We start from the raw sequence: 144179 nt of genomic DNA, 5'->3' as shown, positions 1-144179 counted from the left end.
ATGATCTTCTAATTTTCTTTCTTTGGAAAACAGCTGAATGAATTATTCTGAAACTTCTTGTACAGAAGGTAAGGTAACCAAACAACTTGTTAAAGCTATCCCGACAATGATCCATAAAACGGAAGTAGTCGAAAAATTTCGGATATTTTGAGAAAAAAAAAACGTAAAAAAAAAAAAAAATGGAGATCTTGCGAAAAAAGTGATTAACACGCCAGATTTCACCGAATCAAAACAACTAAAGTGTCATTGGATAGTTCGAACAATGGACAATCTTATGAGATCTAAATGGTAAAAATTCGCGGGTTACGCAATTTAATGGAACGCTGAAAATCTATTATTTTCCTTTTTGGAGCTTATTCAGACGCTTTTATTTCGAAAACTTCTCTTATTTCCTTTCTTAAACTTCTGTTACTTAGAGTCCTAACGGTGGTCTATGGTGTGAATCCAAATTTAAAAGCCTCAATATAGAATAAACGGTCCAAAAGGGCCACAATCTTTGAAAAGAAGTCGAAAAATCGTTATATCTGTAAATCTGCTTCTAATGGTATAAGGGAGGTAAAACTGTCAAATGGATCTTTCTGAAACTTCTGGTACCGGAAATTAAGTTCCCTTACCACTTGTTAAATCTATCCCGATAATGATTCGTAAACAGGAAGTAGTCAAATAAATATTCGATATTTAAAAAAAAAAAGACAGTAAAAAAAATCGGTGCTCTTGCAACAATCGGGATTTCACCGTCGGGTGTGACCGAATCAAAACATCTAAAGTATCGTTTGGTAGCTCGATAAATGGGCTATTGTATGACACACTTCCTGTCTGATTCCTGAAAGCCGGTTCAGTGCTGCTTGCAGGTCTAGTTAGCCTATTGAGATTACTAAAATTATTAGGGTTTCACACTGCGTAGCTTGTGTGAAACACTATTGTTTTTGTTAAAATTATTCTTATTATTATTCTTATTATTATTATTATTATTTTTTTTCCAATTTGATTGTATCTCAGAAACTACTGGAAAATTGGGTGTGACTTTAGATTTTTGATTTTCTACGAATCGTCGGAGATATTAGGCGCCAAATTTTGAAAATTTAAATTTTTACAAAAAACTTTTTTATTCATAAATATTTTAATGTGGTATTTTACCCAGGGTTAAAGAGTCATCTGATTTGACCAAAAATGGCACCATTTTTTGTCATCGTAAATTTCCTTGACCCCCATTGGCTAATTCAGTTTTTCAGTCCTGGATTAATTATTTATTGCTCGATTTGTATAAAACAAAGTTCATATGCTCCGTAATCCAAAATGTCATTTTTTTTGTTACCGGTAAAGTTACCTTTCGGCAACGGAAGTGACGTAAATTTAGCAAAAACTACAATTTTGACAGTTCGGTACCACTTTTTGAAAGCAAATATTATTTTTTTCAAATCTGGTATGACTGAAAGTGTGTGCCCTGTAAAGGCGCAAAAAACATCGGGCTCAGTTTTTTTAATTTCGATTTCGTTTTCGGGTCATTTTGATTTAAAGGTGAAAAAAGGTGAAAAAATGAGCTATTTACAACCCATTCAGGCTTTTCATATTTTAAAATATTTCTTCGCAACTTTCATAAACTTGTAGCATTAATCCATACGAAGAGAATCTATCTCAAAATTAGTTTGTAATATGAGCAGTTGCCGAGAAATGGTCAATTTTGCATGAGTCACTCTTTACGCTATTGTGTCTGTAAAAGAGTCAATTATTATTGGATTTTCATAAAAGTGACACCACTTGATGCATAATGTCAATTGTGACTAGTTCAACTCAATTTAACATTTTCCATGTCACCGGAAATGACGAAATTTGGGTAAAACTGTATTTATAGCCTTAGAAACAAATAATTTATTGAAATGAGTCGTATTTGTTGTTTGTTTAATATTTTGATATTTGATTCTAATCAACTAATAGAATGAACCCATACGATCATATAGGTATCACAAAATGGTTTCTAACTTGTTCAGTTGTAGAGAAATAGGTAATTTTCAACAGGTCAATTTTCAAGGTTTTTTGTCCATAAAAGTGTCAATTATTATTCGATTTTCATGAAATTTTCACTATGTGATACCTAATGCCATTTACGATTTCATACATGTAATTTAAGATTTTCATTATCACCGGAAGTAACGTCATTTTGGCAAAAACTGTATTTTTAGCTTTCAAAACAGATATTTTATTCAAATGAGTCTGAGTTGTTATGTTTTTAAAATTATGATATTTGATTCCAATCAACAAATAGAATAAACCCATACAATCATACAGATTCCAGAAAATGGTTTCTAACTTGTATGGTTGCAGAGGAATTGACGGTTTTCTACAAGTCACTTTTTAAGGTTTTTGGTCTATAAAAGTGGCAATTATTATTCGATTTACATAAAATTTTCACCATGTGATGCCTTATGCCATTTCCATTTTCATTATCACCGGAAGTACTGTACACTTACATGTAACAAATATATAAAATGAATTGATATTGCTGGATTTGGTTGATTCGGCGCCCATTTTATTTGATGTGTGCAATGATGAGGTGGAAACCTGTTTAATGGTTTCATTGGTACCGGAAGTGACATATGTTTAGGGTAACGTGGCACCGGTGAAACCCGCCATTACTGCATCGCAGTTCTAGTTATTATTATTATTATTATTATTATTTACCGCGGGAGCCTATTTCTCCATGATCGAAAATAGATATCGATCTAGGGTTCAATTTTCTCTCTGGAAACCATGTGGTGGTTACTCGATAAAGTACTTTTGAAACTTCTGCGCAGACCGGAAGTGGCCGAATTTTGAACGGTAGCAATAAATCAAAATTCGACCGTGGTTTCGCAAATTCTTTACCTACTTTAAAACAATTCACATTTTTGGAAACCCTGAATCTTTTCCGAGACAATGGCTATCTCACATTTTTCAATTTCGAACATTCATCTATGGCTTTTGTCGTTCGAAATTAGAAAATTTAAATTTTTAGAAAAAACTTTTTTATTAATGAATATTTTTTGGTCGTGTTTTACACAAAATTAACGAGTCAAATGACTTTGGCAAAAATGTGATTTTTTTTGTCTCAGTAATTTTCCTTGGCCGCCATTGGCTAATTCAGTTTTTCAGTCCTAGATTAATTATTTATTGCTCGATTTGTATAAAACAAAGTTCACATACTCCATTGTCTCAATTGTCATTTTTTTTGTTACCAATAGAAAGCAAATATTATTTTTTTTAAAAACTGATATAACTAAAAGAGTGTGCCCTTTAAAGGCGCACAAAATGTTTGGAACAGTTTTTTTAATTTCGATTTCATTTTCGAGCAAATTCGATTAAGAGGTGAAAAAAGGTGTAAAATTGACCTATTTACAACCCATTCAGGCTTTTCAGATTTTCAGATATTTCTACGTAACTTTTATAAACCTGTAGCTATAATCTATACGAAGAAAATGTATGTTAAAATTATTTTGTAATATAAGCAGTTACCTAGAAATGGGCAATTTTGCATAAGTCACTATTTTCGTTATTTTGCCTGTAAAATAGTCAATTATTATTGGATTTTCACAAAAGTGACACCATTTGATTCAAAAAGCAAGTATGCGTCGTATCAAATTGATTACAATTTAAAAGTGAAGCCATTTTGTCAAAAAATGCATTTTTAACTTTTAAAATCAATATTTTTTTCAAACAAGAATTATTTAATATGTATTAATAATTTTAATTTTTTGTTTACATTCACATATTAATATAATCCATAAGATCATATAGATTTCACAAAATTGTTTCTAACTTGTTCAGTTGCGGAGAAATAGGCAATTTTCAACAGGTCACTTTTTAAGGTTTTTTGTCAATAAAAGTGTCAATTATTATTCGATTTTCATGAAATTTTCACTGTGTGATACACAATGCCATTTACGATTTCATATAAGTAATTTAAGATTTTCATTATCACCGGAAGTAACGTCATTTTGGCGAAAACTGTATTTTTAGCCTTCAAAACAGATATTTTATTCAAATGAATCAGATTTGTAATGTTTTTAAAATTATGATATTTGATTCCAATCAACAAATAGAATGAACTCATTCGATCATACAGATACCTCAAAATGGTTTCTAACTTGTACGGTTGCAGAGAAATAGGCGATTTTCTACAAGTCATTTTTCAAGGTTTTTGGTCTATAAAGGTGGCAATTATTATAGGATTTACATAAAATTTTCACCATGTGATGATGCTATTTCTGATTTCATAAACCAATTTAAGATTTTCATTATCACCGGAAGTAATGTAATTTTGACAGGATCACTGACATGTAGCAAATGAATTGATTGCTGGATTTGGTTGTTTCTGCGTCCATTTTATTTCATGTGTGCAATGCTTATGTGGAAACCTGTTTAACGGTTTCATTGGTACCGGAAGTGACATAAGTTCAAGGGTAACGTGGCACCGGTGAAACCCGTCATTACTGCTTCGCAGTTCTAGTTATTTATTATTATTTTTTTTTTTTTCGCCATAGCCTATTTCTCAGTGCCTGTAACAGATACCAATATGGGACCTAATTTCCTATCGAAAACCATGCGGTGGCTACTTGATAAACTATTTTTGAAACTTCTGCGTCGACCGGAAGTGGCCGAATTTCGTGCAGTGCATAAAAATTAAAAAACGGCCGATAGCAGTTGAAAATTGTGAAATTTCGAAACTTCGTTGCTGACTTCTAGCAATCGAAAAATGAAAAATTTTGTTTAAAAGACAATTTTTGTTATTTTTCAAAATTTTCAAATTTGACCTACATTTTTGGATACCTGAAGACCATCCGATTCCAGAAATATAAGTTTCATTCCGAGTTATCGCATTTTATTTTTCGATTTTTTTCGAATTTTCTGCCCATTTCCCAACCCTTATATTTTTGGGAAAGGATAAATCGATATTTCTGAAAGTCCTGGAACATAAAGCTATATAGTCAGACCGCTGCATAAAGCAATTTCAACAACGGTCCGGAAACCGGAAGTAGTCGAAATAATGATAGATATTTCGAAAAAAAAGCAAAAAATGGGTGTTTTGGGGAAAAACTCGATTTCTCCGTCCAGTATCAATGGATTAAACAAATTAAGCTTTCGTTGAGTGGCCCGAGGAATGGACTGTCGTATTTTCTGATTTGGAGCGTTTTTGGACGCCTGTATCTCGAAATCTTAACCGCAACTTTTTTTTTAAACTTTCTCTATCGAGAGTCCATTCGACAGTCTTGTGAATTATGCCATCCAATAAGACTTTGAAATGTTTGGACTGAAAATCGAAAAAAGTCGAAAAATCGTGAAATTTTGCAAAATGCTCTATTACTTTATCATTTAAACAAATTTTTACAAAAAGAATACAGATTCGGATAGCTGACCTAATTACGATTCTAACGATGTATAATATGTATTGAGTTATTGAAATTTAATTTTCGATATTTTGACATTTTTGCATTTTTGGCACCTTTGAACATAGGATTTCTCAGGGTCATTTTATCTGATCAGATAATGTAATATATCATTACAGAGCCCTGCCGCTATTTAATTGCCCAAACTGGTTATTAAAACTATTCCGACAATAATCTCCATACCGGAAGTATTCAAAAAATGATAAAAAAGGTTAAAAAATTGTCGCTCTTCCGAAAAGCTGGATTTCTCGGTCAGATATTACAGGACCAAAAGAAGTAAAGTGTCTTTGGATAGCCCCATTAATGGACTATTATATGGCATCTTAATGGTACGATTTCGATGGTTAGAAAATAAATTGTGGTACGCCGAAAATCTAGTATTTTCCGTTTTTGGAGCCTTTTTAGACGTCTTTTTCTCGAAAACGACAACTCCGATTTTTCTGAAACCTTTTTAACGCAGAGTCCTATGGGTGGGCTATGGCGTGAGTCCAACAATAAAAGCATTGAAATGACATAAGTTGTCCAAAAAGAGCCTCAATCTTGGAAAAAAGTTGAAAAATCCTTAGATTACTGAAAATGATCTTCTAATTTTCTTTCTTTGGAAAACAGCTGATTGGATTATTCTGAAACTTCTTGTACAGAAGGTAAGGTAACCAAACAACTTGTTAAAGCTATCCCGACAATGATCAAAAAAACGAAAGTAGTCGAAAAAATTTCGGATATTTTGAGAAAAAAAAAACGTAAAAATTAAAAAAAATGAAGATCTTGCGAAAAAAGTGATTACTACGCCAGATTTCACCAAATCAAAACAATTAAAGTGTCATTGGATAGTTCGAACAATGGACAATCTTATGAGATCTAAATGGTAAAAATTCGCGGGTTACGCAATTTAATGGAACGCTGAAAATCTATTATTTTCCTTTTTGGAGCCTATTCAGACGCTTTTATTTCGCAAACTTCTCTTATTTCCTTTCTTAAATTCTGTTACTTAGATTCCTAACGGTGGTCTATGGTGTAAATCCAAATTTAAAAGCCTCAATATAGTATAAATGGTCCAAAAGGGCCACAATCTTTGAAAAGAAGTCGAAAAATCGTTATATCTGTAAATCTGCTTCTAATGGTATAAGGGAGGTAAAACTGTCCAATGGATCTTTCTGAAACTTCTGGTACAGGAAATTAAGTTAAATCTATCCCGATAATGATCCGTAAACAGGAAGTAGTCAAATTGAAAACACATTGTTTTCGAGACATTTTTTGTTATTTTTCCAAATTTTCAAATTTGACCTACATTTTTGGATACTTGAAGTCCTTCCGATTCCAGAAATATAAGTTTCTTTCCGAGTTATCGACCTTTATTTTTCGATTTTTTTCAAATTTTATGCCCATTTTCCAACCCTTATATTTTTTTGAAAACATCAAACGATCTTTCTGAAACTCCAGGATCGTAAAGCCATATTGTCAGACAGTTGGATAAAGCAATTTCAACAACGATCCGTAAACCGGAAGTAGTCGAAATAATGCTCGATATTTTGAAAAAAAGGCAAAAAATGGGTGCTTTTGGGAAAAACGGGATTTCTCCGTCCAATTTCAACGGATTGAACAAATTAATGTATCGTTTGATAGCACGATGACTGGACTGTCGTATAAGGATACTATGTCCAGGCAGCAAACTATGGCAGGCTGAAAATCAAGTATTTTGTGATTTGGAGCGTTTTTGGACGCCTTTATCTCGAAAACTGCTCCAAGGATTTTTCTTGTGCATGGAACCATTCTGTAAGAATTTGAAACGTCTGGAATAGGATATAAAATGGACTGAAAATTGAAAAAAGTCGAAAAATCGTGAAATTTTGGAAAATTCTCTATTATTCGTTTATTTTAACATATTTTCAAAAAAAAGTTATAAATTGAAAAACCTGACCTAATAGCAATTCTAAACATGTATAATATGTAGTCAGTTATTGAAATTTAATTTTCGATATTTTGACATTTTTGCATTTTTGGCACTTCTGAACATAGGATTTCTCAGGGGGATTTTATCTGATCGGTTAATTTATTATATCATTATAAAGCCCTGTGCCCATTCAAGTTCCAAAACCGGATGTTAAAACTACCCGACAATGATTCGTATACCGGAAGTAGTTTAAAAAACGAAATGAAATGTAAATTTTTTTTTTTTAAAAATGGCGCTCTTGTTAAAAACTAGAATTCTCCGTTAGATATTAGCGGACCAAAACAATTAAAGTGTCGTCGGATAGTCCCATGACTAGACTATCTTATGACATCTAAATGATACGAACTCGATGGTTAGGAAATAAATTATGGTACGCGGAAAATCTAGTATTTTCCGTTTTGGTGCATTCTGAGACGCCTTTTCCTCGAAAACGACGCCAACGATTTTTCTTAAAATTTTCTTAATCAGGGTCCTATCGATGGTCTAGGGTTTGAATCCAAAAATAAAAGCATTGAAATAATATAGGTGGTCCAAAAATGGCCTCAATCTTTGAAAAAAGTTGAAAAATAGTAAAATTATAGAAAATGATCTTTTATTTATCTTTTTTTCAAAAACTACTAAATAGATGTTTCTAACACTTCTGGCACAGGAAGTTAAGTATCTATACAACTTGTTAAAGCTATCCCGACAATGATCCAAAAACCGAAAGTAGTCGAAAACATATCCGATATTTTGAAAAAAATGCAAAAAAATGAAGATTTTTGGCAAAAAACGTGATTTCACCTTTAGATTTCACCGAATCTAAACAAATAAAGTCTCATTGGATAGCCCGAATAATGGACGTTCTTATGACATCCAAATGATACAAATTCGATGCGTAAGGCAATAGATTAATGGGACGCTGAAAATCTAGAATTGTCCTTTTTAGAGCCTATTCAGACGCTTTTATCACGCTTTTGTTTCTTAAACTTCGGTTACTTAGGATCCTAACGGTGGTTTATGGTGTGAATGCAAATCTAAAAGGGTCAATATAGCATAAACGGTCCAAAAAGGGCCCCAAAAGTCGAAAAATCCCTATATGACTGATATTAATGATAGCGCTTGTAACGGTATAAGGGAGGCAACCACTCCTAACAAATTGGACTAGCACCAGCACTTACTTGCTAAATATCGTTACATATCCGATATTTTGAGAGAAAAAACAGTAAAAGATTGGTACTCTGGCGAAAATCGAGATTTCTCCGTCGGGTGTCATTGAATCAAAACAAGTAAATTATCGTTTGGTAGCTGATGTGGCTAGATGGATGCAGAACACTATTAATTTTGCATATCTCGGTAGTGCCGGTTATTTTTAGATATATTTTTCTCCCTCCTTTTATGGCATATTGTTTGCCTATCTGCCTGATTTGGTGTCCGTCTCGTTTCTTTTTTGCCATTTTGATTGCCTATCTGTATTGACATTTGGGTGTAGAATTGATGAAGAGGTATTGAATTTCTATTTTCTGCCTGGTTTGAGACTTTTATGGCGTAATAATACACCAAGTCGAGAGGCGTTTTTTTTTGTTTTTGCACTAACACGGTCATGATATTCTGTCCCCAGTCTGCTATGAATATCAGTGAATTGAAATTTAGGTGGTCAACCCTTATACAAATTCAGTACTCTGATGATCCCATAATGTCATACTAGCTGTGCTGTAAAGGCAAGTTCTCGGCGAAATTTAGGGAATGGGCTACTGCATGTAGAACACCAGTGATTCAACATTGGAGAAATTAATAGTGGTCTGCCTCCAAATATATTCGATAATCAACCATCTAAAAAAAACAACTCCCGGTTAGGCATGGGCAAGGGAACTTTTCGTGAAATATTGACAACCGTCTAAAAACCCTCTTGTACGTTGAAGATTAGGGGGTTGTGGGTGTCGGAGACTTCGCAAATTATTGCAATGACAGACCATTGTTATTTCACGTGTATAATAGCTAATTGTGAAAATCTATTTCGTATACCGACTTGGCTGATGAAGAAATGTGGTTTAACATCTATCGACACAAAATAGGTCATTTTGGGCATAACATATGGTTAAACTTCATTTCAATAATATGCTTGTGCATTGGGGTTTTTACCAGTGGGGGGAAACCAGATGACCCTATGCCCTGGTCACGTACAGCAGGGTTCTGGATTCCACAGCACTTTGACTTTGTGACAGAAACTTTCGCAGTGGGAGGAATACGGTCGTGTTAACCATTTGGTCACCCCACCCCCACCCCTCCTTAAAATATGTGACTGGCACTCCCACAGCTGCTTAGGTAGAAAATGGCATCAAAGTGGTGCACTTTACCAGAAATAGATAATCAATTTAGAAAATTGTGGTATGAAGGATTTTTGCCCGGACAGCAGCGCTATAGGGAACTTATTTAGTATTTCAATTGTTTTGGGTTGTGTTACGTGCAAGCAAGTGCGTACATAGGACCTAGGTTTCTCATCCCCTCTGACTATATGTTGTCCTTTGTCAGGCCATCCATCATCCTTACACTTTTCACAAGGGAAGAACCAAGCTGGAAAATCTGATAATTTCTCGACTAATATGGGGATTGACTATTGGATCTAGAGGTTAGCGACTTGTGGTCTAGGGTGTGCAACCAAATGTAAAAGACTTGAAATGATATAAATGGTCCAAAAAGAGCCTCAAACTTAAAAAAAAATTAAAAATTCGTTAAATTACTGAAAATGCTCTTCTATTTTTCTTTTTATTCAAAATTGCTCAATGGATGTTTCTGAATCTTCTGGTACAGGAAGTTAAAGGCCAACGCCACGTTTTAAAACTATCCCGAAATTGAAACGTAAACCGGAAGTAGTTGATACGATATCCGATATTTTGAAAAAATGCGTAAAAATAAAGATTTATGCCAAAAACGCGATTTCTCCGTTGGATATTACCAGATCAAAAGAGCTAAAGTATCGTTCGATAGCCCAGTGAATGGACTTTCGTATGCTTTCTTCGGGTCTGTTACCTGAAAGCCGATTCAGTACTGCCATGCAGCTCTAGTTATTATTATTTTTTTCCGCGGGAGCCTATTTCTCCATGATCGGAAACATATATTGATCTGGAACCAAGTTTTCTATCGGGAAACCATGTGGTGGCTACTGGATAAACTATTTTTCAAACTTCTGCGCATACCAGAAGTGACCAAACTTTGGACTTTTTCCCGGAATTGAAAATCGGCCGTTGTTTCGTCAATTCTATTTTTAAACAAATGACATTTTCAGAAACCCTGAATCTTTTCCGAGATAATGGCTATCTCACATTTTTCAATTTCGAACATTCGTCTATGACTTTTATCGTTCGAAAATTGAAAACACATTGTTTTCGAGACATTTTTTGTTATTTTTCCAAATTTTCAAATTTGACCTACATTTTTGGATACCGGAAGTCCTTCCGATTCCAGTAATATAAGTTTCATTCCGAGTTATCGCCCTTTATTTTTCGATTTTTTTCGGATTTTCTGCCCATTTTCCAACCCTTATATTTTTTTGAAAGCATCAATCGATCTTTCTGAAACTCCAGGATCGTAAAGCCATATTGTCAGACAGTTGGATAAAGCAATTTCAATAACGATCCGTAAACCGGAAGTAGTCGAAATAATGCTCGATATTTTGAAAAAAAGGCAAAAAATGGGTGCTTTTGGGAAAAACGGGATTTCTCCGTCCAATTTAAACGGATTAAACACATTAATGTATCGTTGGATAGCACGATGATTGGACTGTCGTATGATACCAAATTTATAAGGATACTATGATTTGGAGCGTTTTTGGACGCCTTTATCTCGAAAACTGCTCCAAGGATTTTTCTTAAACTTTCTCTATCGAGAGTCCTTTCGGTAGTCTTGTGCATGGAACCATCCAGTAAGAATTTGAAACGTCTGGAATAGGATATAAAATGGACTGATAATTGAAAAAAGTCGAAAAATCGTGAAATTTTGGAAAATTCTCTATTATTCGTTTATTTTAACATATTTTCAAAAAAAAGTTATAAATTGAAAAACCTGACCTAATATCGATTCTAACCATGTATAATATGTAGTCAGTTATTGAAATTTAATTTTCGATATTTTGACATTTTTGCATGTTTGGCACTTCTGAACATAGGATTTCTCAGGGGGATTTTATCTGATCGGTTAATTTATTATATCATTATAAAGCCCTGTGCCCATTCAAGTTCCAAAACCGGATGTTAAAACTACCCGACAATGATTCGTATACCGGAAGTAGTTTAAAAAACGAAAAGAAATGTAAATTTTTTTTTTTTAAAAATGGCGCTCTTGTTAAAAACTCGAATTCTCCGTTAGATATTAGCGGACCAAAACAATTAAAGTGTCGTCGGATAGTCCCATGACTAGACTATCTTATGACATCTAAATGATACGAATTCGATGGTTAGGAAATGAATTATGGTACGCGGAAAATCTAGTATTTTCCGTTTTGGTGCATTCTGAGACGCCTTTTTCTCGAAAACGACGCCAACGATTTTTCTTAAACTTTTCTTAATCAGAGTCCTATCGATGGTCTAGGGTGTGAATCCAAAAATAAAACCATTGAAATAATATAGGTGGTCCAAAAATGGCCTCAATCTTTGAAAAAAGTTGAAAAATAGTGAAATTATTGAAAATGCTCTTTTATTTATCTTTTTTTCCAAAACTACTAAATGGATGTTTCTAACACTTCTGGCACAGGAAGTTAAGTATCTATACAACTTGTTAAAGCTATCCCGACAATGATCCAAAAACCGAAAGTAGTCGAAAAAATATCCGATATTTTGAAAAAAATGACGATTTTTGGCCAAAAACGTGATTTCACCTTTGGATTTCACCGAATCTAAGCAAATAAAGTCTCATTGGATAGCCCGAATAATGGACGTTCTTATGACATCCAAATGATACAAATTCGATGCGTAAGGCAATAGATTATGGGACGCTAAAAATCTAGAATTTTCCTTTTTAGAGCCTATTCAGACGCTTTTATCACGCTTTTGTTTCTTAAACTTCGGTTACTTAGGGTCCTAACGGTGGTTTATTTTGTGAATGCAAATCTAAAAGGGTCAATATAGCATAAACGGTTCAAAAAGGGCCCCAAAAGTCGAAAAAAAAATCCCTATATGACTGATATTAATGATAGCGCTTGTAACGGTATAAGGGAGGCAACCACTCCTAACAAATTGGACTAGGACTAGCAATTATTTGCTAAATATCGTTTTGAGAAAAAAAAACAGTAAAAGATTGGTACTCTGGCGAAAATCGAGATTTCTCCGTCGGGTGTCATTGAATCAAAACAAGTAAATTATCGTTTGGTAGCTGATGTGGCTAGATGGATGCAGAACACTATTAATTTTGCATATCTCGGTAGTGCCGGTTATTTTTAGATATATTTTTCTCCCTCCTTTTATGGCATATTGTTTGCCTATCTGCCTGATTTGGTGTCCGTCTCGTTTCTTTTTTGCCATTTTGATTGCCTATCTGTATTGACATTTGGGTGTAGAATTGATGAAGAGGTATTGAATTTCTATTTTCTGCCTGGTTTGAGACTTTTATGGCGTAAAAATACACCAAGCCGAGAAGCGTTGTTTTGTTTTTACACTAACACGGTCATGATATTCTGTCCCCAGTCTGCTATGAATATCAGTGAATTGAAATTTTGGTGGTCAACCCTTATACAAATTCAGTACTCTGATGATCCCATAATGTCATACTAGTTGTGCTGTAAAGGCAAGTTCTCGGCGAAATTTAGGGAATAGGCTACTGCATGTAGAACACCAGTGATTCAACATTGGAGAAATTAATAGTGGTCTGCCTCCAAATATACTATTCAAAAAAAGTAGGGGATGATTGATTTTGGGGGCATAATACTAAAATATGCAAATGACTACGAAAAAAGTCACTATAGAACCTAACAGAAGAAACATTTCCAGTTACATGTGACGCCCAAACGCACCAATAGCTACCGCATGGAATGCAGGTGATGCTTGGGATCATCATGGGGGTCCAACCCAAGATTTGCACGACTCTGACTTTGAATGTTACAGTCATTGTGGCATTGAATTCCAGGGTGGAAACATCAGTTTAATTGTTTTAGTGACCAGAAAACAAATTTTGATATGCGTCGGCTTACCCAAAATGAAAGGTTACGTGCCCTTGGCATGCTACAGATCGGCACAACACAGGCGGTTGTGGCGCGGACGATGAATGTTTCTCAGTCTGTCATAAGCAGGCTATGGTCCAGATACCGTGATACACAATCTGTACAGGACAGACCACGCTCAGGTCGACCAAGGGCGACAACTCAAGCCCAGGATCGATTTATCCGTACCTTGGCCTTGAGAAATCGTGTCATCACAGCAAATCAGATCAGCGCTCGTCTTCAAACAGACACTGGTGTGAGAGTGAGTGGCCAGACGATTCGGAATCGACTGCATAGGGGTCACCTTCGCGCCCGACGTCCTCGCGTGATCCCTTGTTTGAGAGATCATCACATTCAGGCAAGACGTCGTTGGTGTAGGGATCGTCAACACTGGGATAATCGACGCTGGAGCAATGTGATGTTTTCAGATGAGTCAAGGTTCACTGTTGATTTTTTGGACAGACGTAGGAGGGTGTGGCTTCGTCGAAACGAGCGCTTCCAAGACGTTAACGTCATCAGACATGATCGATTTGGGGGTGGTTCTGTTATGGTGTGGGGAGGCATCACTGTTGCTGGAAGAACGGCTTTACATGTTGTTGCAGGGCGTGTTACAGGCCAGTACTACCGGGACAACATCTTGGCAGTCCATGTTGTGCCGTTCGCACGACGTCATGGCCGCCGTTTCATCTTCCAGGATGACAACGCAAGATGTCACAGGGCCAGGATCGTTACAGGTTACCTCCAACAACAGAACATCACCACATTACCTTGGCCAGCACTGAGTCCCGACCTCTCCCCCATCGAGCATGTCTGGGACATGCTTGGACAGAGGTTACGTCAACGTCAACAACGTCCTGCCAATGTCCAAGAACTTGCTGCTGCGTTGCAACAGGAATGGGACAATCTGGACCAAAATGACCTTAGACGTCTCATTAGGAGTATGCCACGTCGGATCAATGCTTGTTTGGCAAACAGAGGAGGATTTACCCGTTACTGACTTGGTTGTGATGCTGTGGTAACTTTGCTGTTTGACCCCGGGTATCATTTTACCCTTATAATGGTCAGTCTGTGCCTTACTTAGTCTAACGATCATTTGGAATAAATCGATGAATGTGAACTTCATTTCATTTTGTCATTTGTTTCTTCGTCAGTTTCATTAGGTGACTTTAATAACACTTAAAAATCAAATATCCCCTACTTTTTTTGAATAGTAATAGTATAAATGGTCCAAAAAGGGTCAAAATCTATGAAAAAAGTCGAAAAATCGTTATATTTGTATAAATCTAATGTACGTCTAATGGTATAAGGGAGGTAACACATCGGATTCAGACTACCAATTATTTGCTAATTATCGTTAAATATCTTCTAATTTTCCTTTCTTTTAAAAACTGTCCAACGGATCTTTCTGAAACTTATGGTACAGGAAGTTAAGTTCTCATACCACTTGTTAAATTTATTCCGACAATGATCCGTAAACCGGAAGTAGTCGAAAAAATATTCGATATTTTGAGAAAATATAGTAAAAAATCGCGATTTCTCAGCCGGGTGTCCCTGAATCAAAACAACTAAAGTATTTTGGTAGCAGGTTGAATTGGCTATTGTATGACACACTTCCTGTCTGATTCCTGAAAGCCGGTTCAGTGCTGCTTGCAGGTCTAGTTATTATTATTTTTTTTGTATTTTTCCTGCAAATCTTATATCTCAGAATCTAACCGTAGGATCTTTATGAAACTTTGACCTACCCCCTCAAGAATGGGTGGTGGCTTTGGAGTGAATATATTTTCAAAACGTTTTACTCATCTGAAATCACCGAATTTTACGAACGAATGCATTTGACCTACATTGCTGTAACTTTGTGACTATTTGACCTATTTTACAATTTTTTTTTCTTTGAGTACATTGAAACATTTACTTCAAATCTGCAATTTCGGATTTTCGAATTTCGAAAATTCGTCGCTGTGATTTCGAACCGGAAGTTGAAACCAACTTGACAACTTCTTTAATAGTTGCACGATTTTCATGAAATTTAATATGTAAGTAAATCTTGATGCGACTTGAAAAATGTCATTAGAAATTTTCTAAATTATCTCCCCTTGATGAAATTAAGGATCAAAGTTTTCAAAAAAAATCGACGAAATATAGGTCAGATTGCTTTGAATTTCTTTTTCTGTACTGATGTGTACACAAAATATGGAGTTTGTCGAGCAAACCGGAAGTGCCACCATCTCAAAACGTGAAAATCCATAAGGCTTTTGCAATATTTTACTTACTGACATATTAAATTTTCTGAATCCTTGAAGGAAAACCTAAAAATCTATTTGATTAGAATTTTGATTTAGGTTAACTGATGGACGCCATTTTGAATTGAAAATGAAAATTAGTGAAAAATCCACATTAATGGGCTTGAAAACATATACAATTGGTCGTGGCTTAGAGAATCTGTCTCCTATTACCGAAATTAATACATTTCAGGATAGCCTGGATCATGGTCGAATGTTTGGTATTTGAATATTTCAAAAAATTAGAATTTCACCTTTGACTTTCTCAGTGCCGACAAAGTTGTTTACTTGTGAAAAATTACCATTAACGGCTTGAAAATCTCGGAATAGACCCATCGTTTCGTGAATACGTCTCCTATTTCCGAAATTAATACATTTCTCGATAGTTTCCCTCCGGAATGGGTGGTGGCTTTGGAATTAATATATTTTTAAAATGTTTTAAAATCACGGAATTTTTCTGACAAAAAACATTTATCCATAATAAATAGAGTACATTAGACCATAGGCCGTAGTTAAAAATTGTTACAAGGTGCCTCAAGAAGTTGGTGAAGGGTATATCTCTATTTGATAATTAAATTTGATAAAGTATGACCCTAAAAATGAAATGTTCTCCAGATAGAAATGGTTTGCTAATTAGTAATTAGCATTTAAAATTGCATTCTTTTGTTTAAGTTGGTCATAGAAAAGGCCATTTTTAGCCAATCAGATTTCACCAATTACCTAAGTACCACTAGGATTTCCAGTCAATAAACTCGGTCGAGGGTTGGGTTAAAATTTGGGAATAGTTTGTTTGACAGAAATAAAAAACGCAAATATCATTACATCGTTTTTTGTTTATTTTGTTTATTTTCACCCAAGTTCAAATCTGACAGTTGAAATCAAATCTTTATTGAGATTTTCCTTCAATAGCAATCCTCTAAACAACCTGTTGACCTCTCTTTACGAGTAAGGTCATCATCTCGGGTTAAGGGTCAATGACTCATTGTTTTTAGTGTGTGTCCGTGCATTAAACTGATGACAGCATAGTATCTAGTCGCTTCGGAATAAAAGCAATGACGTGGAGTAGGCTACATGTTGTCATCTTAGTTAATGCCACCACTGCTTAATAAAGTCAAGCTTTCCGTTTTTCCTCGTCATATTGAGCGACTTGATTATTCGACTGAATTATCTGCTGATACTAGTTCAGGTAGGCCTAATTATTCTACTTCTATTATTATTTTGTTGATTTTGAAGCTACAATACCAGCTCTGTCAAAACAGTCCATAGATTTACCTAGAGCTAGAGGTCAATGTTTTCATACAGTTACTGTTGAATTTGTGTTTTTGAAGATTTCAAGAATAAATGAATAAAATTGGATTTAACATCCTACTTTTCTGCACTAATCGGTATGAAGTGTTCTATGAGGGAAAATTTGCCCGGACAGCGGCGCTATGGCCTACTCTTATATCCGTTCCGAACAACTAGACGCTGTTCCTAATTGCCAGGCCCGCGGCCCAGCACCACTGCCACTAAGAAATCACACCGAAGATTTAAAAAAGATCTAGTTGTAATAATCACTAGCTGAAAGTAAAATCAATCAACCAGGGGCGTGCTGGCAGGGAGTTTAGGATGACGGTGTCCTCCCAGGCCCCCATTAAACAATAAGTCCACCCGTATAAGCGGGCCCCCCTGAGAGCTCTAATTTTCACGCAGAATCCCCTCAAAAAATTGAGAGTGCGCACGCGAAAAATCATACATACACAACGATAAGTAAAATATATTATGCTGACGTGCAAATGTCTGTCACCTTAAGGTGAAATGGTCTTTGAATTAGATCTTTATTTAAACAACAAGCCCAAAATCAACTCTGTAGACCCACGGATGGCTCGGCTACTGCTCGGATTTAAATAGGATTTCACTCATTGATAAATTCAAATATGGCGCACCCTGATGAGAATACGTCAGTTAGATCGAGGCTAAATGATAGAGTGTACTTAGCGAGGCCGCTGTAGAGCGTTTCCGCATGCCATTGAAAACTTTACTTGATAATCTAGATATGTAGGTGGAGTTCGCGCCTGTCAATCAAACGATCGCCCAAGGTGAAAGCACATTTCACTACCATTTCTAGTCAAATATTACAACGATGATAACTATGTTCAGAATAAAGTAATTTGACTGAAATTTTCAATATATTCTTCTTTCATCATCTACTTTTGAACTGTTATAGCAAGAATGGCCAACTCTCTATAAAAATCTCCCATAATGTATCTTTAAGTATTCCCAGCAATGATGGCGAATCAGGCTCTGATATTGAATTGGAATATGAATTGCCTTGTCCAATTCCTTACAGTCCTAAACAGGGCATCTTTTCACAGCTATACATGGATGGGAGAATACTAGTAAAAGGTAATTATTCTCTTATTATTTTTATTTGCCCACATTTTCATGTGGACGTATATTGTCGTCGCTCGTTCGCAAATAGTGTAAAAATATGGTATATCGTATCAAGGTTGTGGATCCTCTAGACTAGAGGCCACAGTTTTGATCCGATTTTGATGGAACTTGAAACATATCTTTATGTCCCAAAGATTTTGGTTCCTTTCGCTAATTGATCATATCTTCCTGAATCTTGTTTTTACCTTTTAGACCCTCTAGAGGTCACAACTTTTATCCGATTTAGATGAAACTTGAAATGTGTGTTTATAAGCTAAAGATCTCTGTTCCTTTCGATATTCCCGCATATTGGGATGCAATCTGATAACAAAAAACACAGATCATATTTCGTTTCGTTTTTCATAGTTCAAAATTTTGTTTAACTTGTCTTTACTACACTAGGATCTGGACGAGTTGTTATCATTGACGTGTCTAGGATGGTGTGAGGGATTAGCGAATGAAACGGTCTGTTAATGCGAACTTTAGGCGTGTTTTGCACGGAACTGTGGGTAATCCACTAGAAAGGTCAATGCTGAGTGGCTAATCAAATTTCTGATGTCATAGGGTCAACAGCCGCTTGTATGACCCCTGATGCGACCTCCCAGTACAACTAGTCAGATCTTTATGTAGAGGCCACTGAATATATATAAAAAAAACGAAACGAAATATAGATCTGTATTTTAATAGATTGATCAGGGTGCAACTTCCTTGATTATGACCCCTTCCACGTGGACGTACATATATATTGTCGTCGCCCCTGTCTGTCCACAATTGTTTGTGGACACTCTACAGTTCACAATTTTAATCTGCTTTCAACAAAACTTGAAGTTTCTCTCCCTAAGATCCTGGTTCCTTTCGATATTGGCATGTATCGGACCATAACTTCATGGATTATGACCCCTGATTGTACAAAAAATCATGTTTTTGGCTTGTGTATACTCTAGAGGTCACAATTTTTATCCGATTTTGTTGAAACTTGAAATCTATGTTTTTAACCCACATAACCTCCGGAATTATGGTCGCTGATTGTAAGAAAAATCGTGTTTTTAGCTCGTGGACCCTATATAGAGGTGACAATTTTTATCCGATTTCAAAATCTGTTTGAATATATCACCGTTACACCCTAAGGATGGCTGAGTTCGAATTTCGGAAAAATCGGACCGAAAAATGGCTGCCCCTCGTACGCAAATAGTGTAACAATATGGTATATCAAGGTTGTGGGCCCATGTTTATAACCCAAAGATCTTGGTTCCTTTCGATATTCATACATATTGGATCGTACCTTCCTGAATTATAGCCCCTGATTTTATGAAAAATTATGCTTTTAGCTTGTGGACCCTATAGAGATCACAATTTTTATACGCCCACATTTTCACGTGGACGTATATTGTCGTCGCCCCTGTCCGTCTACAATTGTTTGTGGACACTCTATAGGTCACAATTCTTATCTGATTTTGACGAAACTTGAAATATAGGTTTATCTCCAAAAGATCTTGGCTGCTTTCGATATTGCCATGTATCGGATCAAAACTTCATGGATTATAGGCCCTGATTGTACGAAAAATCACGTTTTTAGCTTGTGGACCCTATAGAGGTCACAATTTTGAACCGATTTTGATTAAACTTGACATGCATGTTTATAACCCAAAGATTTGGTTCCTGTCAATATTTGCCCATATCGGATTGTAACTTCCAGAATTATGGCCCCTGATTATACGAAAACTTGCCTTTTTATACGCCCACATCTTCATGTGGATGTATATTGTCGTCGCCCCTGTCCGTCCGAATGTCTGGACGTCCGGACGTCCGACCACAATTTTTTGTGGACTCTCTACAGGTCACAATTCTTATCCGATTTTGACGAAACTTGAAATATAGGTTTATCCCCAAAAGATCTCGGCTGCTTTTGATATTGGTATGTATCGGATCAAAACTTCATGGATTATGGCCCCTGATTGTACATAAAACCACGTTTTTAACTTGTGGACCCGATAGAGGTCACAAGTTTGAACCGATTTTGATTAAACTTGACATGCATGTTTATAACTCAAAGATCTTGGTTCCTTTCGATATTTGCGCATATCGGAACATAACTTCCTGAATTATGGCCCCTGATTGTACGAAAAATCGCCCTTTTTAGCTTGTGGTCCCTCTGGAGGACGTAATTATTAACCGGTTTAAAAAAAACGTTTGATTATATCACCACCGTTACACCGTAGTGAAGGTTGAGTTCGAATTTCGTGAAAATCGTAACAAAATGGCCGCCGTTTGTACACGAATAGTGTAAAAATATGGTATATCAAGGTTGTGAACCTGTAGAGGTCACAATTTTAATCAGATTTTGAGGAAACTTGAAATGCCTGTTTATAACCTAAAGATCTTGGTTCTTGTCGATATATGCGCATATCAGATCATGACTTCCTGAATTATGGCCCCTGATTGTCCGAAAAATCGCCTTTTCTAGCTTGTGGTCCCTCTGGAGGTCACAATTATTATCCGATTTAAAAAAAAAACCGTTTGATTATATCACCGTTACACCGTAAGGAAGGTTGAGTTCGAATTTCATGAAAATCGGACCAACTGGACAAAATGGCCGCAGCTTGTACGCCAATAGTGTACAAATATGGTATATCAAAGTTGTGGACCCTGTAGAGGTCACAATTTTTAATTCGATTTTGATGCAATCTAATTAAAATATAGATCTATATTTCGTTTTTCATACTTTCGATGGCCTACACTACATGTAGATCTAACAAGTTATAGTGGGAGTTCACGTTCTATGACGTCAGGTACCAAGTAAACGACATTTGACCCGATTATGTCAGTTATTCGATTAACCAATTAGCGACCGCCATGTATTTTGTATCTACTTTTGCTTTGTTTTGATTTCTTTTGCCGCTAATGTCTACCCACAGTTCCGCGCCAAAAAGGTCAAACGCTCGATTCGACAGACCATTTGATTGGCTGACCCCTCATTTCAAGCGGAACACACGAGTTAAATAACAACGCTTCCAGATCCAAGTGTACTAAAGACATGTAAAATCAGATTGATTTTGATGAAACTTGAAATGCATGTTGATAATTCCTGAATTATGACCCCTGATTGTACGAAAAATCGCCTTTTTAAACTCGTGGTCCCTCTGAAGGTCACAGTTATTGTCTGATTTTAAAAACCGTTTGATTATATCACCGCTACACCGTAATAAAGGTTGAGTTCGAATTTCATGAAAATCGGACCAAAACTGCCGGACAAAATGGCCACCGCTTGTACGCAAAAAGTGTAAAAATAGGGTATATAAAGGTTGTGAACCCTGTAGATCACAATTTTAATCCGATTTTGATGAAACTTGAAATGCATGTTTATAACCTTAAAATCTTGGTTCCTGTTGATATTTGCGCGTATCGGATCATAACTTCCTGAATTATGGCCCCTGATTGTACAAAAAATCGCCTTTTTATACGCCCACATTTTCATGTGGACGTATTATGCCGTCGCCCCTGTCCGCCCGTCCGTCCGTCCACAATTTGTTTGTGGACACTCTAGAGATCACAATACTTATCCGATTTTGACGAAACTTGAAATATAGGTTTATCTCCAAAAGATCTCGGCTGCTTTCGAAATTTAGCTTGTGGACCCTATAGAGGTCACAATTTTTATCCGATTGTGTTGAAACTTGGAATGTAAGTTTATAACCCAACGATCTCGGTTCCTTTCGATATTCGCGCATATCGGACCATAACTTCCTGAATTATGGCCCCTGATTGTACGAAAAATCGCATTTTTAAGTTGTGGACACTATAGAAGTCTTAATTGTTATCCGATTTAAAAAAAACCCGTATTATTCTATCACCGTTACACCCTAAGGACGACTGAGTTAGAATTTCGTGAAAATCGGCGCAAAATTGACAGACAGAATGGCCGCCGTTCGTTCTCAAATAGCGTAAGAATATGGCATATCAAGGTTGTGGACCTTATAGAGATCACAATTTTTATCCGATTTTGTTGAAACTTGAAATGTAAGTTTATAACCCAAAGATTTCGGTTCCTGTCGATATTCGCGCACATCGGACCATAACTTCCTGAATTATGGCTCCTAATTGTACGAAAAATCGAGTTTTTAGTTTGTGGACCCTATAGAAGTCATAATATTTATCCGATTTTAACAAAAAGTATTATTATATCACCGTTACACCCTAAGGACGACTGAGTTCGAATTTCGTGAAAATCGGCGCAAAATTGACAGACAAAATGGCCGCCGTTCGTTCTCAAATAGCGTAAAAAATATGGTATATCAAGGTTGTGGACCCTATAGAGGTCACAATTTTTATCCGATTTTGTTGAAACTTGGAATGTAAGTTTATAACCCAATGATCTCGGTTCCTTTCGATATTCGCGCATATCGGACCGTAACTTCCTGAATTATGGCCCCTGATTGTACGAAAAATCGAGTTTTTAGCTTGTGGACCCTATAGAGGTCATAATTTTTATCCAATTTAAAAAACTGTATTATTATATCACTGTTACACCCTAAGGACGACTGAATTCGAATTTCGTGAAAATCATCCCAAAATTGACAGACAAAATGGCCGCCGTTCGTTCTCAAATAGCGTAAAAATACGGTATATCAAGGTTGTGGACCCTATAGACGTCACAATTTTTATCCGATTTTGTTGAAACTTGAAATGTAAGTTTATAACACAAAGATCTCAGTTCCTTTCGATATTCGCGCATATTGAATTGTAATTTCCTGAATTATGGCCCTTGATAGTAGGAAAAATCACTTTCTTGTTAGCTTGTTCTCTATCCATCTCTCGAAAATGTGGGCGTATCCTGCCTGGCAGCCGCTGGTTAAGCTTGTGGTCCCTCTGAAGGTCACAATTATTATCCGATTTAAAAAAAATAACGTTTGATTTTATCACTGTTACACGGTAATGAAGGGTGAGTTTGAATTTCATGAAAATCGGACCAAAACTGCCAGAAAAAAATGGCCGCCCGCATGTACGCGAATAGTGTAAAAATATAGTATATCAAGGTTGTGGAGCCTGTAGAGGTTACAATTTTGATGAAACTTGAAATGCATGTTTATAACCCAACGATGTTGGTTGCTTTCGATATTCATGCATATCGGATCGTAACTTCCTGAATTATGGCCTCTGATTGTACTGAAAATAACGTTTTTAACTTTTGGTCCCTCAAGAGGTCATAATTATTATCCGATTTAAAAAAAAACATTCGAAAATATCACCGTTACACCGTAATGTTGATCAAGTTTTAATTTCGTGAAAATTGAACCAAAACTGCCAGACAAAATGGCTGCCCCTCGTACGCAAATAGTGTAAACTTATCGTATGTTTCGGTTGTGGACCCTCTACTGGTCACAATTTTGATATGATTTTGATGAAACTTGAAATACATGTTTATAATCCAAAGATCCTGATTCTTCTCGATGTTCGCGCATATAGGATTGTAAATTCCTGAATTATGGCCCTTGATTGTACGAAAAATCGCGTTTTTAGCTTGTGGTCCTTCTAGAGGTCACAATTTTTATCCTATTTAAAAAGAATGTGTGAATATATCACCGTTACACCCTGATGATGGTTGAGACCAAATTCCGTGAAAACCAGACCAAAACTGCCAGACACAATGGCCGCCCCTCGTACGCAAATAGTGTAAAAATATGGTATATCAAGGTTGTGCACCCTCTAGAGGCCACAATTTATATCCGATTTTGATGAAACTTTAAATTTATGTTTATATCACATAGATCTTGGTTCTTATCAATAATCGCGCATATCCGAACGTAACTGCCTGGATTATGGCCCCTGATTGTTCGAAAAATCACATTTTGAGCTTGTGGACCCGCTAGAAATCACAAGTTGTATTCAATTTTAAAAAAGGTTTTAAATATATCACTGTTACACATCAATGAAGGTTGAGTTTGAATTTCGTAAAAATCTATGTAATAGGAACTCCGAAGGATGTGGACCCTCTAAAGGTGACAATTTTTATCCATTTTGATGAAATTTAAAATATATGTTTATGTCCCTTCCCATATTTGCGCACTTCAGACTATAACTATCTGGATTATGGCCCCTTATTGTACGCAAAATCACTTTTGATTTAATTTGTTCTCTATCCATCTCTTGGAAAATGTGGGCGTATCCTGCCTGGAAGCCGCTGGTTATCCAATTTTCCAAACCGTTTTAATATATCACCGGTACATTGTAATGAACGTTGAGTTTTGAATTTGTACGAAAAATCGCTCCTTTTTTTAGCTTGTTCTCTGCCCATCTTTTGCAAAATGTGGGCGTATTTTGCATGACAATCGCTTGTTTGAATTTGAAGCTACAACCAGTCCATAGATCTACCTAGAGGTCAATGTTTTCATTCAATTACTGTTGAATTTGGGTTTTTGAAGATTTCAAGAGTGAATGAATAAAATTCTGAACTAACCGGAATAAAGTGTTCTATGAGGGAAATTTTGAACGGACAATGGTGCTGCGACCTACTCTTATTTCCGTTCTGATCGACTAGACACTGTTCCTAACTGCCAGGCCCACCCTCCACTGACACCAAGAAATCACACTAAATAGTTAAAAAAATATCTAGTTCTAATAATCACTAGCTGAGAGTACAACCAATCAACTCGTTACTCTATCCTGGCTGGCTAGGGTTTGAGAATGACTTTAGTATTGTAATCTATACTATGCTTGTATATATGTATCCAGCTTGATATATAAAATGTAAAAGCGAACTGTTGCATTGTTATTCCTGGTAAGACAAACGTCTTAAGAAAACAGTAAGAAGTAAATACACAACGTGAAGGAAAAGCCAAAAGCAACCAGAGATAAAATCTAGACGATCACAAGGCTACTAAGATATGTAGTAAGAAAAGGTGCATGGGTCATACGTAAGATGTGGTGACTGCTTTCCATCGCCCGCTCTCCGCGTCAGATGAAAGACCCATGGTGCTACACTTGATCTCTTTGAAATATCTTTTGGACGCTCTAGAGGCTAAAGTTAATAACCGATTGACTTTAAATTGATACACAGTGTTTAAGGTCACAAGAGAAAAAGCCTAGAGTTATTTTCAATAATTTCCGATAATTACTGTCAAGAGTTATGATCCTTGACCACTTTGAAAATTCTTGTGGATGCTCTTCACAGGCTAAAGTTAATGTTTGATTGACTTTAGATTTATACACAGTGTTTAAGGTCATGAGACGAAGAAGCCTATTGATTTTCAGCGATTTCCGATTGAATCCTTTGAAAATCACACCTGATGCAAGGAACGGGCCTGTTTACATTGAAGCACAACTACTTCCTGGCCAGCGTACTCCGCATATAATATACTGTTTTCTAAATATGCCTTGAGGGTAGCCACAACTCGACAATTTTTGTTTTGTATTTTCCCCATCTTGTTCATAAGGTAAATGTAATTTTTCAGATACCTGATGACATTTATACTTATCGTTTCAATAGATTCTAATAACCCCTTTTGCAGTTAATATGAAAGCTTTGATATCTGCTATGCAGATCCAGATACCTGATGACATTTATACTTATCGTTTCAATAAATTCTAATAACCCCTTTTGCAGTTAATATGAAAGCTTTGATATCTGCTATGCAGATCTAGTTAAGCTTTCATATGTATTATTGTTTCTGTTAAGATTATTATTTTTTTTTGTGTGTATTTTCTGCAAATCTTATATCTCAGAATCTAACCATGGGATCTTTCGGAAACTTTGACCTCCCCTTCCCCCCCCCCCCCAAAAAAAAATGGGGTGCGACTGTGGATTAAATATATTTTCAAAACGTTTTACGAATCCGAAATCACCGAAATTTACGAACGAAGAAATTGACCTAAATACCTATAACTATGAGACTATTAGACCTATTTTACTAATTCTTTTTTCTTTGAGTACCTTGAAAAAAATCATTTTCATCTACAATTTCAGATTTTCGAATTTCGAAAATTCGTCGCTGTGATTTCGAACCGGAAATTGACACCAACTTGACAACTTCTTTGATAGTTGCACGATTTTCATGAAATTTAGTATGTAAGTAAATCTTACCGGTGCGACTTGAAAAATGTCAAAAGGAATTTTCTAAATTATCTCCCCTTGATGAAATTAGGGATCAAAATTTTCAAAAAAATCGACGAAATATAGGTCAGATTGCCTTGAATTTTTTTTTGTACTAGAAACGACACTAATGATTCGTACACAAGAAATGGAGTTTGTAGCCCAATCCGGAAGTGCCACCATCTTGAAACGGGAAAAATTCCTAAGGCTTTTTTGATATTTTACTTACAGACAAGGGAATTATATTTTCCGACTCCTTGAAGGAAAGACTAAACAATGTTCCAGGCAGAATTTTGATTTAGGTCAACTGATGGTCACCATTTTGAATTGAATATGGAAAACGGTGAAAAATCCAGATTAATGGGCTTGAAAACATACACAATTGGTCGTGGCTTAGAGAATCTGTCTCCTATTACCGAAATTAATACAATACATGATAGCCTGGATCATGGTCGAATGTTTGGTATTTGAATATTTCAAAAATTCGAATTTCGCCTTTGATGTTTTCCGTGCCGACAAGGTTGTTTTCGAGTTTCGCTGGTTTTGATTTCGCGCATGCGCTACGCTGGAACCAAAGGTACCATGAGTACCAAATTCCGGCGAAGAACTTTTCACGTTGGTACCTAGGTACCCTGAAAATTTCAAGTCGATACCTGCCGTTCGTCGATTTTTTTTTTCGAAGTCAATTTACGGCTTCCATAAGGGGAAGAAAGTGGAATTTCGCCGCGACACCGGTATCGATGGTCCGAAAACCATGAAATTTGGACACAAAACGCCCATTACCACCCCGGACTCTGTGCTTTACCCCCATTTTGATCTCATTAAAACAAAAAAGAGTGTTAGCAAAAAACCGATTTTCGGAATTTAATATTGGTTTTAATTAATTTTGAAATTGCAAATGCAAACAGATTTTACTTCCGTATGTTATAGGTATTAGTACTATACACATTATCCTTAAAAGACAATTTTTTAAAATGACCGCATCGAAGTATCGACACTAGAAACCGAAATCGCCTTTTTTGACCTTTTTTGACTGCTGAGGCATCCTTCCGGTGGTCCAAATCTCTGGAATTTCTAGCGGTTGGCTGCGCCGCGATGATATTTATCACATATTAAAAGGAGAAAATGCTCAGATATCAAGAACAATAAAATTTCGATAAAATCCGGCAATTTTTTAAGCAAAAAAACTTTGATGGGTGGGGGTGGGTTTCGAATTTATTTTTAACGTTCTCGGAATTCCACACTCTTCTATTTTTAATATGTGATAGCTAGAATCCCAAGGTACATTCCTTGCAAATTTGAAGGCAATCGAACCAACGGAACGTTGCCTGGGCAGAGCAAATCAACCCCGGTCGCGAAAATTTGCTCATTCTTCAACGTTATTATAATAGGCTTTTTTATCGACTTGCCAAATCGATTTGAATTTAGTGGAGATATCATGTGACAGTATAGTCGATTTCAAAGTACTTTGGCGAGTTCGTTAAATGCTCCGATTAGCTGTAAACAATTGTTGTGGCTGGACACAGTTGAAAAAAAACACGTGATCACCCGATCAAATCGTCAAATCGCACCCTGAAGTGATTTGGCGATTTGATGTAATCGCTTCGGAAATCGGTGTCGATAAATTCGTTGAATAGGGTAACCAATTTGAATTAGATGGACGTTAAAGATGAAAATTTGACTGAATGCAAATCACTTTGGCTAATCAGTGGTCGATAAAAACGCCTACTATTGTATTATGACCGCCATCTTAGATACATCTGGGTTTCCCATCCACCGCCACTTAACAAACTACTCCGAAATATACCCAAAATCCCAAAATAGACCGTAGTTTCTTTTGACTTCGCGCATGCGCCACGCTGGAACCAAAGGTACCATGACTACCAAATTCCGGCGAGGCACTTTTCACGTTGGTAACTAGGTGCCCTGAAAAATTCAACGCGATACCTTCATTAATGTGGATTTTTCACCGTTTTCCATATTCAATTCAAAATGGTGACCATCAGTTGACCTAAGATTTTTGAACTTATTTCATCTGCATCTGAAGCTTTTGATGTATCTAGGCTATTTATTATGTCCTTAACTTCTCCAGGGGTCGGTACAATCGAGTTTAAGCGTTTAGTATTCATTTGGAGGAGTGGAAGAGTTTTAACAGTTCAGTTTGTTGAATGAAATAATTATTAAGGGCATTGGCTTTATGAAATTAAGGATCAAATTTTAAAATAAAAATGGACGAAATATAGGTAAGATTGCCTTGATTTTTTTTCTGTACTAGCTAAGAAAGTACTGGTGTGTACACAAAATATGAAGTCTGCCGATTGAACCGGAAGTGCCACCATCTTGAAACGAAGAGAAAGAAATAAATCGAGTTTACTCAAAACTAGGTCATTTCAGGACTAACTTGTCGTTTGTTCTTCACACGGTTCCTGTCATTCGGCTTTTTCCGCCATTTACGGCTTCAGTAAAAGCAAAAAAGGTGGAATTTCGCCACGACACCGGCACCGATTGTCCGAAAACCATGAAATTTGGACACAATACGCCCATTACCACCCCGGACTGTGTGCCTTACTCCCATTTTCATCCGATTAAAAAAAAAGTTTTAGCAACAAAAAAAAAAAGATTTTCGGAATTTAAATTTGGTTTTAATTAATTTTGAAATTGCAAATGCAAATGGATCTTATCACCTCTTCCGTATGTGATTGCTATTAGTACTATAAACATTATCCTTAAAAGACATTTTTTTTTAAAATGACCGCAACACTAAAAACCGAAATCGCCTATTTTGACTGTATCATACATTAAATAGTATATGCATGAGGTTAATTTTTATACGGTCACATTGAAAAAAACACAACACAACTTTATGGATAACAATCACTAGCAACTTTAATAGTGCAACGTTTCAACGTTTGAAATGTGGTCGTATATTGTCGTCGCCCCCGTCAGGCCGGCTAAAGTTAATATCCGATTACTTTAAATTTATACACAGTGTTTAAGGTCATGAGACGAAGAAGTCTATTGATTTTCAGCGATTTCCGATAATTACTGTCAGAGTTATGGCCCTTGATCACTTCAAAAAATCTTGTGTACGCTCTACAGACTAAATTTAGTATCCGATTGACTTTAAATTTATACACAGTGTTTAAGGTCATGAGACAAGGAATCCTATTGATTTTCAGCGATTTCCGATAATTATTGTCAGAGTTATGGCCCGTGATCACTTCAAAAAATCTTGTGGACGCTCTAGAGGTTAAATTTTACGAATTCTTTTCTCTTTGAGTACCTTGAAACATTTACTTCAAATCGCTGTGATTTCGAATCGGAAGTTGAGACCAACTTGACAACTTCTTTAATAGTTGCACGATTTTTATGAAATTTAGTATGTAAGTAGATCTTACTGATGCGACTTGAAAAATGTCATTAGAAATTTTCTAAATTATTTCCCCTTGATGAAATTAAGGATCAAAGTTTTCAAAAAAATCGACGAAATATAGGTCACATTGCCTTGAATTTTTTTTTTCTGTACTAGCTAAGACAGTACTGATGTGTACACAAAATATGGAGTTTGTCGAGCGAACCGGAAGTGCCACCATCTCAAAACGTGAAAAATCCATAAGGCTTTTGCAATATTTTACCTGAATCCTTGAAGGAAAGCCTAAAAATCTATCGGATTAGAATTTTGATTTAGGTCAACTGATGGGCGCCATAAGAGTTAAATTTTCTGAATCCTTGAAGGAAAGCCTAAAAATCTATTTGATTAGAATTTTGATTTAGGTCAACTGATGGACGCCATTTTGAATTGAAAATGAAAATTAGTGAAAAATCCACATTAATGGGCTTGAAAACATACACAATTGGTCGTGGCTTAGAGAATCTGTCTCCTATTACCGAAATTAATACATTTCAGGATAGCCTGAATCATGGTCGAATGTTTGTTATTTGAATATTTCAAAAATTCGAATTTCGTCTTTGATGTTTTCCGTGTTTAGCTGGTTTTGACTTCGCGCATGCGCTACGCTGGAACCAAAGGTACCATGAGTACCAAATTTCAGGATAGTCTGGATCATGGTCGAATGTTTGGTATTTGAATATTTCAAAAATTCGAATTTCGCTTTTGATGTTTTCCGTGCCGACAAGGTTGTTTTCGAGTTAAGCTGGTTTTTACTTCGCGCTTGCGCTACGCTGGAACCAAAGGTACCATGAGTACCAAATTTCAGGATAGCCTGGATCATGGTCGAATGTTTGGTATTTGAATACTTCAAAAATTCGAATTTTGCCTTTGATGTTTTCCGTGCCGACAAGGTTGTTTTCAAGTTTAATTGGTTTTGACTTCGCGCATGCGCTACGATGGAACCAACGGTACCATGAGTACCAAATTCACGTTGGTACCTGCATTTACGGCTTCCATAAGGGGAAAAAAGTGGAATTTCGCCGCGACACCGGCACCGATTGTCTGAAAACCATGAAATTTGTACACAATACGCCCATTACCATCCCGGAATCTGTGCTTTACTAACAAGGGAGGGAGAACCACGCGGGAAGATATCGGTTATATCATAGAAATATATATCTATGAGTTATAGAACATCGTCAGCTAGTATACACACTGGCAAAACTAAGCTTTATAACATTTCTGACATTATAATTTCCGTCCCTGTGATTTGCAGAGGCTGCCGTTATTGTATACAGGGGCAGTGTCTAGTCGTTCGGATTGGACAAAAAGCCTTGGCAGCTGTAATTCGTAATAAAAGTATAATATTTCTGATATTATTAGTTCTATCCCTGTGATTTGCGGAGGCTGCCGTTATTGTAGGCAGGGACAGTGTCTTGTCGTTCGGATCATACGAAAACCCCTGGCAGCGCGTAATTCGTAATAAAAGTAGACCGTCATGGGGGCGCTATCCGGGCTAAATTCACAGGTGGCACACTGTATGGCATAAGTCCGTCTTCATTAGCCCAGTTGGTGTAGAAAAGTAGGACGATAAACCACATTACATTTTGGTTTTATTTCGTCAAGAGCGCCGCTATCTATGAAATTGTGTATCACTTTATGCAACTTATGCAATAGCAACGCACTTCGGGATTAACTTAGAAATGGTTCCACTACTGATGTCTTCCGCCTTACTCCTGCCACAGTAGTGGCTTGTCCTACGGAGTTCCTTTGCGCAAGTTTTTTTTAGTCAAATGACTACAAAAAGGTTACTGGCCTATGTATAGCTCCCTTAATTTACACATAAACTGACCTAAAACTGTACTGCACATAGCTTAACATATAATAAAACAATTCCCATTGAAATAAAGGTGAAGCCGTACCGCATAATTATATGATTTGATGAAACCCAACTGCTACCTGAAGTTTCTCGCCTATCGAAGTTATAATGTCCGCCGGTGTCATGGCGGCTCGCACATTATAAGAAACATCGCTTTGAAAATGTAGAACGCATTAACACAAAGAAAAACTGATCAGTAACTAGTTTAGTGGTCCAGTCTTCACTATAATTTGTGATAGAATTACTTATTTAAAAAAAAAACTGAATGATATAAAAATAAAAATGGTTGAAGTGTCCAAGTTTAGATTTGTCGTTGATTTCATAAAGTTGTTAGGATATAGAACGTTAAATACTGTGTGATTCAACGTGGTGGCCGAGGGGTTTAATATGATATAAGTACGAAATACATGTACATGTAGTACCAAATGGTTTATATGTATGAGAGTCAAGGTTTGGACTATAATGTCTTGGGGAAGTAGGTGGGGACTAGTATGTGCCTCTCTTTAGTGGACCGATGTGAGATTGTCCATTGTATTAACTGGACGGGTAGGCCTATTCACCTTCGGTTATGTATCAATGTCAAATAAGCGGCTTCTTATCAACACGATCGGCTCTGGGCCGGTTTAATTCTACGTATCTCTCGTAGCTGAGAGAAAAAAGATTTTTTAGTCGAAAGAATATCTTCCGTCAGTGGTTGTTGATTCATAGATTCTAATAACCCCTTTTGCAGTTTATATGAAAGCTATGCAGATCTAGTTATTATTATTTTTTTTTTTTGTGTGTTTTTTCTGCAAATCTTATATCTCAGAATCTAACCGTAGGATCTTTCTGAAACTTTGACCTATCCCCCCCCCCCCCCAAGAATGGGTGGTAACTTTAGAATGAATATATTTTCGAAACGTTTTACTCATCCGAAAACGAATGCATTTGACCTACATTGCTGTAACTTTGTGACTATTTGACCTATTTTACTAAAAAAACATTCTTTGAGTACATTGAAACATTTACTTCAAGTCTGCAATTTCGGATTTTCGAATTTCAAAAATTCGTTGCTGTGATTTCGAACCGGAAGTTGAAACCAACTTGACAACTTCTTTAATAATTGCACGATTTTCATGAAATTTAGTATGTAAGTAGATCTTACCGATGCGACTTGAAAGATGTAATTAGAAATTTTCTAAATTATCTCCCCTTGATGAAATTAAGGATCTGTACTAGCTAAGACAGTACTGATGTGTAAACAAAATATGGAGTTTGTCGAGCGAACCGGAAGTGCCACCATCTCAAAACGTGAAAAATCCATAAGGCTTTTGCAATATTTTACTTACAGACATAAGAGTTAAATTTTCTGAATCCTTGAAGGAAAGCCTAAAATCTATCGGATTAGAATTTTAATTTACGTCAACTGATGGGCACCATTTTGAATTGAAAATGAAAATTAGTGAAAAATCCACATTAATGGGCTTGAAAACATACACAATTGGTCGTGGCTTAGAGAATCTGTCTCCTATTACCGAAATTAATACATTTCAGGATAGCCTGGATCATGGTCGAATGTTTGTTATTTGAATATTTCAAAAATTCGAATTTCGCCTTTGATGTTTTCCGTGTCGACAAGCTTGTTTTCGAGTTTAGCTGGTTTTGATTTCGCGCATGCGCTACGCTGGAACCAAAGGTACCATGAGTACCAAATTTCAGGATAGTCTGGATCATGGTCGAATGTTTGGTATTTGAATATTTCAAAAATTCGATTTTCGTCTTTGATGTTTTCTGTGCCGACAAGGTTGTTTTCGAGTATAGCTGGTTTTGACTTCGTGTACCAAATTCCGGCGAGGAACTTTTAACGTTGGTACCTAGGTACCCTACAAATTTCAAGGTGATACCTGCATTCGTTCAAGTCGTTTGTTCTTGGCACGGCTCCAGGTCACCGATTGTCCGAAAACCATACTTCAAATCGCTGTGATTTCGAACTGGAAGTTGAGACCAACTTGACAACTTCTTTAATAGTTACACGATTTTTATGAAATTTAGCATGTAAGTAGATTTTATCGATGCGACTTGAAAGATGTCATTAGAAACGTTCTAAATTATCTCCTCTTAATGAAATTAAGGATCAAATTTTTAAAAAAAATCGACGAAATAACGGCAAATTTTGCCCGGTTGAAATGTTTCTCGTTATAGCCTAGCAAGTTTTTTTGCCGATTTTGATTAAGGGTAACAACTCATTACGTAATTATCAGAAATCATCAAAGTTTGTTTGGCTTCTAGTTTAGTATACAAAACATATAATATCATAGATTTAGCTGTTCAAATTATCAAAAATCATTGAAAATCAATATACTTATTCGTCTCAAAACCTTAAATTTAAAGTCAATCGAATGATAACTGTGGTCTGTAGACCATCCGCAAGATTTTTCAAAGTAATCAAGGACCATATCTGTCAGTAATTATCTGAAATCCTTAAAACTGTATAGGTGTCTTCGTCTTTTTACCTTAAACAAGGTGTATAAATTCAAAGTCAATCGGATGATAACTTTGGCCTGTAGAGCATCCGCAAAATTTTTCGAAGGGCCATAACTGGTAGTGATGATTGAAATTCTTGAAACTGTATAGGCTTCTTTGTCTCATGACCTTAAAAACTGGCTGACGCTTTTTACAGCAGCCCTGCACCGAAGTAGGAGAGAGGAACAGCCTCACGTCGTACTAGTGAGGCCACTGGAAGGCAAGTCCTTTCAAGGAGCCAAACTTACGGCTGTGGGGAAGGAACTAAAGAGTGTGTGGGGTATTACTAACATACCCGACTTAAAGATCATTATTTCAGGCCAACTTAGACTTGCCTTAAAAAGTAGGTCTGAGATGGATCTGGCGCTGGCTCAGAACGTACTTCTCGGTATGACCGTGACGGTGTCCGAACCGATCACCTTGTCTATTGATAAGGTGGTTGTTCATGGGATACCGGCCGAATATACCGGGGAGGAAATTCTGGAAGATCTAACAGAGGTTGTACCAAGCTACCGAGGTATATCGGTTTAATGTGGCCCAGGGGAAGGATCAGGGCAGCGTCGCTCTATCCTTCAAGAAAGGTACCGCACCTGAGGCCCTTAAAATCGTGTACCTCAACCGCCGTACCCACCCCTATGTTCAGAGGGTGAGGCGGTGCGCCAACTGCCAGAAACTAGGACATACGGTAAAGTACACTAAGGGAAAAACCGTATGCGCCCAATGCGGAGGAGAACACGCGGTGGGACAACGAATAACTTATTACGACGAATGTGGTGTTTGGGATTCGGGAAAGGGGAGGTGTCATCCCTAAGACTACCTGGCTGATAATTTTGGGTGTATTTTTAAAAAAGGGGGACAATATTGTAAGAGAAAACGATCAGATGGGAAAACCGTGTTTGTACCACTAGTTCCACAACCCACGGACATTATTACTATGCATCGTTACGAAACTGTAAGTAAGATTAATCCTACATTCAAAAAAACACATGTCATATTACATCCGACAAAGTGACCCTACTCTTTCCGAAGTGACCGTTTACGAATATAGTGGGATTCAAAAAGCGGAAAGTAAAGCCAGAACCAACCCAGAAGTGCTACAAGAGATTATTAAAAATAAACATGTAAAACCCAAACAAATGCTTATAGACATGAATACAAATCCAAAACACATTATATAGACAAAAATAAAACAACAGTGCATGCGCAGCCAACGTAGCGGATGAAATACTGGAAGTCATTGGAATGTTGAATACTCACCCTTTTGTACATAGGAAAGGTGATGAAGTCCCCTCTGTTATGTGTTATACCAAAGATCAAATTGTTGACATGAACCACTGTTTAAAAAACTTAAAGTCTCCAATTTTGGGAATAGACCGTACTTTTAACATGGGGACATATTATATTGAATTTGGCTCGGGTGACGAAAAGCTCTTACTAACGCAATAGAACAATTATTTCCGAACGCAACGAGAAGGTTATGCACCAAGTATATTTAATATTTCACTTAATGCTAGTGAGCGATCCCAAATTGTAGATAAGTTCTTTGGAACTGAAGGACTTGCGTGTGCAAACGACACGATAGACTTTGAAAGAAGAAAGCATGACATCTCAACCGTGTACGAAAAATACCCAGACCTAAAAAAAAGTACCTTGAAACCGTGAAAGATAAGTTCGTTTATATACCAAAGAGAAAAGGTGACGAAGTCAAATTATGGACAAATAACAACACGGAATCCGCAAACCATATTTTTAGATGTGCCATTGACTGGAAACCCCAAAAGGCTCCAGAATTAATCGAGAAGCTGTATATGTGTGTGGATTTTCAATTAATTAATTTAAGATCTACCCTGTATTTTTCTGGAGATTATGAACTTTGTGGTCGCTATAAAGCATATTCTGTTTCTGAACAAAAGTGGCGCTGTTTCAGCGAAGAGCAAAAAGAAAAATGTTTTGCAAATTTTCTTAAAGACTCGAAAAGGAAGCGCGACGAAGAAGAAATTATTTGTTCAACAAACAAAAATTTTGTGTAGTAAAGAAAGCAAAATTACCAGCCAGAAAACCCCATCAAACCAAAAGGTGTAGAAGTGTTCGCACTAATAGAAGATAGGCCTAAAATGTTATTTATTTATAACCAGTAGCTGAAACAATCTTGATATATTTGCCCTTCAATATCTAACTTGTAGTTTTGTCCTTCCATATTCTTTAAAATATATATGAATGTTTTTCGACAGTTGTACGTGAATAAAAAATAACATTCTTGTTGTATTCTTTTTTATAAAAAAAAACAACCGTAAAATAGTCGGCGGTAACAAGGAATCATTAAGCATTTGGTCGGCGGTAACAAGTATTTGGTCGGCGGTAATTATATTACGGTCGAAAGTCATTACAATGCGATCGGCGGTAAAAAGTATTTAGTCGGCGGTAATTACACGACGGTCGGCGGTAATTACACGACGGTCGGCGGTAAAAAGTACCACCGTATAAGGGTCGTATAAATTTGCCGTCAATCGTATATTAACTTTAGCCTCTAGAGCGTCCACAAGATTTTGCAAAGTGATCAAGGGCCACAACTCTGACAGTAATTATCGGAAATTGTTGAAAATCAATATTAATTTCAACCTCTAGAGCATCCACAAGATAACTCTGACAGTAATTATCATATATTGTTGAAAATCAATAATAAAGATTGTGTATAAATTTAAAGGAGCTAAATCGCTAATATTTGGGACCTAGAAATTGACCCAAATTGGTCGAAACGCATATAATAATGTAATCTGATTGTATATAAACTGATTTACATTCAATTGTTTCCTTTTTGACTCTAACTTCAAATCAGTTATGTCCAGCGAAATACAACATGTGTCTCAACCCTATAGCAATTTCTAGCGTCTGGTTTCTCTTGTCTGCGATATCACTTATGTGGAAGCAGACGTTAAACACCAAGAACTCCTACTACTGGTTATTCCAGTCTATTAAGCAGGCTCTCCTGTTGAATATGTCTAGCCTCGTTCTTTCTGGTCACTTGTTGCAAATGACGCTAAAACGCACTATGGTACACGATTCGTGTACCAATGGTAAAATGTTTATTTTGTCTTAAATATTGGATATCAGAAGCCTGCCTTTTCCTGGTAAGATCACAACATCAATGTTGATTTGAATTGACAAATAATTCGTATTTTCAACGTGTAAGATTTTGGATGATATTGAGTTAGAGACTTTAAAGTCAATTTAATTTGAACCTCTAGAACATACAGATTTTTCAAACTCATCAAGGGCCATAACTCTGTTAGCAATTATTGGAAATTGTTGTGAATCAATAGGCTTCTTCATGTCATGACGTTAAACACTGTGTAGACATTTAAAGTTAATTCTTGTAAATTAATAGGCTTCTTCGTCTCATGACCTTAAACACTGCGTATAAATTTAAAGTCAATCGGATATTAACAGCAAAAGGGGGGCGACGACAATATACGACCACATTTCAATGTGGGCCTATAAAAAGTAAATCATTGCCAATAGAAAAGATCCACCCTTCCCCCAACAACCACCATGTAATGCACTAGCTATAATGGTAATTTTTCTGGAACACAAGGAGGGTTTGCTTCTTCTCTATGGGACACTCGATACCACTTCTCAACGACGAATTCAGTCATACAGCTAACATATTTTTATACGCCCACATTTTCATGTGGACGTATTATGCCGTCGCCCCTGTCCGTCCGGACGTCCGTCCGTCCGTCCGTCCGTCCACAATTGTTTGTGGACTCTCTACAGGTCACAATTCTTATCCGATTTCGACGAAACTTGAAATATAGGTTTATCGAAACTTCATGGATTATGGCCCCTGTTTGTACGAAAAATCAAGTTTTTAGCTTGTGGACCCTATAGAGGTCACAATTTTTATCCGATTTTGTTGAAACTTGAAATGTAAGTTTATAACCCAAAGATCGCAGTTCCTTTCGATATTTGCGCATATCGGACAGTAACTTCCTGAATTATGGCCCCTGATTGTACGAAAAATCACGTTTTTAGCTTGTGGACCCTATAGAAGTCCTAATTTTTATCCGATTTAAAAACCGTTCTATTATATCACCGTTACACCCTAAGGATGACTGAGTTCGAATTTCGTGAAAATCGGCCTAAAATTGACAGACAAAATGGCCGCCGTTCGTTCCCAAATAGTGTAAGAATATAGTATATCAAGGTTGTGGACCCTATAGGGGTCACAATTTTTATCCGATTTTGTTGAAACTTGAAATGTAAGTTTATAACCCACAGATCTCGGTTCCTTTCGATATTCGTGCATATCGGACCGTAACTTCCTGAATTATGGCCCCTGATTGTACGAAAAATCACGTTTTTAGCTTGTGGACCCTATAGAAGTCATAATTTTTATCCGATTTAAAAAACCGTTCTATTGTATCACCATTACACCCTAAGGATGACTGAGTTCGAATTTCGTGAAAATCGGCCAAAAATTGACAGACAAAATGGCCGCCATTCGTTCCCAAATAGCGTAAGAATATGGTATATCAAGGTTGTGGACCCTATAGGGGTCACAATTTTTATCCGATTTTGTTGAAACTTGAAATGTAAGTTTATAACCCAAGGATCTCGGTTCCTTTCGATATTCGTGCATATCGGACCGTAACTTCCTGAATTATGACCCCTGATTGTACGAAAAATCACGTTTTTAGCTTGTGGACCCTATAGAAGTCATAATTTTTACCCGATTTAAAAAAAACGTATTATTATATCACCGTTACACCCTAGGGACGACTAAATTCGAATTTCGTGAAAATCGGCCCAAAATTGATATACAAAATGGCTGCCGTTCGTTCTCAAATAGCGTAAGAAAATGGTATATCAAGGTTGTGGACCCTATAGAGGACACAATTTTTATCCGATTTTGTTGAAACTTGAAATGTAAGTCTATAACCCAAAGATCTCGGTTCCTTTCGATATTCGCGCATATCGGACCGTAATTTCCTGAATTATGGCCCCTGATTGTACGAAAAATCGCGTTTTTAGCTTGTGGACCCTATAGAGGTCATAATTTTTATCCGATTTAAAAAAACGTATTATTATATAACCGTTACACCCTCAGGACGACTGAGATTGAATTTCATGAAAATCGGCCCAAAATTGACAGACAAAATGACCGCCGTTCATTCTCAAATAGCGTAAAAATATGGTATATCAAGATTGTGGACCCTATAGAGGTCACAATTTTTATCCGATTTTGTTGAAACTTGAAATATAAGTTTATAACCCAAAGATCTTGGTTCCTTTCAATATTTGCCCATATCGGACCGTAACTTCCTGAATTATGGCCCCTGATTGTACGAAAAATCATGTTTTTAGCTTGTGGACCCATTAGAGGTCATAATTTTTATCCGATTTAAAAAACCGTATTATTATATTACCGTTCCACCCTAAGGACAGTTGAGTTTGAATTTTGTGAAAATCGCCCCAAAATTGACAGACAAAATGGCCGCCGTTCGTTCTCAAATAGCGTAAAAATATGGTATATCAAGGTTGTGGACCCTATAGAGGTCACAATTTTTTTCCGATTTGGTTGAAACTTGAAATGTAAGTTTATAACACAAAGATCGCAGTTCCTTTCGATATATGCGCATATCGAATTGTAATTTTCTGAATTATGGCCCTTGATTGTAGGAAAAATCACTTTCTTGTTAGCTTGTTCTCTATCCATCTCTCGAAAATGTGGGCGTATCCTGCCTGGCAGCAGCTGGTTGTATGTTTGTGTAATCTTTATTCAGTATAAATCAAGTAATACAAATAAAAAAAATACTTGGATTAATGAAAAAATAATTTTTGAGAGTTATTCATACATGTAGCATAATTGTTCTCATTTCAAAAATGTACATGATTACATGTTTGTCATAAACAACATCAAATAAACAATCATGTTTCTTCATCCAAGCAGTAACAGTATAACAATTGTATGAAATATATTTTTCTTTATTTTTAGACAGGCCACTTCCTTGGTTTAAAATATATCATAAATTGTAGTTATCTAACATATACTTCCATGTAGTCTTATCTAACAGATTACAATGTCGTCTTATCTAACAAAGAGTACATGGTATTCAATATCAAATTATAATCTACCAGCATTACTTGTTTCAGTAATTTAACCTTGTGTTATTCCTGTATTTATGTGAGAAGAGTGAATAAACAATCATGGGTTGAAACAAATATCTTGGAGTAGAAATAAATATTGTTTTGTAAATAAATATACTATTCAAAAAAAGTAGGGGATATTTGATTTTTAAGTGTTATTAAAGTCACCTAATGAAACTGACGAAGAAACAAATGACAAAATGAAATGAAGTTCACATTCATCGATTTATTCCAAATGATCGTTAGACTAAGTAAGGCACAGACTGACCATTATAAGGGTAAAATGATACCCGGGGTCAAACAGCAAAGTTACCACAGCATCACAACCAAGTCAGTAACGGGTAAATCCTCCTCTGTTTGCCAAACAAGCATTGATCCGACGTGGCATACTCCTAATGAGACGTCTAAGGTCATTTTGGTCCAGATTGTCCCATTCCTGTTGCAACGCAGCAGCAAGTTCTTGGACATTGGCAGGACGTTGTTGACGTTGACGTAACCTCTGTCCAAGCATGTCCCAGACATGCTCGATGGGGGAGAGGTCGGGACTCAGTGCTGGCCAAGGTAATGTGGTGATGTTCTGTTGTTGGAGGTAACCTGTAACGATCCTGGCCCTGTGACATCTTGCGTTGTCATCCTGGAAGATGAAACGGCGGCCATGACGTCGTGCGAACGGCACAACATGGACTGCCAAGATGTTGTCCCGGTAGTACTGGCCTGTAACACGCCCTGCAACAACATGTAAAGCCGTTCTTCCAGCAACAGTGATGCCTCCCCACACCGAAACAGAACCACCCTCAAATCGATCATGTCTGATGACGTTAACGTCTTGGAAGCGCTCGTTTCGACGACGCCACACCCTCCTACGTCTGTCCAAAAAATCAACAGTGAACCTTGACTCATCTGAAAACATCACATTGCTCCAGCGTCGATTATCCCAGTGTTGACGATCCCTACACCAACGACGTCTTGCCTGAATGTGATGATCTCTCAAACAAGGGATCACGCGAGGACGTCGGGCGCGAAGGTGACCCCTATGCAGTCGATTCCGAGTCGTCTGGCCACTCACTCTCACACCAGTGTCTGTTTGAAGACGAGCGCTGATCTGATTTGCTGTGATGACACGATTTCTCAAGGCCAAGGTACGGATAAATCGATCCTGGGCTTGAGTTGTCGCCCTTGGTCGACCTGAGCGTGGTCTGTCCTGTACAGATTGTGTATCACGGTATCTGGACCATAGCCTGCTTATGACAGACTGAGAAACATTCATCGTCCGCGCCACAACCGCCTGTGTTGTGCCGATCTGTAGCATGCCAAGGGCACGTAACCTTTCATTTTGGGTAAGCCGACGCATATCAAAATTTGTTTTCTGGTCACTAAAACAATTAAACTGATGTTTCCACCCTGGAATTCAATGCCACAATGACTGTAACATTCAAAGTCAGAGTCGTGCAAATCTTGGGTTGGACCCCCATGATGATCCCAAGCATCACCTGCATTCCATGCGGTAGCTATTGGTGCGTTTGGGCGTCACATGTAACTGGAAATGTTTCTTCTGTTAGGTTCTATAGTGACTTTTTTCGTAGTCATTTGCATATTTTAGTATTATGCCCCCAAAATCAAATATCCCCTACTTTTTTTGAATAGTATAATTGGTACAGATAATGCAATGCCATACAACATACTTTTTGCATTCAGTACAATTACAACTTTTTTATCATATATGAAAAAAATGTGACTTCAAAGCAACGATGAATAAAAAACATTGCTTATATAAAGTAAATGTAATTGGGTTAATTTAATTCACTTTGTATCTATAATATACATGTAGTATTAAACAATAAATATATTGATTAATGCCAATTCTACACAAACTCATAGTTGTATTCATGTTTTCTTTATAACAACAAACAGTACAACAGATTTAGTAACACTATATTCCTTTCTACATACAATATATTCCAGGTATTTTCACTTTAGCATGTTAAAAGTTTACATTAGTGCATTTTCTTCAGATGTTTAGTATGTTGTTACTTCATTGATTCAAAGTGTTTCATAAAAATGCGTATGATACCATAACAAGTACCATGTAACATTATACAATTTACTTTTTGCATTTTAATACTATTATATCTAGAGGATTGACAACGCAATGATGGACATTGAATTCAATCACTTTATATTTATATAATGTAGTATCAACAGATTAATTATTGTATATAAACAACATCAATGCTAATTTCATAACAACATTTTATACTATTCTTATTATAGTATTTTCCGTCTTTATTAGCAACATCAGTGCAAAACAGTATGATGTTAAACCCAATTTCATTTATAATATTTTTCATTTAGAATACAATATGACTAATTATATTAGTATGTTACTACAAAGAGATAACATTCATAAATAGTATATTATTTATTAACATTATATTCTGTTCAACACAGAAATCATTTGCTGATAGAGGAACATTGCACATTTCTACTAAATTTCTTATCATAGCTCTGTCTATCTATTGTACATCATCATTATATGGTTGACATTTGAATGAATATACAAAAATATGGTAATAAGATCTACTTTCAAAAAAACTGTAAAAGTATCTGAACAAAAAGTTGTTTAATATTACAAATATTGTAGTTATGGCTCATAAGTTAACATTAATGAAACATGGATGAACGTGTACAAATGTATTAAAACAGTAATATTTAAAATTTATAACAACTATTTATATCAGTGAAAATAAATAAATATTATTAAATCTTTAAAAACATTACAATGTTTTATTATTGAATAAATATTCTAAAAAAAAAAAACTTTTTTAAACAGTTTAAAATACAGTACAAATAATATGAGAATAATTATTATATCATGTATATCAAAACAAATTTATTTAATTTCAATAAATATTACGGCGTATCCACACAAGAACAAAGTTTCCATAAAGGAAAATTGTATGTGTATGAATACAGATATGTATGTATGAATACAAATATATTTGTACAAATGTATAAATACCAGCATTTGTTAAATGAAGAAAAGCTATCCCAATATTATTGCTAACAAAGTTTTCAAATGAAATTTTAATCAACAGGTTATATTTATCATTTTTCAAAAGTAATCTACAATGTGTATCTTGCTGGAGTAAAATTTTCCCTTATAAAAAGCAACAAAAGTAATTTAAGATGTGTGGATATTTGTACATTTGATAAAAATACTTTGCATCCCATCCCATCCCCACCCACCCCACCCACTTCCAATAACAAATCATTAATGCCAGGTTCCTACTATCACAATTTGTGCCATGATTGAACCTATCGTGGTTCTAATCATGGAGTAATTGTGGTGATCCAAACGTATCTGCACGTAGCAGATCAGGGGAATCAAAAGGTACAATCCTATCGTAACGCAATGCATGACAGTGGGATCCCGGCATAAGATATATCGATATGAAAAAAAAAAAACTATTTCACAATACACAATGTTTAAATATTTACACATCTGAAAATCTAAATGTTTAATGTGTAGATAGTGTGTGAATAAATGTCTAATTAATAATTCATATAACATTTACGGCCAAAAGGACCCATCAGATTTAGCTCTTACATAAGCATCTTTAATAAGTATCATCACAGTACTTTCGTCTTCATCAATTTCATTTATTTAACTTTGTCTTAATCGATTTCATTTATTTAACTTATTCCAATGACAATGGCATTATGATAACTGAAATATGTCTGCAATATTTTTAGCCTCAAATTACTGACATTAAAATTCTTCACAAAAATAAGATCTAAAATAGTATTTCCATCAGTTGCAATTTCTGTGGCACACTGCTTATAAAAATTCCTCTCTATACATTGTTGTATTCCAGCTTTACCTTTTAAAATATCTTCATTAAAATCATCCATTATCATGCAACTACCTCCAAAATCATCAAGTTCATCTAATAATTTCTGTAAATATGTAACACATAAATCAGTTTTATAACATGGTGGCCTGTATATGACAACTATAGTCAAATTCGTGGCTGGTAAACCAAATGCAACATGCTCAATATTAAATACACATAAATTATATAAATGACACACTCTATTCTTTCTGTAATATAAGCCAACCCCACCATGGAGTGTGTTTCTTAATTCTGTAAAAATCTGAGAATTATCATAAGATGCTTGCCAACATTTATTGTGTAAACTAAATCATTAATTTCAAAATTTCTGCCTTCAACCTCATTTAGCCAAGCCAAATTAAAAACTTGACACTCGGGATTTTTGGCACTAGATTTTTAATATTTGGTTTAAGGCAACTATTTTAGTGTTATGTTGTGCACAGACGACCTTGACATCAACAGAAAGCAAGAATACGTCTCGCCGAAAGTCCTTGACATTGATAACGTTCGTGATGTCACAGTACCCCCCAAAATGAAATTCACAGACTTGGAGAACAATCGGAATAAAGTGTTTAGTAACGGTAACGGTTGTGCCCTCCTCTAGCGTCTCGTACTGCCACACAACGTCTCCTCATGGATCTCAGAACATTAGTAAACACTAGCCGAGGAAGACGTCGCCACTGCTCAGCAAGAGCATGTTGAAGGTCCTGCAACGTCAGTGGTGGATTCACTTGCTGACGAACACTTCGACCCAGTTCGTCCCAGATGTGTTCAATAGGATTAAGGTCGGGGTTAAGCGACGGCCAATCCAGGACTTGGACACCGGCATTTCTTTAAAAATTCTGGGTAGCAATTGCTGTATGGGGTCGAGCATTGTCTTTTTGAAACGTTAGTCCAGGCCCATGTCTCTGCATAAACGGAAGAAGAACAGGTTGCAAAATCTGATCCCTATACTGGACAGCATTTAAGTTCCCTTGGACAACAACAAGAGGAGAACGTCCACGTGCACAAAAAGAACCCCAAACCATGACGCTGCCGCCACCAAATCGGCCAACTTCTCTGACGCATACTTGAGCGTAACGTTCACCTCGTCTGCGGTACACTCGGGCCCTGCCATCGGCAAATCTCAAAGTGAATCGAGATTCGTCACTAAAGACAACCGATTTCCACTGTCTTTGAGTAAATCTTATGTGTCTTGTGGCCCACACAAGTCGGTTACGGCGATGAAGAGGTGTCAATATTGGTCCATTATAGGGCCTCCGAGCTCGAACACCAGCAGCCTGCAAGCGATTTCGAACAGTTTGTGCAGGTACCCTTCCACCAAACATCTCTCTACTTGTGGAGGTTGCAGTGACAAATCTGTTTCTAAGATGACGTAATCGTATTGCTTGATCTTCCTGGAGTGACGTCACACATGGCGCTCCCGCCCTTGGGCGGTCGGCAATAGTTCCAGTTTGAAGGACTCTCATTCTAAGATTAATTATTGTCTGGCGTGAACAATTAAAGGCTCTTGCAACAGTGACCACAGACTGCCCAGCATAGAGCCTACCTATAGCACGTAGACGTTCTACATTTGAAAGGCGCGACATTTTCTAACAAAGATGAAAATAACAATTTTAATTTGTTTTTCCAGTTCAAGTTACGTGTGCGTGTTCAGTTTAAGCAAACTTGCATCGATTGACCTCACGAATTTGTGTTTGCACATGTTTTTCAGGTTTTTCATCTTTATATGCTCAAAAGTCACGTGATCCACGTGACTTTACAATTTTATGAAATTAAAGGCTTCTTACTACTTACTATCGTTAGAAACACTTTAAAATTTATTTGACTTACCAGAAAAAATTTTTTTGTTGAAATTCATCAGTGTCAAGTTTTTAATTTGGTTGAGTATATATAATCAGACTGAATAAATCTATAATCATTTCTTAAATCTTCTAAATGAGAGTTTAAACCTTGTATATTATGGAGAATTATCTCAGTAGCTGTACGTTCTTCAGTACTTGGTTCAATATAAAGAGGCATTTCATTCAATGAATCTGTTATAGCCTTATCACAATATATAAGCTTTAAATTGAAATCTTTAACAACAAGTCCATTCAATGGTGTAACACGAGATACTGCTACGTAACCTTGGCCCGGTGCAAAAACTTTTTTTAATGAAACAACAGCGTTTGAAAGAGAGAGGCCTTGAGTTTTATGAATTGAACAGCTATATGCCAGTTTCAATGGGAATTGACGCCTTATGTCATTGCGGTAATTTATTTTCTCCTCTTGTCTGCCAATTGGAATGCAATCACTTGGTACATTTTCTGATAAAACTGTGTCTTTTCGAATTTTGGCTCCAACTCTTTTATTATCAAATTCTACATAAATTAGTTTTACATTTTCATCTGTATCAAAGGCAATATGACGAACATAACCAAATACACCATTACATAATCCATCTGATACATCCAGGTTTTTTGTTAGTAAAACTCTTGCACCTTCGGCAATATTTAATACACTACTTAAACAAGTATCTACATCTTTTGATGTTATTGTATTTATCTCAACCATTTTATCTAATCTTTCATCCTTTGAGAAGTCATTTGGGTCAATACGAATCAGGCTGTCACATAGCTTTCCCTGCATCTTTGTGTTATGTTCATCAACAAGAGCATTAGTAGCAAATATATGTAGAACATTTTCATCATAGTCTTCGATCTCTCGACTTTTTAACAGATTAATATCTTTTGTACTGGGAGATTCACCCTACTGCTTTGTTCTTATTCTATTCAAAGTTTGTGCAAAAGTCAAATCGTCTTTTTGTCTCATTATGTCTTGTAATTCAACAATTTTAAAATTATTCTGCCACAAATTAGTAAGTTCATCAGTATTTCTATACAGTGGTTTTGCTTTTACAGGTGGTAATTGATAGAAATCTCCTACGGCTATTATACAAACATTTCCGAAAGGTGTAAAGTCAGCACATTGTTTTATTTGTCGAAGTTTTCCATGGATATAACATAATAACTTTGGGCTCACCATAGAAATCTCATCTATAATAAGTATTTGTAAATGACCCAAATCAGCTCTCAAACTATTTATCTTGTCTAAACCTAGTCCAACATAGGGTAACTTTATATCAGTTCTAATCTTTAAGGAATAATGAATGGTGCTGCAGCCTAAATTCATCGCGGAGACGCCAGTCGGACAAACGATAAGCACTGTCTGTTCATCTGGATTATCTGTTATTTGAGATAATAATCTATTAGCTTCATAGTATATACTCTTAATGACATAACTTTTTCCAGTCCCAGCTCCTCCAGACAAAAATAGCATAAATTGTTCTGGATTTTTCCTATTTATCTTGTTCAAACAAAATTCTCTTACTTTATAAAATATTACCATTAGTAATTTTTTCAGTGATCTTAACATGGGTATAGCTTCTGTTCTACTTACAATACTATTGTAGGATTCCCTTTTGTCATTTTTTTCTTTCCCCTATCAAATCCGGTATTTCAATTTCCTCAACGTCATCGTGTATATCCTCATCTGGTATATCAAGACATTCAAGATTATCAACTTGATTTTCTATATCCTATGATGACCAAGCATCTTTTAAGTTAGTTCCACATTTTTCTATTATGTCAGTAGCAGCATCAATGTTTACTTTATCTTTTTCAAATAAATTACGATTACCATCAACAATATCTTTAACATCTTCAGTTTTTTTACATATTCTAACCGAACCAGATTTGTAAAATGCTTCATGTGTCTCAAACCCTATTGGTTTTAAATGTTTATCTATACGATGTGGTAAAAATAGTTGTAAACTACTAAGACAATATTTTTCTGGTTCTTTTGTTATTGAGAATCTCGCATAGCGAATTACAGCTGGTTTAGATCTTGTTTGTTTAATGATATAACCTAAATCTTTCTGAAGTTTATATGCTGGATTTTTTTTTCAGAATTTTCATTAATTCTTTCAGATTTGGACATTAATCCATATTCTGAGCAAAATGTAGCCAAGCACATATTATTGAACTGTTCTGTCTTAGGTCGAGCTTTGTATCTATCTATAATACTGGTCATAAACATATTTTCATCACTCAAAGCTCCTTCTTTTGATTTTTAATGGTAATGTAAGTCTGACATTATGTTCACCAGTTGGAATAAACTGAACCTTTCGAGATGATTCTCGTAATCTTAAATTACATACTCGATAAGCACTTTCTTGTGCAGAAACTTCTCTACAATGAAGATATATACTTGATATTTTCTTTAAACTTTCTTTTGCTGTTAAATTACCGTCTTTAGCCTCTTCTTGTGCATTTCACGTTCTGATTTCGATATATATGAAACTATATAAACTTTACAAGAATAGGCATCAAATACATACTGTATATCCATGTTTGCATCCCAAGCTCTTAACAAATTTGGATTATAAGGATTTATCCATACATCTTTCAGGTTTCGTTTTAATATAACATTATTCTTCTTTGACAACAGCTCACAAGCTTTCTGAAACAATTCCTGTGTCATACCAAGATCATCATATAATTCATCAATCGAAGTATAATTTTTCTCTTCATCTGATAATGCTTTCCATAATCCTTCAAGAAGGCTTTTTGCTGTATTCTGGGTCATTTTATCATTATTACATGTATTGTCTCCATTTTCATCTTCATTTTGTTCCGGAATGTTTGTATCATAGTTATCTACTGATCGACATATGAAACTTTGTTTTGATGGTGGTCTAGGAAAATTAAATCTGCAAACTGATTTGTTTTTCTTACAACCCTTTGTATGTTTATAACTGTGTCTTTGTACACTATTAAGATTCATCAATCGACAATTTAAATGTCGTGACAAGGTTATTCTCTCTTCATGGTTCTCATGGTATGTAGCAGTGCCTTTAGGAAAAAGTGTTGGAAAACATTTGGCTTCATTAGTTTCATCAGTTAGCATTCTAACAGGACTATTACCTTCAGCAGGGGAAATAGAAAATATAGGCCCTACTATCAAAATGATTATCTAATGTTTCACTTACAATGTCAAGAGGTTGTAAACATGTAGCTAATTCTGGGCCATTTGATTTCTCTGCATCGACATCAATGTCAGGTAAGTCGTCCTCTTTTTCATCTATGTCAGGTAAGTCGTCTGAATGGTTTGAAACCAATTCTTCTAAAACAGAGTTATCTCCCTCTAACACGTCATGTATATCAATCCATTCATCATTAAATTCTATATCTGAATAATATTTATTATTATGTTTTAGATAATGTATAGCATCTTTCATTTTCCTCTTGCTTATGTATTGATATTGATAATAGCCTTTTTGGGTTCTACGCCTTTTAAGTTTTATCCTGATAAGCTGAGTAGGCCTATCATTTTCGATTCTTGGCAAAATACTCGTCGTTTTACTTATATTAGATGGTACCCAAACTGTAGCTCAAGAAACCTTATGTTGTTTGAACTATGATAAATTAACCATTTTCATGAAAGGAATATGTAGTGATACCAAGTGGGTTTCTAATGAATTCAGTGCTTTTAGCTCATCAACTATTGGACCAGGATCTAAATTATTAGTCATCGCTTCTTGTGGTTTCTTTCCTGATTTAATTTTTCTGTCACATGTAAAACATATCCATAAAGATTTAGAACTTTCAGGGTGAGCACAGTCATTTTGGCATGTGATAGAACAGTCATGTAAATATTTCTTAGATATACATTCACTTGCTATCTGTTTAACTTTGGCAGATTTATAAAGTTTTTCATTACAACAAGTTATTTGATTATTAAATAACAATCTATGACACACACAGCAGATATATTCTGGGCTATTCTTTTTTTCTTTTTTGAAATCATTGATTTTTCTTTTTTCTTTCCTTTCTTTGTTTTGTTTTTTGATAATAATAATAATAATATATATTTTTTATAGACCGTTACACACAAATTGTCTCAACCGTCTTTACATGGGCGTACTACAAATTGTATATACATGTACATAATAATAAATAAATAAAAACTATCAATAATTTGTACAAATGTATGCCTATAAAAACATTAGATTGACTAGTAGTATTATTGCCTAATTGAATAAATATGTCTTGAGGTTGGATTTAAACAGGCTGAATTTGGTGAGTGATCTAAGTCTTAGTGGCAGGTAAGTCGTCCTCTTTTTCATCTATGTCAGGTAAGTCGTCTGAATGGTTTGAAACCAATTCTTCTAAAACAGAGTTATCTCCCTCTAACACGTCATGTATATCAATCCATTCATCATTAAATTCTATATCTGAATAATATTTATTATTATGTTTTAGATAATGTATAGCATCTTTCATTTTCCTCTTGCTTATGTATTGATATTGATAATAGCCTTTTTGGGTTCTACGCCTTTTAAGTTTTATCCTGATAAGCTGAGTAGGCCTATCATTTTCGATTCTTGGCAAAATACTCGTCGTTTTACTTATATTAGATGGTACCCAAACTGTAGCTCAAGAAACCTTATGTTGTTTGAACTATGATAAATTAACCATTTTCATGAAAGGAATATGTAGTGATACCAAGTGGGTTTCTAATGAATTCAGTGCTTTTAGCTCATCAACTATTGGACCAGGATCTAAATTATTAGTCATCGCTTCTTGTGGTTTCTTTCCTGTTTAACTTTGGCAGATTTATAAAGTTTTTCATTACAACAAGTTATTTGATTACTAAATAACAATCTATGACACACACAGCAGATATATTCTGGGCTATTCTTTTTTTCTTTTTTGAAATCATTGATTTTTCTTTTTTCTTTCCTTTCTTTGTTTTGTTTTTTGATAATAATAATAATAATATATATTTTTTATAGACCGTTACACACAAATTGTCTCAACCGTCTTTACATGGGCGTACTACACATTGTATATACATAATAATAAATAAATAAAAACTATCAATAATTTGTACAAATGTATGCCTATAAAAACATTAGATTGACTAGTAGTATTATTGCCTAATTGAATAAATATGTCTTGAGGTTGGATTTAAACAGGCTGAATTTGGTGAGTGATCTAAGTCTTAATGGCAGCTCATTCCAGAGAGTAGGCGCGGCACGACTGAAGGCGCGATCGCCATACAACTCACTGGTTTGTTTTCCATGTGTTTTGTGGGAAAAGGGTCGCAACTTCACCTCATCACTGCTTCTAGTCCGATAAGATGGAACTTGAATACTAATGATATTAGTGAGGTAGCAAGGCGCTGACTCACTATGGCGTATTAACTTGAAAATTATACATGACAGTTTAAAATGAATCCGCTTCTCAACTGGGAGCCAGTGTAGTTCCCGAAGAATGGGCGTCATCTCTGCGTGACGCTCCAGCTTCCTTCGGATTACCAGTCGAGCAGCGGAATTCTGAACATGTTGTAATTTCTTTAATTTGTATTTCGGGAGACCATAAAAAAGACTGTTGCAGTAATCCAGTTTTGATGTCACAAAGCCATGCACCAATTTCTCAGTACTGGCCTGGTCTAACAAATGCCGGATTCGCCCTATACGCCACAGCGAGTGAGAAGCCCTGCTACACACACTCTTGATCTGATCATCCATCAGTCCAGCCGAGTCCATCATCACCCCCAAGTCCCGTGCGGAAGCCGATGGCGAAACAAGCACCTCACCAACTCGTACATCACCCGCGACAACCTGCGGACTCGCATTTTTCCTGCACGATGAGAAACGGACAATTTCAGTCTTATCGTCATTGAGTGCAAGTAAGTTTGCACGCATCCAGAGACGAATCTCATCTATACAGGCCTCAATACGACCGGCAGAAATTGAGTCTGTTCGCGAGTCACAAGTGATGTAGAGCTGGGTGTCATCAGCGTATATTACGGCATTTAGACCATGGCGGCTGATAATATCCTCGACTGGAGTCATGTATAATGCAAACAGAACCGGTCCTAGGACCGAACCCTGGGGAAACTCCAAATTTTAGGGGATGGTCCTACGACACCGCCGATCCAACTGACACTCTTTGTGTTCTTCCTCGAAGAAAGGAATTGATCCAATCATAAGCCTGACCACAGACGCCAAAACGTTTACGCAATCTGTTCATGATCCATCATCCAATATCTGTAATCTTGAAAATTTCAGCCACCTGTTATTACTATAGGTATATATATCTATTTGTAATAAATCAGCACAAACATATATTTCAAGTTCTGTAGCCCATGACCCTGAATATCTCATTCTGGATCTTTTTAAATAGTCATCAACAGTCAAAAAGCCAGCTCTAAGATATGGTGTAAATACAGCTTCATTGTTTCTTAAATGATTAACAATAGCTAACCTGACAATTCTATGATTCACTTCTGTACCAGATATTGCATATGATACTGATCTAAAATAACAATTACCGTCTCCAGTAATACTTTTAATTTATGATGGTCGATTGATTGGACATCTATTTACATTATTAGAATTATTGTCAACTCTATTTACTATATCAAGTTGTCTACATATTCTGATTTGCTCATCTAAACTCAATGTATTGAAGAAAAAATTGCTTGTTTCAACATGAGATATAAATACATCATCATCTATTTCACTGAATATTTCACTACTATTGTCATCAATTAAAGCTTCGTCATGTTCATTTATTGCACCATTGATGATATATATACCGGTTACTTCAAACTGTGTATTTATACCGATTCCCATTGATTCAGCTAAATTACAGCAGTCTGTATAAACCTTTATAATATCCTTCATTTCCATCAATATTGATCTTCCATCAGGAGTTAACAGTCCCTCTGAATTTCTGGAATGGCTGTCAAATATATAATACTTATTACATCTTTTCATGAATACAAATGTATTACCACCAAAAGTTATAAAGCATGACTCATATTGTAAAAGGGATGTTTGCAAAGCCTCATACAATGTCTTAGATACTTCAATGTTTTCAAAAGTACTGTCTCCAGTTCTTATCAGTCCTACTAAAGGATCCAGCTGAATATCTATATTAAAAAGTACTTCAAAAACAATAAGGCTTCTTGGCAATTCAGATATCAAAATATACCGGTTATCCATTGATGAAGAAGATTGCAAAAAACTGTATAATTCATTACCAGCTATTAAAATCTTATCCAAGTCATTTGTATTCCATATATGAACAGATTTAATTGAAGAAAATAAAACAGCAACTAAAGAATTTCCAGTACATTGTGTACCACTAAATTTACCAAATCTTACATCTGCCTGATGAAAACTACCATAAACATTTACCATAGAAGCAGTGGCGGCGCCGGGGGGGGGGGGGGGGGCAAGAGGGGGGGCACCCCCCCCCCCCCCCATTAATGTGGTCTGCCCTCTGTTTGCCCCCCCCCCCAATAATTTTAGAAAATAAAAAAAAGTATTTGTGATACGTTTCGGTAATCAATACCTTCTACAGTGAATAAATCCCACATCCCCACTCAGTCATAAACTTGCATGTTGTAGAGCATTTCCGACAGTCTATTTTTCAAAATTTTCTTGGCGAGATCCCCAATGGACTCGCTACTCGCTCACAAGGGGAATTCGTTGAGGTTCGCAAGTCCGTTCGTTTGACATTCTGTTCTCTAGTCGGATAAACTAGTGAACAGGCGACGGGCGGTATCTGGTCAGATCTATTTATCTCGACGATCGGTGCCTGACAGAATACTGTAAGACAGCATTTCCGACAGTCTATTTTTCAAAATTTTCTGGGGGAGGACTCCCTTCTTTGACGCTCTTCAGTGGGCTACGTCGTGATTCGCAAGTCTGTTCGTTTGACACTTTACCTCATCGATCAGTGCCTAAAATACTGCCGGGCTGCATTTCCGGCAACCTGTTTTTCAAAATTTTCTGGGGGAGGCCCCCTACCCCTAGCTGAAGCTCGTGCCTTTGCCCCTTAACCTTGGACTTTGCCCCTCCAATCACCGACGGCTGGCGCCGCCACTGCATAGAAGATATTTCCTTTCTACTGGAAATTTCATTATTTGACCGTTTTTGCAAATATCTTTTGGGTGTATTGTCATCTTCATTATTATTTGATGTATTTTGTGCTTTCATGTCATCCTCAACTTTTTTATGATTTGCATATTGCTTCAAATTTAAAGTTCTTTTTGAATTCTTTTTTATGCGAGGCATAGTGACAAATTTTAGTGTCAATGAAAACTGTAGTTGTTTCCCTTTAATTAGTTTATATGAAATGCAATTCTACACCCTTCTAACTAAAATATTTTTCTTTTCTATTTCTTTATTCGTTTCTTTTCAATTTCTTTCTTATTTAGCTTAATATTTTTCTAGTACAAATTGACTTTCCTAAGACAATAGAACGTCACAATCCTATTGAATAGCTGATTTTTGCTATAATAAGACAGTGGTGCCAAGCACTGAATGTTTCTTTGTTAATTAGCAGAGTTCTTCAATGTATAACAGTTTGCCAAGCTGATATACAAGCTGCGTATATAAAAGTTTCTAAGTTTATTCTTTATCTTTTGGCAGAGTGCTTAAATGTATACCAGTTTGCCAAGCTAATATACAAGCTTTATGTAAAGTGGTTGATAAAAATCTAATACAACAGTTAGCCAAGCTGTTATACCTACTGTAAAACTACTACCAGTAACCAATAAACCAGAATTTAACCAGCAGAGACTAGCCTCACATCTGAAAATATACAAAAAATACCTCTTATAAATATTTGTAGAGTCTTTAATTACAGTCTCTGTGTGTATATGATATCGCTTGTAATATATAAAAGTTTAATCTCTAAAACGAATATTTCCATATAACCTTGTTATTTCCAAGCACACATTAAGCCACTAGACCACCCAACTCCCCAGACTTGCAAAGGATTCTTCAAATAACCTTTAGAAACTTGAATTAAACAAACATTCTTGTGAAGTTTATCAGGAATACAACTTAAAGATATGTCACTACATTGTAAAACAAAGCAAAATAAAATGAAATGGAGTTTAACATCCTACTGTTCTGCTCTGACTGGGCTAATGAAGACAGGCATATGCCATAAAGTGTGCTATGAGGGAAATTTTTCCCAGGCAGCAGCACTATGGCCTACACCTATTTCGAATTCCAACTGGCATGGGATCTTTTCATGCACAGCAATGTATACACGCGACATTGTTTTTGTCTCATCTGAACGACTAGACAGCTGTCCTTGTCAGGCCCTCTGTCCTGCACCAATGACAAGGGGAAACCACGTCGGCAAATTTCGATGAACTTTATCAGCCAATGCAGGGATCGAACCAGGACCTCCTTGCTAGCGAGCCAGTGCCTTACCCACTTAGCTACTGGGCTCCCACTGTAAAACAAAACAGAAAAGATAGGTTGCCAGGCAATAAAACATACGCCCACAGCAGTTAAATCGTCTCAGCAGTCGACAAGGGTTGTCACATATTTATTCTTTTGTAGGTAATTAGGGGAATTTAATAGACAATTTCATACAGATGACATTATAATTTTCGTCGTTTGAGGGTTCACAAGGTTCTAAAAACTAAAACAAGGGCCGTAACTCTGGAAGTAATCTACAGAAATTGTTCAAATCTGACAGGCTTTTTCGTTTTACTAATTCAAATAATGCATATAAATTTCATACAGGTCGGATGATAACGTTTGTTGTTCGAACGTTCACAAGGTTCAACAAAGTAAAACAAGGGCCATAACTCTAGAAGTAATTGACGGAAATTGCTGACATTCAAAGGGCTTCTTTATTTCACTAATTTAAAGGATGCATATGAATTTTATACAGATAACTTTTGTTGTTCAAGCGTTCACAAGTTTCAACAAAGAGAAACAACGGCTATAACCCCTAGATGTAATTAACAGAAATTTTCTGAAAATCAATAGGCTTGTTCAGTTTACTAATTTAAACGATACATATAAATTTCATACAGATCGGATAATAATTTTTGTCGTTAGAGCATTCACAAGGTACAACAAAGTGAAACAAGGGCCATAACTCACGGCGTAATAAACGGAAATTCAATAGGCTTCTTCGTTTCACTGATTTAAATGATGCATATCAATTTCAAATAGATCGGATGATAACTGTTGTCATTAGAGCATTCACAAGATTTAACAAAGTGAAACAAGGGCCATAACTCTAGATGTAATTAACGGAAATTGCTGAAATTCAATAGGCTTCTTTGTTTTAGTAATTTAAATGATGCCTATAAATTTCATACAGATCAGTTGATAACTTTTGTCGTTAGAGCGTTCACAAGGTGCAACAAAGTGAAACAAGGGCAATAACTCCAGAAGAAATTAAAGGAGGTTCTTGAAATTAAATAGGCTTCTTCATCTCACTAATGCAAACAACATATATCAATTTCAAAACAATCAGATGTTAAATGTAGTCTGTAGAGTGTTCACAAGAAATTATGGACGGACGGGGGCGACGGCAAAATACGACCACATTTCCATGTGGGCATATAAAAAATATTCACAAACAAGCCAACAGTGAGGCTGATGTCCCCTGCCAAAATCCGAAAAATAAATAGGTGACACATATTAACTAATCGCGCATTTATTTTTTTTATAAGTATCGAGCAATCAAACTATACACTAAGTTTCATCATTCTCTATCAGATAGAATCAAGGTTATCTTGTCCCAAAACATCGACCAATGAAATTGCTTAGCTTTGCTTAGCTTTAGCTCGAAATGTTATAACTTAATCATTGAACTCAAGTCAAGACATTCGCCTAATGAACATCTACATCAAGTTTAAACATTCTACCACAATTAAAAGCAGAGTTGTTATGTTCCAAAGTTTTGACCAATCAAATGACTTATCGATCCTTAACCTAAGTAGAAAATTCGCACCATCGAATTTAGTCAAGGTAATGATATAATGAATCTATATTTGGAGTTTCATCGCTCTTACTTCATTATAACCAAAGATATCGTGCCCTAATATAAAGCATCAACCAATCAGATTGCTTATCTCTGCTTACCGTAAGCAGACAGTGTTCATCATCAAACTCAAACAAACCATTCACCTAATGAACACCTACACATAGGCGTACGAGCTGGGGTGGGGGGGGGGGGGCGGCCGCACCAAATGCTGGGAAAATTTGGGCACACAGTTGTATAAAAAATATTGTGTTCTTGAATGTGTCCAATTTAACAGCGAATTTATTATTATTATGCAACATACTAAGAACCTAACTACATTTTTTGGGCACCAACCACCACCGCCCCCCCCCCCCCGTCAAAAATTTCCCCGTACGCACCTATGCACCTACACCAAGTTTGAACATTCTACCTCAATTAGAAGGAGAGTTATTGTGTTCCAAAGTCTCAACCAATCAAATTGCTTATCGCTCTGCTTACCATGAGCAGTATATGCACATTATCGAACTTATTCAAGGTACTGATGTAATGAAACTATACACCAAGTTTCACCACTCTGACTTAATTAGAACTAAAGTTATCTGTCCCAAAGAATCAACCAATCAAATTGCTTATCCCTGCTTACCCTAAGCAGAAAATGCTCATCTTCTTTAGCTAGGAGAGAGAGAGAGAGAGAGAGAGAGAGAGAGATGGGGTTTAACGTCCACTCAAACTTGGTCATTACGGACTAACAAATGGTTTAATTTTATTTCAATACTTCGCTTGCGCGTATTTGTCTTTAGCAGTGGGAGGAAACCGGAGGACCAGGGGAAAACCCACGAGGTTGGACAGGCGAACCTACTCCTTGTCACGTACAACCCGGGATTTGAAACCACGCCAGTTGTCTCAATGACAGGCCATTTGATACAGCGCGCACGTGCTAACCATTTGGCCATTCAACCCCTCTTTAGCTCGGAAGCTGGTCATATTACTGAATAAACGTTAGGTATAGGTAAACCTAACTACAATTTACCGAACTACAAGTGGGAAATTGTAACCACTCCACTTGCCTCAATAAGGGACCTTATGATCAAACGTGCACATGTTAAACTATTAGATCACCACCCACTCTAAATGGTTAAGGCTCGTTACATGACCATTTATTTAGATGGCCATATGAAATAAAATTTGTTTACAGTGTTGTGAATGTTATATTACCAATATTACTTTTTGGTGTCCAAAATGGAACAGTGAGAGAGAAATGGGAAATAGAATCCACTCGACACAAACTAATTCATTTCGGGATTAACACATTCATTCGCCGCCGCCCCCACCACACACACACTCTAACATTGGCATTTGGTATGGTCTAGTTTTAAAAAAAAATATTTACAATCAATATATATTCACATCATAAGTGTATTGATTCACTACAATTAGATAACTTCCACATTATCCGTGGTTCTACATGTACCAATAAAATAGGGCAGTGGCTATTTGCCACATGTGTTAAGCAAGAATTTCAAAAAAGCCTTACGACTACAGACCGCAATTGTTACCCGATTTTAATGAAACTTACAGATTATAATAACATTAATAATATCTCAGAGTAGGCAAAATTTCGACCACTCCCGGTTAGCGGTTTCCGAGATATCAGGTTACCACACATTTCATGTGGCACGGCTACATCAACCGATATCCATGAAACTCACAGAATATGATAACATTAATAATATCTCAGAGTAGGCAAAATTTCGACCACTTCCGGTTTCAATGAAACTTGCAGATTATAATAAGTTTAATTATATCTCAGGGTAGGCAAAGTTTCCACCACTTCCGGTTAGCGGTTTCCGAGATATCAGGTTACCACACATTTCATGTGGCACGGCTACAGACCACAATTATCAACCGATTTCAATGAAACTTGCAGATTATAATTACTTTAACCAGCGGCTGCCAGGCAGGATACGCCCATATTTTCGAGACATGGATAGAAAACAAGCTAAAACGAAAGTGATTTTTCCTACAATCAAGGGCCATAATTCAGTAAATTACAATTCGATATTCGCAAATATCGAAAGGAACCAAGATCTTTGAGTTATAAACTTTACATTTCAAGTTTCAACAAAATCGGATAAAAATTGTGACCTCTATAGGTCCACAACCTTGATATACCATATTTTTACGTAATTTGAGAACGAGGGGCGGCCATTTCGTCTGTCAGTTTTGGGCCGATTTTCACGAAATTCGAACTCAGCCGTCCTTAGGGTGTAACGGTGATATATTATGACAGTTTTTAAATCGGATAAAAATTATGACCTCTATAGGGTCCACAAGCCAAAAAACGCGTTTTTGCGTACAACCAGGGGCCATAATTCATGAAGTTACGGTCCGATATGCGCGAATATCGAAAGGAACCGAGATCTTTGTGTTATAAACTAACATTTCAAGTTTCAACAAAATCGGATAAACATTGTGACCTCTATAGGGTCCACAACATTGATATACCATATTTTTACGCTATTTGAGAACGAACAGCGGCCATTTTGTCTGTCAGTTTTGGGCCGATTTTCACGAGATTCGAACTCAACCGTCCTTAGGGTGTAACGGTGATATATTAACACGGTTTTTTAAATAGGATAAAAATTATGACTTCTATAGGGTCCACAAGCCAAAAAACGCGTTTTTACGCACAATCAGGGGCCATAATTCAGGAAGTTACGGAAGTTGGATTATAAACTTAAATTTCAAGTTTCAACAGAATCGGATAAAAATTGTGACCTCTACAGTGTTCACAAGCCAAAAACGTGATTTTTCGTACAATCAGGGGCCATAATCCATGAGGTTACGGTCCGATAGATGGCAATATCGAAAGGAACCGAGATCTTAGGGTGATAAACCTATATTTCAAGTTTCATTGAAATCGGATAAAAATTGTGACCTGTAGACTGTTCACAAACAATTGTGCGGTAACCTGATATCTCGGAAACCGCTAACCGGAAGTGGTCGAAATTTTGCCTACTCTGAGATATTATTAATGTAATTATAATCGGTTCGTAATTGCGGTCTGTAGGCGTGGCACATGAAATGTGTGGTAACCTGATATCTCGGAAGTCGAAATTTTGCCTACTCTGAGATATTATTAATGTTTTATATAATTTGTAAGTTTCATTGAAATCGGTTGGTAATTGCGATCTGTAGCCGTGCCACATGAAATGTGGGATAACCTGATATCTCCGAAACCGGTAACCGGAAGTGGTAGAAATTTTGGCTACTCTGAGATATTATTAAAGTAATTATAATCTGTAAGTTTAATTGAAATCGGTTGATAATTGTGGTCTCTAGCCGTGCCACATGTAATGTGTGGTAACTTGATATCTCGGACACTGCTAACCAGAAGTGGTCGAAATTTTGGCTACTCTGAGATATTATTAATGTTATCATATGGCTACTCTGAGATATTATTAATGTTATCATATTCTGTAAGTTTCGTGGATATCGATTGAAAAGTGTGGTAACCTGATATCTCCGAAACCGCTAACCGGAAGTGGTCGAATTTTACCTACTCTGAGATATTATTAATGTTATCGCTATCTGTAAGTTTCATTGAAATCGGTTGATAATTGCGGTACGGAGACTTGCCACATGTGGCAAATAGTCTCCGGATTGTGCAAATAAAACCAGCCATAAAATAGCTTTGGTGGAGTGCAGACAGACGAGAAAACGCGTGATTTCAAAACGTGTTGCAGCCTCGTGCTTGTGGTTTATAACCAGGCCTACTGTATATTTTCATTTCACAACATTGCATTTAAACCCTTTTAAAACCTCACCATATCACTAAACCGTGACTCAGTGAAACCTCCATAATATATTCGTTGTACTTTTAACGCTGAATCTTCTTTTCTCCACCATAAAAAAGACATTAGGTTAGGCCTATATTAAATAAAAATTAAACACCCTCACCTGTCAAAAATTCGTATGACGGGTCTATTCTATTGGGACCTCTCTTCATCTGTAGCCGGACTAATCACCGGAAAATACTAGAATTCTCCGGAATGTACTTAAAATTATCGGAATTCCGTTGAACACACCAGAATTCACTTCGAAAACGTCCGATTTCTCCCACAAAACTAATTTATTTTCAATGTATAATACCTAGGAATAAAATGAATAACTAGTTCCATCCCTCCACAGACCCAGTGAAGGCGGTGCTAAAAAAATCTGTACGTGTAGGTCAAGGTGTATTTATTTCAAAGAGTATCGGAATTCACTTAAAGTAGCTAAGTCTCTAACTCAATATCATCCAAAATCTTCAACATTGAAAACACGAATTATTTGTCAAATTAAATCAACATTCATGTTGTGATCTTACCGGAAAAAGATGGGCTTTTGATATCCACTATTTAAGACAAAATAAACATTTTACCATTGGTACGCGAATCGTGTACCATAATGCGCTTCAGCCCCAGTTGTATCAAGAGACTCGAGGGATGTGCTAGATACATCGAGCCAAATCAAACGGCGGATGTAGACTGGAATAACCAGACGCTAGAAATTTGCACTCGCTTGAGACTGCTGGCTTATTTCGCCGAACATAACTGATTTAAAATTGGAGTAAAAACGGAAACCATTGAATGTAAATCAGTTTATATACATTCATATTACAGAATTATATGCGTTGCGACCCACTTTTGTCAATTTCTAGGTCCCAAATGTTAGTGATTTAGCTCTTTTAAATTAATTACAATTGCTGATCTTTCATTGATTTTAGTAATATAATTTTACTATAAATATTTATTTATCAATAATTAGTATGTATCTTTTCCTTCATTTATCAAATTACTTAATTTAAAGTAACTAATCATCCGAAGTCTTCGACAATGAAAACACGAATTATTTGACAATTTAAATCAACATTGATGTTGTGATCTTACCGGGAAAAGATGGGCTTCTGATATCCAATATTTAAGACAAAATAAACATTTTACCTATGGTACGCGAATCGTGTACCATAATGCGTTTCAGTCCCATTTGTAAGAAGAGGGGGGGTGGGTTGGGGTGGGGTGGATGGTCGAATGGTTAGCACTTGCGCGCTGTATCATAAAGCTTGTCATTCAGTCAACTGCCGTGGTTTCGAATCCCCGGTTGTACGTGAGAAGGTGTAGGGTCGCCTGTCCAACCTCGTGGGTTTTCCTCGGGTCCTTCGGTTTCTCCCACTGCTAAAGACCCCTACGCGCAAGCGAATTATTGAAATAAAATTAAACCATATGTTAGTGTTAGTCCCGAAATGACCAAGTTTGTGTCGAGTGGCCGTTAAACTCTCTCTCTCTCATCTCTCTCTCTCTCTCTCTCTCTCTCTCTGTAAGAAGGGACCCGAAGAACGTGGCTAGAGATATTCCACGCAATATATTATATCGACTGGAATAACCAGACGCTAGAGAATTCCATTCGATTAAGATTTCTAGCGTATTTCGCCGAACATAACTGATTTGAAATTAGAGTAAAAACGGAAACGATTAAATGTAAATCAGTTTATATACATTTATATTACATTATTATATGCGTTGCGACCCATTTATGTCAATTTCTAGGTGCCAAATATTAGCGACTTAGCTCCTTTAAAATAATACTAAGTAACAGTAGGCCCTAACAACTTTCAGCTCTTTCAACTTTCCCTTTTCTTATGTTTTTGTTTCTGATTTAATTCTTCAAGCAAGTAAATAAATACATTTTGTACTACCCCACCATTTGAAAGATATTAAACATACATTGTGCAAGATGTAACTCTGCCTATTGCAGGTCTTTCTTTAGGCCTGAAATGTTATCTAAATTATTAATTAGACATCAGTTAACTTATCCAGACCATAATCGACTCTCAATGTAATCGCTACTCTGCGATGTTTATTGGATTGGGTTTGATTTGCTGTTCGACTTCCACTCATGATTTAATCCTGAAATGGATAATCGAGACAATGTTTTTTATCGTACCGACTTCAGTAATGATCGCGGCTACGCCGAAAATTCAATCGCTAAAATCTCGATTCAGAGTGGATCAATTTGACTAAAATTTTCAGCGTATTCCCTTTACATTATCTAGTTTTTAACTATTACAGTGAGAACTACAAGCCCTTTATCTAATCTCCCATAATGTATCTTTAAATCATTTGAAAATTTAGTAAAATAAACACATAAAGTAATCACCATTAATTACAATATCATAACTGAGAGAAGTTTGTTTATACTATTTTAGTATTGAATCATTGATTAATATATTTTAAAAAACGAATACCCTGCATAACCAATACCAGAGCAATAGGGATCTTTCCGAAACTTTTACCTACCCCCGCCCCCCACCCCACACACCAAGAATAGGTGGTAGCTTTGGAATGAATATATTTTTAAAACGTTTTACGAATCCAAAATCATCGAATTTTACGAACGAAAGCCTTTGGCCTACATTGCTGTAACTTTGTGACTATTTGATCTATTTTACTAATTCTTTTTTCTTGAGTACCTTGAAACATTTACTTGGGTTTTTTTGTGTGTTTTTCCTGCAAATCTTATATCGCAGAATCTAACCGTAGGATCTTTCTGAAACTTTGACCTACCCCCCAAGAATGGGTGGTGGCTTTGGAATGAATATATTTTCAAAACGTTTTACTCATCCGAAATCACCGAATTTTACGAACGAATGCATTTGACCTACATTGCATTAACTTTGTGACTATTTGACCTATTTTACTAATTTTTTTTCTTTGAGTACATTGAAACATTTACTTCAAATCTGCAATTTCGGATTTTTGAATTTCGAAAATTCGTCGCTGTGATTTCGAACCGGAAGTTCAAACCAACTTGACAACTTCTTTAATAATTAGTGAAAAATCCACATTAATGGGCTTGAAAACATACACAATTGGTCGTGGCTTAGAGAATCTGTCTCCTATTACTGAAATCAATACATTTTAGGATAGCCTGGATCATGGTCGAATGTTTGGTATTTGAATATTTCACAAATTCGAATTTCGCCTTTGATGTTTTCCGTGCCGACAAGGTTGTTTTCGAGTTTAGCTGGTTCTTATATCTCAGAATCTAACCGTAGGATCTTTCTGAAACTTTGACCTACCCCCAAGAATGGGTGGTGGCTTTGGAATGAATATATTTTCAAAACGTTTTACTCATCCGAAATCACCAAATTTTACGAACGAATGCATTTGACCTACATTGCATTAACTTTGTGACTATTTGACCTATTTTACTAATTTTTTTTTCTTTGAGTACATTGAAACATTTACTTCAAATCTGCAATTTCGGATTTTCGAATTTCGAAAATTCGTCACTGTGATTTCGAACCGGAAGTTCAAACCAACTTCACAACTTCTTTAATAGTTGCACGATTTTCGTGAAATTTAGTATGTAAGTAGATCTTACCCATGCAACTTGAAAGATTTCATTGGAAAATTTCTAAATTATCTCCCCTTGATGACATTGAGGATCAAAGGTTAAAAAAAACCGACGAAATATAGGTCACATTGCCTTGAATTTTTTTTTTCTGTACTAGCTAAGACAGTACTGATGTGTACACAAAATATGGAGTTTGTCGAGCGAACCGGAAGTGCCACCATCTCAAAACGTGAAAAATCCATAAGGCTTTTGCAATATTTTACTTACAGACATAAGAGTTACATTTTCTGAATCCTTGAAGGAATGCCTAAAATCTATCGGATTAGAATTTTGATTTAGGTCAACTGATGGACGCCATTTTGAATTGAAAATGAAAATTAGTGAAAAATCCACATTAATGGGCTTGAAAACATACACAATTGGTCGTGGCTTAGAAAATCTGTCTCCTATTACTGAAATCAATACATTTTAGGATAGCCTGGATCATGGTCGAATGTTTGGTATTTGAATATTTCACAAATTCGAATTTCGCCTTTGATGTTTTCCGTGCCGACAAGGTTGTTTTCGAGTTTAGCTGGTTCTTATATCTCAGAATCTAACCGTAGGATCTTTCTGAAACTTTGACCTACCCCCCAAGAATGGATGGTGGCTTTGGAATGAATATATTTTCAAAACGTTTTACTCATCCGAAATCACCGAATTTTACGAACGAATGCATTTGACCTACATTGCTGTAACTTTGTGACTATTTGACCTATTTTACTATTTTTTTTCTTTGAGTACATTGAAACATTTACTTCAAATCTGCAATTTCGGATTTTCGAATTTCGAAAATTCGTCGCTGTGATTTCGAACCGGAAGTTGAAACCAACTTGACAATTTCTTTAATAGTAGCACAATTTTCATGAAATTTGGTATGTAAGTAGATCTTAACGATGCGACTTGAAAGATGTCATTAGAAATTTTCCAAATTATCTTCCCTTGATGAAATTAAGGATCAAAGTTTTCAAAAAAATCGACGAAATATAGGTCAGATTGCCTTGAAAAAATTTGTTTCTGTACTAGATAAGACAGTACTGATGTGTACACAAAATATGAAGTCTGCCGATTGAACCGGAAGTGCCACCATCTTAAAACGTGAAAAATTCCACAAGGCTTTTGCAATATTTTACTTACAGACATGGGAGTTTCATTTTCTGAACCCTTGAAGGAATGCCTAAAAATCTATCGGATTAGAATTTTGATCTAGGTCAATTGATGGAACCCATTTTGAACTGAATATGAGAAAAAGTGAAAAATCGACGATAACGCACAAGAAAATGAAAACAATAGGCCGTAGTTTGGAGAATACTTCTCCTATTTCGAAAATGAATACATTTCTGGATAGCTGGGATCGGGGTCCAATTTATGGTATTTGAAAATGTCACAATTTCGAATTTTGCCTTTGTCGTTTTTCATGCCGACAGAGTTGTTTACGAGTGAAAAATCGCATTAACTTAGCGACTTTTTGACCGATTTTAATTGGGGGGGGGGGGGTATCTTGGTGAGATTCTTTATATGACCCTTGACCTTGACATGTAACAGGAAGTGATTGTAAATATGAACGCTTTCATATCTGCTTAGCAGATCTAGTTATTTTTTTTTTGTGTGTGTTTTGTCCACAAATCGGATTTCTCAGAATCTAACCATAGGATCTTTCTAAAACTTTTACTATGCCCCCCAAAAATGGGTAATGGCTGTTGATTAAATATATTTTCGAAACGTTTTTCGAATTCGAAATCACCGAATTTTACGAACAAATGCATTTGACCTACATTGCTGTAACTTTGTGACTATTTGACCTATTTTACTAATTCTTTTTTCTTTGAGTACCTTGAAACATTCACTTCAAATCTGCAATTTCGGATTTTCGAATTTAGAAAATTCGTCGCTGTGATTTCGAACCGGAATTTGAGACCAACTTTACAACTTCTTTAATAGTTGCGCGATTTTCATGAAATTTAGTATGTAAATAGATCTTAGAGATGCGACTTAAAAGATGTCTGTAGAATTTTTCAAAATTATCTCTCCTTGATGAAATTAAGGATCAAATTTTTTTAAAAAATCGACGAAATATAGGTTAGAGTGCCTTGAAATTTTGTTTCTGTATTAGCTAAGACAGGACTGATGTGTACACAAAATATGAAGTCTGCCGATTGAACCGGAAGTGCAACCATCTTGAAACGTGAAAAATCCATAAGGCTTTTGCAGTATTTACTTACAGACATGGGATTTACATTTTCTGAATCCTTGAAGGAATGCCTAAAAATCTATCGGATCAGAATTTTGATATTGGTCAACTGGTGGTCACCATTTTGAACTGAATATTAGAAAAAGTGAAAAATCGACGATAACGGACATGGCAATGAAAACAATAGGCCGTAGTTTGGAGAATACGTCTCCTATTTCCAAAATGAATACATTTCTGGTTAGCCGGGATCAGGGTCGAATTTATGGTATTTGAAAATGTCACAATTTCGAATTTTGCGTCCGATGTTTTTCGTGCCGACAAAGTTGTTTACGAATGAAAAATCGCATTAACTTCGCGAGTTTTTGACTGATTTTAATGATTTTTTTTATCTTGTTCAGATTCTTTATATGACCCATCACATGTATAAGGAAGTGATTGTGAATATGAAAGCTTTAATATCTGCTTAGCAGATCTAGTTATTATTTTTTTGTACGGGAGCCTATGTCTCAGTATCTGTAACAGATACCGATCCGGGACCAAATTTTCTATCGGGAAACCATGTGGTAGCTACTTGATAAACTATTTTTGAAACATCTGCGCAGACCGGAAGTGGCCGAATTTCGTGCGGTGCCAAAACGTTAAAAAATGGCCGTAGCTTCGTCAATTCTGTACCTATTTTCCTACAAATGACATTTTCGGAAACCCTGTGTCTTATCTCGGATGATAGCAGTTGAAAATTTCGAAATTTCGATGCTGACTTCCAGCTTTCGAAAAATGAAAATATGTTGTTTAAGGGACAATTTTTGTTATTTTTCAAAATTTTCAAATTTGACCTACATTTTTGAATACCTTAATTCCATCCGATTCCAATGATATAAGTTTCATTCCGAGTTATCGCCCTTTATTTTTCGAATTTTCTGTCCATTTTCCATCCCTTATATTTTTTTGAAAACCTCAATCGATGTTTCTGAAACTCCTGGATCGTAAAGCCATATTGTCATACCGTTGGATAAAGCAATTTCAACAACGATCCGTAAACCGGAAGTAGTCGAAATAATGTCCGATATTTTGAGAAAAAAAAACGCAAAAAATGGGTGCTTTGGGGAAAAACGCGATTCCTCCGTCCATTTTCAATGGATTAAACAAATTAATGTATCGTTGGGTGGCACGATGATTGGACTGTCGTATGATACCCAATTCATACGGATACTATGACCAGGCAGCAAAATAAATAGATGACACATATTAAGAGACAGAGAGACAGCGGCGTAAATCACGACTTGCAGTTCACCGTCAGATATTTTGCGATGCTAGAAACAAGACAACCCGTGTCAAGCTAAACGTGATTATTGTTTGCTGAAACTTGAAGAATGTAGTAACGATCCGCAAAAACTTCACAGATTCATGCACTCATTGTTTGGCAAGAAATACAACACTAAGCTACCAGCATCTGAAAATTCTAAAACCTTGGCTGACTCATTTAATAAATTCTTCGTTAACAAGATCGATAAGATTCGATCTGATCTACAAATCTCTTCTGCAGTCACCCTGGATAATACCACTACCTTTCGCGGTGAACCGTTTCTTGAATTCACAGTCTTCGCTGAAATGGAGATCTCTGAAATAATTCTTTCTTATAAGCCCACAACTTTTATTAACGATCCTATACCAACTCGTATAGTTATCCAACATTTAGATATTCTTCTTCCGATTATTACAACAACAATAAATATTAGTATAAAAAGTGGAATCTTTCCTGACTTTTTCAAGCAAGCGAATGTTCGACCCCTGCTGAAGAAAGACAATTTAGATTCGAATATACTTAAAAACTTTCGGCCGGTATCGAATCTTCCCTTTCTCTCGAAAATATTGGAGAAGGCTGTTAACCATAGACTTAGAGAACATTTATTTTCTAATTCTCTGTTGGATAAATTTCAGTCTGCGTACCGAAAAAAATCATAGTACAGAAACAGCATTACTTAAGGTAGTTAGTGATATACGTTGCGCTGTAGATTGCGGTAAAGTGGTTTCTCGGGTGCTACTGGATTTATCTGCAGCCTTTGATACGATTGACCATGACCCTATGTTGAAAACCCTCGAGACCAACACGGTATTCATGGACCTTGTCTAAAATGGTTTGCATCATACTTAAACAATCGAATTCAGTCAACTACCATTGTAGATGCTAAGTCGGATGCAGTTGAATTAAACTGGGGAGTTCCTCAAGGCTTTGTACTCGGACCTGTTCTGTTTATTCTCTAAACAACAAGTGTATCTCTTATCAATCAGCCAATACAGCCTATTACATCATTTCTACGCAGATGACACTCAGATTATTGATAGTTTTTATCCTTGTGACTTTGACCAATCATTTCAACGTACATCAAAATGCACCCAATCTTTAAAAGGCTGGATGTCCACCAATATGTTGAAATTAAATGATGATAAAACTGAAGCTATCATGATTGGGTCAAAACTCTCATTATAGCTGACTCAGAAATTAAACCAGTCAACGAAGTAAAACACTCGAGTGTTTACATCGATTCAGAACTCTCCACCTCCGCTCTATCAGAAACATTCGTCATCTAATATCGAAGGACGCAGTTCATACTTGCCAATCAAATCAAGAATAGAGTTTAAGCTCTTGTGCCTTGCGTATAAGTATTTATATGGAAATGGACCTTCCTATCTAGCAGATCTGTTATTACCATACTTTCCTGGGCGTCCACTCCGTTCTCAACAAGAACATATTCTTATAATCCCAAAATATAAACTCCAATCATTTGGATACATATCGTTTGTTCATATTGTGCCTGTTCTGTGGAATTCATTGCCGCTGAAAATTAAACTGTCATCCAGCCTAGAAACATTCAAAACTAATTTAAAAACTCATCTATTTACGGCCTATTATGGCACCCAGTCTGTGTAGCGCCCTGAGAATGCATAATAGCATGGTACTGTGCGCTATATAAATATACATATTATTATTATTAATTAATCGCACATTTTTTTCAAAAGTATCGAGAAATCAAACTATACACTAGGTTTCATCATTCTCTATCAGATAGAATCAAGATTATCTTGTCCCAAAGCATCGACCAATGATTATTGATTAGCTCTACTTAGCTTTAGCTCGAAATGTTAATCATTGAACTCAGTCAAGACATTCACCTAATGAACATCTACACCAAGTTTAAACATTTTAACTCAATTAAAAGCAGAGATGTTATGTTCCAAAGTCTTGACGAATCAAATTGCTTATCGTTCCTTAGCCTAAGCAGGAAATTCGCACCATCGAACTTAGTCATGGTAATGATATAATGAATCTATATTTGGAGATCCATCGCTCTCACTTCATTATAACCTAAGTTATCGTGCCCCACCCCAAAGCATCCACCAATCAAATTGCTTACCTATGCTTACCCTAAGCAGAAAATGCTCATCTTCAAACTCCATCAAGGCATTGGCCTAATAAACACCTACACCAAGTTTGAACATTCTAGCTCAATTAGAAGGACAGTTATTGTGTTCCAAAGTCTCGGCCAATCAAATTGCTTATCGCTCTGATAAGACAGACAGACAGACAGACGGACGGACGGACGGACGGACGAACCCATTTTAATAGTCCCCTCCATTTTACGGCAAGTTCAAACAATCTGATTAAAATTAATTCAGCTATTGAGGTTTAAGTATTCGAAATCCAAAAACGGTTTTCAAATTTTCAATTACAACCTTAATCCGGTTGATTGGCTGGTTACGTCACAGGCACTACACATACATACATTAGAGACTTTTGGCAAGCGTAGATTTCTGGCCCGTATCTCGTATCCGTATGGATTTTGCGTGTGACGTCATCAATGTGTGTGCATTTCTCATACGTGATACGTCACATGGATACGGCAGCACGTATCAAACAGCTTTCATACGGAAAAGGTCCGTATAACATTGTCGTGTCTTTTTACCGTCTTTTTTACTACTTTTAGACGCTGAATTGTTGTATCGTAGCGTTTTATGAATCTTTGTGTATTTCAGAACACGAAGGTGTATATTTGATGTGTTTTTAACCATGATGGTTGATCTACGTGCTAAATTTAGGGAACGGAACCTTGCAATTCTGTAAATGATTTTATTCTGTGGTAAAGGGGTATAAACTTTCTGAAATGATACATTAGTGAAACCAAAAATTGCAGTCGAGTCGAAGTCGAAGATTTTTAATAAGATTCGACATTATTTTTTTTTAATAGCTCAGCGACTGTCGGACGAATTTATTCCCTCCGGGAAATTTTCGGCTCTAATAGGCACTTGACTAGTACTGATGGTGATCTTGGTCGATATCTGCCATCATGCTGTAATAGAACTAAGCTCAGCTGGTCGACGCACACGTACGCGACGCGAAAATCTGCCAAAACTCTAAAACTACATTGACGCAACGTATCGCGTATACGATACGGATACGTGATACGGATGGGAAAATTCCGCGAGCCAAAAGTCTCTAATATCTATACAATACACACCACCAGTTGACATGTGTGTACGTGTCGGTTCAATTAACATGTGACTGGCATAATCATAATCACCGAATTATCGTCTTGCGTTGTTATATACTATTCAAAAAAAGTAGGGGATATTTGATTTTTAAGTGTTATTAAAGTCACCTAATGAAACTGACGAAGAAACAAATGACAAAATGAAATGAAGTTCACATTCATCGATTTATTCCAAATGATCGTTAGACTAAGTAAGGCACAGACTGACCATTATAAGGGTAAAATGATACCCGGGGTCAAACAGCAAAGTTACCACAGCATCACAACCAAGTCAGTAACGGGTAAATCCTCCTCTGTTTGTCAAACAAGCATTGATCCGACGTGGCATACTCCTAATGAGACGTCTAAGGTCATTTTGGTCCAGATTGTCCCATTCCTGTTGCAACGCAGCAGCAAGTCCTTGGCAGGACGTTGTTGACGTTGACGTAACCTCTGTCCAAGCATGTCCCAGACATGCTCGATGGGGGAGAGGTCGGGACTCAGTGCTGGCCTAGGTAATGTGGTGATGTTCTGTTGTTGGAGGTAACCTGTAACGATCCTGGCCCTGTGACATCTTGCGTTGTCATCCTGGAAGATGAAACGGCGGCCATGACGTCGTGCGAACGGCACAACATGGACTGCCAAGATGTTGTCCCGGTAGTACTGGCCTGTAACACGCCCTGCAACAACATGTAAAGCCGTTCTTCCAGCAACAGTGATGCCTCCCCACACCATAACAGAACCACCCCCAAATCGATCATGTCTGATGACGTTAACGTCTTGGAAGCGCTCGTTTCGACGACGCCACACCCTCCTACGTCTGTCCAAAAAATCAACAGTGAACCTTGACTCATCTGAAAACATCACATTGCTCCGGCGTCGATTATCCCAGTGTTGACGATCCCTACACCAACGACGTCTTGCCTGAATGTGATGATCTCTCAAACAAGGGATCACGCGAGGACGTCGGGCGCGAAGGTGACCCCTATGCAGTCGATTCCGAATCGTCTGGCCACTCACTCTCACACCAGTGTCTGTTTGAAGACGAGCGCTGATCTGATTTGCTGTGATGACACGATTTCTCAAGGCCAAGGTACGGATAAATCGATCCTGGGCTTGAGTTGTCGCCCTTGGTCGACCTGAGCGTGGTCTGTCCTGTACAGATTATGTATCACGGTATCTGGACCATAGCCTGCTTATGACAGACTGAGAAACATTCATCGTCCGCTCCACAACCGCCTGTGTTGTGTCGATCTGTAGCATGCCAAGGGCACGTAACCTTTCATTTTGGGTAAGCCGACGCATATCAAAATTTGTTTTCTGGTCACTAAAACAATTAAACTGATGTTTCCACCCTGGAATTCAATGCCACAATGACTGTAACATTCAAAGTCAGAGTCGTGCAAATCTTGGGTTGGACCCCCATGATGATCCCAAGCATCACCTGCATTCCATGCGGTAGCTATTGGTGCGTTTGGGCGTCACATGTAACTGGAAATGTTTCTTCTGTTAGGTTCTATAGTGACTTTTTTCGTAGTCATTTGCATATTTTAGTATTATGCCCCCAAAATCAAATATCCCCTACTTTTTTTGAATAGTATATATTAAGACATTTGTGATTGGAATATAGCTTCGGCTCTCCTATGTCTTGTCTGCGATATAACTTATGTGGAAGCAGACGTTAAACACCAAGAACGAACGAACGAACGGATATTTTAGAGTGAATTTAAAATGCCGTATCATGCCGTAGATCCATTTAAGGTGCCATTGTTTAAATGGCCCCGTGACAACTGAAGACGACCTAAGCAATTAGCGCATTTACCGGTAATTTGGATAACCCCGTAATACTTGATATCCCAAACTATTCTCTACTAGCAGGATACCCGGCTTCGCTCGGGGGTCATAACTCCGAAACCGGAAGAGGTAGACTAACGCCACCTGGCCTATGTTACTCCCCGCTCCGAGCTACCCCTATACCCCAAATTTCAGACTCGGGGCAGACCTAGTGTAGCCGCCAACTCCGAACAGACCGGCTTCGCTCGGGGGTCATAACTCCGAAACCGGAAGTGGTAGACTAACGCCACCTGGCCTATGTTACTCCCCGGTCCGAGCTACCCTTATACCCCAAATTTCAGACTCGGGGCAGACCTAGTGTAGCCGCCAACCCCGAACAGACAGGCAGACAGACAAAAAGACAGACAAACGACAGTCACAAATATTAGTATAGATAATTACAGAAATACAAATGGTGCCAGTCAATTGTCGATATATTCATTATTAGCTATATATAATAATAATGACCATTTCTATACACAAAGAACAACTTTTATCGTAACTCCATTTGAAATTCACAGCGAATATCGAATTTTCCGATGACCATGCATAGATCGCCCTCATTTCTCAGCCAATCAACGCTGGGAATCTTATTGTCATGTACGGTTCCATGCACTACGGGCGTAGTAACTGAGGTTAAACTTTGGCGCGAAAATTGCATGGGATTCATGGACATGAATATCAAATACACTTGATCATACGCAGAGTTCCTGATGCCGTTTGGTGAGTGATTAAACTGTCAATGCAATTGTAAAATAATTTTATTATAAAGAAGATAACCTAATCGTATCACAAAAGTTTATCCTTCGAATAATTTATATTCAGATTTCATATCAAGTCAATTAAGTGTTGTTTGAACGCCAGTCAACAAATAATACGAGGCTACTTGATTACTAAAACACCGGTGAGCAATAATTATTGGGTAAATAATAATTATAAACAACTGATGAGTAAAACTTAATTATTTTATACAATTAATATGTGTGTGTACGATTCTACCATTAGTTCATTCGTGGGTACTACGCATACGTTCCACCTACAGTGATCATGCCGGCGTAAAAAAGATAATTACCTAATAAGCATTCTTAATCCCACTAACAATCAATGCTAACACAGAGATGTAAATTAATTTATGACCCCAAGTCAGTATAACTTTAGTCGGATTGATTAATTAATGACAGATATTAACGACACTACTTGCCATATTATTCTCAATACACAAAGATAGTTAGATGGACCTTCTCAATCTGTCTGTCATTCCATTTAGATGGTTACCAACAAAATTTACTTGTACTGTTAATTCTAACGTATATTGAGATATTTTTCGTATTTCATTTTTACGGTCTATTTCAGAGTAATGAAGTCAAATCCGCCGTACGGTGATAACGGATCGTCATTTACAAATCGCTTTTCAGTCATGTTTGACTTTTATGATACATTTTTGCATGGCCACATCTTTTTACTCCTGTACTCTTTTACTCGGGGAAATTAGAACCACAATACTCTTTTGACGAAAATGTATCTCCAATCGATTGGACTGCACACGACGTTAGAGTGTATTAAAATTGCTGTCGTGAGAAACGAGAGCGACCGCACATTATGAAACAAATTCTAAATTGGATCTTAAATTAAAATGAATTACCAAACAAATTATTCCGTAGTCAATTGTTTTATTTAATTAAGGGGATTAAGGCGTCAATGAATACACACACCGGCTGTATATAGGTAATTAAGGAATAAACATTCCGAATATGCATTCGGTCACTGTGACGTCACTGGCGTCTGAGGGGATTAAGAGTGTTTTCGATAACTGGCAAAGTCGTTTTTACAGAGGTCTATTTTTACGACTTTGAGTGAAGATAACTGAATTAATTTCAATCAGATTGGTGTGAGCTTGCCGTAAAGTTGATATAGTAACCATTGGCTACACGTAGGTACTCGTACTTATAACACATGGTGCACCAGAGCTCCAAAGCTATTGCTGAGTTTATCATAGATAAAGTAGCCTAGCCCAGACCCCAAAAGACTCCCCAAACCCAGGACTACTAATTTCTGCAAAGATCCTCCAGTCCATAAGTAATTTTAAGGTTGTCTTTATTTTTTATTTTTATACCTTCACAAGGTATAAGCTGTTTTTTCTTTTCTATCTACCTTATTTTTTTTATTTTGTTCTTCCACTTTTGCTTCTTTTCTCTTTGATTTATTTCCTTAATTACTCCTTCTATTTTATTTTCTACATTTTTAATCTACTTTATTTAATCTACTTTATTTAGTTACCTTCCCCTCACCCCTTTTTACTTTTTGTTATTTGTTTTTTCATTCTCCCTATATTCATTCTTCTTAACTCCATTTATTTATTTATTTATTTTTCTTTCTCATCCTTTCCTTATTTCCATTATTTTCCTTATCAGACTCTTCATTTATTTAACTATTCTACTCTTCTTTCTATCATCTAATAACCAAGAAGCTTAGTGTACAAGCCAATCAACTGATTGAACTCGTCACAAGCCTCTTAAAACAATACCAACAAGCTAAATCTCTTTTATAATTACCAAACCTGATAACTGTTAAGTAAACTCATACAAGCAATAGGAACCCATAGTTAATTAGTATTAATAACACTGATTGGCTAGCGGGGCTTTTTTGTGGAAAGGGTTAACGACAGTTATACCAGCTTAAAACAACACTAACAATCTAAATTATTATCATAGTTACCAAGCCTCATAAGTGTTAAGTAAACTCATACAAGCAATAGGAACCCATAGTTAATTAGTATTAATAACACTGATTGACTAGCGGCTCTTTGTTGAAAGAGTTGACGACAGTTATATCACCTTACGTCATTAATTAACAACAGCATACAACCTTAATCAACACTGTTCAGTCACTCCTTTTGTTTTCGATTTTACTTTTCGGCAGCATAAGAACGATGGCGACAGAGGCTAGCTCACCCATGTCAATGGCTGATGCTTTTAAAACAGCCCTGCACCAAAGTTCTTTCAAAGGAAAGACTGTGTGCGCCCAGTGTGGGGGGAGTCATGCGGCGACCGACTGCAGGGCGGGCATTCAAAATAAATGTTCGAACTGCAAAGGCGGTCACGCAGCGAACTCTCTCGAAAATCCAGAACACCAAGGAAACTCTAAAGATCCAGGTAAAAGAGAAAGTAAGGTTCAATGAAGCCTCATTGATGCTGAAAAAGAAGGAAGGGAAGACAAAAGATGTCAGGAATAGGGCTCCGGTTGCAAAACCAACTCCGGAGCCGATTCCATCGACATCCCAAACAACGCCGAAAAAACCCACCACGGCACCCAACCAAAAAGACAAACCAACACCAAAGAACAAGACCAAATCCAAGAAGGAAGAGGAACCGAAAACGAATGTTCATGAATCACACTTCATTCCTAAATTTAAAACGGAAGGTGGCTTCATGAACTTCATGATCGAGTTCCTCAGACTGGCCGTGTCCAATGAGATCAAACTACCAAGATGACAAACCTACTCGGCAAAATAAGGACACACATGGTCAACCCCGATGTCCTGTGTGTCATGATTAATTCAATCAACACGGTAAAAAAAAGATCAAGAGATGAAGACGACGACGAAGAAACCACAAAAGGCGATCAAACGGCAAACCTCGCACCCCGTAGAAGAATATCTCATGTTCGTCACTACAGCACTGGCGATATGCCCAGTTGCTTGCCGGTTTTAACACCAAAGACGAACACTAATGAGGTACCTCCTATGGAATGTGAAACGCCAATTGACCAATAAATAGACAAGACAGAGGCATCCATCCGGACAGTCATCATGGCGGGCCAATTAAAAGTTCTACAACTAAACGTTAATGGACTGGCCCCCAGATGTGCTGAGCTGAGAAAATACATCACCCGCAACCCCAAAGATGTAATATGCCTCCAAGAAACCAAGCTACTACCAACCAAGAACGACATCTACTTGCCCGGATACACTTGTCAGAGAAGGGACAGACCGGGCAGCACGACACGTGGCGGCGGTCTCGCCATCTGCGTCAGTGATAACTTAAATTATATTTCTGTTTCGATGGACGTAGAGGACCCGCTAAAAGCAATGGGCATAGCCATCACATTGAGCAATAATACAAATTGACAATAGTGAATGTCTATGTACCCCCAGATGTCACGAGAAAACCAGTCACTTCTCGACCAGCTTCCGCAGATCGAATTTGTGTTTTGCGGGGATTTCAACGCAGAACACGTCCTGTGGGGGTCACCGAGGAATGACTGTCGGGGGATAAGCCTATGCTCAATAATAGAGGAGAACGACATATGCGTACTGAACGACGAGAGCCCTACTTTTGTCGGAGGAAATGCCCCACCTTCGCACCTAGATCTCACGTTCTGTACGCTTGGTATGACAAACCGCTGCGACTGGCAAGTACACGAAGATGAAACACTTGGCAGTGACCATCTACCGATAGAACTCTGCATTCAGGCTGAAGCAACCAGGGAAGTCTATAAGGAGAGACCCAATTGGAAAATGAAAGATTGGGCCAACTTCCGTGTAGGCTGCCTTGGTTGGAAGGAAGAAGATATCATCGATGCCAACATCGACGTGTACGCTGCCAACATCACGAGTTCTATTATAGGTGCCGCAAACGACTCCATTCCCAAGACTTCTGGTGGAAAACCAAGGATTAGAAAACCTTGGTGGTCACCAGAATGTCAGAAGGCGGTTAACGAAAGGAAGAAGGCACGTCGCCTACGGAAACGCCACTACAATGAAGTCAACCACCAAAACTACCTGAAGTTGAAATACGCTGCAAGAGACACCATCCAGAAGGCACAAAGTGGGCACTGGATGACATTCTGTAATACGTTGAATAAAAACACGCAAATGGGTGTCGTCTGGAAGAAGCTGAACGGCATGGAAGGGAACCGCAGATCATTCAACATACCAAACCTTCAAGATGGGAGATCAGTACGTTACCAACGGCAAGGAAAAGCAGATCTACTTGCTAAAACATTTGCAGACGCAAGCAGAGATGAAAACCAATCACCAGAGTTCCTGAAGAGGAAGGGAATCTTTTACTTGCAGCACCCTTCATTAGTAATTGAATCTAATAAAGAGGCTGACCCAATCAACCTACCCTTCTCTGAGGAAGTGTTAAATAAGGCTCTTTCCCTCAAGAAGGATAGTGCGGCTGGGGAGGACAAAGTAAAGTACTCAATGCTCAAACATCTGACTAGAAACGCCAAAACGACACTGCTAAACTTCTTCAACACATCCTGGCTGTCAGGAGAGGTACCTAAAGAATGGCGGAAAGCAAATGTCATCCCTCTACTGAAACCGGGGAAAGAGAGGACAAAGGCAGAGTTCTATCGACCAGTAAGCTTGACATCCACACTATGCAAAACCTTGGAGACAATGGTTAACACCCGATTACAGTTCTATCTGGAGAGTAACCGACTGATCGACGAAAATCAAAGCGGGTTCAGGAAAGGACGATCATCAATGGACCACTTGGTGGGACTACAACAAGTTATGTCGCAGGCACTCCTCTCGGGATGCCTGTTATGTGCCGTGTTTGTAGATCTGACCAAGGCTTTCGATTTGGTTTGGTTAGATGGGCTGCTTTTTAAGTTGGTACGTATCGGTATAACGGGCATAATGTTTCGGTGGATCAAAAGCTTTCTGAGCGATAGAAGGATACAGGTGAATGTTGGCAGATTTCTGAGCGATAGAAGGATACAGGTGAATGTTGGCAGATTCCTGAGTGCCTGGCAAAAAATTAGAAAATGGCACGCCTCAGGGGTCGGTCATCAGTCCCACCCTCTTCAATATCATGATCAATGACATACAGAAATCGTCCTACCTCGATGCCAGAACTGACTTAGCTAAATTTGCTGATGACAGTACCATATGGAGGAAAGGGAGGAGCTTTTGTGAACTGCAAAAGAACATGCAAAAGGCCTTAGACAAATTCATGACATGGGCAAACGGCTGGGGATTTAAAGTCTCAAAGAAGAAAACGGTCGGTATGCTTGTGAGCAGGGATAGTGGGATAAGCAGAATGACTCTGTGTATGAACAGGAAAACCATCGAGTTTAAAGACCAAAACCAAGTTCTTTGGCGTAATCTTTGACCGAAGGCTGACCTGGAACCGCACATCGACTTGACTGTAGATAGATGCTCCAAAATCCTAAACTTAATGAGAAAAATAACGGGTAGCACGTGGGGTGCCAATAGAGTTACATTAATGATGGTGTATCATGCTCTAATACGCTCTGTATTAGACTACGGATCTTTGGCCTTCATGAACTGCGCGCCAAAACTCTTAACTAAGCTTGACACCATCCAATACAAAACTCTGTGTATTGCGACTGGCGTAGGGCTTGGGACTAGGAGAGAGGCATTACTACAGGAAGCTGGGGAGTTGCCCCTATCCCTAAGAAGAAAAGAACTAGCGACAAGGTATTGGACCAAGATCTCGCAACTGGGTGAAAGATCACCTACTTTTGTCAGTCTACAAAAGACAAGATATGTGAGAGATCCTAGAAAGAAAAGCTTCGGCCAGGGTATCAGGGAAACAATCAAGGAACTGCGACTGGGGGAGCTCGTGAAAAATGAACACGACCCCCACCAATCGCCCCTTGGACGCTCCCTATACCGCCGGTCAATCTAGATCTACTACAGAAAACCGACAAGAAAAACAACCCCACTGCTGCACGTGCTTTCTCGCTAGAACACCTGGAAGACAACTGGCCGTCTGATGACTGGGACCATGTGTACACGGATGGCTCACGCAACCCTGAAAGGGGTACAAGCTCGTTTGGAATATATCTGCCAAACGGGGAACAGGGAATAAGCAGGAAACTGCCCAATTACTGTTCTGTGTACACTGCAGAGCTTGTGGTCATTCGTGACGCTATATCATGGATCTTCCATCAAAAGACTAGTAAGTTCGTCATTCCAAGTGACTCTCTGATTTCAATCCAAAATGACAACTCGGACTCAAGAGGGTCCTAGAGAAGGGAAGCAAATTAGAGCTCGTGTGGATTCCATCACATGTCGACATTAGAGGAAACGAGGAGGCAGATCGACTCGCCAACGAAGGTCTCAAGGACACAGCACCACTCCGCGCCATAGACTACAGCACCACGGAAATCTACAGTATGGTTAAAAGACAGGTCAATTCATTCTGGGAATTAAAACTCGTTGAACTTGACACATACAGATTCCGACTGGATGAAAAAATCTACACGAAGACAGCGATCAATCACCCTAGAAGAGATATATGCAGAAACTAAGGGTGAAAGAGCGGCTGCTAGACTACAAACACCAAGTCATCGTCTGTGAGTGCGGAGAAGAATGTACCACCAACCACGTCCTGGAGAGAAGGGAACTAGTGAGAATGATGGAGACTAACAACATACCATTCAACACTAAGAACTTACTCTTCCCGAGACCAGATCTGAAACTGCAAATCTTCGAACAAATCCACGCCTTAATGGACACAGTTGGACTACGTAGAATAGTGATGTAAGAGGGGCCACGGTTAGACGGGCTCGGCATCTAAACACTAAACTACATAGGGGATTTATACCAAACTGGCAGGATAGTGGAGTGAGGGAGAGTCACGATCAGACGGACTCGGCATCTAAACACTATTCCGGCAAAAAAATAGACATATCAATCGTGTACCATAATGCATTTTAGCGCTATTTGTAACTAGGTGCTCAAAGATTGAGGCTAGACATATTCCACAAGTCATGTCAAACGGTGATGCCATATTCTTATTTGGAGAGCATGCGCAATATATACTATCGGTGTTGACTGGAATAACCAGACGCTAGAAACTGTCTTTCGGCTGAGACTTCTGGCGTAGTTTATATAAATTCATATTACATTATTATACGTGTTGCGACCCATCTGTGCCAATTTCTAGGTCCAACATATTAGCGATTTAGCTCCTTTAAAGTAGTTAAGTCCGTAACTCAATATCATCCAAAATCTTCGACATTGAAAACACGAATATTTTTTTGCAATTTAAATCAGCATTGGTGTTGTGGTCTTACCTGGAAAAGATGGGCTTCTGATATCCAATATTTAAGACAAAATAAACATTTTACCATTGGTACACGAATCGTGTACCATAATGCATTTTAGCGCTATTTGTAACTAGGTGCTCAAAGAATGAGGCTAGACATATTCCACAAGTCATGTCAAACGGTGATGCCATATTCTTATTTGGAGAGCATGCGCAATATATACTATCGGGGTTGACTGGAATAAACAGACGCTAGAAACTGTCTTTCGCTGAGACTTCTGGCGTATTTCGCCGAACATAACTGATGACAATTCACAGTAAAACGGAAACGATTGATTGTAAAACAGTTTATATAAATTCATATTATACTATTCAAAAAAAGTAGGGGATATTTGATTTTTAAGTGTTATTATAGTCACCTAATGAAACTGACGAAGAAACAAATGACAAAATGAAATGAAGTTCACATTCAACTATTTATTCCAAATGATCGTTAGACTAAGTAAGGCACAGACTGACCATTATAAGGGTAAAATGATACCCGGGGTCAAACAGCAAAGTTACCACAGCATCACAACCAAGTCAGTAACGGGTAAATCCTCCTCTGTTTGCCAAACAAGCATTGATCCGACGTGGCATACTCCTAAGGAGACGTCTAAGGTCATTTTGGTCCAGATTGTCCCATTCCTGTTGCAACGCAGCAGCAAGTTCTTGGACATTGGCAGGACGTTGTTGACATTGACGTAACCTCTGTCCAAGCATGTCCCAGACATGCTCGATGGGGGAGAGGTCGGGACTCAGTGCTGGCCAAGGTAATGTGGTGATGTTCTGTTGTTGGAGGTAACCTGTAACGATCCTGGCCCTGTGACATCTTGCGTTGTCATCCTGGAAGATGAAACGGCGGCCATGACGTCGTGCGAACGGCACAACATGGACTGCCAAGATGTTGTCCCGGTAGTACTGGCCTGTAACACGCCCTGCAACAACATGTAAAGCCGTTCTTCCAGCAACAGTGATGCCTCCCCACACCATAACAGAACCACCCCCAAATCGATCATGTCTGATGACGTTAACGTCTTGGAAGCGCTCGTTTCGACGACGCCACACCCTCCTACGTCTGTCCAAAAAATCAACAGTGAACCTTGACTCATCTGAAAACATCACATTGCTCCAGCGTCGATTATCCCAGTGTTGACGATCCCTACACCAACGACGTCTTGCCTGAATGTGATGATCTCTCAAACAAGGGATCACGCGAGGACGTCGGGCGCGAAGGTGACCCCTATGCAGTCGATTCCGAATCGTCTGGCCACTCACTCTCACACCAGTGTCTGTTTGAAGACGAGCGCTGATCTGATTTGCTGTGATGACACGATTTCTCAAGGCCAAGGTACGGATAAATCGATCCTGGGCTTGAGTTGTCGCCCTTGGTCGACCTGAGCGTGGTCTGTCCTGTACAGATTGCGTATCACGGTATCTGGACCATAGCCTGCTTATGACAGACTGAGAAACATTCATCGTCCGCGCCACAACCGCCTGTGTTGTGCCGATCTGTAGCATGCAAAGGGCACGTAACCTTTCATTTTGGGTAAGCCGACGCATATCAAAATTTGTTTTCTGGTCACTAAAACAATTAAACTGGTGTTTCCACCCTGGAATTCAATGCCACAATGACTGTAACATTCAAAGTCAGAGTCGTGCAAATCTTGGGTTGGACCCCCATGATGATCCCAAGCATCACCTGCATTCCATGCGGTAGCTATTGGTGCGTTTGGGCGTCACATGTAACTGGAAATGTTTCTTCTGTTAGGTTCTATAGTGACTTTTTTCGTAGTCATTTGCATATTTTAGTATTATGCCCCCAAAATCAAATATCCCCTACTTTTTTTGAATAGTATACATTATTATATGTTTTGCTACCCATTTGTGCCAATTTCTAGGCCCAAAATATTAGCGATTTAGCTCCTTTAAAGCGGAAATTGCAAATTTTCTAAGAAAGTCAAAACGTAATTATTTCTGTCTTTTGCTCAATAGGTTGTGAACTCACAATTATACGATCATAGGTGTCATTCTCACACTTAAGATTCATTTACACAGGAAATAATAACACAATTACCTCCCAATTACCTCCCTTGTTTGCTATTCTCCACCATGGAGTAGCGATATTCAAACGTTTGAAAATGAAGAGGAAAATGATATTTTTGCCAATTTCTCAGCTGGCAATAGTGAATTATAGGATTAATAGGATTATTCTTTAACAAGGTAGGACTGTTTATGGATACCATCTATTTTCTGGCTTTATTTTAATAAATTTTAAAAATATAACTTAAAAATTTGCAATTTCTGCTTTAAAGGGCCATCATTTTCACAGTTATTCTTTGATTTGGATTTTCTTTCAGCAGTATGTTGCCAGAACATATGGGAAGCATATAAAAAAAGGCCTTTTGGTGATATCTGTTGTTGTTGTTAAATAGTTGCATTTTACGTCCAAAGTGATATCGCAGACAATCACGTGTTATCAGGGGCGTACATAACAATTTTGTTTGGGGGATGTTTAGCCAAAATGCGACCGACTGATGCCCATACCCCTAGTACGAGTGACGCAGTCAGGAACCGAGCACCACAGGTGCGAGTTTTGTAGGGGCCATGTGTAGTAGCGGATCTAGATAGGGGTGGGGGTCCAAATCTAGGGCGCCACCCCAGCCACAATCCCATCCCACAATGAATGTCAACAAAATACTGGCTATAACATTAAGCGTCCCGGTAGAACATAGATGGTATTGTATAATTATATAGTTGTTTGCCGATTGTTGTCTCGCTGGAAAGCAGTTTTATTTAAGTTGACATAAAGTTTATGTCATATATGATTGTGCCTATAACACTGAGCAACCTGAGAAAATTTTGAAAAATTGAGTCAATATCTTGGCATTTGAGGTCATTGCTGGGAGAAATTCTTGTGGACGAGAGGACCAGAAATGTGAGTCAATTAGACAAAATCTCGAGATCTGCCCCCTGTCAATTCCGCCTGTTTTGCAAGAGTTGACAGAACTTTTGTATAGTCTGACGCCCCCCGACCCACACACCAGTGCCAGTGGTACTGCTTACATAACTAGGCAGTTCAGTATAACCGTGAATATGATAGTGATGAGACAGTATAAGACAACAGAGGAGTGGAAGAATGAATGTTATAATGGAATCGAGCGCTGCAGGCGCGAAAAAAATTTTGGGACTGGGCCTGACAATTTTAGTCAATGTCATGGCAAATGGATCCAAATTCTCGTTAACGAGAGGATAAGAAATGGGACAGAATCTTGAGGCCTATCTGTCAATGTCGCTTGTTTTGTGAGAGTAGAACTAACAATTCTACAGTCTTTTGACCCACGACTCACTCACTAGTGGTACTACTAACTGGGCGATTCACTGCAACTGTGAATATGATAGTGATGAGATAGTATAAGACAGAGAAGAGGTTGAAGAATGATGGCATAATGGAATTGAGCGCCGGACTTTGGGGAGAGATTTTGCAGAATTCTGATGGTCAGAAAACACCTCATTAATTCATTTAGTCTGAGACCGACTGCAGTGGGCACTTTTTTTTGAGACCGACTATTTTTTTTTGCCATGGGGTGAAAAACATTTTTTTCAAACATGATAAGTCGACAAGGTTATTTTATACTAAAGTTTTGCGTGAGTAGAGTGACGTGTGCAGTGAGCACTTATTTTGATACCGACTGCTCACATCTTACGACTATGGAAGCCTATTGCGGCCATTTCAGAATCTCGTCCCCTCGCCGCGAGAAGTCGAGGGCGAGAACACGAGAAGACGAGAAGTCGAGGGCGAGGGAGCGAGAACGCGAGGGAGCGAGAAGTCGAGGGCGAGGGAGCGAGAGAGCGAGAACGCGAGGAAAAAGGGCGAGAATACGAGGATCTCGCCTCGAGAACACGAGATTACTTTCACCTCGACTTCTCGTCTTCTCGTCCCTCGACTTCTCGCTCCCTCGCGTTCTCGCCCTCGACTTCTCGCTCCCTCGTGTTCTCGCCTTTGAAAAACCTCGACTTCTCGCTCCCTCGCTCCCTCGCCTTTGGGTCAATCTCGTCCTCTCGTGTTCTCGCTCCCTCGCTTCGTCACAATCTCGTCTTCTCGTGTTCTCGCCTCGGAAGTGCAAGTATTAATTTTCGTGCGCAACAAAAAATCTTTCAACAATATCTATCAAAATGCAAATTTCATTTGATCAATTTCGGCATATGAAATTTACGTTTGTCCAGATTTTTGAATAACTATTTGTTACACACGAAATTAACTAATTATAGGATAAAAAAATTTGAAAAAAAGGAAAGTTTTGAGAGTAATTATTAAACAATGCATCTTGGTCGTATAGTCGGAATGGGGTTCATCCAACACGTAGGCCTACATTTTTGTCACTGGTAGGGTGACCCGAGCCGAAAAAAATCTCGAAAACTATTTACAGTTATGGCACTATATTTATATAAATAACAACCCTAGATGATCCTTTATTATAAACTGCCAAGAAACTGTACCTGCGTGCTATATTTCACAAGATATATCCATTCGACTGCATTGTAAAATACACTGCTTTTGTGCACCATCCGCGGACATATTTATTTTGGGTTTTCAATGTTGACGGAGTTATGTTCTCTTGGTTATTTCAAATTATTGATTTATTTTCCGATAAGAATGAACCATCACTACCATTCGGGACTATTCGTTTAATTCGTAATTTGCTATCTGATGAAATTGGCCCCATGCTTCGATTGAATTTAAGATTTTCGAGCATGCGCAACGCAGCTCAGTTTTGGATCGGCCATTCCCGTGTGCTTAATTTTGATGTGTGCAGTCCAATTTAAATTTTTGTAGATATATTAGACCAATCTATTTATATTTTCTGTATACCCATAGAAAGATAGGTCTATTTATATTGGTATTTATATGTGAATGTGCCTTTGTAAATTAATATTTGATATCCCATTTAAGAAATAATGTTCGGAAAGTATGTATATTGACGAAAAGTTTCATGGAGTAATTAGAGTATTAAATAAATAATGACAGACTATTTTAATCAATCTAAATGAAAAATATGCAATAGCTGATCAAGTTATGTACAGATTTGAGATGTACATTGACATTTTGTAGTTGGGTTTGAATACGATACAAACTAGAAGATACATAATTAAGAACAAATTCAAATTCGGGAGGACGTTCCTTCTTGTATGATAGCTTTTACACAAGAATAAATATGCTGATTATTTTAATATGTATTTCCTATAACTTTATAGGGACTGAAAGCGATCGATAACATTAACAAAAACACATCTCATCGTGACCAACGCCCTCTGAATCAACATGCCTGTATGTTAGATCTTCTTTCATATAACGGTATGTCGTCTATTACAACACTCTTACATACATTTATACGTACAGTATAACATCTGTCTTAGCAGATATTTTTTATAAAACAGTCAATATTATCTTGTCAGCTATTATACGAAAGAAATACAGGTTTTCCCAAAGATAAATAGGTTAAAAATTAAGGTAATCAGCGCAGGTGTTCTCACTTTATCAAACAAAGCGTAACTCAAATCTTACCCCAAAACACGATCTGTTACGACAATTCACAAATCGATTGATAATAGATAATACATAGTCATTATTTACCAAACACAGATATGTAATTTAGAACTAATCTGTAATAAACATATATTCCAAATTGTCCCCCTTGGGACAAAATAAAAAGTTAAGTTTTACTTAGAGTATCTCAAGGGCAACTTTTCAAACACGATATCAAAGCAGATCTACAGTAGTAGGCGTATTTTGTAACATAAATTGCTATCTGAAAATTAACCGATTGGTTTAAAGAAAACAGTTATTAAATAATGAATTGTTAAAATACTGTGAGAAGTGTCGGAATGTCGGTCTGCTGGGACGTCTGGATTGACAAATAAAATGGTTTTAGAAACGAAGAATGAAGAAATTGTATTTTTTTATAACCGCTAAAAAGGGGCATTGAAAGTTTCTTCCGGTTAGGTAGGATCAGCCAGGTCAATTAATTTTTGTAAATTTTCTTTTAAAACTGAAATCGAGTGTTCCTTACCGGCGACAGAAAAATAAAATATAGACTTATTGGAAACTTGCTGATTTAAAACATACCTACGAAACCGGAGCTGTGCCTTCAGTGCCTCTTTTATTTCCCTATCTGTAAGTTGTAAAAGCCCATTTTCCATACCCTCTTTACTTTTCCAAAGACCCACCCCGATAATTTCTGTTGTTAGGCGCTCTTTTTTCCTAATCTCACGTTTCCCCTTTTGTACTAATTCATTCTTTTTTGCCAAAAGAACCGCTAGCTTTTTTTTTCGATTTCTTCCCGTCTTTGCCTAAATTTAAAAAGTTGATTTTTAGTTATCGTTTGAGCATCCATTAAGACCAAATTACGTTTATCAGGTGAAAGATTTTTTAGCCATTCATCAGATTTATTCATTTTACATAAAATGGACGCTTCGTTGCCAAAAATATTAGACGAGGGCGCGATTAATCTATCGAGATGACTGAACACGGTTTCCGGTAATTTGTTGTGAGGCATGGCAGAACTCGAACACGAAGGATTAAAGTCATCTCGATACTCAAGTAAAATTTTTGCAATGTACTTTCTAAACTCGGCAAAGAGGACTTCCAAAATATGGATCAGGGTTGAATTAAAAGTTAAATTAGAATCAAATTTCGTCAGGTTAGCAAGGACCGAATCATTTTCAATTTTAATTAGAGATTCAAATGGGTGTGATTTACCTTCAACAAAGTTTTCAATATTAGGGTTTTCCAAAAAATCATGTAATTCCTGATAAATAGTTTTCATGTCAAGTGCATTAATGCCGCTTTCTAGTATGCGCCACAGTGGAGCTGTAATTAATTTATCTATCAAGCCCAAAGCCTGGCACTCAATATGAAATAACGGAATTTTAATATCCAAAAATATGCTTTGGGTCAATCTATTTTCTGTTCCAAAATCACCAAGAAAATTTGTTATATGCTTGGCCATATAATTTACAATTGCGACAATGTGGAAAATAATATTAAACCGGTTATCATGAAATGGCGTTAGCGGTAATTTTGAAATCCCAAGGGACTTAAGATACAACTTAAAAGGCAAATAACAACCCGACTTTTCGTCCCCACCCTTTGTAAAGGCTTTACAGTTGGTCCGAACCAATCGAACACACCCAGGTTCGTTTGGCAAAAATGAAGAAGCGGTTTTAAACGTTTGGGCCAAATACATTTTAAAATACATTTCCTCAAATTTCTTCAATTCAGACGCACTTTTATCGGCCAAACCAGTTAACAGATGAAGACCGCAAAAGAAATGATTTATATTTAGGTGAATATTTCGCTCTGAATCTGATAAATCAGACCAGTTTTCTACTAATTTAGAACAAATATTGCCTCTGTACTGTGTAAATAAATTGTTAAAAAGTTTTTCGGTGCTGGCTCTGTCTGACATCGTATTTCTAATTTCGAAAATTACGGATTTACTAATGGGCCCAGTTATATCATCAAGATCTGCCAAAATTTCATTTAAAGTTGCAAGAGTAGTTTGCGCAGATTTATCAGCCATATTCCGAAGACCAATAATAATTGGCGTATGAGTCGAGTCAGCGGTTAGTGCATATGTACCGAATTAGGAGCCAAATTATAAAGTGGTGTTTTTTGCTGACTTTAAGGTTTCCGAAACATGCTTTAAAGATACACCTCGCGCTCACATGATATTCTTTGAACTCTAGTTCTTTTTGGGGCATAATTAGATTTCAGTCCCGCGACAGCCAAACATGCGGTTATAACCGCGTTGACGTTCCTATCGGAAACGTTGAGGTTTTTTAGTTGCATGACCAAATTATGGCATTCTGGAGTGTATCTTTGATTTTTGACATACAAAATTACTTCTTCGCCACGAGGTTGGGACTTACAACCAGTTTTTTTATTTGCCAAAACTTTATTATTATTAGCCTTCGCGCGAATCAATTCTTTTGAGGTCTTCCTTAGTCGATGTTTTAAACGGAAATTTTTTTTTGTACGTATTGACCCTTCTTAATAAATTCTTATTTTTCCTATTTAATTTGGTCAAAGTCGCAGCATCGACAGATGTCTGTGTCTCTCTATTTATTAAATGTACCGTGCTGGTATCTGCCGATGGTGTCTTGTCCACTAACCCGGGGAAAAAAGGACTGTCGAGATAATCGTCATATAATTTTAAAGCGTTATTAGAATTATTTTTATTTTTACCCAGCTTTCTAGTCTTTGTCTTCAGTCTGGCCAGCCTACTTTGAATACCTTTGTTATCAAACGTCACGCAGTCGTCATGTAAAGCAGTACTTATAGACCGGTGCTCCGTATTGGTCGGAAATTTATTAATAATGCCTAGTACTAGCCTATTTGTAATTCTTGCGAAGGGAAGATTAGTTATTGTACTGAGATCTTAGTCATCGCCCAAACCAATGCTGGATAGTAATTCATCGTTGGACGTCATGCTTGCTAATTGAATGGGTTGACAACAAATTAAAACAAGTCAGTCGGTCAATTCCTAAACAAATTAAAAAGATTTGTTTCCCTTTAACCATAAAAGCCAATAGTCTCGAACAGTAAATATAGTCAACCGAGACTATTGTGCGTTTCGATTAATTCCCGGTAGCAAATTTAAGATACGAAACAATTTGTTTATTTTCTAACTTGACACCAGTCGTCTTAGCGATTCCACGAAGATTTTAGGAACCTTTAAAAAATTAAAAGATAACTACGGCTTTTTTTCTTATCCCGTCTAAAACAAGTTCTACGGAGATGTGAAATCGCCGAAACTAAATGACAACACTCTGTAGATAAATAGCGAATTGAAAAATAAAAACGACAATAATTTTTAGAATTTTGAACGTAGTTTGCGATCAAATAATTTCTAAAGACAAACGCGTGATGAAATAAATTTTAACTTGTCTTTATCTACCATCTGATGTTGTGACAATACCACGTGCATGGCCATATATAGTGGATATTTGCTGCGATGAATTACTCGCACGTGCTCCCAGCGGACCCGGCGGTGTTTTGTCATCATTCAGAAATTCGTCGTTGGACAGTCAACAACTCTCCAGGTAAGACCGAATTTCTTAGCGGATAATTATTGTTGCATGGGTCACCCTACCAGTGTCACTGGTTATAAAGTCGCAAAACTTGTATTTTAATTGTTTAATCTCATTTTTATATTAATCATGTTTTACATTTTAGTCAAAACGTGTGTTTTTGAGCCACGAGCAGACATTTGATTTTCCTATCTATGCTTATTATTATTACAGGTGATGAGCTCATTCGTGAATTTTTGGCGGATACACCAATATTGAAGTCTCTATATTATTATTTCTAAGACACACTATATCAATAAGGTAGGCCTTTCTTGGTGTGATTGTGTGGTATGGTGTGTGTGGTATGGTGTGTGTCATTGATTTTATGGAAATTTATAATGAATATTGAATCACAAAAGCAAAGAAATATGTTCTTCTAGAAAATGACTAAAAACATTTATTTTCGTTTGTTTATTATTAATTCAGTGAAAGGCAAATAAGAAGAATTCTTAAAAAATATGGTCATAGGCGAAGAGGTGGAAATGACGAAGAGTCTATAACAGCTGCTATAAGAGTAGGTGTGAAGCCTACGTAATAGGCTAAATTTTTCCCTCCGAAACCTTACATATCTTGTGAAGAAATGACCCCGGTTTACAGAAAGTGGGAATAACGAGAATCAACAGCAATATCCCACACCCCACGGTACAGTCTGTAGTTACTGTTATATAATCACTAGGGTCGTATTAAGGGTGGTAGAGAGCGGAGCACAGTGGGCATGATTTCTTTTTTTTAGTAAATTGACCAGAAGTGAAATTCTACAGAGAATCAAACTATGTACTCAGTTGAAGCCAGTCATATGTTTGATTTAATAGTGCTGTTAAAAAGTTAATAAATTGAAACTATTTCTGTGTAGATCATTGTAAAACCAAAATTTTTTTTGACCCAACATAACATTGAATAAAAAATCCTTTATGCGAAAAATTCCTATGACTTGTAAGTCAGTAACGATTCGTATCCTAGGTCCAATATTTCTTTAAAAACAGCTCAAATACCCAGATTCTTTCTAAAATGGACAGATGATATTTAGCTAAACTCGAAATGCTTATGCCCAGTGTGCCCCTCTGAAGTGTGTCCCACTGTGCCCCGTCATCAACCATGACAGAAAATCGAAAATGGCAGGAAGACATGTGATAGTATTATGAAACAAAATATTTCTAATGAGAGTCAATCACTGTCTACTTCACCTGGAATATCAAGTTTGTGGGCTCTAACAAAATCTGGAGTAGCCAAGCAGTTTAACCAGTCCACTAAAAATTCACTTTTGCGTCACAAAAACGGTTAATGGCTGATAAATATCAATCAGTTTACATGAATTTATTGAATTTAGGAGGACAAATGGGGGCTATAAAGGGCAATTCCTCAGTGATGTCACAATTGAATTTTGCCAAAACAGTGTAAAATTACAAAGCCTGGCTTACTGTGCCCCATAGCCCACTGAGCCCCGCTCTCCCCTACTTTAGACTTATGGTCGCTTACTGAAGAAGTACCCAATTTTGGGAACAAAATGACAATACATAGTCATAAGACAGTTATTATGTAGCACGTTGCGTTTTTCGATGGCTTTTGCAATGAAAATATTAACAACAGAGTTTTTAGACAATGATTGAGATATCCATGGCGATTTTAGTTGTGTCAGATAGCTAAGACTATTCAACATTTGCTGATATTTTCAATGGTATCTTTAGAAAATTTAGTCGACCCCCAGCCAGATCTGTAGGCCTAAATATTTTTAAAGGGCTTGCGTTATAGCCTTATTAGCCTAATGGTTAACCCTGCCTTGATAATGACCAATGCTTTAGATATAGGCTTCTAAATCCAACGGGGGGGTTGGGATGGCCTAGAGGTCTGGAGTGCCGCGCTTCGACCCCTAGCTGGCCGGTCACCTCTGGCTTGCGGCTGTGGTTTCGATCCCTGGTGTGAGCGTATGTGGCATGGAGATAGGGGCGCCTTCTCAACCTCGTGGGTTTCCTCCGGGCACTCCGGTTTCCTCCCACTGCTAAAGACCCCTACGCGCAAGCGAATTATTGAAATTAAATTGAAACCATATGTTAGTCCTGAAATGACCTAGTTTGTGTCGAGTGGACGTTAAACCCCATTTCTCTCTCTCTCTAAATCCAACTACTTTAATGGTTTGGCATGGAAATGAAAAAAAATTTCTTTTATTTCAGGAGGAATTGACTGGAAGTGGACGGTGCCTTGGTTACAGGGCTTTAGCGAAAAGACTCCTGTCAAAATATGGCCTACGTGTTGCTAGGTATTTCTATCATGTTCTGCAATGCAACTGCGTGTTAATGAAACTTGGCATTCTTGAACTTAGTAGTGTCTTAATCATAAAATGAAGGTCAAGCAGAGTTAGGCAATTTCATCGAAAGTTGATTACATTTGTCGCAAACATTTGAAAGCAGCCTCACCCCTACAGATTTGAACTGATAACAATAACACTTGGTATACATGTCCTCAAACGAAAATAAATTTAAATGTTAAACTATTTAACTTTTACATTCCAGTGTATAACTTGTTTCGCAACTTCCTGGACAGCATAGTACTTAAAAGCTTGACAACATTGCCAGCTCTAGTTAGTATCACCAGGAAACAATTAAGTAAGCATGTGATTCAGGTAGTCCCTGACAATTCACGGCTGCTTATGAAAGAGTGGAGGGCTATGTGCCCCGCCCCCTCCCCGCACCACTACACACACACACACACAAAAAGTTCTTTATGATAGCATTTACTTACATCGGTGCATACATTGTTTCTTGTGTGTGTGTGAAATAGCTTTATTTAAAGTGATATTGCAGACAATTACATGTTATATTATGAAAAATGAAATATTTCTGAGTGGAATGTGGAAGGATTGATAAAATATCTATTTTGTTTCTAGTAATACGCTTGTATTACTTACAGGGACAAGGTTTACACTTTATTAAAGTTAATGGACCCCGAAGGGGTGAACCTTCGCAAGAAACACCAACTGTCAAGGAGAATATATGTCAACAAAGGTCCAAACTATTTAATCCACATAGATGGGTATGACAAGTTGAAGGCCTATGGCTTTGCGATACATGGTGGAATATGTGGGTAAGAAAAACTGTATTATAATATGACTTCTTTGATAGGCACTTATAGTTATGGAACATATTAACACAAGGTACAATTTTATGGATGCTTAGTATTAAACTCAATAATTATGATTCCATGAAATTGTAGCTAGTGTTATTATGATATGCCCTTTTATCCTAATGAAACCACCTGCCAGAATTAAATAAAGTTTACTTAATAGATTATTATTAGTTTTTATTTTAATGTTATATTTCTCTGTGTCCTCAGATTTCCTCGCACTGCTAAAGATCTCTCCGCACAAGGAAATTATTGAAATGAAATTGAAAATTATTATGTTAGTCCCGAAATGATTTAGTTTGTGTTGAATGGACGATAAACCATATTTTTCTGTCGCTCTATTATTATTATACAACATTTATATAGAGCTATATTTCACATGAGTGTTCCGGTGCGCTACAATAAATGTAGAAAATATAAATCTATAAAATCAGTAAAAAATAAATAATATCTATAGAAAGATTAATTGGACTTAAAAGCTAATTTACAGAAAACTGTAGAGCTAACAAGAAGCAACCAGGAGCGCTTCGCCTGCGCTTTTATTAGTTTTATTTACATTTGTTTGGACTACTCAATAATAAAACAAGTTTTATAAAGCTTTACCAAAAAGAGAATAATGTCAACTTGAAATAATGAACCTTACAGCTTCACTAATAAGTTTATTTTGCCTGTTTTCAGTTTCTGAGAGATTGAAAATATTGTTAACAGCTCAGCATATCACAATAAGTTGTATTACAGATTAAGATTAACTATTTTCAGATATTCTAGACGAATTTTATGGCTTCGTGTTGGTAGAACCAACAATGATCCAGAGGTGGTTGCAGGCTATTTTTTAGAATATTTGCTTGGAATTGAAGGTGAGAGTAGAAGCATAATGTGAAATTTCTCACGAAACATTGAAATGTGCATCGATACAGAGAGAGAAGGAGGCATAGAATGCGACACTTGTGGCTATTGTACTACGCCGTTGTTATTGTGTTCCCAAATATTGTAGCATTCCAGTTTTTTCGTATGGTATTATTGACGAGGGCGAACCACGTGGTATCTTAAGAGATCTGTCCCTTTCAATGGCAAAATGATGCGTACATAATCGTAGGTTGTTAATCGCATATGATTATATTGCCCCCCGCCTTGCACGATGCTTTATGAAAGCACACACACACAAGAAACAATGTATGCACCGATGTAAGTAAATGCAATTAATTAATATGTCCCATCTATTTATTATAATCCCATATAATAATACCCATTTTAAACTTATAGGAGTTCCTCGATGTATTAGAGCCGATAAAGGCACAGAGAACAAAATAATTGAGAATATCCAGAAGTCACTAAGATGGTATCATGGAGATGACATGGCTGGTGAAAAAAGCTTTTTGTATGGACCATCACTGGCAAATCAGGTAATTTTCTTTTATTAAAAAAATTCAAACTTTAGAATACCAAATACATTTTCAATTTAGTCCCTTTTATTCGCCCTTTGTCTGTCCGCCTTTCCTCAGACAGTCTGGCATCCACATATGCGTGTAAATGCTCTAGAGTTATGACCCATGGTCACTTTTTAAAATTTTGTGGTTGCTAAAGTTGTTATCCGATTCTCTTGAAATTTACGATCATTGATCACCCTTAATCAATCTGAACCTCTTGTGGACTCTTTACAAGCGTAAGTGATTAACCGATTGACTATAGTATTTATGTACATGAGATGAAGTGGCTGATAATTACTTTCAGAGTTATTGCCATTTATCACTTCGAAGACTGGTTTCAGTGGGGTACATCCCTAATCTGCCCAATCTGCCACGCCTACAAAAATGTCAAAATTGACATCGAATCCATTCACTCTTTTTGAATTGTTTGTTTAATTGTGGTTTCTGGGTATGATGTCTTGTCCATATATTTGTTTTTATGTAAATTATGTGTGGTGTAATCCCCCTGCAATTACTATATAAGTAATACGATCAGAAATAGTTTTGAAATGTTGCGATGCTATGTCTGAATCTTAAAATGCAAAATCTGACCGCAAAAAATGGGGCCACACCACAAATTCGGATCTACGCAAAAAACTTGTTGAGAAAAACTCGGTCTCATAAATTCACAGGTCGGGTGACGATTCCCCCTCCCCCTTTAACCACTGAACTAGTAGTGTCTTGTGAATGCTATCATTACCTTTGAAAGAATAAATAAATGTGACACCCTCTGTGGACTGCTCGGGTGAATTGTATGCTGTGGGTGTATGTTTCGTTGTCTAGCAATTTATCTTTGTTGAAGTTGTTACATGTTTAGTATATACCAATGATCGTCTCTTGTAGCGGATAGAAAGATTCTGGCGGTCTGCAAAACAGGGTGGTTGTCAGTTCTGGATGGATTTATTTAAGGATTTAGAAGCTTCAGGAGAGATTAATACCGAAAATGGCCAAAACAAGTGTGTATACATCATTTCAACATTTTTAGATCCATATACTGTTATGTGGACATGTGTTGTCATCATAGTGACCACCACTCTAGCAAGTGATGATATGTGTGGTTATTTTGATATGATATTGGATGATGAATATTGACAATTTTATACAAAAGGGTTGTTTTGTTACCCCAAAATACTGTATCGAAATAAACTTTAAATTGAATCTGAATGAAATTTAAATATGCAATATGTAAGATTTAGATAAAGATCTCGCCTGTCTATAATAGTTTAAAAATAGATAATGCAAAATGAATATATCGAAAATGTCAGTCAAATTACTTTATTATGAGCGAAATTATGAATGTCTTCTTGCCTACCCATTGTCACTATCTATAATTAAATCTACAAACTTTCCACTAATATACTAGAGGTTACTTGAGGTAACAATAAGCAATACAGAATAATTATATTCTTGACTTAACTTTTAATTGTTCTTAAGGGATAATTTTTAATTGTTCTTAAGGGGTAGTATTTAAGTGACACCCATTCATTCATTCATTCATTCATTTAGATGACTTCTTGGGGCCTTGTTTATGTAATGTTTATAGTTAGATTATCGGTAGTCAAACTTAGGTGCCAAGTTATAAAGAAAGGCTACTTGGCATATATTTATGATAGAGCCTCCATTATTAAGGTCCCTACAATGTAATACATTCTATAGGTATTGGTATTGTTTACCTTTTTTGATATGCTTGAATTAACTAATACTAATATAATATAATATGTTTACAGCAAAGTTAACAAGCATACATATTAGTTTTCATATTGATAATGCAGTATTGGTATCATTATGTCTTACAGAGAATGTTTCAGGTTTTGCTTCACAAATCTCATTCAAAAAGACTTAGACCAAATCCGTAAAGACTGGAATCAACATAAGATGAGACCAACTAAAGGGGCAGAGTGTCCTGCAGGCAAACCAGACTTGTTATATTTTACTCCACAATTGTTTGGTAAGGCGACAATCACAAGATTTAATATGAGAAATTATTTTCACCATATGGGGGTAGAAACTATTTGGTCATTATTTGATCATTAAATGAAAACTAAGCTGCTTTTATGTCATATATCAGATATTTTTGTGTGATTTTTTTTTTCATTTTAATATTCAGATACAGTTGATTACAAGACCGAAGTTGCTGTTGAAGATCTTGATAGTTTTAGTCAGTTTTGTAAATTTTATGGACCCAACGGTTGTTTAAGAGAATTTGAAAATGTATGCTCAGAATTGTTAGTGCAGGCCGGAAAAGAGATGCAAAATGATCCAGAAGAGGCATTAGAATTATATAGTTGGCTAAAAATGAGAAGTGACTAATTAAACATACAGTGTTTGTGGACCCTCTGGAGGGTACAATTTTTATATGATTTTGATGAAACTTGAAATGTATGGTTATAGAATATAACCCAAAGATCTTGATTTCTTTCGATGTGGTCCCTCTAGAGGTCACAATTATTATCCGATTTACAAAACCGTTCCACTGTATATTTCACTGTTACATAGTTATGATGGTTGAGCTCGAATTTCATAAAAATTGGACTGATAGTGTAAAAGTAGGTTATGTAATACCATGGTTGTTAATCATCTGGAGGTCACAATTTTTTTTATCAAATTTTGATGAAAATAAAAATATGTTTTTATCCTATAGATCTTGGTTCCTTTTGATATATCGGAATGGTAATTTCCTGGATTATGACCCCTGAATGTCTGAAAATCCGTGTTGGCCAATTGTTGTTCATCTAGAGGATAGACTTTTTGCCTGATTTGGAATAAATGTTTAAATTTATCACCGTTACACAATAATGTCAGCTGATTTTGAATTTCATAAAAATCGGACTGAAACTGCTTGACAAACTAGCCACTCCCCGTACGCAATAAGGTTATGACCCTGTAGATGTCACAATTTTCTTTTTATCCGATCCAATTTCAGTGAAACTTAATTTTATTTCCTATAGATATGCTTTCATATTGATACTTGAGCGTATCGAATCGTAACATGCCCGATTATGGCTCTTGATATTCCTTAAAACACATCTTATATTAGCTTGTTATCTGTCCATCTCTTGCAAAATGTGGGTGTATCTTGCCTGGCAACCGCTGGTCAAACAGTTTGGAAGACAAAGCTTTTATTGAAGGCCAAGGGTGTATATTAACCTATTATTCATCAGCCTGAACTAAGGTTTTGGGGGGGTTGGATGGTCGAATGGTTAGCGTGCACACTGTATTGTTCAGCCTGCTATTGAGTCAACTGGCATGGTTTCAAATCCCCAGTTGTACGTGACAAGGAGCAGGGTCGTCTGTCCAACCTCATGGGTTTTCTCCCACTGCTAAAGACCCCTACGCGCAAGCGAATTATGGAAATACAATTAAACCATATGTTAGTCCCGAAAAGACCTAGTTTGTGTCAAGTGGACGTTAAACCCCATTTCTCTCTCTCTCTATAAGGTTTTGCCAGAATACCCTAAATGGTGTTTGATTAGTTGCTGGGAAAGGCTTTACCCATAAGGCCTTATTAACAGATATAGGCCTGAAATGCAAAGTATGTTATTTTCTCTTCTATTTGTCACAATCACCTCTCGGGATAAGCACTGTAATCCATCGAAGGCATAAGCTAAACAGTTAAGGAGCACCAGTGAGGTGGTGGGGGTGGTGGTACTGTATTGTCAGCACCTTCATGATACCTGGTGCAATTAAGCTATTGGCCTCAAATTTCAATATTAGATACAATCTTACTTATTAATTTAACCAGGTCTAGGATCCTGTAATATGTAACCCTCCCAAAAAAATCATGACAGTATGTCTGAACAGTGGGACTTCGTAAATAGGGGAAGGGTGAAAGGGTTTTAGTTATTGCCCATCCGGACATGGAATGATCTTGTAGATGTATTAAATACATATTTGTCTTACACTGTTGTTTTTTAGTCAAATGTGTAAGCGGTTTCTACCCATCAATGAAAAATCTTCAAGACTTTCCTTTGACCACCCTATCCCGTCCCTTTCAAAAATCCTGTATCTAGCCTACATTTTAAAAACAGCAATAAATCTAGAATCTTAAAATGGTAGAAGGCCTAGTCTTTATGGGATGTAGTCAGTACATACACAGAAAAAATTTATGAATATTTAATAACTTAACAAGATACAATAACAGTTTCTTAATAAAAGGATTTTTTAAGAAATTAAAATTATGACATTAACTATGCCTAAAGGTACAAAATCATGTTTAACCCAAAATTTACATGGAACAGTTGATCATCAAACTTAACCAATTTAATATGGAACCTAATTAAGGCAACATCATTAAACATATTCATCAACAATAATAAAACACATGGCAGTACACTAATCCATATTTAAGGATAGGTTGCCTCTCAACAAAAATATCCCCCACAGCAGCTAAATCGACTGGACAGTTGCATATTTTTTTTTTGTCGTTAATGAAACATTTATAATGCACATAAATCGGATTAAGAGTAACAACTCATTAAGTAATTAACAGAAAATCATTAGAATTTGTTTGGCTCATGCTAAAGTTTAATATACAAAACATTTAATATCATGGATTTAGCTGTTTAAGTTCATCAAAAATCATTGAAAATCAATAAGATCTCATAACCTTCAACTCTGTTTTAGTGAATATAATATCAAATCAGATGATAACTTTGGTCGGAGCATCCACAGGATTTTAAAAGTGATCAAGGGCCATAATGTTGACAGTAATTATCAGAAATTGTTGAAAATCAAAAAGTGTCTTTAACTTAATCTTTAAGTGGCATTTATTGATTGGGAAACAAATTAACAGAACAAAATTTTTATGGGGAACAATCACTGGTTTTATTTGATGTTTCGACAACTATCCTCTTATCGAAACGTGGTGCTTTTAGAATAAAACCGGTGATTGTTTCCCATAAAAATTGTGTTCTGTTGATGCATCTTTAACTGATGACCTTAAACACTGTGTATAAATTTAAAGTCAATTGGATATTAACTTTAGCCACTAGAGCATCCACAAGAATTTTCAAAGTAATCATAGGCCATGACTGTGGCAGTAAACATCGAAAATCATTCATGACCTTAAACACTTAATAAATTTAATGTGAATCGGATATTGACTTTAGCCTCAAGAGCATCTGCAATGTTTTTCAAAGTGATTAAAGGCCATGACTGTGGCAGTAAATATTAGAAATGGTTGAAAATCAGTCTGATGACCTTAAACACTGTGTATAAATCTTAAGTCAATCAGATATTAACAGAGCTAACCAAGGTAACGACAAAATTTACAACCACATTTCAATGTGGGAGTATAAAAATTAATGTAAGAATTTTAATCTTAAAAAGGTTAGTTGTGATTGCAATGAAGACATTCAAATTAACTTTATATGCAAAAGCCTGTATATTAATCATTATTTCTACCCATTGTCAAATAAGAAATTCCCTATGAAATTAAAACAATTTAATTCTCCTTTTCAAATAATAGAAAACCAGTTTCTTGTAGGAAATTTACATGTACAAAATGTTCAGGCATAGGATTTGGTACAAAAAGTCTTGCAAAGGGAAGTAGTTTGTGTTTTACTGATACCGGTACTGCAATTCTGACAACAAAGAAATTAAGTTACAAAGAGCATATTTAATAGGTAAACGATAAAAAAATATAAAGGTAATATTTGTCGGACTTTATCTGTTTGCAGGTGTAAAAAATACTGCTTCATTACTACTATACATCTTTTAACATAAAATTTTATGTTAAAAATTATAAATAACTCAGACTGCAAAAATTGATAATGCAAAATTTATACATTGCATATTTTCTTAGATTGTTGCAGCTTTACACAGAAATAAATAAAAACTGAATCAAAGAACATAAAATATATCACAAAGAAATAAATTTAAAACGGGTTACCCCCAAAGGTAAATAAGAAATTATTACACAAACAAACATAAGCAATACTTTAAATTTAACTATCTTAAAAACTATCAAATTGATTGGATAAAACAGACTAAGTTGTATCACAAAAAAGTGTTTTTAAATATAACTATCTTAAAAATTATCAAATTGATTGGATAAAACAGACTAAGTTGTATCACAAAAAAGCGTTTTTAAATATAACTATCTTAAGAACTATCAAACTGATTGGATAAAACAGATTTAAGTTGTATCACAAAAAGGGCAATTTTAAATTAACTATCTTAAAAACTATCAAATTGATTGGATAAAACAGACTACGTTGTATGACCAAAAAGTGTTTTTAAATATAACTATCTTAAAAACTTTCAAACTGACTGGGTAAAACAGAAAAAGGCAAGTTAATATTTTAAGCGTCAGTAAAAATATTGCCAATTCTTAAAGACATGGCCATTGCAGTTTTGAATGCATCATAATCTTTTAACACTGGAATGTTAAGGGTATTAGCACAAGTATTTGCAAACGGGGCAATGTCCCATTCAAAAGATGGGTGTCTAAACAGTAGCTTTAGTGGTGGGTTGAATCCCAGTGGAGGTATGTCCTTTAAACCAGTCACAAAAGATAACAAACTACCCAGTTCATCTGTTTCTGAAATTTAAGAGGATAAATAAAAATTGAGTTTCATCCACATCTATTGTAAGCCTGCAGTTGTCAAGAAATTAAAAGTACATTATGAAAGCGCTAAATCTGCCTTTTGCAGATCTTTTTTTGGGCCTGAAATCTTATCTAAATTATCCAGGCCATTATCAACTCTGGATGCCATTGGATATCTATATATTTTACTTAAAAGTAGATAAGAACGGTGGTTGCAAATAATGCAAATATCCTATCCAACCTTTAAAAGTTAATATCTTTGCTCGCAATGGAACAATATTTGGAGACAAGAAATACCTATGGACTGTCAGATGGACATGGGCAACCATACCATTTGTCCCATGGTATTATTAAAAATTTACACTGTACTGTTGTGTGGTTCACTAATCTAACATGATAAAGGTGGGACAGAACTAATAGACAATGAAAAACAGAAAAATATACTTGAGGATGATCACCTTCAAGATCCAGAAGAAAATCTCTCCAATGAGCATGGCTGTTTAATTCCTGTTCAAGCGAAAAGCTGTTTTCGCTAAAAACCGGAGTAAACAGGTGATCAATATTAATGGACAACAATTTTTCATACGAGAAAACAAAAAGTTCTCTCATGACTTCTGGATTTTTAATTATTTCCTTTCTCAAACCTAAAGAATCCATCCCTTCACAGAACCTAAAATAAAGTTAAAATTAGTTGTTTAGGGATATTTATTGATGAAATATGTTCATATTTCTATAATAAGTCATTCAATGTGGAAGTTTAACAAATTTCTCAGGCAAACCGCATTTCCTTCTACTTTTTTTCCTGATTGCCTATGGATTAACATGCATTGACTTATGGAGGACATCATTTTTTTTTATCTCCCCATTAAAAACTTGTAGCTTTTCTACGTCCAGGAACACCAATTTTTCAGATAAACAGTGATCAAAAAACATTCACTTACTGATTCAGTACTCCTTTTACCCTGTCCACAACAAAATACCGTGTTAATAATGTGACTAGACTTTCTTTATTTTTTACATCGAATATAAGAGGTATAGCTCCTAAAAAGTCTATATGGCCAATAAGAGGCTGAGCAGCCTCTTGTAACATTATTACATCATCTGCCTTGACAACTGTTAAAAAACGAAAAAAAAAAAAATATTCATCAATATAATCATACAACAAAACACCAGCTTTTATATGCATTTTATAATACAATTAAATTGGAACCAGATTCGGCACCCACCGTATGATACAATCACTTTGACAAACAGAAAAGATCCTGCATTTGAATTTTACTACTGAACAAATCTATATCTAATACACTAGCATTCGAAATACCTCTTTAATTTGTTCTCTGATTTGATAATCTACTATGTCATCCAATTTTGGTTCACAAGAGCCAAAAGCTATCAGATCATAAAGGATTCCAGAAAAGAATCTTGGCACTGGACCTTTACATTGAAAAAATAGAAACAATTATGTTAAGATTAAATGAGTCAATTTATCTTTGATCCTTAAATATAAATTATGAAATGGAGTTTAAAATCCTTCTTTTCTGCTCCAGATCAATTATGTAAGAATCAGATAAAGAGCTGGCTTCTGCTATAATAGTTCAAAAATAAATATTTGAAAAGTAATATATTGAAAATTTCCTCAAATTAAGTTATTCTTAGAGATGTTGTCACTGTTTGAAGTTCTGACAAATTTGTTATTATCACTGCAACATTACTTGTCTTGTTTATCAAGACTCTCTCACGTCTCCACGTTTGAATTAAATCATTAAATGGCAATCGTATTGCATCCATTTACATCTGCTGGAGAGTTGATTATAGGCTTGTCAAGTAATAAGTAAATATCTAAATAATAGTTTTTATAACATTTGAGGCCTAAATAAAAACCCACATTAGGCAGATTTAGCTCTTATATAATGTATCTTTAAAGGTTGTTTAAAATTAAAACACCAATTAAAGGTTGCAAACATCTGCAGTCTAATAAAGTAAGCTAAATAAAACAGATTGATTAAATCTGTAGAAACATAATAAAAGAAATTTAATAATTTTGTTTTAGGTTTTTAGTTTTAATTTACATCAATCTGGAAGGAAAATCACTCAGAAATTTGTTTGTATGATAAGGATAAATATCAAGACAGAATATAGGTAGCTGGTATATGCATAATATCAGTTAAATATCTATATATACTTGAAATGACACTGTATTACTACAATGATACAATATTGCTTTCAAAAGTTCAACAATAACTGCAGATACCTATGCTGTTTGTTAATTTCAAAATCTCTCTAGGCTTAAATGTAGATAAAGCGATAGATTATTGTTCAAAATTCATCTTAAGTGGTGTCTAATGACATTTTTATGCCCAGACATACTACAGACATCCAAGTTGATAACATCCAGAAATTCAATTGTAACTGCAGCTACTTGCATCACTATATACTTAATGTTAAAAGGAATGAATATCAAAATACTTACCACGGTGAATTACTGAATATGATATGATTTTTCCAAACAGTCTGTAATCATCTCTTTCTTCACCTGAAAAATAATTTAAAGGTCACCGGAAAAGGCTTCATAAATCGTTTAAATAATGCAAGTAATTATGTCAAAATATCATTTCCATAAGTATAACACGATCCCGAATGTCAACATTACCTGCCACAGGTAAATTTCAACGTTAGCGATTTCCGCCGTTCTCCGTGAGTCGTCGTAGTTTTCCGCGAATAAAAAAGCTGTGACGTCATTTTAGTCCTTCTGCTCATTTGACCGGTTCCGGTATCCCGTTGTTTACATTGGAGATGGTTCACTGTGTTGTTGTGAATTGCAACAGTAAAACTGGGTTAGGAGAAAGTTTTTTCAAATTTCCTAACAAAGACAAGGAAAAAGATCTCTACCACACATGGATAGTTAAGATAAGACGCTCACAGTCACATACGCCTAATTCTAAAAAGCTTTGGGAGCCATCTAAGCATTCTCACGTCTGCTCAAAGCACTTCAGTTCTGACAGTTTCACGAAAGACCCGTTGTTACTCCAGGCTATTAATTTCACTGCAAAAGGCTCACGCCTAAAAAAAGATAGTTTCCCGACATTATCACTGGGAGTAGAGCCGTTACTTGGACCTGATACACCGAGAGGTGGTTTTAGAAAGAGAGAAAGACAAAGGGTAGGTTGACATTTTTTACGCACGAGGCCTATATTTATATAACATCATCTCGCTATAAATAGAGTGGGCGTGACTTAATTTCTATTTATAGAATGATAACAATTACTCATTTCATTAGTCCTTTAGGCCTAGTACTGTATAAACTATTGTTCGTTTTTTTATTATTAAAATAAAAAGTTAACTATTAAAAGTGAAATTATAGCACTGACAAGCAATCATAAATATTGGCCTATGAATGAGTACCCATGGCAGGAGTCAATCTCGTCGATTGATCGATTGAGATTTTCGAAATCGAATCTCGCCTCGGATTATAAATTATGCATACCGTAAACAAGCTATTTTGAACTCCTTGGGTGTGACTAGTCAAATAAGGTAAATTCGAAAATTGTTTTATTTGTATTTAGGCCTACCCACAATAAAGTCAAGTCGATCTCCAAAGTAATAATATTAATTAAATAATGCCAATATGAAACCAACCCAACAGTGTCGCCTAGTGCGGTTTTATATTTTTGTAATCTTGATGGAAGCTTAAAAATTAAATATTTGCTCGTTCGGGTAGGCTACTAGTAGGGCCTACTATGAAATTTAAGGTAAGACTGGAATTAGAAAAAAAAATATCACATTATAGCTGTGTAAATCTCTGAATAATTTCAACAAATATTTTTATTAGGTTGTAATATTGCTTAATTTCTTTTTTTGGCAGGTTCTCCAAGACATATTTTCTAACTTTGACTTTGAGGATGGGAGGAAAGTAAGGAAAGCCAATCAAGACACAGGAGCAAGTTATGATAACATTCCGATCACGTGTATTTAGACACAGAATCTATCCTTGGCTTTGGACCCCTTTTCCTGTTATTCTCACAATATTTCCTAAACAATTTAATACCATTAAACTCATACCATAGCTAATATACTGGCAATGGAGAATACAAATAAAACATTATGTATTTATCAACGATAGCTCATGTCCTCTGGTGCACTTATGTTCGTCTAATACAATTTCACATAAATTATCAAGTAGTACTAAATTGTCTTTTAATCTAACTGATTGATTGATTGCCTGCAAATTAGCACTAATCATTGATTACAATATACATCTTTTCAGAAATCCACTTATTAGGTGACATGTCTAAAAAAAAGTGTCGTAAATAAAAAGTAATACTAATAATGCCTTCTTAGTTTTATTATAATTTGTTAAAACTGATTTAAATCTTTATTTTATAAATTATAATGAATTGGATTTGTGTCCGATACACTTAATTTACTTCTTTAGTGCTATTAAATTTGAGGCTTTTTATATTGGAAATATTTATATGTGCTATAAAATGTAATTGAAAAGTAATTAACCATTACATGATTTTTGGAATGAAATTAATTACATTTTCATTACTCTTCCATTTAATAAAAAATCAAACAAAATACTTTGAAAGTTTTTTTTTCTTATTTTTAATAGTCATCAGGATACTTAAATCCTGTGTAAGTTTCAGAACTGGAAGGAAAAGTTTCACGAATTTTATTTACAACACAGGATGGAATGACCTTTCTGTTCTTTTTACCAAGGATATGCCATATCCATCTTGTAAACCTTCTGTAGGCTATATATCTATAGACCCTGAAATAAATAAATTGGGTACCATTAACTAAAAGCATTGTATGTGAGCAGTTCAATAATCAATTGTGTATGTTGTTAAATTATTGAAATGTTTAAGAAAGATATTTTTATGCTAGTAATAAAGTACTCCCATGTGTGTGGCAGTGTATTTACTGAATATTTGTGTATTGCAATCCTACTGGCATAATAAGATGTAGCAATAGTTAAATTGACTCATTTAGAGTCTAAATGGAGAAATTGACCCCAAATGGCCAAAACCTGAAATGACTGAATATGAATATGTTAAAAAAAAACAACCAAAACATACTCATGTATAGGTTCATCATCACCAACTGGCCCTTGCTGTTCAATGTACTCATAAAAAGAGACCTCTAGTACATGGGGATTTAAACACTTTGCAAGAAAACCTTCATGTTGACAGATGCAACTACGTTGCCCCATTTTCTCGACACACTGCAGACAATCTTTACAACACTTCCTGTCACGTGGAACTTGCATTTGTAGGCAATGTCCACAACTGCACCTGGACAAAAGTTTAAAAAAAATATTTTTAGTAATTAGTACTGTAGTAGGCCCTGGGCTTTTCTATATTATATAGATCATTAGATGTTGTTATCTACGTGATCAGCACTATTAAAATTGTTCCTTGATTACAATTTACATGTAATCAATAGATCATTTTGTAAAGCTAAATTATATTCTGACAACGGTACTAATTTGGATCATACAGATCCTACATTAAATAGGCCCTTGGCCTTGGGCATAACATCTTTAAAAAAAACGACCGATAGGCCCTACTGTATTGGCGGTAGCTCTCCTATATATATATAGCCTAGGCCTTCAAATTGTTTGCCAATCGTTCTACTATCGTCTGGAAGATACATCGACGAAGCATGTTTATTTGGGTGTATGTATTTCAAATGAATATGATAAATTATTAATATAGAATCTAAGAGCCTAATATAATAGTGATAGTGATAATAAAAAAGTAGAATGGTACTAGTACTAACCAATACGTTACATCGTGCAGTTGACCTTCCGCTTCAGAGGCATCGCTACTGCTGGACGAATCGTTCTCGCTTGAATCATTGTTGTTAAATTGATCACGTCTCGCGGGTGGTTCGAACTGGTAAGGCTGGACAAAAAATTCTAGTTCCTCAATGTCTGCCATCGTAAAGAAATTATACGACCGATATTGACGTCTGTTTGATCATTTGTTGACATTAAAGAGGACTAATATGACGCAATAACCTATTGACCAATCAGATTGTTTGAATTACCAAAGGGCAGATAACTGCGTATTTTATTTCTACACAGGTAAACATTTGTGAATGCTCGTGACGCATGTTATGTATTAAAACAATTTTTTTGCCTGACGCAATCCCACGGCACTAAAGAATATATTTAGGCAGTCAGTAAGGATATTATGAAGCCTTTTCTGGTGACCTTTAAATCGTGCAGTTAAGCTAATAGATATCCCCGCACTGAGCCTCCAGTGGGTAAGACGCTGGCTCGCTAGTCTGGAGCTCAGGTGTTCGATCCCTGCATTGGTTGAGAAAGTGCATCCAGATTTACCGGTGTGGTTCCCCCTTGTCAGTGATGCCGGACCGAGGGCCCGACAAGGACAGCTGTCTAGTTGTTCGGATCGGATGGAAAACCAATGTCTGATGACAACATTGGCATGCGTATATAAGTCAGTAAGCGTATTCCCATCTTCATTAGTTCAGTTCAGCGCCGAACAATAGAACATTAAAACCCCAGACTATAAAGCCACTAAGACCACAAGATATATATAGCAAAAGGAAATAACTTGAAGATATCCGTAAAATAGCATTTTTCCCTTCAATCGAATAGGCAACCAAATTGGCTCAGATATAATCAAAACTAAAAACCTCCATGGTGTTAACAAGATATTATGACAAACCGGAATAATGACAATATATAACCATACTAAAATGTGAGCATATAACAAGATAATGTCAGTAAGTCTGACTGGTTACTTGGGAGCAAGTGGAAGCATGGTCACAAAGGTTGATTTCAGTTGACAATGCTGATTTTATTAGTATGATTCACCTGTGCATTTGATACTTACTGGGGATATCAGGACAGAGCATTTTACACTCTGACCCTTGAAACACTTGTGAATCTTTTATAGAGCTCATTAGAAGTTGTAAAAGTTCTCTGGATATTATCGATACCATTTTCCCCTGAAAATTTGACGCTTAAACCGAATTCGGGCCTGAAGGTTTTTCTGGAAAACGCTCTCCTTGTTCCAGACAAAACATCACCTCGGCTTACATTGATGATGTTTTTCTCATTTTTTATCTGACTATTCAAGCGAACTAGAATCTCTTCCAAGCTCTCAGCTCTGAAAATAAAATTAAGATAGTTTTAACTACCTGATATATTGTGCCCGTCTAAATTTTTTCTGGCCTTTATTGGCCTAGATATCAGTGCTTAAGAGTAAGGCATAAATCTAAATATATGCATTTGGTAAACTGGATATTAGACTTGGACGATAACTCTAGAATACATGCTTGTTAAATCACTCAAATGAAATTTGATCTACCGGTATACCTTATGCTCATAACAATTGCATAAAGAACAGTCTGTCATTACGAACACATCACATAAAAATTATCAGTTCATACCAGAATGAATCAACTACAGTCACACCACTTCCATGCATGTGAAGAAAGCATTAATCTAATCAAATGGGCAAAATCTTTGCTGATGAGAGTCATTTACCCTTTAAAACCAATTGACTCTGGTTTACCAGGCCTTATCTAAAGCCTGAATTAAAGATATGCCTATGAATATGATGATATAAATTTGTCCCCTTCTGGGTGAGTGTTTTAATCTAGCCTAAAAGTTTTGTGAGGATCATTTCAAAATATGGAGCATATGCCCAACAAAAGTATCATTTATTAAAGACAATTTACTTACTTTTTACTTTTCTTGAAGGTTATCTGCAAGTAAAAAGATCGCTTATTTCATAAGATGGCATACACGTACACACAATAATGAAGACTGCTGTGCCAATTTCAAATAATAAAGAAAGATCATTGGGTGGGCTGAAAAGAGGGCTAAAAAATTGAGTATTTCTGACAAATTTAACTTTTACTTTGGGATTTGATATCAGTCTGATTGCTGGAGCAGACTGAAGGTGGTTGCGTCTTATTCTTCAAAATAAATCGGTAGCCATTCTATGATTAATGGACTTTAAAATATTGGCCAAGGTCCTTTGGTGAGTGAGGGCTCAACTGAATAGAGTTAAAGGCCCAACTTTGTCCTAAATTTTCAATAGTCTTTTTTGTATTTTTTGTACCCTCAACATCATTTTAAATTGCATCTTGATTATAAATTATTCTATTTATATACTTACAGTTGGTGTTCCTGAATAAAATGAGATATCCGGTAGTTCATCATCTGTGTCATCATTGATGATATTTGTTGCATAATTTACAGCATTAATTGCTAGTTGTGGTTGAGTACAAGTAGCTGAAGTTTGTTGATTTAATGTGGTAGATGAAGTTGATGATGATGGTGGTTGAGTACATGTGGCTGAAGTTTGTTGATTTAATGTGGTAGATGAAGTTGATGATGATGGTGGTTGAGTACATGTAGCTGAAGGTTGTTGATTTAATGTGGTAGATGAAGTTGATGGAGATGGTGGTTGATTTAATGTAGCTGAAGTTTGTTGATTTAATGTGGTAGTTGAAGTTGATGGTGATGGTGGTTGATTAACCGTTGTGGTTTTTGCATACAAATATAATCTCACAGGATTAGATTTTATCTCAGAAAAATATCCATCAAGGGAAAAAAGATCACCATTCAACAGTCTTGATGGCACACGTTCACCAGCAAAATTTCCGATGAATGTTTCACAATGTGAAAGTTTTATGTTTTTATGGACTGCTTGACCATCTGGGAAGAAAGTTGCAATCATTTTTTTTTGAAGGTCTGGAAGAGAATACTCTTTGGGAAGATCCATAATTATAGATCCCCCTCCTTGAGATAGTGGAACTAGTTTAAAACTCTGTCCTGTAGATAACTTCCACCCAGTATATAATCTACGATTGGACTTGAACTTGTTGTTATTCTGTGTTTTTTTCTTTTCTGATAGCTCTTTGAATTTCTTTAAAGATGGCGATTCACACTGACCTAGAAAATTTGAATTTGTGAAGTCAAAACCAATGAATGGAAAATGCATTTGCCATACAAGAACCAGATTAAATCAGCCAGATTAAATCTGCCAAGCAAGGGCAATATGCCAGTCATCCATATATAGCATTCATAGTACAGTGAGAACACTTATTTGATTTTAAAAATACCTGTATCTGATTTTGAAAATCTTCAAAATGATAAACTGAGCATATTGAGGTATGCATTATATATGAAAGATCTGCAGCCATTTCAAAGACAAATCTAGACCACGAAATTTAACTAAACACAAGGAATTAATACCCAATATTCCTTAAAGTTAAGTTCTAGTTTCAATGAGAACATACATGCTAGTTGGGGTGAAAAGCAGTTAACCAAACATGTTCTCATGCGCAGCTAAATTTACCAGCAGTTATTCAGATTACAGGATAAAAATTTCAAAAAGACATAATTAAACTGCAGATATATGACAATTGCATATATTACTGAAATATTATAAACATAGCCTTGCAGAGTGTGTAATTACGCCTACACAGCAGTTCTGCCTCGACAGCAGCACATCTGAAACAGAAGGATGCAGAAATAGGGTTCATCCTCTCATGACCCCAATTCATCACACCCAATTTGAAAAAACACTGTAGCAGTTATCATATTCCAGAAAACAAATTTGAAAAAAAAATCTGTTAAAAACTGTATCCACAATAGCATTAACAAGTCAATTATTGACAGGCGGACCGACAGACAGACATTGGTGACAACGTATTTCATATGTGGGCATATAAAAATAAGTTAATAAATGCAGCATATAAATTATAAAGTTCTAACTCTGGGGCATAACTCTAGTGGTCTTTATCGAAAATAAACGGCGCTTATTTCGATTTAAAAAAAATATGGATTGTAGTTAAATCTGGGGGTTAAAATTGGCTAAAGATTTTCGATAACTTCCGTCTGTCATTGACATTTCTTGTTTGTACACATGAGTTAACTACAATCCATACTTTTAACAGTATTTCGGTTTTGCCAACATCTACTATCGCTATCCCCAGACTTTGCACATGCTACTTACCATTCAAATATGTTCTACATCTCTGTCTCAACCTAGCACGGTCCCCAATAGCACTCACACCAAGGAAATTAAATTCTGAATCGGTTAATGTTAGAACTTCTGGAGGCCCAACCTGTTAAATAAACATATATTAATTAAGAAAACCAGCGGCTGCTAGACACGATATGCCCACATTTTGCAAGAGATGGTTAGAGAACAAGCTGGAACAAAAGTGATTTTCCATGCGATCAGGGGCTATAATCCAGAAAGTTATGATCTGAATTGCGCAAATATCAAAAGGGACTGACATCTTTGTGATATAAAGATATATTTTAAGTTTCGTTAAAATCTGATAATCAGCAGCTGCCAGGCAGGAAACTCCCACATTTTGCAAGGGATGAAAAGAGAATAAGCTAAAAAAAACAAAAAATTTTGGTACAATCAGGGGTCATAATCCAAAAAGTAACGCTCTGAAATACACAAATATCAAAAGGGACTAAGATTTTTTTAATATATGAAGATATGGTCTAAGCTTAATTAAAATCGGATCAAAATTGTGACCCCTAGAGGGTATCCATAACCTTTGTATTACTTATATACACAATTTGCAGACAAAGAGCGGCCATTTTGTCTGACAGTTTTGGTCCGATTTTCACAAAATTCAAACATCATTAGGGTGTAATGGTGATAAACTTTTTAAATCAAAAAATAGGTTGCCAGGCAACGAAACATACGCCCACACATACGGATTATAATGAAATAAAATAAATTGGGGTTTAACATCCTACAGTCTTGCTCCGACCGGGCAAAATGAAGATGGGCTTGACATGCAGTATGTTATTACAAAATTCCAACTGTCAAGGGATCATTTCCGTGCACACCAATGTATATACAGATCCCTGTTTTTCATCCCATCTGAACGACTACCGCTATGCATTGTCCCTCCATCCTACATCACTGACAGGGGGAACTACGAACCAGACGGGAAAATTCCAATGAACTTTAACTTTAACAAAACCTTTGTAAAAAAAATAGAAGATAGGTTGCCACTCTTGCCAGGCAACAAAACATACACCATACGCCCAAAGCATATTTTTTCTTTAGTCAGTAATGAGAACATTTACAACACATGAAAATCTGATTACAAGTAATAACCCATGATGTATAAATCATCAGAAACCAATTGTTTTGATTTAAACAATTTATATCAACTTTGGCCTTTAGAGTGAATGAATGCATGAATTGATTTTTGGCCTCTAGAGCGTCCACACTCCACCTTAAATCTGGCAGTAATTATCAGAAATCTTTGAAAATGAATAGGATTCTTTGTCTCATGATAGTAATCTCTATTTAAAGTCAATCAGATATTAACTTTAGCCACAAGAGTCTACAAAATTTTTGAAAGAGGTCACGCGCTACAGTATGGCAGTAATTGTTGAAATCAATAATCTTCTGTGTCTCGTGAATTTAAACAGTGCATATAAATCTAAAATCAATCAGATGTTTATTAACTTTAGCGTCTAGAATGTCAACCAGATATTTTGAAGCGATAAAGGGCCATAACTCTAGCAGTAATTATTGGAAATAGGCTAATGTGTCTTGTGGCCTAAAACACTCTTTAAAGTTACATAATGGGAGATAAGATAAAGAGATGGCAGTTCTCACTATAATAGTTAAAAACTAGATAGTGTAAAGGTAATTTGCTGAAAATTTCAGTCAAATTGATCAACTATTAGCCGAGAAAAAAGCGTTTCCAATATTCACATAGCCTTGGTCATCATTACTCAAATCATTAATATAAACAGTATAGTCTCGATTATCCACTTGATTGATTTAATTATCAACGGCCATTAAGCTGCATATAGGAATTTAATCCGCCAACATCGAAGGCTAGCCTTGACATAAAGAGTTTATTATGGTCTGGATATGTTAATTAATGTCTAATTGATTATTTAGATAACATTTCAGGCCTAAAGAAAGACCTGTAATAAGCAGATTTTTCTCTTGCATAATGCTATTTTAAATTTAAAAGTCAATTGATATTAAGTTTATAAATATTGTCTATACAGCGTCAACAAGATATCTTAAAGAGATCAAGGGCCATAACTCTGGCAGTAACTATTGGAAAATGTTGAAAATCAATAGGATTCTTCATCTCATGACCTTTAAACTGTGTGTAAATTTAGAGTCAATTCGATATTAACTTTAACCTCTAGATCTTGAGCATCAACACAACTTTTCAAAGGTGATCAAGCATCATGGGCCATATTTATCATAGTTTTTCAACATGAGATGCTAGGGAACTAGTGCTACTAGCCCTAACCCCACAAATCCTCCACAACAATCACATGCCCTAATTAAAAGCCTAATTATAATTAACGCTGTTTACATCTTAAAGTGACCTTGATGACATCTGCACAGGTGGCTTAAACCCTGGTCACTGACAGATCAACAGCTACTAGAATAGAAAGTAGAAAAATGTACATACAGACTTACTGGAAGTTTTATAGGACTTTATAAATAGGCTACTTGTTTAGTTGTTATAGTTTTTCAAATGACAATATAAGATGGGCATGTGGACGAATAGAAACGAAGTTTTCACAACCAAATATTATTGTAATACTAATAATAGGCCTAGTTCTAATGACAAGACCTAAATTTCCCCGGAATGATAATAATGTATTATAATTATATTCACATCCAATTAAAATATTAGAGTTGCAGTCAGATTTAGAAGCCGCATTTAATCACATCCACATCCAATAATTATAAAATAGTAATATGGCAACGTTCGGTCAATTATAGGACTACGCCTCCAGAACACGGAAATCTATAGGGCACCTAACTGTACCGAGTGACCTAGCTGTTACTGTTAAAGGGACAATAACACCCTTGCTGGCTTGGCAGCTCTAGAAAATAATTAATAGTCTTATTCTAAGTACCAGATGTTTATGTGTCCTACCTGTTGTGTAAATTATCCATTACAACCTATTTTACTTGTCCAGAGGGTTCGAAAATATTTTAAAATCCAAGTCACATTTGAAAAGGTCTACGTTAACCTTTTCAAATCATGTAGTTGAATTTTTCCAATTTTTTAAATTAGGTGTGTTACGATGAAATTTGTATCATAAATTTATTTGAATATTGTAAAATAATACACTTTGTTGACCAGAATAAAAATTGGGACATATTATTCAATTACAACAAGAGTGTTATTGGGGCTTTAAGCAACCAAATTGTATGATCAATGCCAATGGAATTAGCATGTGCAAGTTATGCAACCTTGCCAAATTAACCCAGCAAACGACCGATTTGTCACGTATTGAATTTATAAATAGAATACGATATCCCATCCCGGACTAGGCTTAGGGTTATGAAATGAATTTAATAAATAGTTTACCTATGGTATATTAACAAAAAACATATTTAAACTGGTATCGGTAACCTGTGAAAATATCCAATATCTAGGCCTAACATTTAAATAAAATGAAGTAAATATAGGCTACACGTCACGGGCCTAAAGATGTGCGTTTTCGCTTAATAATAATATTGATTGAGACTACACAAAAGGGTAATTCAATTCTGAGACAAAATTTAAACTTAACAATCCAAACAAAACTTGTTGTCGTATCTATCTACAGGATAGGCTACTTTTGTACTTACGGAATTGTCAGTAAATACATCTAAGAGATGGATTAAGCCCAAATCATTGAGAATTTTGTTGATCGCTAGAGCTTCCATCGGCTTTGACTTTGAATGAAAATACCAGACTGAATACAAATGCCGATACGGTAGTCAGTGGACATGCGTTATAAACTGCACTTCCGAGGCGAGAACACGAGAGGACGAGAAGTCGAGATTGTGACGAAGCGAGGGAGCGAGAACACGAGAGGACGAGATTGACCCAAAGGCGAGGGAGCGAGGGAGCGAGAAGTCGAGGTTTTTCAAAGGCGAGAACACGAGGGAGCGAGAAGTCGAGGGCGAGAAGTCGAGGGCGAGAACGCGAGGGAGCGAGAAGTCGAGGGCGAGGGAGCGAGAAGTCGAGGGCGCGAGAACACGAGGTTTTTCAAAGGCGAGAACACGAGGGAGCGAGAAGTCGAGGGACGAGAAGACGAGAAGTCGAGGTGAAAGTAATCTCGTGTTCTCGAGGCGAGATCCTCGTATTCTCGCCCTTTTTCCTCGCGTTCTCGCTCTCTCGCCCTCGACTTCTCGCTCCCTCGCCCTCGACTTCTCGTGTTCTCGCCCTCGACTTCTCGCGGCGAGGGGACGAGATTCTGAAATGGCCTCAATAGGCTTCCATATACGACCGACTGCACTGATTTTGCAACCGACTAGTATTTGGGATCTATTCTGGCATTATTTGTTTACCTCATTAATTAATTAAGACGGCGATGCATAATTTTGAGACCGACTGCAGTGACTGCACTTATTTTGAGACCGACTATTTTTCTCCCTGGGGGAAATTTTGTTCTTAGACCTACATACTCACAACAGAATAAGAGTGAAACACATTAAGTTGACAAGGTTATTTTATACTAAAGTTTTGCGTGAGTAGCGTGACGTGTGCAGTGAGCACTTATTTTGATACCGATTGCTCTTATTTTGCGACTGACTGCACTGATTTTGCGACCGACTATTTTTTTTCCTGGCCCCACATTTACGCCCCTGCGTGTTATGTTTGATAACGTTTTAAAATTCGAATATCTCTTGGATTTCTTGTATGGATGCTAGTCTCTGTAATATCGAAACTTCTTTCGACTTCGTAGATTCCCACTGATGGATTCCTTGGTTTTATGAATTCGAATTTTGAATTTGAGAGATCTGGTGTTGTTGGGGATCTAGCTTCTCCCTCACTTCTTCTTTTTAAAGCTGGTGGTTGGACTGGCGGGGACTGGTTTACTGGTAGACTTTTCGGGACTGTTGGTGCCGTTGGAGCTGGCTTCCTGTCTTGGACACCGCTCACCAAATATTTCTACGCTGTCACCCACGAAACAAGGGCCAAAGTTATTTTTAGTCTTTCTCTCCCTTTCTCTTTTTCCCCCTTTTGCATGGCGATTTTTGTTGACTTTTTGGTGTAGAATGGAAGAAAGGGGTTTGAAAATACATTTTCTGCCAGGTTTGGGTGAATATTCATGATTTTGAGGCGGAAGGATACAAGAGTTGAGAGGTTGGTTAGGATGAATTGTAGGGCCGAAAATTGCATGTTTATTTTTCTCTACTTCCAGCTTTGTATCTCAAGTTTTTGATGGTGAACCTCATACATGCTTTTGGGCAAGAGTTTGCCACTTGTTGCTCCGTCTGTGGCAGAAAGCGTTCTACCCAACGAAAATTTGGGAAAAAGTTAGAGCCGGTCTAAGAGACGAGAATTAATATTAAAGTCAATGGGGAAATCATTAGTGATCTGTGGCCATTTAGATCAGTGGGTAGTTTTGAAATTTGTTGTCGCAAATATAGATTGACCGTTTTACGCTACTTCCGTATGACGTCAGAGACCGTGTTCCGCCAGCAAAATAAATGTAATATTGCACGATTTGTCTATAACTAGATTAAAATTTAAAATACCGATAAGATTCTACTGTTATGGCAGATTTCTTTAAATCGGCATTTGGATATCTCAGTGGAGGTCAAAATAAAGAAGAAAATGACTTTGTTGGGCAGTTGGTTGAATTAGGAAATCAGAAACTTCGAGTAAAAAAAGTCATTGCTGAAGGTAGGTCACCGTCAAATCCTTTCGAGTTTAGAAGGTTCGATTACTTCGAATTCGTAGTCTGTAGAATTCTGAAATATATGACTATCAAATATTATCCTAATAATTGTTATATTGTGTACCTTCATCTTTATTGCAGTTATTTTTATGGTAGTAGTAGATTACAGTAATGTAATACCGGTATTGAGAGAGGCAGGGGCTAATAAATACGGATGCGGGTCAGTTTTGTAGTGATTTCGTAACTTGACAGGTTTTCAACGTTCAGAGTAGGTTTGGCTCTCCCAAACTCAACCACATTGATGGGTTGCCTAAACTCGACTACCTATAAGGATTGCCCAAACTCTTGTATAATCTTGGAGTGCAGGTGCTGTTGGCCTATATAAGAGGGTTGATTAGCTAAAGTGGGATGTGTTTTATTGCAGATTAGACATGGTCGCCTGTCTAGGCAGACCAGTTGATTTTATGGGTATCGTGGTCGCTTCTTTAGCAGACCGAGTGATTTTATATTGTATTTCATAGTGTTCTGATGGAGTTGTCGATTTGTAGATCTCAATATAGGGCTATGAATGCTGTGACTTCATCGTGGCTAATTTTCATCGATAACGTCAAAATCCTGGACACAAGTTACAAAACTCTAATTTGTAAGCAGATGTCTGTACTTAAAATTATAATGATTTATATGGTATGAATCAGAATTGAATTAGCCTTCCAATGGTGTTATTTATATTTTGGTACGCTAATTACCTGCTGAGAAATTGTCCGTTGAAAAGCGTATACGGCTTATCGGGAGATTTTCTTGCCGTAAAAATTAATGGCACACAGATTTTTACGATTTTCTAATTTTGTATGCTATTTTTAGTCGTTTCGTAGCTATAGGTGATGCACCGCAGAACTAAATTTACTGTCCAATCAAAAAGAGGAAATCCTAAAATTTATTATTCCGCTTGCAGCAAATTTCTAACCGAATTATAAGCCAAGATATGCTAAATTGAAGGAAAGATTTGCTTTTTAATAATGTTTAGAAAATAAATTTTTTACACGCGCACTTGGATTTGTGAAGACGAATATGTTTTCTACCAACTGCAAAAAAAATTATACTAAAATATTCATAAATAAATAGCTACGACCGTGATATGTGAGTAAGGGTCAGTGTCAATTCTCTTCACGAAATCCAGGAGGCGTGGCCCGATTACGCCGGAAGTTCTTTCGAGAACGCTTACAGAAGAAGATTGTGCAAAAATGTAAGTATGCAGAACTCGTTTAAATCCAACTTATTCGCAAAACGATGTTGGAAATTCATTTCTCCACTTTACATTGTGTACAATGACTGTGTGTGTGTGTGGCATAAATTGATATTCATGACTCATTCAAAATGATGAAACCGTTACGAGATGACGTAGCCCTATTCATCCAGTATTATGACACGTATGTCTGTCTTCAGTAAAAAAACAAAAAAACGTCTGGATGGTGCGGTCTTCCCTTCTTTCTTTTACTTTTTTAAATTTTTTTAAGCCCAATTTGTAGTTTGATTTTGACCAATGCAATTAAAATACATGTTACATTTTTTTGTTTTTAGCTTCTAGTAGGCTAGGCTAGGTCTAGATCTTTTTATTGTCAGTTTTGTACTACTAGGTAGGCCTAGCTAGGCAAGTATTGAAGTTGGTAAGTTTACAATGTTATTGTGTAGGCCTAGTCGAGTGAAATTTTTTAATATAAGCTTATTTGAATTCAAATTTTTAAAATTCAGTACGACACTTTGTACATCATCTACCGTAGTAGATCTACCTATATTTATTTTTGTTGTAAAGGTATAGTATAGCAGATTTGCAAAAAAAATATGGCTTCACCTGATTTTGATAAAATTGCAGTCAACAATATTATTTGAATTTCATTTGAAAATTTTCTGAAAAGTTAAATATTTCTACAAAAATAGAGCAAATTTTGAACAAATTACAAATTCAAGCTGTTGATTTTAATCAACTAAATATTGGCTTTATTATTGAATTATTAATATTACAGTATTTTGACAATATTGATTTATGTAGGGGCCTACTGATCATTTAATTGCTACCGGTATATCAGGCAAAAATTCGTATTCTTTCAATGTTGAAAGTTTGAGGAAGACGGGTGAATGATAAAAGTAAGAAATTGAACTTGAAGAAGAAAAATATTGCTACATATAATCAATATTTAGATTCTGTGTTTGAACTGATGTAACAATACATGTATGAATTGCCTGTATATCCAAAAACATTATGCATCTTTTAGATAGTATTATGTTTCTCTGTACATCATACATTATTTTTCAGATTAATCATGGTTAAAATTGGTATAATTGGTTTAAGTTTAGTGGCTCGTCTAGATAAGTATTATTGTTCTAATTTATGTGTTCCTGGTGATGTGAGGTTTTTCGGAAAAGGGGGGATGAAGGCAACAAACCCGTCTCAGGCTCTTGTTTCTAACCTTTTGTCTTTTTGTCCTGATGTTGTGTTTATTCATTTAGGTGGCAACGACATCTGTGTTTCATCGTCCCCAAGTGCTATTTTTCAGAGCTTGTGTGCTCTTGTAGTAAGAATTAAGGCAGCGGGCTGCAGACGTGTATGTGGGGAGTATTGTTGAGCAGAACAATTTCTTAAAATCTCCCAGTCTTACATTAGACGTGTATGAATCCCAAAGAAATGCAATTAACCGTCTTTTGTATGATCGTTTCAAGTCTTTTTTGTATTTTTCAGAAATATTAAGCTTCAGGATGATTTTTTGACCGACAAGATCCATTTCAATGACAAAGGATTGAAAAAGTACTATCATCGTATTCGATGTGTGTGTTTATCGTCATAAGTGTTCATTATATCGTGTGTTATGTAATTGGTCTCTTGTGTGTGTTGTCTGTGTAAAGGTTGTCCTGTTTAAATCCGCCGTGGCCGGTCCCAAGCCCAAGCTGTGAAAGGAGGAGGGTTGAGAATAGGACTACAAATACCTACTACGTAAAACAACATTTTGTGGCAATAAAAAACGCCAAAATAAACAGTAAAACTAAAGGATATATTGCAAATACTTATGTGAACAAATAAGTAAAATAATCATTAGTTTGATGCTTTGATTCAGTACTATACTATTCAAAAAAAGTAGGGGATATTTGATTTTGGGGGCATAATACTAAAATATGCAAATGACTACGAAAAAAGTCACTATAGAACCTAACAGAAGAAACATTTCCAGTTACATGTGACGCCCAAACGCACCAATAGCCACCGCATGGAATGCAGGTGATGCTTGGGATTATCATGGGGGTCCAACCCAAGATTTGCACGACTCTGACTTTGAATGTTACAGTCATTGTGGCATTGAATTCCAGGGTGGAAACATCAGTTTAATTGTTTTAGTGACCAGAAAACAAATTTTGATATGCGTCGGCTTACCCAAAATGAAAGGTTACGTGCCCTTGTCATGCTACAGATCGGCACAACACAGGCGGTTGTGGCGCGGACGATGAATGTTTCTCAGTCTGTCATAAGCAGGCTATGGTCCAGATACCGTGATACACAATCTGTACAGGACAGACCATGCTCAGGTCGACCAAGGGCGACAACTCAAGCCCAGGATCGATTTATCCGTACCTTGGCCTTGAGAAATCGTGTCATCACAGCAAATCAGATCAGCGCTCGTCTTCAAACAGACACTGGTGTGAGAGTGAGTGGCCAGACGATTCGGAATCGACTGCATAGGGGTCACCTTCGCGCCCGACGTCCTTGCGTGATCCCTTGTTTGAGAGATCGTCACATTAAGGCAAGACGTCGTTGGTGTAGGGATCGTCAACACTGGGATAATCGACGCTGGAGCAATGTGATGTTTTCAGATGAGTCAAGGTTCACTGTTGATTTTTTGGACAGACGTAGGAGGGTGTGGTGTCGTCGAAACGAGCACTTCCAAGACGTTAACGTCATCAGACATGATCGATTTGGGGGTGGTTCTGTTATGGTGTGGGGAGGCATCACTGTTGCTGGAAGAACGGCTTTACATGTTGTTGCAGGGCGTGTTACAGGCCAGTGCTACCGGGACAACATCTTGGCAGTCCATGTTGTGCCGTTCGCACGACGTCATGGCCGCCGTTTCATCTTCCAGGATGACAACGCAAGATGTCACAGGGCCAGGATCGTTACAGGTTACCTCCAACAACAGAACATCACCACATTACCTTGGCCAGCACTGAGTCCCGACCTCTCCCCCATCGAGCATGTCTGGGACATGCTTGGACTGAGGTTACGTCAACGTCAACAACGTCCTGCCAATGTCCAAGAACTTGCTGCTGCGTTGCAACAGGAATGGGACAATCTGGACCAAAATGACCTTAGACGTCTCATTAGGAGTATGTCACGTCGGATCAATGCTTGTTTGGCAAACAGAGGAGGATTTACCCGTTACTGACTTGGTTGTGATGCTGTGGTAACTTTGCTGTTTGACCCCGGGTATCATTTTACCCTTATAATGGTCAGTCTGTGCCTTACTTAGTCTAACGATCATTTGGAATAAATCGATGAATGTGAACTTCATTTCATTTTGTCATTTGTTTCTTCGTCAGTTTCATTAGGTGACTTTAATAACACTTAAAAATCAAATATCCCCTACTTTTTTTGAATAGTATATTTATACAGCACAATTTTTATACGCCCACATTGAAATGTGGACGTATATTGCCGTCGCCCCCGTCCGTCCGTCCGTCCGTCCATCGTCCACAATTTCTTGTGAACGCTCTAATGCCAAAAGTTATCATCCAATTGTTTTAAAATTGATATATGTTGTTTACATTAGTGAGATGAAGAAGCCTATTTAATTTCAATAATTTCCGTTTATTACGTCTAGAGTTATGGCCCTTGTTTCACTTTGTTGAACCTTGTGAACGCTCTAATGCCAAAAGTTAACATACGATCATTGTGAAATTTATATGCAATATCTAAGTTAGTGAAACGAAGAATCCTATTGAATTTCAACAATTTCTGTTTATTACGTCAAGAGTTATGGCCCATGTTTCACTTTATTGGACCTTGTGAACGCTCTAACTCCAAAAGTTATCATCCGATCTTTCTGAAAATTCCATGCATTATTTAAATTAGTGAAAGGAAGAAACATATTGAATTTCAGCAATTTTCATTTATTACGTCTAGAGTTATGGCCCTTGTTTCACTTTGTTGAACCTTGTGAACGCTCTAACGCCAAAAGTTATCATCCGATCTTTCTGAAATTTATATGCATTATTTAGATTACTGAAACGAAGAAGCCTATTGAATTTCGGCAATTTCCGTTTATTATGTCTAGAGTTATGGCCCTTGTTTCACTTTATTGATCCTTGTGCACGCTCTCACGTCAAAAGTTATCATCCGATCTTTCTGAAATTTATATGCCTTATTTAGGTTACTGAAACAAAGAAGCCTATTGAATTTCAGCAATTCCCCTTTATTACGTCTAGAGTTATGGCCTTTGTTTCACTTTATTGATCCTTGTGAATGCTCTAACGTCAAAAGTTATTCGATCTTTCTGAAAATTATATGCATTATTTAAATTAGTGAGACGAAGAATCCTATTGAATTTCAGCAATTTCTGTTTATTACGTCTAGAGTTATGTCCCTTGTTTCACTTTATTGAACCTTGTGAACGCTCAAACTCCAAAAGTTATCATCCGATCTTTCTGAAATTTACATGCATTATTTAAATTGGTGAAACGAAGAAGCCTACTGAATTTCAGCAATTTCCGTTTATTACGTCTAGAGTTATGCCCCTTGTTTCACTTTATTGAACCTTGTGAACGCTCCAACGCAAAAAGTTATCATTCGATCTTTGTGAAATTTATATGCATTATTTAGATTAGTGTAACCGAGAATCCTATTGAATTTCAGCAATTTCCGTTTACTACGTGTAGTGTTATGGCCCTTGTTTCACTTTATTGATCCTTGTGAATGCTCTAACGCAAAAAGTTATCACCCGATCTTTGTGAAATTTATATGCATGATTTAAATTAGTGAAACCAAAAAGCCTATTGAATTTCAGCTATTTACAATAATTACTTTTAGAGTTATTGCCCTTGTTTCACTTTGTTAAACCTTGTTAATGCTCGATTGGTGATAGTTATCATTCAATATGTATGAAGTCTATATGCATCATTTAAATTTGTGAAACAGGTCTATTGAATTTCAGCAATTTCCGTCAATAATTTCTAGAGTTATGGCGATTGTGAACGTTTGAATGACAAAAGTGATCATGTGATCTGTATGAAATTTATATGCATTATTTAGATTAGTAAAACGAAAAAGCTTGTGAAATTTCAACAATTTCTGTATATTACTTCCAGAGTTGAGACCCTTGTTTCAGTTTGCAGAACCGTGTAAACCCTCAAACGACAAAATTTATAATCTGATCTGTATAGAACTGTCTTGTAAAGGCCCCCAATTACGTACAAAGGAATAAATATGCGACAACCCTTGACGACCGCTCGGACGATTTAGCTGCTGTGGCAACCTATCTTATATAAATATTGCTCTTTTTAATTACATGTAAAATTTGTTTGCTAGTGGATTTGTAAAATCTGTTGATTTTCTTCCATGGGAAGAAAAAAACACAGCTTAATATTAACTTGATCCTTAATTTCACAAGGGTCACTATCATTACTAAAATGTAGTAAATAGAATGACTGATATTGCAAATACTTTAATTTGACTGACAAAAAACGGAATTTAAATGATTATAATGTTACTTAGCATGTTCACTGAGCAACCATCAAAGATGATCAGTTTTGTAGAAAATATTCAGAATCTTATACAGATTTTTACTCAGATTAATCACATTTGTGGTCTAAGGGCAGTGAACTCTGCACCTATTACCTCCCTTGGATTCATTAATGCTAATGCAACATTGCATGACTTTTCTATCACAGAAAATACATTTAAACATGATACTTTTTGAATTTTTTTTAATCCTAAGTTTTATTTGTCTTGTCTGTTATTACTGTAATGGTTTAAGAAGTGCAAAAGTGTTATTTTTGAATTGCTGTTTAGATTTGCTTCAGTTTGATATGTTGGATGATGACATTTGTTCAGTTTTTTTTTTTTTTTTTTTAAGTTTGCGATAAAATAGTTTGTGGACGCTGGTGGCTGCCATCTTGGAATTGTGGCAGCCATCTTGGATTTTCCATCACCTTATTTGCATATTTGCATCACCATGATTCTTATTTGGTTAGATGTTGTATTAATTGTTTATTATTCTGTAAATGTAACTGGAATTTGAAAATAAATAGTTACGATTTCAACAACATTACGCTTTTTTTTGTCTTTAATTTATTCAAAATGGCCGACATCGTGGTCGACCTATGTTTTTTTCCCGTCATACTTTAGAGTGTCGATGTTATTGTTTGTTTTGTTAGTTTGTTGTTCACCAATGTTTTTGCAATGAAGTATACTTGTATTTTGTATTGTTTGTTAATTGGCGTTATGGTTTTAGCATTTTTGATTGTTTGATTAGTATTAGCAATGTTTTTTTAATAAAGTATATTCGTTTTTTTAATAAAGTATATTCGCTTTTAATTGACGTTATGATTGTAACATTTTTGATTAGTATTAACAATGTTTTTGTAATAAAGGTCATTGTTATTGTATTGTTCGAGGCCATTACGTGAAATGTCTGCAGATAACCTCTGGTTGAGATGTGCTGTGGCGGATTTTGAAAGGGGGATGTGGAGTGGATTCCAGAGCGTATTTCCGGATACCCGTATTCGAGGCTGTAACTTCCACTGGTGCCAGGCCGTCTACAGAAAGGTGGTGGAACTCAGATTAGAACGGGCTTATAAGGAAAAGGACGCTGTATACCGCACCATACGGAAGATCTTCGCACTCCCCTTTCTTCTGGCAGAGCACATCTCACCAGCGTTCATAAAACTATAAGAAAGATACGCAACTACAGAGAATTATTTTCGTATAATCAGAGAACATGGATGGATTTCTGGGACGTTGAAAATTGGTGTGTATTTTTAGAACCAACAACGACGTCGAGGGATGGCATCGGAGAATCAACCACAAGGCCGCGAGAAATAACCTTCAATTTTATCTTCTAATCAAACTGTTACACGATGAATCTAAAACGGCAGAACTACAACAACGACTGGTTTCGGAGAATAAATTAAAGAGGCGACAAAGGAAGAAATTTGAGACAGTAGCAGGGAAAATCTTTAAAATATGGGAATTGTATCAACAGGGGGAAAAAAGTGTATCGGGGCTTTTAAAGGACGTGGGTCGTTTGGTAGCGGTATAGGAATTCATTTGTGCATGGGGCTTGTTATATTAATGAAATTGTTATATTAATGAAATTGTTCTATTAATGAACTTGTTTATGAATTTGTTATTTATTGAATTTGTTATATTAATGATTATTTATTGAATTTGTTAAATTTGTTTATGAATATGTTATTTATTGAATAAAATGATTTACTTTGTTGTTTATTTGCCGGGAGAAAGGGTGACCACGCAGAAAAATTATACTAATTAAAAATACATTATGTGTCACGAAAGTAAACTAAGTCGTGTGGACGACTCCACCAACGTATTACTATATCCAGAAATTATAGTTTTGCCGGGAGAAAGGGTGACCAAGCAGAAAAACTATACTAATTAAAAATACATTATGTGTCCCGAAAGTCGTGTGGACGACTCCACCAACGTATTACTATATCCAGAAATTATACAAAGTCGTGTGGACGACTCCACCAACGATTGTGGACGACTTCACCAACGGGTGTGGACGACTTAACCAGATTTTTCGTGTTGACGACTTGACTGGCATTCAATATAAGGATGGCTCAAATTTTTATTATTGGGAATTTTGTATATTTTTAAGTTTTAAAGCGACACTTTCACGTCAAGTATAGAAAGATAGTGTTTGAAATAAACAGTAAAATTTGTTTAAATCCAGATTTGGGTCAACATTTTAAATGTGTACTTCCAATATCATATATTTTAGGGAGGTGTCAATGAACATTCGTCAGTGGCATAAGAGTGGTCCTTATCCTAAGTTACTATTTGGAAATACACATTAAAGCTTGAAATAACCTCGTATCAACTGCTCTTGCAACCTTTCGAAATTTTCGCCTCTAAGATAGTTGCAAATGGGGTTAACATTTCAAGATCTTTGCGTGACTCGCTGGAATAATTCTCAGATGTTTTCTTATCTTCGTCATTCTTGAGATTTATTCCTTGGCACCGTCTTAATTCTCCTCTTTATTTTTGCACCTTGTTATCTTGAATAATTGCATATACTTATGAAGGAAAGGATGTTTTTGGAAGTGTATGTAACTTTTGTACGATCCATTTACATTGTGGTAATATCCCCACGTGTTTTGGGGCTATTCTGCGTTGGAATATGCACCCAGGTGATACATATGTAATATTTGTAGATGAGCTAGGATTGGGAGTGTATAGCTCATTTATGGAGAAGTATTATAGTGAAGGTGGTCACTGCATTATAAGTCCAATTCCAAATCCATTTCAATATTACTTTATATACAGTTTAAAAATACATTATTTTCAAGATCATATCAAAGGGTTACTAAACGTCTTAATCTTCCTCTCCTATCTCATCTGATGTCCCTGTATATTTTCATCATCCTTCCCTCTGTCTGAGTAGGGGATCTTTTAAACAAATTAATTTGCATACAGATAAAAAGGACACTTATTTCAACAAATCAGATTAAAGTTAAGTTTAGAGATAAAAATATATTGTAACAAATCAAATGATAGAAGTTAAATTAATATATAAATTTCATAAAAGTTTCATAATGAAATATAATTAATGTAATTAGTTAATAAGCTTTAAGTCCTAATAAAAGCCTTGACACTTGTTTGGCATTAATCTGACTGCATTGTTAACTATAACTCTTTGCTCAAGGCATCCAAAGATTATAACACAGTCAAGACCATTGTTGCTTTTAGGCAATTTTAGGCAATTACTTTATAGACTTTAAATCAAATTATTAACAATAAAAGTAAACACAGACAGACTAATAACCTTAATGTTAGCTACATGTATATTGCCTATGTACATGTACATGAATAAAGAGTTAAGAATTAAATTATGTAATTTTATACGCCCACATGTCGTCACAATTGTTTGTGAACAGTCTACAGGTCACAATTTGTATCCGATTTCAATGAAACTTGAAATATAGGTTTATCACCCTAAGATCTTGGATCCTTTCGATATTGGCATCTATCGGACCGTAACTTCATGGATTATGGCCCCTGATTGTACGAAAAATCACGTTTTTGGCTTGTGAACACTGTAGAGGTTACAATTTTTATCCAATTTTGTTGAAACTTGAAATGTAAGTTTATAACCCAAAGATCTCAGTTCCTTTCGATATTCGCGCATGTCAGACAATAACTTCCTGAATTATGGCCCCTGATTGTACGTAAAAACGCGTTTTTTGGCTTGTGGACCCTATAGAGGTCATAATTTTTATCCGATTTAAAAAACTGTATTATTATATCACCGTTAAACCCTAAGGATGGTTGAGTTTGAATTTCGTGAAAATCGGCCCAAAACTGACAGACAATATGGCCGTCGTTCGTTCTCAAATAGCGTAAAGATATGGTATATCAAGATGGTGGACCCTATAGAGGTCACAATTTTTATCCGATTTTGTTGAAACTTGAAATGTAAGTTTATAACCCAAAGATCTCTGTTCCTTTCGATATTCGCGCATATTGGACCGTAACTTCCTGAATTATGGCCCCTGATTGTACGGAAAAACTTGTTTTTAGCTTGTGGAACCTATAGAGGTCATAATTATTATCCGATTTAAAAAATCCTATTATTATATCACCGTTACACCATAAGGACGACTGAGTTCAAATTTCGTGAAAATCGGCCCAAATAGCGTAAAAATATGGTATATCAAGGTTGTGGACCCTATAGAGGTTACAATTTTTATCCGATTTTGTTGAAACTTGAAATGTAAGTTTATAACCCAAAGATCTTGGTTCCTTTCGATATATCGGACTGTAACTTACTGAATTATGGCCCCTGATTGTACGAAAAATCGCGTTTTTAGCTTGTGGACCCTATAGAGGTCATAATTTTTATCCGATTTAAAAAAATGTATTATTATATCACCGTTACACCCTAAGGACGACTGAGTTCGAATTTCGTGAAAATCATCCCAAAACTGACAGACAAAATGGCTGCCCCTCGTTCTCAAATTGCGTAAAAATATGGTATATCAAGGTTGTGGACCCTATAGAGGTCACAATTTTTATCTGATTTTATTGAAACTTGAAATGTAAGTTTATAACTCAAAGATCTTGGTTCCTTTCGATATTTGCGCATATCGAATTGTAATTTCCTGAATTATGGCCCTTGATTGTAGGAAAAATCACTTTCGTTTTAGCTTGTTTTCTATCCATCTCTCGAAAATGTGGGCGTATCCTGCCTGGCAGCCGCTGGTTAAAATAAAATTTGAAAAAGAACTAAAAATTAGTATCACTATTCGGTGATAAATGCCCCTGGCCTTTAAAATTCATGTGTCCTCGCATGATATATATATACTACTATATGAAAATATTAATAATTACATTAAAGAAAAACATATGCTTATACTTATAATTAAATATTTGTATGAAATTTTGTATCACAATAGCTTGAGTGAATTATGCTGTTATATGATTATACAGGCTAAAGTCACTTAGGTAATCCTTTGTTTTCGCCTTATGTATAATACATTCTTGTCACATACATAGTTATCACTTGCAATAATTATGAAAAAAACCCAACTGAAATGATTTTCAGTCATTAATCGAACTGAATAAAGATAAATGAAATTAAAAAATCAATGGTAATTAAGAGTCACATAAAGTATTAGCACTATGATGAAGAAAGTTTCAATATCTTCACTTAAAAGTCTGCAACACCGGAATATTTATAATTTGTGGGAATAATTAAACACATTATTTCTAGCAGTAGTTGATAATTGATAGTTTCAAATGCAGAGCACTAACACATTAGATATCAGCATAGCCATAACATAACTTCTGTTGTAACACACAACTATTATGATTCCACCGCACTTATTTACACACAAATTTAATCAGGAACACACTTTTAATCTTTAACAATTTCTGGAACTTTACAATTTACTGGATCAGGGATTATGATTGTAAGGTCCACCACATTCATCTTATTGATCTAGCACATTTTGTTGTCTTGGATACCTTGAAGTCTATCTGGTGATGAACCATGAGCTGGTACTTCTTCTTGAACTTGGAGAAATCTTACTTGGTTTGACAAAGTCAACCTTGTCCAGGATTGAAGATATCAGCTTCAAGCTTCTTTGGTCCAGTCTGTTATCAGAGATGTTGTTCAGCAAGATTAAACCTGAAATATATCTTGACCATCTCATATAATAACATTCAATGTGTGACAATAAATCAATTATATTACATAATTTTGAATCAAAAGAATGTGGTCATCCCCTGTACTCAACCTGACTAAAATGTAATACCAGTTTCACTTTCCGTTCCAAATATAATCATGTATGTCTTCAACACTGTCAAATTGTCAAGACTGTGCAAAGGCTCAGAAGATACTCTATTCTTTTATTCCTTTTCTCATATAGTATTATTCAATATTTTGGTTATTACTATGATCATTTCTTATTCTTATATTATGATCATTTCCTATATGATCTACAATGTAATTTATTTTCTTATTTACTCTCATGTATTATTTATTGAACAAAACAAATTTGGGGTATATTTCACGAAATGTGAAAAACAATTACGACAGATTGACGTTTCACAGTTCATGTACTGCACATTAAGTTGAAAACATGCTTTTAAAGGGCTCACACAATGCTGCACGTGAATATTGGGTTTTTCATGTGCATCCCGTGCAATTTTTTTTGTGCACACGGGCCGATATTTTTTGCGTTTGGGAGGATTGTGTGAAACAATAGTTCATAGTATTGCATAATATTATACATACAAAACCAAATAGTAATAAAATATTTGGGAAAAAAAGTTGAAAAACAAACTGGCCGCCCCTCGTACTCAAGTAGCGTAAAAATATGGTATATCAAGGTTGTGGACATTATAGAGGTCACAGTTTTTATCCGATTTTGTTGAAACTTGAAATGTAAGTTTATAACCCAAAGATCTTGGTTCCTTTCGATAATCGCGCATATCGGACCGTAACTTCTTGAATTATGGCCCCTGATTGTACGAAAAATCGCGTTTTTAGCTTGTGGACCCTATAGAGGTCATAATGTTTATCCGATTTTAAAAAACGTATTATTATATCACCGTTACACGCTAAGGACGGCTGAGTTCGAATTTCGTGAAAATCGACCCATAATTGACAGAGAAAATGGCCGCCGTTCTCAAATAGCGTAAAAATATGGTATATCAAGGTTGTGGACCCTATAGAGGTCATAATTTTTATCCGATTTAAAAAACCCTATTATCATATCACCGTTACACGCTAAGGGCGGCTGAGTTCGAATTTCGTGAAAATCGGCCGAAAACTGACAGACAAAATGGCCACCGTTCATTCTCAAATATCATAAAAATATGGTATATCAAGGTTGTGGACCCTATAGAGGTCACAATTTTTATCCGATTTTGTTGAAACTTGAAAGGTATTTTTATATCCCAAAGATCTCGGTTCCTTTCGATATTCGTGCATATCTGACCTTAACTTCCTTAATTATGGCCCCTGATTGTAGGAAAAATCACTTTCTTTTCAGCTTGTTCTCTATCCATCTCTCGAAAATGTGGGTGTATCCTGCCTCGCAGCCGCTGGTTTGTCTATAAATTTAAAAACAATGTCGCCACGACTATATTGCTACACCGATCAATCTTTCATTCTTTGATAAATTGGAAATGTAATGAATTAGCCTATTTTAATACTAGTCAATATTCATGTAGCTACAATTGTAGTACAATATTGTACCCGCGTCTACAATTGATATGCTATTCGTTCGAGGCTTGGCCTATACTATATACTGGAAAACTACTGAAAACACCCGAACAACACTAAATACCAGAAGACACACTAAATAAAATACCGGAAAACACCCGAAATAGGTAATCCAAAGCTTGGTCCTCTGGAAAACACCAGAAAAACCTAACCCTAACCCTTTTCTGGTCCTCTGGAATACACCGCCCCCCCCCCCTCCCCAACACAGAGGACCAGGCTTAGCGTTACCTATTTAGGGTGTTTTCCGGTATTTAGTGTGTATTCCGGTATTCAGTATAACTATAACATGTTGTTTTCCGGTATATAGTATTGCCGCAAGGCTTTGCGCAAGTAAAATCAGTTTCAGGAACTGTCCTATTAAATCCTTGTCGAAACTAAAATCGTTCCCATTCAATTTTACTGGTAAACGGTCATGTGTCAGTATCTGTGAATGCCTGTACAATGTAAAGGAACATCTTAGTGAGAAAATAAAACCTTGCTTACCTCGCTAGAGTCAGTATGAGCGACACAACACACTGTTAGTACACCCCTTCCTATCAAGTTGCCTTTTCGCCGCCATGGCACTCTAAATATTGGTCAACGTCCATATTTAGGAATGTCGGCCATACAAGACAAAACGTAATTTAGGTAAAAATTGGAATCTTTGAAAAAAAATTAGAATCTTCAGTCATTTATTGCTTTGCCCACCTTTTAATACTACAACAGAATAAAACAAACATTTGGGTTATAGACATAACAGCCGAAACCATAACGGCCAAAATAATTGTTCATAACGGCCAAAATATTTGGTCATAACGGCCATACAAATTGGTCGTAACAGCCAAAAATACCATACCATTTATTACATGTACGAAATGATATTTATTAACATAAATATTGCATAATACTACAATGTATAATAAATAATACCATAATATAAATACATACATTACATAAATATTAATTTAATACGTAAATTTACATAGACATTTAACACAATACAAACTGTAATATTTCACATACATAATACATTGTATAAAACATGCAAAATATAAAATTTATTTCAATAATATTTCACATACATGATACATCTAAATACATCATTTACAGTGTTGATAAAGGGCTTTTTGACGATTTTAAAGTCCCATCAATAATTTTAAAGCCAACTGTCTTGTTGTTGAAAACATGTCTTTCTCCTTTAACTTTTATATCGGCACGTAAAAAATGATCAGATATTGCATCTTCATTTACCTATAAAATAAATTTGTAAATATAACTTAACCTAAAATATATTTGTAAATATAGCCTAACCTAAAATATATTTGTAAATATAGCTTAACCTAAAATGTAATTTGTAATTATAACTTTCAACACAATAAATAACGTAATCAGAACAGAGGGTGTGAAGTACCTAATTAGGGATTATCCAATCAGTTGATTAATTAGTAGTAGTACTCACCTTTTTCGTTTGAATTACAATTTTCCGGGTTGGCTTGGGTTGTTATGTCTCCAGGACACATGGTTTGTATAAGGCTGCTGTTAATTAATTGTTTATTTCTCATGATCCACCCGCATGTCCGTTTTCATCCGTAATAATTACACACTTCCATAATTATTTGGTCAAATTTAGAGAGGTGAAAAATTTTGTCCTTTTGATGCAGGCATACTTCATCTCGTAGAATTTTATCGATGCATTTCCTGTAAGTTTTTTCTGTCTTTTCTATGCAGTGGCAATCGTTTTTGTGTCACGCCTGAATGTAGCGTCCTCGAAGAAAAGGCCTGCTATCAGTGAAGGCCATAAAGCAATGTACTTTCAACAACTAGACAAAATTACAATAGTACACCAAACCGGGAAGAACAAACTGGCAGTGCAAAAGTATAGACAATGATATAATTTAAATATAAATAAAACATAAATATGTATTATGTCAAACGGAAATCCCCGCTAAATAGCTAATATAAAATGAAAGCGTGACACAGTCAAATATCCACTATGTTTTAAAATATTGTGACAGTTTTCTCGATCACAACATCTTATTTTGTGTTTAGACTTGATTATCATGACACTAAGATGGCTTATTCCTACAAAGTGAACTTCCTTGCCAGCCGTCCAGTTTCTAATAAAAGTTAGATTCATTGACCAGTAGTCCTTTGATGGATATTCCTAGAGTTACATAGATTGGGCGATCTGTAATACTGATATTCAAACATTCTCTGATTCATGGTGAACAGATAGTTAACCGACAGACAGCGCCACATCTGTCAGCATGTTATTGCAATTGTCTCTTAGTATAACAGTCTGTTATTCCACTGTCCTGTGACATCCTGTATTTGATATTCAAGTTGATTACCCATAAATAGATCTGACTAAAATGATTTATATAATAATATAAACCATGGTATTATCTCTTGGATATCTATGATCTTTTCGAACTTCCAAATTGTTCAATATATCCAAATTCCTTTTAGTTTAGTTGTCAAGCAAATATACAACACAGTCCTCATAATAAGACAACTAATCCAGCAATAGTTGACTTCTTTAAATCTCCATATAACAATTGTGCAGTCAAGCAAATATATATATATATGACACAATCCTCCCATAAAACACATTTTGGTGGATATAGTGTTGATTTTCAGCATATTTCTGTTCCGTCCAGACTAGGCTAATTGTGTATCTGAAAAAGCTTGTGAACAATATTAGATTTTTTAAATGCATTCTTTATGCTACATGTATATCCAATTTGTTCAACATTAAAGTTTTCCTTTTCTTTCCACACCTTTTATGTCTATATTTGTCCCCCGCCTTTCGAAGAAAGCAAGGGACTATTAAAATGTGTTCGTCTGTCTCTGTCTGTCTGTCACACTTTTTGGGACATAATAACTCTCTTTTTAATTGAGCTAGAATGTTCAAACTTGGTGTAGGTGTTTATTAGGTCAATACCTTGATGAAGTTCAAAGATGAGATGTATTGATGTAATGAAACTGTACACCAAGTTTCATTACTCTTACTTAATATTTGGTCATAACGTCCATACAAATTGGTCGTAACGGCCAAAAACCCCATACCATTTATTACATGTACAAAATGATATTTATTAACATAAATATTGCATAATACTATAATAAATAATACCATAATATAAATACATACATTACATAAACATTAATTTAATATGTAAATTTACATAGACATTTAACACAATACAAACTGTAATATTTCACATACATAATACATTGTATAAAACATGCAAAATATAAAATTTATTTCAATAATATTTCACATACATGATACATCTAAATACATCATTTACAGTGTTGATAAAAGGGCTTTTTGACGATTTTAAAGTCCCATCAATAATTTTAAAGCCAACTGTCTTGTTGTTGAAAACATGTCTTTCTCCTTTAACTTTTATATCGGCACGTAAAAAATGATCAGATATTGCATCTTCATTTACCTATAAAACAATTTGTAAATATAACTTAACCTAAAATATATTTGTAAATATAGCCTAACCTAAAATATATTTGTAAATATAGCTTAACCTAAAATATATTTTGTAATATTACAAATTTTGTAATATTGTAGCATGATATTGTTTGTAATTTGTAGGCCTAATTATAATATTCAAGTTTTCCTTTTCTTTCCACACCTTTTATGTCTATATTTGTCCCTTGCCTTTCGAAGAAAGCAAGGGACTATTAAAATGTGTTCGTCTGTCTCTGTCTGTCCGTCACACTTTTTGGGACATAATAACTCTCTTTCTAATTGAGCTAGAATGTTCAAACTTGGTGTAGGTGTTTATTAGGTCAATACCTTGATGGAGTTCGGAGATGAGCATTTTCTGCTGAGGGTAAGCAGAGATAAGCAATTTGATTGGTTGATGCTTTGGGACACGATTACTTTCTTTCTAATTAAGTGAGAGTAATGAAACTTGGTGTACAGTTTCATTACATCAATACATGTACCTTGACTAAGTTCGATAATGAGCATTTTCTAATTGAGCCAGAATGTTCAAACTTGGAGTAGGTGTTTATTAGGTCAATGCCTTGATGGAGGTTGAAGATGAACATTTTCTGCTTAGGGTAAACAGAGATAAGCAATTTGATTGGTTGATGCTTAGGGACACGATAACTTTAGTTCTAATTAAGTGAGAGTGATGAAACTTAGTGTATAGTTTCATTACATCAATACCTTGAAAGTTCGATAATCAGCATGTTCTGCTCAGGGTAAGCAGAGCGATAAGCAATTTGATTAGTCGAGAATTTGGAACACAATAACTCTCATTCTAATCGAGTTATAACGTTCACACTTGGCGTAGGTGGCTATTAGGTGAATGCCTTGATGGAGTTCGAAGATGAGAATTTTCTGCTCAGGATAAGCAGAGATAAGCAATTTGATTAGTTCATGCTTTGGGACACAATAACTTTAGTTCTAATTAAGTGAGAGTGAGGACACTTGGTGTATAAATGTAGCTTTATTTTATCAATACTGTACCTTGACTAAGTTTGATAATGAACATTTTCTGCTGAGGGTAAGCAGAGCGATAAGCAATTTGATTGGTCGAGACTTGGAACACAATAACTCTCCTTTTAATTGAGGTAGAATGTTCGAACTTGGTGTAGGCGTTCATTGGGTGAATGCATTGACGGAGTTGGATGATGAACATTGTCTGCTTACGGTAAGCAGAGATAAGCAATCTGATTTGTTGATGCTTTGGGGCACGATAACTTTGGTTATAATGAAGTGAGAGCGATAAGCAGTTTCATTGGTCAAGACTATGGAACATAACAACTCTGCTTTTATTAATTGAGTTAGAATGTTTAAACTTGATATACATTGTACATGTAGATGTTCATTAGGTGAATGTCTTGACTGAGTTCAATGATTAACATTTCGAGCTAAAGCTTTTGGATAAGATAATCTTGATTCTACATGTATCTGATAGAGAGTGATGAAAATTAGTGTATAGTTTGATTGCTCGATACTTTTGAAAAAAATAAATGTGCTATTAAAGATGCATTATGTAAGGTTTAGATAAAGAGCTAGCTATTCTTGTTATAATAGTTAGAAAATAGATAATGTAAAATGAATGATTTGAAAATTTCATTCAAATTACTCTATTGCGAGCGAAGATATTAGCCTTAGAAAGTTTGACAAGATGTGTGCAATAATTTCAACAACCGTACTGGTTGTTCGAAACTAAGACTCGCTCCTCCATTTTAGCTTAAATCAAAATATGACTGAACTGTTCTAATCTATTTAATATCGGAGAAATCTGATGCCATCAAGAGCTGATTATGGCCTGGATAAGTTAATTAATGTGTAATTAATAATTTATAAAACATTTCAGGCCTATATAAAGACCTGCAATAGGCAGATTTAGCTCTTAATAATAATAATAATACGGAAATTTATATCGCGCACAAACACCATAGTAACAAGGTTCCTGGTGCGCTTGCAAAGGTTATGATGGATCTTCGGTACCAAAGTGCAACTGGAACAGATATGTTTTAAGTCTACGTTTGAAAATGTCAGTTGATTTGGAGTTTTTAAGAGGATGATTAGGTTCGATCGAGTTCCATAATACAGATAAAGCATATCTAAAAGAACGTCTACACATTTGGAGATTCACTTTTGGTACGATAAGGAGGTTTTTTTCATTTGATCGCAGAGTTCGAGAGTGTTGTGGTTTGACAAGTAGATCGGATATGTAATCTGGAGCTGTGCCATTTATTGATTTAAATGTTAATAATAATATTTTATAGTTAATTTGATCGCAGAGATCAAGAGTGTTGTGGTTTGACAAGTAGATCGGATATGTAATCTGGAGCTGTGCCATTTATTGATTTAAATGTTAATAATAATATTTTATAGTTAATTCGAGATTTAATTGGAAGCCAGTGAAGTTCGCGCAATACTGGAGTAATATGATCTTTTTTCCGGGTGCCTTTGATCAACCGTGCTGCGGCATTCTGAACATGTTGAAGCTTTAGTAGGTGGCAGTCTGCGACACCATAAATGACGGCGTTGTGGTAGTCGAGTTTAGACATGACTAGGGATTGAACGAATAGCTTCAGGTTATTGGTAGATAGGTATTGTTTAATTTTACCCAGTTGGTGTATTTTAAAGAATGCGGATGATGTTGCAGCTGATATATGATGTTGGAAAGACAAGTTTTTATCTAGGATAACTCCAATGTTCTTGACTTTAGGTGATGGTGCGATAGTTTCTCCTGCAATGAAAAGAGTGCAGTCCCTGATCCGCTGGAGTTTTTGCTTGGTTCCTATAAACATAAATCCAGTTTTGTCTGGGTTTAGTTTCAGGAAGTGAAATGTCATCCAGGTATGAATTTCATCAAGACAGTTTTCAATATTGATTAATGTTAAATCATGTGTGGCAGGCTCGAAACTAATATACAGTTGAGTATCGTCGGCAAATAGGTGGATCATAAGTCCATATTTTAATGCTATTTTGTTCAGTGGTTTTGTAAAGATGGTAAAGAGAACAGGACCCAGGATAGCGCCTTGAGGAACCCCACAAAGAAGGGTTCTGTTCTCTGAGTATTCACCATTTATGAGTACTTTTTGTTTTCTGTCAGTTAAGTACGACTTAAACCAATTAAAAGCACATTCCCTTAAACCAATTTCTTCCCACAGTGTGTTCAGCAAGTCTGCAGTATCCAAAGTATCAAAAGCTGGCGATAAGTCCAACAGTACTAGCAAAACAGTTTTTTGTTTGTCAATCTCTTCATATACGTCGTTGACAATTTTAATGATGACTGTTTCTGTGCTATGAGATGGTTTATATGCACTTTGGAGTGGATTATCTAGTCTGTTATCATTGATGTGTTGATTCAATTGGACTAGCACACACTTTTCAAGCAACTTCAATACGTAGCTAAGGTTACTCATATTATGCTGTTGAGTAAAGTTTCTTTGGATCCGATTTTGATTCAGTAATCTTGTCATTGTAATATTTGACATTTGATTCTGCTACCAGTTTCTTCACTTTGGTAATTTCGGTTCGAAAAATTTGCTTGTGAACATGTAGCCCAGTACGCTAGTATGTACGTTCTGCTTTCCGGTGCACTTTTCTTGCATCCCTTATGTCATTGTTGAACCAAGGACAACCATCCTTAGCGATTAAAGTCTTAGACTGTTCAGGAGCATGTTTATCAACGATTAACTTTACTGTAGAATTATAACTATCAATCAGTTCATTTGGACTAAACTTCGTTGAGTCGACAATGTTTGGTAAAACCTGTAGATCGCATATATGTTTAATTAATATGTGTCATCTATTTATTTTGGGATTTCGGCGGGGGACATCAGCCTCAATGATGGCTTGTTTGATTTGAAAATGAATATAGTACATTTACTTAAAATTAGATTTATTTTAGGTAACGAATTGTCTTTAAATCCTTCAGCTTACAGATTGATAAATCCTATTAATATTTCAGGAGGATTTGCCTTTGTGTTTATTGCTCAGGATGTCAACAGTGGGAAGGAGTATGCACTTAAGGTATGCAAAAATATTAGATCAAAACAACAATCGCTTTGCTTCCTATGATAACATACTGTACCTTTCAATATACCCAGTTTGCATTTCTTATAGGTGTATTATTTATTTTGTGCAATTAGACAGCTGAAGAATACTTACCTGTTCCTGAATTGTTAGGTTTAACCCTTTTAGCGTTGTCTTATCTGGACTATTATCCTTTTTATACGCCCACATATGAACATGTGGACGTATATTCATTGCCGTCGTATCCGTCGATCGGTCGGTCCTTCCATCGTCAACAACTTTTTGTGAACGCCAAATGTTATCATTTGATCTGTATGAAATTTTTATGCATCATTTTGATTATTAAAAGGAAGAAGTCTTATTTAATTTTAGCAATTTCCGTCCATTACTTCTAGATTTATGGCTCTTGTTATACGCCCACATTGAAATGTGGTCATATATTGTCGTTGCGTCAGTCCGTCTGGCTTGCACAATTGCTTGTGGACGCTCTAGAGGCTTATGTTAATATCCGATTGACTTTAAATTTATACACAGTGTTTAAGGTCATGTGATGAGGAAGCATATTGATTTTCAGCGAGTTTAAGGTGTTGAGATGAACAAGCAGGGTATATGATAAGGAAAAAAAATTGATTAGCAATTATTGGATGTTTAAAAAAAAAGTGCTAATCAATCTGAAAATTGATTAGCAGTTCCTCTTGATTGAATAGCAAATAAGTAAATTTTCACCGTATTGTATTGAACAATCTCTATAGCAGGGATCTTAATCGGCTGTTTTTTGTCGGCTTTAGACGATTGATCTTTAATCTAGCCGATTGGTAAAACAATGAACCGGCCACTAAGGTATCACAAATCAATCTACTTTCGGCCGATTTACAAAGAATTAATTATCAGGCCGATTGGTAAAACAATGAACCGGCCACTATCATAAATCAATCTACCTTCAGCCGATTACAAAGAGTTAATTATTACTCGTCGATTAAGAAACCCATCAAAGAGTCAATCATTACAATGAATTCCTTCGGCTTATTTCATAAATAAACAACTTAATTGAGGTAATCATGCCAAGTACTTGAACACCTCGCAGAATGACACCAGGAAACGTAAACGAGATTTAACTGAAGATAGAGATGGCGGCGTTGACCTTGAACTTCAAGCATGCATGTCGTCAATGGAAATTCCAAAAGCCGGAGATCCTCCCACGTCCAATATAGGTCAACCAAATTATCGGCAATAAAATACCATATTAATCTGACGATCATACATGTACTTACATAGCAAAGAAAGACGATGGCAGAACAAAGAGTTTTAATTCCTAAATCTATAGAAATTATTTCAAACCGGGCGTTAATCCGAAATGAGTATTTCATAGCAAAGAGAAACATTGCCATCGAAAATTATGATTATGAACAATAATTGAACGATTTGACAGAACGGGACATGAAATGACAAAAAAATTATATCGTGGTTTTAATTATTGTGGTGAATTTATTTCTTTAATATTCAGTGAAATTGAGGAAGAGATCCTCTCAGATATCCGAAGTCCTGCTGCGTATACTGGTAACACTATAAATAAACTAACCTGAATCACGAAAATTGGCCACGTGACCTTTCGTACGTACAGCATATTTCCGAGTTCCGACTTCACGGAAACTGATTTTTGCTACTTTGTTATTTATATACTTTTTTATTTTTATATATATTAACATGTGCTTACGAATAATATAATTTAAAAAAAAAACATTTGTATGTACTTGTAGTTTTTACTAATTTATAACTTCCGTTTAGTTGGATGAAAGCAAAAGTAGGAATATGCAATGCAAGTTGCTGAAATAATAATGACTATAAATGTCGATATTATAGCGATGTATGGATACAAGTATGCAATTATAAAGGTCCTGTTTATTCGGAGTTTCAGCTATTATTATCCCGAATACGTTATGCAATTAGTGAATTATGCAATTACTGGCGTGAATAGAGTATGAATAAACCAACATGTTTGTTGTTGAAAAGACGACTATCCGTTAGGCCTACCCGTGGCCGGTTCATTTCAAAATGGATTAAGAACCCTGCTCTATAGGCCATAATTTCTACCGGTATACAAATAAAATAAAACCAAGTACGAACAGTCCAAACCATTAGACAAAATTCGAAGTCCTTAAAAAACGGTATAGGCAAAATAGTGTAATAAGGCAAAATAGTGTAATCAGCATATGGACTGTTCACCGTGTACAAAATACACGACAAACAGTGGTAACAGGTGTCCGGAAGAGTAAGCTTACCCTGCCTGGCGCCACACCCGCCATAGCTGCATCCAAACTATTAGGCGAAATCTCGGTAAAATAGCGTGATTGGCCAATGGACTATCGGTATGCAAAATGCACATGATGAACAATGTTAACGATGTAGTAGACAGACATTATCAGGGAGATAGTATACGCGTCAATTAAATATATCTAGAATAATAGTCGAGAGAGACATGTTATATTTACCAATCAAGTCAATATGACGAACAGAAAACTTTTTAAAGGTTTTAATAAGTTTAGTTCGCAAGTATCCCTGTAGTTGAAACTTAGATGACAAATGCCTCGATCTACTTAAAAAATCAGAATAAAATGAACAAGCTCTCGCGGAACGAATTAGTTGAGACACAAACACTCAATAAGCTGGTGATATTGGAATGTTACTACTAATAAATGGAAAGTTAACAATCGGAAAGTCAAAGTCATCACGTTTATCGTACAATTTAACAGTAAGTTTATGGCAATTGTCATAATCGAGACGCAAATCCAAGTAGGAAGCGTAATTGTCACCGTCAGTAGTGTTTTTAATTTCGAGCTCATCAGGATATATGAATTCTACATAATCACTAAATTTTGGATTATTCAGTGATAGAACATCATCGATATATCGATAAGTGAAATTAAAATGTCTGACTAATCGTTTATTTGATTTTACAAGTGCCTGTATGTAATCGGCTTCGTAGGAATAGAGAAACAAATCAGCAAGCAAAGGTGCACAGTTGGTGCCCATGGGGATACCTACCACTTGCTGATAAATTTCCCCTCCAAATTCAACAAAGATATTATCAATTAAAAAATCCAACATTTGAATTATCTTGTTGGCGATGAATTTATTTTTGGAATCACTATGGTTCTTGACAAAATATGTGGAATTGTAATTAACAACTAAATATTAATATCTAACATTACCTGATTTAGATGAAAAGACACTGTGAATAATGTCTTTTAACCGAGCTTTTAATTTACTATGGGGAATTTTAGTGTACAAAGTAGAAAAGTCAAACGTTTGTATAGATGAGATTGAAGCAAGTGATCTAGATTGTAAACCATCAAGTAATTCTTTGGAATTTTTTAATATCCACATTTGATTAAAACCACTACGAGAGTATATTTTGTCACAGTATTTTTGAATACCCTTTTCACTGCCGTTAGTATGGATGTCAATACTTTTGAAAGTGGTTTTGTGGAACAACGGGATGAACCTGCTATAAAACGTTGCTTGTAGGGATTTTTATGTAGTTTAGGTATCCAATATAACAAGGGCAGATCTGTATAGGTATCTCCACATGGAGTACCAAATGAAGTGAGTACAGATCTGTGATTGGATATAATTTCATCCTTACTAAGCGTAGAGCGTTTATACGTAGCACTGTCGATTGATTTCCCGAAATTAAGTTCTTTGAACAGGCAGTCATAATAATATCGTTTACATATAAACACTAAGTTATTGGACACTTTGTCAGCCGGTACAATGACATACTTGTCATGTAAGGCGTTGAGATTTTCAACAATGCTAACATCATTGAAAATAGATTTAGGCCTAGTATCAACTAACAAACGTTGCATATAAATTCTTCGTTTAAGTAAACGACTGATAGACTTAGTCCAATCTGAGAGAGTATCAGAGATAACATCTTCCCTCTTGGCCCTTGATCTGTCGTAGTCCTCTACGGCATCCATAATAAGTTTGAAATTTTGATCCCATGAAAATGGTTGCGGTTCCCGGTATTTGGGTCCTTTAGACAAAATCTCACGTAACTTATTATTCTGGACTATGTTTAAATCACCAGTGACTACATGTCCAGCTGGTTGGTAAATGAAGGACGACGTAGAGCAAGAACAGGGTAGAGGGTCATCATATAATTCTTTTGCATTGATGTTAGATAATGCGTTTCTGTAATTAATTATTTTGGATGCAATGGGTTTAGTATACGTATAAGAAATCCTAGGAACAGTAACAGTTTTGAAGTAAGGAGGGATGTGTGCTGTGACTTGCTTATGGTGTAATATTTGGCTTAACCCGATAGCATCAATGCCTTTATTAGCAAATTTCAGTTTTAGAAATGAACTGTAGGTGGTGTTAGACACATCAGGCTCAGTCGCAATGTCCAAACGACGGTGGGCAATGTCAAGAACAATGGATACAACCCTGTATTCAGTTGATGCAGGATCAGTGCAATTTGAATCCAAACATTCAGATTTAAGTAATTTCAAAATAGTAAGTGGAATCGAATATAATTTAGTACGTATATGGTGTTGCCCTAGTGGTTCTTGGATAATTTCCAAAAGAGCATCAAGTGAAATCGTGCTGAGCTTGGGTGGTGTGTAGTGACAGTGTCCATGACTGCGTTTTCGACGAAGAAACTTTGGGAATAACGTCATGACATTAACATTGCTACACGCAGGGCTAGACAAATTCCCAATACTAGCTACATTGTCATTGCAGCTGTAAGGGTTGGCAGTACCTAATGTACGTATCCAATATTCCTCCTGGCTTCTGCGAAAGGGAGTACTCAAAGTAGGTATGGTGGTAAATTTTCTCTAATATAGACACCCTCATAGTTGGTTCAGAGTGGTCAGGTTGGTTAAAATGTCTATAAAGAATCTGGTTACTACCCTTATTAATATTGTGACGATGACCGTTAATGTGTAAATGTAAAGGTCCTTTAGTTTCGCCAACATAAACCAGTCCGCAGAGTGTACATTCTATACCGTAGATAATATTGGAGGTTTTACAATTTAATTTCTCAAACCCAAGTGTAGAATAAGTTTTCTTAGTTAATGAACTTGTAAAAAAAATTATTACTATTCAAAATAGGACAGGTTTTACAATACTAAAAAAACTGTATAGGCAAAATAGTGTAATAAGGCAAAATAGTGTAATCAGCATATTATATGGACTGTTCACCGTGTACAAAATACACGACAAACAGTGGTAACAGGTGTCCGGAAGAGTAAGCTTATCCTGCCTGGCGCCACACCTGCCATAGCTGCATCCAAACTATTAGGCGAAATCTCGGTAAAATAGCGTGATTGGCAAATGGACTATCGGTATGCAAAATGCACATGATGAACAGTGTTAACGATATAGTAGACAGACATTATCAGGGAGATAGTATACGTGTCAATTAAATATATCTAGAATAATAGCCGAGAGAGACATGTTATATTTACCAATCAAGTCAATATGACGACCTTAAAACCTTTTAAAGGTTTTAATAAGTTTAGTTTGCAAGTATCCCTGTAGTTGAAGCTTAGATGACAAATGCCTCGATCTACTTAAAAAATCAGAATAAAATGAACAAGCTCTCGCGTAACGAATTAGTTGAGACACAAACACTCCATAAGCTGGTGATATTGGAATGTTACTACAAATAAATGGAAAGTTA

The 144179-nt window shown here is 36.2% G+C and overlaps 3 protein-coding genes and 1 long non-coding RNA gene across 11 annotated transcripts; 1 reads left to right on the top strand and 3 right to left on the bottom strand.

The window, feature by feature from the left end:
* Window positions 1–52673: 52673 nt before the first annotated feature.
* On the bottom strand, window positions 52674–60973 carry LOC126817229 (uncharacterized). Of its 2 annotated transcripts, none has more exons than XR_008787939.1 (3): window positions 60932–60973; window positions 54723–54783; window positions 52674–52924 (listed from the first exon to the last, which is right to left on the bottom strand). It is a non-coding gene; the product is annotated as an uncharacterized LOC126817229 (long non-coding RNA). The 2 variants fall into 2 exon arrangements; XR_007678894.2 differs by lacking the exon at window positions 60932–60973 and adding an exon at window positions 60799–60888.
* Window positions 60974–90355: 29382 nt separating this feature from the next.
* Window positions 90356–97348, top strand: LOC126817881 (uncharacterized; the record flags this gene model as incomplete). The annotated part of the gene is made up of 9 exons (XM_056100215.1): window positions 90356–90417; window positions 90583–90670; window positions 92325–92410; window positions 93061–93234; window positions 94033–94130; window positions 94537–94676; window positions 95583–95695; window positions 96536–96687; window positions 96847–97348. Coding segments are annotated over 9 exons (1116 nt in total), but the record flags the coding sequence as incomplete, so codon positions are not given.
* A 1490-nt stretch (window positions 97349–98838) lies between these two features.
* LOC126817168 (uncharacterized) lies at window positions 98839–116278 on the bottom strand. 7 transcript variants are annotated; one of them, XR_008787805.1, is made up of 11 exons: window positions 114930–115461; window positions 113656–113724; window positions 111288–111399; window positions 109443–110221; window positions 109004–109026; window positions 108150–108425; window positions 103757–103819; window positions 102608–102720; window positions 102228–102399; window positions 101745–101956; window positions 98839–101280 (listed from the first exon to the last, which is right to left on the bottom strand). XR_008787805.1 is itself a non-coding variant. In XM_056100140.1 (10 exons), the coding sequence occupies exons 1-4, from the start codon at window positions 115005–115007 to the stop codon at window positions 109046–109048; spliced, it is 1011 nt and encodes a 336-aa protein (XP_055956115.1). In that variant the 5' UTR covers window positions 115008–115461; the 3' UTR covers window positions 98839–101280; window positions 101745–101956; window positions 102228–102399; window positions 102608–102720; window positions 103757–103819; window positions 108150–108425; window positions 109004–109045. The 7 variants fall into 7 exon arrangements, 3 of the variants coding, with proteins under 3 accessions (XP_055956115.1, XP_050399977.2, XP_055956114.1); XR_008787806.1 differs by lacking the exons at window positions 113656–113724; window positions 114930–115461 and adding an exon at window positions 115756–116278; XR_008787803.1 differs by having other exon boundaries at window positions 113656–115461.
* LOC126817169 (P2X purinoceptor 7-like) lies at window positions 105883–107926 on the bottom strand. The gene is made up of 3 exons (XM_050544021.2): window positions 107068–107926; window positions 106365–106580; window positions 105883–106057 (listed from the first exon to the last, which is right to left on the bottom strand). Exons 1-3 carry the CDS (start codon window positions 107226–107228, stop codon window positions 105892–105894), a joined length of 543 nt encoding a protein of 180 aa, XP_050399978.2. The 5' UTR covers window positions 107229–107926; the 3' UTR covers window positions 105883–105891.
* Window positions 116279–144179: the final 27901 nt, after the last annotated feature.

Source organism: Patella vulgata, chromosome 4 (assembly GCF_932274485.2).
Source record: "Patella vulgata chromosome 4, xgPatVulg1.2, whole genome shotgun sequence".
In the NCBI taxonomy this organism is placed as follows: domain Eukaryota; kingdom Metazoa; phylum Mollusca; class Gastropoda; family Patellidae; genus Patella; species Patella vulgata.
The sequence above is the reverse complement of the archived record's forward strand: the minus strand, read 5'-3'. Positions and strand labels throughout refer to the sequence as shown.

What these genes read in the sequence shown, in the direction of transcription:
- LOC126817169 (XM_050544021.2), bottom strand. Translation starts at nt 107,228, where the DNA reads ATGGCAGACATTGAGGAACTAGAATTTTTTGTCCAGCCTTACCAGTTC. An exon ending in CTGCACGATGTAACGTATTG is followed by an intron (nt 106,581 to 107,067) that starts GTTAGTACTAGT and finishes ACTTTTGTCCAG; the next exon opens with GTGCAGTTGTGGACATTGCC. An exon ending in GATGATGAACCTATACATGA is followed by an intron (nt 106,058 to 106,364) that starts GTATGTTTTGGT and finishes TATTTATTTCAG; the next exon opens with GGTCTATAGATATATAGCCT.
- LOC126817168 (XM_050544020.2), bottom strand. Translation starts at nt 115,007, where the DNA reads ATGGAAGCTCTAGCGATCAACAAAATTCTCAATGATTTGGGCTTAATC. An exon ending in ATGTATTTACTGACAATTCC is followed by an intron (nt 111,400 to 114,929) that starts GTAAGTACAAAA and finishes TTTATTTAACAG; the next exon opens with GTTGGGCCTCCAGAAGTTCT. An exon ending in TTTATTCAGGAACACCAACT is followed by an intron (nt 109,027 to 109,442) that starts GTAAGTATATAA and finishes TTTTACTTGCAG; the next exon opens with ATAACCTTCAAGAAAAGTAA.